We start from the raw sequence: 121896 nt of genomic DNA, 5'->3' as shown, positions 1-121896 counted from the left end.
TGCAGTACTCACATCTGTGCTTTGAATTAAAAGTGGGCTGATAAGCAGTCTTTTTTATTACTTGGAGAGTGTAGGTCAATTTTATAACGAAGCTCCAGGAGAAGGATTTACAACTGCTCATAAAGATACTGAAAACAACAACAAAAGGAGGAGGACACTGGCCTTTATTAGCTCCTTGCTTTGAGAAATACATTAATCAAATGAAATTCAATTTAAAAGACCCAAAGAGGCATATACGAGAGGATTAGTCAATTGACGTGTAAATGAATTAACAGTTCAGACGTGCAATTAACAGCAAAATCTGACTGTGAAAAATAGCCTATGAATAATCCAACATACAGCCTCGGCCACTGAAAAATGACCCACTTATTCCTGGCATCTTCAATAGCTAATATTCGTCACACCGGATAATGTTTTTCATGCACATAACTGAAACAAAAGCCAAATACACGCATAGAGCAGTGTTCCAACAAACGAGATTCTGCCTTTATTGTACTTAGAACAACAAGAGATTTTAAGATTCCAAAAAAAAGCTGAACACCAAGCGTGACGGTCTGCCCTGTGGCACAGCACGGGCCAAGTGCTTGCATGGGACCCAAGCATGGACTAAAACAGTCAAATTGTGAATATTTTAATTTCCCCTAGCATCGTGTAATTGGGTTTGTCTTTATCCTGATGCCAAACAGGCTTCTCTTTTTGGTTATGAGAATAAATGTCCCTTAGTCCCATACGGTGACTTCTGAGTCACAGTCGTCTCCTGGGCGTCCTCCACCACATCTCGCTGGCCAAGGCAGCGGGTGTCACTGCTCTCCAGTCTCAATGATGTCATAACACTGTAGGTCTCTATTTTCTTTATTCAACATGTTCAGGGCCAGATCATAGTTCCAATTAAAAAAAAAAAAAAAAAAAAGAGCAGTGCCAACAATCCACCAAACGTCCTTCTCTAGAAGCAGAATTTGGCCTCAGGTGCTATTAATTTGGGCAAAACACTGCCATTTCTGAAAGGTGACTGAAAAAGACTCAGTGTTGCAACCTTAATAAAATGATATGTGTATGCTCCAACCTCATTGCGCATCTTGCAGAGGCTAAAGGTTCGCAACGCAGCAGCAAAGCCCCACTGAGACAGGGCAAAGGCTTTTTCCCTGTCACGTGTAGGAGGCTGAAAGCTTAGCCCTCGCCTTGGAACCGCTCGCCTTGGAACCAGGCCTAGGGAAATAACCTCGCTGTTGTACCCCAAAGTCTTTCTGCCCATTCTGTAGGCTACTTGTTCTTTTGGTAATCCCGCAGTGTTTGCCTCCTGACTTTACTCAGGTATGAGGGAACGAGCAATTGCAGAGACATTATGCTTTGTTACTTTCATGAATACGGCTGTGGGCTGGGAGTCCTCCCCAGGCAAAAAGGCACCAGCAATGAGCTTTTTGGCTTATTACAAAGAAAATAAAATATATCGATATAGAGAACTCTTTTTATTACAGAAGCATGTTAACAAATAAAAACAGCATTAAATTGCCACAGAACACAAAATACCCGGCACAGAGAGCAGCTTGTTATAAATTTGCTGTGGTTTTGTGTGTGGTACAGACATTTACGTTTTGAATCACACGTGCAAGCTCCCCTGCCATTTTAAGAGGGAATGAGCAGAAGTCCCTCCGTGCTGCCTGGGAGCAGGTGAGCGAGCGTCGGTGGGCGTGGGAGGGCTGCAGCCTGCGGCGTTCTCCGGACCCACGCCGTCCCGCCAGGAGCAGGCTGGAGCACTCTGTCCACGGCTGGGCTGTCCAGCCCTGCCCGGAGCCTGCAGCAGGTTCCCATCCCCGCTGCCCCGGGGCAGCACACTCGGTCCCAGCCCTGCGGCACTGGTACCCGCTGCCCGTCCCCCGCCAGACGGGCACCTCCCACGGCTGCCAGGTTCCAGGTGCTCTGTCAGCTGATAGCGGGCACCAGGACGTGACGGTGCAGAGCGCGACTCGGCCAGCCGTTATAGTATGAGAAAGGATTTCTGTGCCTCTAAAAGTCTACTTTGAAACAGTTAGAAAACAGCTACCACTCTGTAATCCCAGGATTCTGCCCTAAAGTGCAAGGACACTTTGTGCAGTCAAAGAGGGCAGAAATAAAGGACACGCCGTTGTCCCCCAAGTGCAAATACTATCCCTGTCTAACCAGAATCAGCTACAAGAAAGCTGGAGAAGCAGACAGTGACACCGGACTATGCCAGTGCATGCTCCATTCATGCCATGAAAGGATGGACCTTTGAAAACTGGGCACTATCTAACCAGAAAAAAATATTAAAAGTTTCCATTAATATTGGCACACACTGACTCACCTCCTGAAGAATATTTAGTTGCACTCAGTGTGCAATCAGAAAAGAAACGCTCTTAAAGCATTACATTAAATACATATCTTCAGCAACATAAAACGGGGCATGCCTTTTTTTTTATACATATATGTATGTTTAACATATATTATGTTATTAAAACATCTAGGGAGAGAGATCCGTACGTGGAGCGACAGCCGCACATAGCAGGGAGCTGCGGAGACAGCCTGTGTTGGCAGGTGACTCCCCTGCTGTGCAAGGGAGGCCGGCTCTGCCCAGCGGCACTGCCGGCCCCTCTGCCTGGGAGGCAGGAGACACCTTGGGTACCACCTCAGCATCCCTACGGACCATGGCAACGACCCTGCCGGCACCGCGCCGGCCAGAGCAACAAGTGTGAAAACAGCACATGGTGGTAAAGGCGGTGAGCGCCCTGCCTTCCCTCCACAGGGCTGACTCACTTGGTATTTATCTTCGATGAGCACGGGGTCTGTGGCGCTCATCGCTCTGGCTTAACTCCTTTTTTGCTGAAGCCAAGCACAAAGGGCTTTTTGACTTCTATGGAACAGTGTTCAGATGCTACCAGGCTCTCCAGGAACGGTCACACAGTCTCTCCAAGCAGAGAGCCGCTACCCTAGTTCTTACTCTTGCTAAGCGAAGCTCCCTGCTGACCACGGATAGTGCAGGAGCTCGCTGGGCAAAGGTGGGCGAAGGTGGGCAAAGGTCTGCGGTCACTGGCCCAGGAATGCTGCCTGCCCGGGCATGCAACCGCACCGCATCATCCGGCTCACTTCTTCTGGCATTACATAGGATTGATGGAGAGTTCCTCCTACACTAACTAAAGGCAACCTCATCTTGCATCCTTTATCTCATGAAATTATACTCTTCCGTGCACAAATGCTGCTCACGGGCCGACGCCAACCTGTGTGTTCCTTGTCTTCCATCTGCTGCCTTTAGCAGGAGCTGGTGGTCTGAGCCATGACCCAAATTAAGCCAGCACAAAAGCCCACACATCCTAGATAGACAAACCAGAGCAGAGCCAGCAAAACCGAAGGGGGATGTGGACGTAGTCTGCTCCCTGGCTGTGCGAGTTGGCGACGCCAAGGGGGTCCCCTCTCCCGGAGCTCGGCCGTCCCGAGGGAAGCCTCAGGGATGACTTCTACATGACTGTGAAAATGGTGAAATTCTCTTTGCTTTATTAAAGTGAAAGTAGACAAGAAAATGCAAGAAGAAAACACAAAGTACAAAGGTATGTGACAGGACGTGGACTTTGGTATTTCTTAAGCCTCTTTTTTCCCCAGTTCCTGCAGCAGCCCATGAAAATAAACAAGGAAACAGTGTTAAATCCCCCCCAGCAAATACACACACAGGTGCTAGTGATCCTGGTTCCCACATCCTCCAGTCATCCCTCTAATAATATCATAAAAAGTCAACTTGAATAAAAAAGTTGCAGAAGTTTACTTCGACTGTGAAGAGACAGAGAACATAACCCCAGTGCCCCACGCGAGCGTGCCAGGGCTCTGGGGTGCTTGTCGACAAAGGCAGCCGGATTGCTCCGTGCCCCATCAGCCGGGGGGTACTTCACGTGAGCACCTGCTCCCTCCCTACAGCATATGTGGTTGGACAGGCATCATATACATGAGTTGCACGCATCTGGCAGGTGATATGTAGGCTGTATCCCCTTCTAAACCGTTTTTCATTCGCACTATGCTTCCACCAGCAAAGCAGTGTATGCAAATCCCTATTAAGTTTCATTTCTTCCCAATCTCCCAGCAGAGAAGTACCCAGCAGGATACCTCCACTCTCATTAACTAATGAAAACTTTACTGACATGGGCTTGTGCAAAATATAAAGCTCTCCAAAGGAGCTATTCAGATTGCTCATAAACATCCTCCTGTTGATGACAGAGATCAGGGCATTACCAGTCCAGTTATTCATTGTATTCTTCTGCTAATAGCCAGAAAATCTTCAAGAAAAGAGGACTGTACCAGCAGGATTTTCTTACCGGTTCATTTGCACATATTAGTAGATCATATCAACATTTAAAATGCTTGCAGCCCTCTAAAATAGGAAAAGCTATTAAGAACACCATCCTGTTGGCTGGCACTCAGGAAGGTTATCTACGGATTCTGTTGCCACCTGCATGAAGGGATTTCAGGGGAAGAGCATGATCAGAGCCGTATCTAGCAGGGAGGAAAACCCATTACAAATAACTGTAAAGAGAGATCCTCCCCTTCGACAGTTTTGGGTTTTTTTTTCTCTACCCCTCCCCTTAAGAAAACCCCATCGCACGATTGAAAAGCGTCAGGAAAATTAAGTGTTTGTTCTCGCTGAGAGTTTGCAAAGAACCCGGACATACCATGAGGGCATTTGCTTGAAGAGCTGACGGTGATGCTCAGCTCATGAACGGTCCAAGCAGCAGAAGCTTTAGCACTATTTTCTGCATGGCACCGCTGGGAGACAATGTACGTGGCAGTCAATTGGCCTAAACCGCATTCCCTTCTCTTTTAAAGAATGTGACAAAGACAAGTAGCTGGTATTACACAGGGGGAACACAGTGCGATGTGATGCACGTGTCTGATCACGTTCACCCCTCCAGACTCCGGCATTTGCTTTGTGCTTGTGGTGTCTCTGTGCCGGAGGACCACACCAGTGCTCTGGGCGGGCACAGCTCCGCCACAAGCTCCACTCCATACCGCAGCGGCAAAACCACCATCGGCCAACAAACCGCGTGCAGCAAGGCACGGACCTGCTGTTTGCCTGCGCCGGCACAAGGACCCCTTGTAAATGTCTGCATCAGTAAAACCAGACTGCGCCGCAGCCCCCGATGAGAAGTATTGCCCTGGCAAGAGCCTGTACGTGCCACGATCGCCAACACCCCCGGCCGGGTCTGAATAGGCAGTTTCAGTGGGCTCACGGCTGTGCGGGAAGGGAGGAACTGAAATACTGCAGGGAACACAGGCTCAGCCACATTGTGGGAAGCGGAGCCCACGGAATAAACAAATCTGAATACGGGCGTCGGGTGGGCCTGTGCTTCCTTCTGAACTTGAGGTATGAAACGGAGCCAAGCCAACACTTATGCCTGAAAAAACAGCCTGCTTTTCCCAGATGTTCCTGGCTGCTGGGAGTCACCAGCAGCTGCAGACCCATCAACCTTTGCTGTTTGCTGGTTGTGGACCGAGTGCCCCTGTTAGCCAGGGCACATTTGTCCATCCTCACGGCGGAGCTGCAGCCTGTGCTGCGTCAGCCTGGGCGCAGGCTGTGCCACCACCACGCCACGTGGAGCTGCTGGGGACAGGCGGTGTGCACGGGACGGTGCGCGCAGGACGGTGTGCGTGGGACAGTGCGCATGGGACGGTGCGCGTGGGACGGTGAGCAAGGGATGCTGCGCGCGGGACGGTGTCCCGCCGGGCTGCCATCAACCACTGCAACTAGCAGGGGCCGTGCGCACGGCTTGGAAGGGCAGAAGGTCTCTTTGGCGTTTCCTTTACGACCCCCTGAAGCGCCACGGCAGCACCAACCAGTTACCACAGCCACCTTCCAAAGGACAGGATTAACAGCAGGAGTCCTGTGGTTCCGCAGGTCCCGCAGATCCCGGCCCTGCTGCTTTGCTCCCGGGACGCTCCTCGGCTGGCATCAGAAAAAATAGTTGGGATAAATGGAAAATAAGTGGTGTAGCTGGAAACCTGTGGTCTGTGGACACCCAGCGGGGGCAGAGCTGGTGAGGGGCTGGGCAGGGGATGCCCACGGGAGGAGAGGAGAGCGTGAGGTCTGAGGATGTCAGGCACTTGTGGAGGTGGAGGAGCTGCTGGAGGAGCAGCAGCTGTCGAGGACGGGAATGTGACTGCTGAGCGCCCGGGCATCTGTGGGGCAGACCGAGATCCAGTTTGACCGGCCATAGGAAAAACATCCCAGGCGGAAAACGGCAGCCATCCACCATCTTTGGGGAGTTCCAAAGGTCATCTTCCTCGCCAGCCCTTTGGCTGACAACCCGGTAATGCTCCATCAGCTAAGATTACCGCTCACCCACGCTGCTGCGCAGGCAGCACTGCGGGGCTGCAGGCGGCGGCGGCGTGCTGTCCGGGGCAGACCCCACAACGGCTGCGCGGCGCCTTTATCACCCAGCAAGTCCTGTAAATTCATCAGGCTGCAAATTCACCTCGTCCCCCCAACTCTTCTCCGTTTCTCCACTGCAATATTTTAACTCATCTGCTTCCCAGCACCACAATGCAAATAAAAAGTCCTGAAGGAGGCCAGTAAAGTAACCCACACCCAAACTTACAGGTTCAACCTGCTTCTTGCTTTGTTCTGTTTTAAAAAAAAGAAAAACCAAACTCAACAACTGCTGGCATTTCTCCCGATCTCCCGTGGCCCTGGGCCACTAAAAGTCGCTGTGGAAAACACACACACGAGAGATCACAGACACGGTGCCGCTGCCACCGTGCCGCAGTCCCCTGTCCCAGCACAGCGAGCCAGCCAAATCTAGGCAGAAGCCATGGCAGGTAGTTCAGTTCAGAGGTACCTCAGGAAAAACAGAAATCTCAGGAATCCCGGCAGGCAGCCGTTTGTTACTGTCCGTCTTCTTGGCACACCGCCTCCGTAGAGGGGATTCCCCAAGGCACTGCAGTACAGTAGTGCAGAAATAACAGGCAGGAGATGGCTGAAATGGGGATGGCAGAACTGGGAGGTCCCTCCGGAAGATCACTGTGCGTGGAAGTAGATAGGCTTGACTTTTCCAGACAGGATCTTGGGAACCTGCACAGAGATGATCTCGGCCATCATTTCAGGGTAGTCCACGCTCACCATATGTGCCTTAATTAAAAGGTCAAATGTAAACTGATGCAGATCCTTGGCAATCTGGGAAAGAAAGAAAGTTTGTTAAGTGAGAAGTCCCTGGTAAGCGATTTCTCTGGGAAGATACCAAGCGGACATTAGCAGGCACAGCAGGTCAGGGCTGGACCTTGCTACAGTGGGACCTGCTTTGCTCTCTGGCCATCACTGCCCTGCTAGCAGTTATCAGACAGCAGGCACGCATCCTGAGGATGAGCAAGGGAACTAGCCAGACTGGGAGCACACAGGGTATTTTGCCATCGTCCTTCACACTCAGACATTACTGAGTCCCACAAAAATGGGGATGTATAAAAATGGCACTTTCTTACTCCTGCAGAAACTTGTCTTACTGTGTGCAGATGCTGCTGACTTCACTTACTAAGAATTACTTTCTGCTTGTGGACACCTAACTGTATGGGCATGGAGCTGGGCCCCAGGAAAGAGGAAAGGTCTAGCTCGTGTTTCACCAGTACAACTTCAGTCACAAACAGAGGATTTGTTCTCACTGCTGTAATCAGAAAAGATTCATTGGGGGCACTGAGATTTTGAGCTGTTCTGCTAAGCTGATGAAAAGCACCGTCTACAAAGAGCTTTTCATTGCTACAAAAGGAAGCCCATAAATCCAACCACAACAGTGATTATTGCAGGGAGTGACAGACACAGATAACTTTCACTCCCTCAGTAGAGCTGGTATCTGCCTCTTCTCTGTCGATTAATCTGGGAGCACGCTGCAATACTGGCTCTGCAAACCTCCAGTGATGGGGACTACCACGACCCTGGGGAGGTTGTTCCACTGAACAATCATTCTCACTGTAAAAAGTTTCTTTCTTATATCATTTCTTATGTGTACAGATCGACATTTCACTGTCCTCTCTTACAGGGTGCACGGAGTCCAGGACCTTGGTGAGCTGGTAAAATCGCCGAGAGCAGGAGGTAGGGTTCTTCCTCTTGCAAGCGATGATGCGGTCAAGTTCCTTAATGTAATTCATTCGGAGTTCATCAAAGAGCTTCTGGTTCTTCAGGCCATCCACTGGAACTGGATGGAAGATGGGAAGGAAACAGTAAGAGCTGCCCAAAGAGTGGAGAGAATAGAAGAGCAAGAGGAAGGCTGAAGAAGGGGTCAGTGCAGACCTAACAGGGAAGATCTGCCCACCAGCCCTGCTATGGCCCTCGCTCTGATCAGCTTGTTGGACTACTGCTAACCCAAGGACCCTTGTCCACCACTTGTTACAGAAGAGAGGCAAGGTAACAAACTGCAGCACTCTCCTGCTCAGCAGCTGATGCTCGGAGGTCCCCGTGACGACAGCATTAGGCTGAGGAGCAACCTCCTGCAGGAGCTGCATGGGAGAAATGCTGCACCGTGCAGAGGTGGGACGGGCTCGCTGCAGGGGGGCTGGGTGGGGGCACCCCTATGCTTGGCAGCTCGTTGTCTCCGAGCAGCTCGGATTGAAGCAGAGAGGAGAACATCCAAAGCCATCCCTTGGGAAGCACGAGTACGTGCACATGCGCAGGGAAAGCACCAGATACCTCTAGGGCAGTACAGTGTATAGCAGCTGGAGACCTGTTGAGGAAAGGATGCGAGTACTTACTAATACTGAAGAAGAGTAGAGCCTTCATACAGAGAAACTCCTGGGGTGTGATCTGAAGCCATCCGAACTCCTGAGAGAGGTGCCGCATCCTGACACATTGGCTGTACATTCTGGATTTGTGCATCCGGTACCTGACAGGGCAAGATGCGTAACGTGTGGCAAGGAGATCAAAGTCTTGCCTGTGTGACATGCGGGGGAGGACACACTCTGCCCAACCCAGCAATCCCAGCCTCGCCTGGCACATCCCTCGCCTGGCACATCCCCGCTGCCAAGAACCTGAGCTCTGTCTCGGGGGGATGCTGGCAGCAACAGGCCTGCATGCAGGAGAGGAACGTTATCCAAAATGCCCGTGTGTAATCCTCTTTGTCTGGAAACGGATGACTACACGGGATTTGCAGGGTTTGTTTCACCCTCCGCCTTCCTGAAAAACGCCTGCAATGACTTACCAGCTGTGGCTATCCGCAAGAGATGGGAAGCTGAGCTCGGAGCTCTCAGAGAGAAGGTGTAGTTTTGCTTGCTGCTGTGGTTAAGTTATTGTTTTTATGCTCTTCTACCTTTAGCGTCAACAAACCCTCCCCAACCCCTCAGAAAAAAGGCAGGTCTGTATGGACCAGCCCCTCACACCCAGCACCAGCACTTGCTGCTGCCCTGATGGAAGCTGAACCCAAGGCAAGGTTGAGGGAAAGGGAAGGAGGACCAGGACAGACATTGAAACTCTCCTTATTGCTCCTGGAGATCACTGAAGAGCAATTGGAGGGGAAAAGCAGCGCCCTCCTATGCTTTGTTGGTCAGCTCTGAAAGCACGATTACTCAAGCTGCACATCTCAGAAGCAGGTGGGAAAGCAAATTCCTTGTCCTGTTCTCATTTCTCACCTAGTCTGGCCCAGACAAAGCACAGTATTAGATCGTTATTGTTTCGCACTTACTCATTGAAGACCAAATCCGGAGCGAAGTAAAGCATCCTGGAATTGACGTTGGTGAAAGATCTCCAACCCATAGCAAAAACCATAAGGCCCATCCAAGAGTACTGGATTATTGACATCTGGTCATCCACATGCAGGTTGCGAAATCCTATTAAAAGATGAGAGCGGGATGTTACAAACTAGTATCGGCTTCCTGCAGTTACCAGGACTGTTTTCGTGCAGACTCCAGCTCTCTCGCAGCGCTCCTGTTATGACGAAGTGGTCCACAGCCTAACCTCAGCTCGCCCCAGGAGACACACATGCAGCCGTGTGACACAACCGCAGTGTCAGCGGGAAGGTGCTCACACCCTGATGGGTGGTCAGAATCAGCCAAAGACCACAACACCGCAACTGGAAGGGGAGAAAGACGATCCCCAGACACAAGGAAGGGATAAAGAAAAACATAAGCAGCAAAGTGTTTTAAAGGAAGGCGGTGACAAGCGGTAATAAATGACATCTTCCCCCAAGGCGTCTCAGAGATCTTCACAAATTGTATCTGAAGGCTTGGCAAGACCCAGTGAGGTGAACAAGCATACTTCTGCAACAGACTGGACAAAAAAGATACAGCAGGATGGGATTCAGTGACTTCTTAAAGTCCCGCAGGATAATACGTCCAGCCACGGGTGCTGAGCAGGTCCAGCTCCCCCAGCACCAGGCTCGCCCTGCCGCAGCCCTAATTTCTGGCACTAATTAGACACCCAGACCGACCGAGTCTCGCCGTGCCGCGTGCTATGAGTCACGGCATAACCCCCAAGGTCTCCGCTCCAAAACATCCACAATTACCATGTGAGACAGTATGTCAAAAGAGAGTGAAATAAATGGTCGATGAGGATTTGTTTGCTTTGCTCTGCTAACAGGAATAAATCAGCTGAAGGGGAGCGGGAGCCCCAGCAGCAATACAATCAACCGTATCACATTCTCCAGGCACTGAGGCAGAAACAAGCCCTCATTAACCAATTACCTCTTTCGGTGCAACTCTGGCACTCAAGGAAACAAGCCGGAAAACTTCGATGATTTTCAGCCCGTTAGGACTTCACCAAATTTACGTAAATGGATTTTGATGTATAATGCTCAGAGCCAGCAAGTAACCCCGAGGCCTCATCACAGGGTAACAGACTGCTTTGGTTTCTCTGCCAAATATACAATGCATTTATCTAATGACTATGAAAATGAATATGAAAACGTCTGCTGAATTGCAAGCTAAACAAAAATATCAATTAAATTCAAATTAGTATCCCCAGATGGTGGTTCACAGTTAAATCCCAGGCATGTTTACAACACACGCGCAAACATCACCTCCAAGACTGTACTTTTTTCCAGATACTTTTAAGTAGTGAAATGTAATCCGGTTTCAAGAAAATCTGATGTTATTTCAATCAAATATTAAAGCAATTCTAACACCTCCAGTGTATAATTATAATCCATTGAGGTAAGCATCTGTCTCTTGCTTGGGAAGCTGTCAACTGCAAATGAGCACAAGTCAAGTTTTATTGCTGACTAAACTTGCTTTACATTTGTACGTTTTTCTTTCAGCTCTCATGTCACCAGATTGAAAAGCTGACGCTTGCATGCAAGTAGTGTCCTACCAAACCTGACCAGGTGATTTCCATCCAGAGGGCTCTCAGCTCCCGGCTGAACATGAACCTTCTGGCAGCCAGAGAGAAACTCCTTAGTAGCACACGAGTACAGACAAGGCGTCTGGGCAAGCCAAAGACTTCATAAAATTAGTCATACTCATCTCTAGGACATGTCTAGGTTAGATTTTCGTATTTAATTACAGTACTGCACGCTACAAAAAACCTTTCAATTTATCCAGTAAATTTGGTCAGAGATGAATTCACTGCCTAGTAAAACCTAAGCCATTCACAGTGACTGCTTCCTGGTATCTCCTCCTGCTCCATACTTCCCACTGTTCTTTTTCCTTGCCTAGACTTTCTGAAAAGATTGGAAAAACTTGAGTTGCTTGAAGAGGAGCCATGCTGCTGGCGCCTGCAGTTGAGACTTTGCAGTGAACAGGCAGCGAGTTGGTGCAGCGAATGCTCCCACACTGGCACTGACTGATGAGGATGAACATTTCGTCAGGCTGCTACATGCTCATCCCCCCCCAAATCCACAAGGTTGGGGTTTTCCCCTTTTTAAATTGCTCTTTGAAGGAAAAATTGTATCCTGTCCTCAGAGGGAATTAGCAGACAACACTCTGTAAAAAAAAGGGCAAACATGAAACAGTAGATCAAACTGAAGCCTGATGGCCAAAACTTCTTCCGTAGTTTGCAGGAAGCTCTGAAGAAGGCTGAGCACAGCCCTCCAGGACGGCAAGGACACACAGCCCAGCGTGCTCGGGCGACGAGTTCCCAAGGAGAGATGCTCTTAACTGCGCAGACAAGAAAACCCTGCGAATACAAACGTATTTATGACAGCACATGCTCTGTCTTCAAAAGAGATGCAAGAACTTCCCAACAAGAAGTTGGGCCCAAGAGGTGCTGTAGGGCCAGAAATGAACTGCAAGGCAAGGCTTGATGGAGAGGATGAGGTCGGGAAGGAGGAAGAATGCAAACCAGAGGTCTCTGATGTTTGGCTTCCCTCGTGCCTATATTCTGGGAGCAAGGCCCATAAATCCTACCACCAGGGAGGAAACCTATAGTCTGTAAGTGACTCGGAGACAGAAAACATACCTGTGAACAGCGAACTGTGAAATTTAACCCTAATTCACACAAGTTGTCCATCCCCCTTCTGCTGGGTTCAGCATCAACAGGACGAAGCCGCTGGAAACGCCAGCATCTGGGGCAGAACCTCCTCGTTCTGCTCGCCCCGTCGTGATGCTGCAAGCGCTGCCTGCGCCCGTGCAAACCAGGGCCAAAGCCGCCTCTGCCGGCAGCCATTCCCATCCAGGGCTGGCTTTCCCTTAACCACCGAGTATCAGCTTTTCAATGCATTTGTGAAAGTATTTGTCGCACCTAATCTTTGCTATGAGAAGGATTTTGGTGCACTTGTTCATTACCTTGTAATTATGTTCACTGAAAAAAAATATTTGCGCAAGCTTTATCATTGTTTAAGGAAAGGTATTTGAACACAACAGTTTTGTTGTCACAGGACGTAAAGTTTGCTTTCTGCTTGTCCACAAAAACAAGTTGTAGAAACACAGTGGCCGACTTTTCTACAAAGAATCCTTGCTTCCAGTCTCTGAGCTGAAATGCCTTGAAGGAAAACTGCTTTTCAGAAACCAGATACCTATCATTTCCTGGAAACCTCCCCCCTCCAGGCATCTTAGATGACGTATGGCCAAAATCACCGTAAAAGAAAACAAACACAAACCTAATGCCACAATATATTGTTACATTCTTAGTATTGGCGTAGTTTGAAGAGACCCAAACGAAGATACCTTCTACAGAAAGAAATCATAGCAGAAGTATTCTTGTGAATAATCTTAAAGCAGCATACTTCGGAAAGAAATGCTTTATCTCCTCTCTTGATGCACTGCTGTGCTGAACACCTCACATGCTACCATAAAGTAACATTTCTAATATAAACAAATACTCATTTTGTATCTGGAAATTTTATTGTCCGGAGAATGGAAAAAGACGCACAATTACTTGTATCCTTATAGTTAAAGGCTGAGTTAGATATAGTATAAGGCAGTAGATTTGAAACAGAAAAGCAAGCAAGCAATGGCCTGGAGCACCCATAAAGCCCTAACTAATGGCAAGTAAGAGAGATTTTGCAATAAATAAATAGAATGATACCAGGTGGGGTATTTCACCTGAACACATGTGCACTGAGCTGCTAAAAATGCGAGGGCTGTTCATCTGCCTTAACGGCAGAGCAGCAGAGCCGCAGCCTGCCCATGCCCTTCCACGGTTCTGCCGTGAAGCAGCCATTCCGCATACACTCCCAGTCCAGTTATTTTTTATAGACTGATTTCTTAACAGCTTTGGGAATGAACTGAAGACTTTTCATTTGCTGCCAGTTAAAAAGATCTTTAAACTAATGTGTTTGAAATTAACCGTAACACTTTCACTGAATTTATATACATGGAAAAGGGAAAATACCCACTCCTTCCACTTACCCTCAAGTGGACAGATTTTATGGATTTAATCAGATTTTTTTAATTCTGTGTTTCAGCAGCTTTCTTGGCAAGCTGTGGTTATTTAATCTTGCCTTTCCAGGGAAACCACAGTTTGATTCTACCTTCTCCTATGCAGAATTTCAATTGCACAGGGTCCAAAGGGCCATACAATACATTTTCTCCACTGGCCAGAGGCTGATACCGCTACTGCGGGCAAGCAGGATTCAGAAATGCTCCTGCTGGTGCAGTCTTGCTTCCAGGATATCACTGAAACCTCGCTGGAAGAAGTGCAGGAACACCTTGCTGCATATTAATCACTATTGGTATACAGGTGATGTTCGATGCAGGATGCAAGGTTAATAATCACCTATTAACCAATATTAATCTATTGCCAGTACTATCAGGCTGAGGCTGCCTCTATTAGAGGTGCAAGTTTCCCCTCCTCCCACCAGCAGCAGTCACTGGAAAGTAAAACCTTTGCCCCTTTACATTGACATATACCTTAACTGACACGCAGGGCTGCTTGTGCTTAGTTAAGCCAATGCTCGTGCCAGATGTGCTTTGTTAACGGGGAAGGGGAAGAGGGGATGGCATTTCCACCCTTACTGAGGACTGCGCAGCACTTCCAGCAGGCAGCTGACGGCTGCTGCTGGGCTGCCTGGCGGGGCAGGGGACAGAGCGAGGTCTGCCTGCTCGGCACCAGAAACACCGGCTGAGACGCGCTGCTTTGGCTGTCGGCCTCGGGCACTGTTCCTCCTCACACCGAGGCAGCGGCCGCTCAAGCCCTCTGGTCTGCTCCCATTGCACCTTGCCAGCAACGGCGTTCACTAAACAGCCTCCGGTCTCCCGAGAGACTGTGTGAACATCTTTCTGTTTTGATTAAAACTGCAGCCCGCTGTTTTAAATTGCTTGGGGTTTGTTTCCACTACTTCTCCCCCTGCGTGCACTCGCCCTCATCGCCCCTCTCCTGAGCCCGCTGAGGCTGCCTAGCCAACCTGCAGACCCGGGAACTGAAAACACTTCTGCTTTATTAACCAAAACACCGTTTAAACAAATTATAGATAGCAAACTACCTCTGGCTGTGGGGTAGGATTCTGCAACTTTACCCAAAAAGCGAGGTGGCCGCAGCGTGCGCAGGGAAGGGCAGCGCCGGGGCACAGCCGCCCGCTCCTGGAGCCAGCCGTCGCGGCCAGCTGCGCCCAGCCCCTGCCCGGGTCTCCGGGGAGCACCAGTGCCAGAGCAGGCAAAACCCAGCAGCGGATGAGATCCACCTCGCAGCGGCAGCTGGCCTGCTGCTCGAGCAAAGGGGCTGCACAACCACTGCCTGGAGCACCAGAGCAGCAGCAGTGCTGCGGTTGTTTATTCCTTCCCTGGAAAATATCAGGAGAATGACTAAGTGGTGAATTTGTGGTTATTACTGTTGGCACGGCATTGGCACATGTCAGGGAACGGCTGGAGAAAGCTGAAGAAAACAAACTGGCTTTGCCTCTGGCTCCGGGCACAGTGACGCTAATGGTCCAGCCAGCGCCAGCTCCGCGGCCAGCGGGACGTGGGGAGGGGGGGCAGCCGGGCGGCATCCCACCACCGCGATCCACGCAGGGCTCCGAGGAGAGCTTCCCTCCGTAAGGGATGCCCCGGCCTGCGCAGGGCGTTGCAGTTATACTGTAACTGCTCAGAGCGGTGACCGCTCGGACGTAGGAAGATTAGAATTAATTTTGCCAGATGCCACCACTGGCAGAGCGGGCGCCAGCCCCGGGAGGCAGCGGTGCAGCAGCTAGCACCGCCACGCACCATGGGGTCGGAGATCAGGTTCCGTACCGGAGAGTAAAAGCCTTTGATAAGGGGGTAGTTAGGATGAAAAATGTTTTTCAAAGCACTCTCCCTTTCCATTAGCACTACTGCAGTTTTACAACCTCAGCCCCCGGATTGCCGGCCCAATTTGGTGGTGTCTCCGTGTACTTTTCTGAAGAAATCTTGATGTCTGATGTAGATAAGCCGGAAGAGAAAGCATGATTTGTCCCTGGTTTCACAAGCTAGGTGAACCTTTTCTGGCTCAAGAATATAAGAAATAGAATGGGCTGTTCTGCATTTAAGCATATTCAGACTAGCACCCCTCCTGGACCACCCGTCAAGCTACTTCCAGGGGGACTGCTGAATTTCTGGGAACATCAAACGGCTGACTGCAGTTCATCAACAGGTTTTGGCATATAGTGGCAAGCTTATTTTGCCTCAGTCTCCTCTTTCGGTTGTATCACCCCGCGCTTCAAGAGTAGGATCCCTCTTTTCTGTGGCATTTCCTGAGGAACAGGGCCAGGGTGAGGAAGGCAGCTTGGTATCGTCCCCACACGCCCGTCTCAGGGACGCTGGAAGGTGAACTGGATCCTGCTGCACCCAGAGCGATCTCAGTCTTCTGTAATTTCACTCATTCAGTTGGCAGGACTACGGCACGCAACGGGCAGCGTGTTACAGATTGGTAACCTCTATGCCCAGAACCAAGGAGCGTATTCAATGAAACACATGTATCACCAGGACGTTTTCATCTACAGCACCTGCTAGCTATTACCATTTGGAAACGTCCCGACCCTAATGTACTCCCGTATCACGACTCTGAATGCATCATAAATATATTCCAGCATCCTGGCACACAAGAGCAACCTGACTGCCAGGAAAAAGCCCTTTGGGATTTTCTACCTCTCTTTTGCGATTTTACAATTAATTGAATTGTGAAATACAGAAATGGCGAGGAAGGACACCTCCCGTCTCTCAAGCCTCAGCTCCTTTCAGCCCATTTTCCCCCATCTCACTTTCACATCATGAAGTGGCACTCTTCCGCTTCACCTGGGGAACTTACCCTTTTTGCCACTTCATGCGGGTTAGGGGATGGGGCTAACACTTGTTTAGAGAAGACTTCTGCAGGTCTGGTGGACACAGCCCTGGAAGTGGAGCAAAACCCCCACAGGGAGAGCGGGAAGAGAGCAAGACCCCGAACCCCTGACCAGCAACAGCCCTTCCCGCGTGGGGAAGCAGACGCCTGCCTACACAATACCGTGTGCTGGGGGCTATCAGCGCAGACAGACCCAAAAGCACAAGTTCCGACGTACGTTGTCACCCCCTAGTCACCTCTCCCATCAGCCAGTCACCCAAAGGAGATAAACCTGCTGCTTCCGCAGCCTGCTTTACGGAGATATCACACAGCCAGGCGCCTCGTGAAGACACTCCCCCAAGGACACGGGCTGCAGACCTCCTCCTCCGAACCCACCCCAGGCGATGCAAGCAGGGGGCTTTAGGGGCGTGCCGGGGAAGGGACAGGATTTGTTAGGTTTTTAGCTCACCTGGCAAGGCCTTTGCCCATTTGACCACGTAGACCAGCTGCCTCTCCCCGAGCTCATTCAGGCTGGTCAGCAGGTTGGAGAAGGAGTCCGGCTGGCTGTTGTCGTGGCCGGCACACACCACGCCAGGCTCGATGGCCTCCAGGACGTTGAGGAAGATAGGCTGGCACTCATACCCATCAATGCGCGTCATCACCATTTTGGGAGCTTGCTCCTCTGTGGGGCTGGATGAGCTGGCTGCCTCCGCATCATCTTGTGTCTTCAGGTTACCCAGCTTCTTCAGCTTGCGGGCTGTGGAAATGACACATTTTAGTGTGACGCTTAAAAATAAAAAGAAAGCTTGAGGTTTCTTGGCCTCCAGCTCAATCACTTATATTTACAAGGAAAGGGAAACTGATGGGCAGCAGCAGCTACTCCTTCAGCGCACGCTGCGCAAAGCGTGCCCCGGCATCACAGACCTCACGTAAGGACAAAAGGGAGCACACACCACACAAGGAAATCCATTTGCTCATTAATTTTATATGGAAAAGAACAAGCATCATTTACATCCCCAGCCGTGACCGGTCTCGCATTAACTCCCACTTAGAAATGGAGAGGCAGAACTGGGGAAAAGAGGGAAGAGTTGACTCGATTCAAACAACTGCTCACATGCATTTAAAAAGGGAAACAATGCAAGCAAGTGAACTCAGTGGACCGTCACGTTCCAAGGAAAAAAGCCATTGTACTCGGATGCTCAAGTGGGATTGTCCCATCCCAGGCCAGAGTGGAAGCAGGCTGCAACCGAGAGAAACGCCTTCTCCCCTCCCCAGGGCTCCTGCAACCCCTGCTGCCCTATAACCAAGCTCTCCCAGCCGGGCCACTACTCTACAAATATATTATGGAAAATACATTTTAAAAGCTAGAAGGTGGTCCCACAGCTGTTTCCCTGGAGTCTCCCCATCTAGCCCACCGAGGAGGAGAAGACTCAAGCAGGGGTGCCTTGGTCTGCTGGCCAGCTTCAAGAGCAATGTCCGCAGAGTGGGCTTGTGGGGTTGGGACTGCAGGCAGCCAACGACCGTGCCCATGTCATCGTGACAAAGTGTCTCTCCTGTGCACCTGGCTCTTAATTACAGATGGTAGTCTGCTGGCAAGATACACTAGGAGCTTCAGATGCGTGACTTCAGAATTCCTGGAGAGTCCGTGTTCACCTAATTTGATATCTGCATGACAGTGCTGCGTACAACACAGGTTGGCAGGCTACCGCAGAGAGGAACAGCTTTCACCCGTTACCGACTCCAAAAACCCTAATTAATTAGAGAAAAAAAAGCCAATCGCTTAATTCAAGCGGAGAATATAACATCAAACCAATTGTCCTTGGGGTTTTGGCTCCTTCTTTACATGATACTTATCTCAAATTTCCTCCCAGCTGTAATTAGAAAAATAAGCAGCGCAACATAAAAATGTCAAGTTAAAGTGCAGCTTTGTAAATCAATTCAAAATGTTGATCTTTAAGTAATGTACTTTGGATGATCTACTGTATGAGCAATTAAGACAGGCTGCTCTGTAAAAAAGGAGGAAAAAAGATTAAGAAAAATAAAAGAGAGCAACAGGAAAACAGGGCTGCAGTGCAGCGTGACATCCCTTGGCCATCGTCTGCTCAGGTGGCAGGCCAGCCAGAGCATCGAGCCTCCGCTCTCCCACCCCTCCAGAAGCCGCAGGCAGCACAGGCAGCACGAGGATCCGGCAGACTACCGACGCTCTCCTCTCTCACCCCCGGAGAGCCGATCCCCCGGGACAGGTACGGCACCGCTCACGCTGGAAGCTGCACTTGGGTTTTGTTTTCGACAAGCAGCATGGGAGGAGAGGAGCACAGAAGGCTGATCCCGCGTTTCTGAACAACCCCGCGTTAATTCGGGAAGGGGGCACCAGGGCTGACTCCACCTGAGGCAGGAACCATGTCTCATGGTCGTGCTTGGCACTGGACCTTCAGAGGCGGGCATGCTGCTAGGAAAGAAAAGCTCCCAGGCTTAAAAGAAGAAATAAAAACCGAACTATATCTTCCAAAGATCAATAATCAGTGCCCATCAGGTCCTGTGCATAAACGGAGACAAACCCACCCTGTGTAAAACACAGACATGGTTTGGTTTAAACGTTAAATTTTTTTCTCTCAGAATTGAATTATCTAGTACTGAAAGATATTGAGTGAAATAAGAAGAGAGCAAGCAACCAACCATGCAGGCTCTGAGACTGGAGCCGTAAACGAAACCCCTCCGTGTTGGAGAGCAGCGAAGGTGGATGGTAACTGCTATTATCAGAGGAGCCTTATGTCTGTGCTTTCCAGAAGCAGATGTTCCACAGATCGCTGAAATACTGATGTTACTGGATGGAGAAAAGCTTCAGAGGTAAAGAGCAGCTTCTATTCAGTCACCTGTGCAAAAACCCTTTTTGGTGGTAGCTCCTATTCAGCAGCTACTGGGACCAAACACAGAAATAAAACCCCAGAAATTAAAGACATCTGTTATACTTTTATTCTGGGACGAGCTAAGCTAGGCAGAAGTCTCCGCCGTACTTCTCCAAACTACGGGGGGGGCGAACCCCAGCACACGTGCCTGCAAACAGGCAGGTTGCCGGCTCGGCTGTTAGCAGGGGCGACAGCACTCGGGAAGCCTCGAGTCATGCCCGCAGTGCGCCTGCAGTTCGGCTCGGGGCTAACTGAGAAAATACCGTACGCATTTGAGCAAAAGCTCAGAGGACAGGATTATATGGCATCACAATAAAATCACCAGTGCAAGAATCCCTAGAGAGCACGCTACAGAGCGATGATCGAAGTGACACCCACTCTAAGCCACTAAAGCTGCCCACCCTCCCGCAGGGTGTTTCTGAAGCCGGTGAAGGAGCGCTCTGGGCTCCAGCGCACATTTTTCACAAGTGCTGGGACTCGGGAAGCTCTGGGGACCTGGCATAAAACTGCTTTTGCACTAGCAGTGACAGAGAAACCCTGCCAGCCCCAGGCACCGCACGCACTGCAGGCAAAATGACAGAGAAGCTGAAAGAAGACTTGACTTACTTACATCCTCTTCAAATTTTTCATTAACATGCACATGCGGCTTGTCAAAACCAGATCCTGTCAAGCTATCAATCTTTCTGGCACAGTAAATTTAGTTGATAATTATAATAGCACTGGTATAGCAGACATATTTAAGAGATCTGAGTCAGTCTGGCCCACGTGAATTAGAAAAACTCAAATGATATAAAACCAGACAGTACCGCTGAATGATTTTAAATCACCCAGGTGATACATTGCAAAAGTAATTATAAATGTTGAAACAACATCAGACAGGTTTGTTTCTTATGAGGGTTGTTCATGGCCCTTCGCTAGTGAATATCGATATTCACTCCAAAAATAAAATTAACCATTTCTACTAAAAAAGTCCGTATGACAATGCAAAGATGGGAAAACGGTAACGAACATTAAGGGCTGATCATTGAACAGATTGATCGAGGTCTGCTGATCGAGGTCAGTCTATTAAAACAAAGTACATTTCACTGTAAGTAGACATACCGAGCAACTGAAAAAGGGAGCCATACTCAATGAATGTCGAGCTCTACCCTTGGCAGCCTGAACTCGCACCAAAAGCTGACGGACAAACACAGAGGCCTGAGCTGGCGGGATGGTGTGGTGGACACAGGGCTAACAGGATCCCGTGCCATGTGAGGGAGGAAAACACCGTCCTGGAGAGCACCTCAGCACCTCCGTTAAGCACTGATGCCGCTGACACTGGGAAACTCTGATTAGACGTTCACCGTACGAGGGAGGTGTCGGCCAACTGCAGAAGCCACAAGAATAGTGAAGACTAGACAACACACTGTGGAGCCAGGGAGTAAAGAATTTTTTCTAGGTGGCTATGCAGAAGGCTAAAGGGTAATTAAGTCACAGCCAACAAATACCCATAGCAGGGACAGAAATTCAGTAAAAGGTTTTTTTCTATCTAGCAAGCAAAGCCGTAATAAAGATCCCGTTGCTGGAAATCAAGGACAGACAAGATGAAAAATAAGGTACATCTATCACAGCACTGAACGGAATTAACTATTGCAACAGCGTGGCAAAACGTGTTAGATTCTCCACTGCTGGAAATGCTTACAGCGATATCAGATGTTTTTATAAGACATGAGCCCTATTTTAACCACGGCAACTGGACCTGAATTAGGACTTAATACAGGTATGACTCATGCCTTGGGCTTTCACAAGCTATCGCAGCAGAGGTAGCGGGATTGCGTGTGGATGTGGCATTGTGGGACGTGGCTTGATGGGCATGGTGCTGTGTGGTGGGTGGTTTTTTGTGTGGTGGTTTTCGTGGGTGGGTGGGTTTTTTTTCGTGTGGGGTTTTTTTGTTTGTTTTTTTTTTTTTTTTTTGAAATGGTTGGACTCAATGATCTTACAGGTCTTTTCCAACCTTAGTGATTCTGTGTGATTCTGTGATTCTGCAGCTACTACCGTAGTTTTCTAGCCCTACTGTCAATGAAACGAACTGAATTTTACACGTTTGGGAAGTTTTGCCCCAGACGGGACCCCGAGGGAGCACAGTCATAAGGCTGAAGGTGCACAGCAGACGCGCCGCAGCGCAGGCGGGCTGCCAGCGCCGGCCAAGGGCAGAGGCGCGCGGTTCTCACAACGGGAACAGCTGACATGACCTCGCACGCCACAGTTAAAATGCACTGGCAGCAAACGACCAGGAGGTGCCTTAAATGTGGAGCTCTGCAGTTCAGCAGGAATTGCGCTGGCAGAGGGATGTGCAGGGTCCGGAGCGGGGCAGGACGGAGGGGCCCGGATGCCCGTGTGTGCACGAGGGCTGGCAGCACCCATGCAGCCGTGCAGGCACCTGCGCTCGCAGGAGGAATTGGCGCTGTGGGAGAGGCAGGACAGTGCACCAGCAGAACCAAGCACATGAAACCGGCATTATCACTTTTTGTTTTCTTTTTTTTTTTCTTTTCCTTCTCTTGGGCTTTACAGTGTTGATCAGGAGAAAAGATTCTGTTTAATGGATTTCAGCTTGCAGGTCAGAGTGATCTCAATCAATAATGAAGTGCTTCGACATATTGCCATTCTGTGCCAACGCAGAGAGTCCTAAATAAGGTATTCGGTGTGTCACCTCCTCCTCCCATTAACCATACTGAGAGCTGCAGGTCTGCTGGTCACAGGCGGCTCTATTATACCCTACAAGTGACTGGTAATTAACAGCCAGTTAAAAACAACTGTTTGGAGCTTGGAAGCATTTTCAAATGCTCTGCCTTTCTACTGTGGGAGAAATAACTGTGGACAAACTCATAGCATGCATGTTTTTAACAATTGCCTTTAAACCGACATTCAAAACAAATGTAAAACAGACCAGGCAGAACAGGTCAGGGTGACCCAAAGAGCTTAAGAAAAAAAAAAAGGGAGGGGGGGCTATCAGTATTAGCATTAATTTTGTCAGTGTGTCCTGCAGAAGAAGGTTACACTGATGTATGTCTTCTCTTACTTAAGGAAATTTCACCAGAAAAAAGCACTTAAAAATAAAAGCATGCTTGTTTTCGATGGCATTACGAAACCCTCCTGCTGGCTGCGGACCAGGGAGCTGGGTTTGCCTTCTCATCCCTGTCCCCCGGCTCAGGAGCCCAGCAGTCCCACGGGCAGGGCCGTGGCGGCATCCCGGTCCCAACCCTCCCAGGCAGACAAGGGGAGGGTCCCAGAGGAGTCTCCCTGCTTCCCCGGGAAGCTATGGCTACCAATGGCCACCAGCGGCCATGAAAACGACTGCCATCAGGAACTCCTGCAGGAAGGCGTGCGGGCAGGCACGGCTCCGGGACAGGCTGCTCTGCCCTCGCTCCCTCCCAGCTGGGCTGGATGACCAGGGCTGGGGCAGAACCGGTGAAGCAGACACCGGGGAAATGAGACAGAGATAGCCGCCCGGTAAGTTCAGCAAGCAAACTGCCTGCTTGGTCACATCAGGTGGATTGGGCACCTCCCTGGTGCTCCGAAATCGTGGCGTGCCTTTGCATGTGCCAGTATGCATTGCTCCCAAAGCGCTGCGGCAGCAGCACCCTGCCGTTTGCCGACAGCTCGCCTGCTACGGAGGGGGAGCGTAAGTGTGGAGTGGTCAGAGCCAGCGCAGGGGGTTGACGTCGCGAGGTTTTAGGACTGCACTACCTTTTGGGACGTTCGTTTTTTCTGCTTGCTACCAGGAGGAAAGGAGCGAGCTGCACGTCTCTGCATCACACCTCCAAGAGCTGTGTCGCCACCACTCAGATTTACTACCTGCTGCTGCAAAAGCAGAGGGGAGAGGCTGGCTCCTGCCCTGCCGACTGCACGTCTGTGTTGGTACCTGAGCTGTAAGAACTGTTCTGGGGAGAAATAGATTTAAAACCACTGCTCCTCGATGAGCAATAAACCAGAACCTTTTCAGTAGCAAGTTCTTCAAGACAATGTTCCAGCAGTCCAGCAGCTCTGGGAGGCACTGCCCATCCCAGCAGTGGTGGAAGTATTTAAACTAAAAAGCTGGCACATCTAACTAGCCAGGGCCCCCCTGTTCCCTCTGTGCTGTGCCTGACGCTGCCAGGGGCTTTCCTTTCAGTGTCACCCGTGACCCCTCCGCTGCGCTGTCAGGGGCCTTTTCATCCTGGGTCAGCTCCATCAGCCCTGTTTTTCACGGTATTTTCTTCCTCACTCTCACATCGAATGAACTCAAAGATGAGCCACCCAGTGATCAACATTGTAGCTCCTAGGTTTTGAGCAGAAAACCTCAGATTTTGGATACAGGCACTCTGTCAGGTTTTGGTAAAGCTACAGGTTTTGGAACAGAGACAAACTGTAACAAGGATCTTTACCAGTGATACAGGAGCAACTTCCATTCAGCGAAGAAAAATACTGGGGCTGTAATTTTATAAAGAAGAATGCCCCTTTCTACCTGGGAAAAATTGTCTTAAAATGGGAGTGCTCAGTTCAAAGAGGCTTCGGTGTGAGTGAGAATCCAGCTTACCCGTCCGTTTACATTTTTTCAGATTAACAAGGTTTTAAATTAAGGAAAAGAATGTTTCCTGAAACTCAAACAAATGTTTAATGAAATTCACAGAAACCTGCAAATGTTTCCCGAAGCTCATTACCCTCCATCAGCCTCAGTTTTTCAGCCATTTACTGACTATTAATATGCCAAGTACACTCGCTTCCCGCGGGATTAGCCCGGCTGCCCATCGCGAGGACCCAGGGGACGTTATTCAGACGGTACCTCCGAGCGTCATCCCAGCCTCGTAGCACTTCCGCAGGCGGCAGGACGGGCAGTTTTTCCTTCTGAACTTGTCGATGGTGCAGTCGTTCCGGCTGGCACAGAGGTATTTCTGTTTACCTACAAACATCAGAGGAAACAGCAGATGGGTGGCGGGTACCGATCAGACCAGGTTTACAAGGAGAAATGGGCTCAGGCTTTCTCAGTATCACCAGGGTCACTGGCATCACTGGAGGAGAGGGAGAGGGAGAGGGAGAGGGAGAGGGAGAGGGAGAGGGAGAGGGAGAGGGAGAGGGAGAGGGAGAGGGAGAGGGAGAGGGAGAGGGAGAGGGAGAGGGAGAGGGAGAGGGAGAGGGAGAGGGAGAGGGAGAGGTCCGCATCAGTGCTGATTTCCCAGTTCACCCCCCAGCAGAAAATTGAAGTTGGAAGTTGGTATCGTTTGGGAAAAGAGCACCGTTTTTCCTCTGCTGCTACAGGAGTGGTTCATTGCAGATACACAGGCTTTGTGCGAGAGCTGGCTACCCGAAATGCAGACGCAGTCACTGCTGTTTCCCCATACTTCAGCACCCCTCCCCTGCCTGCCCGCCTGCTGCCAGGCGGCACTGCTCCTCTTTACCCACACACGGCGGAGGCTTTTAGACCAACATCTCCAAGGAGAAAACTCATTCTGCGCTGTGCAGCACAGCAGAGGTAGTCAATAGATAGCAATTAAAAAGTAATGAAATATGGATAGTTTGGTTCTCATTTTTTAAATGTCACACATCCACTGCTTGGCTTTTTGCTGTGACGAGCCTTCAAAACAGTTTGATCCTCCTGCCACAGCACTTACCTACAGTTTGCTGAATACAGTCCCCGGACAGTGGTCTTCCCTCTACAACCACAACTCTCTTTACAGTGCTTTTTGGGGCTGAATTAATGCTTTGTGCCACCCATTAATACTAATCGGGTTTGTTGTCTGCAGGTTACAGACATTGGGGTTGGGGAACTGATTGCATGGGGAGGTGCTGCCCCACAGGCTCCGCCGCCGTGGGTCTCACGGCAGGCTGTGCCCTGGGCTGCACTCACAGCCAGCCAGGAGGAAACCTCCCTGTCAGGGAGACCCCACGCAGCAGCAGGTTTAGGGGGGCTTGCAGAAAATTCAGAAGTTACTCATTTTCAGACTAACTGGTATCTCAGACTCACCTTTCCACTTGGAGCTCCGGATTTCAGCTCTTTTTTTTTTGTTACTGCCTCATTTGCTAGACATGCCAAGAATGAACCTTCCTTCCTGACTCATCATTTGTTTTCTTGTCAAGTCTAAACTCGTTTACTGGATCGGGATTTATCTGATGTTCTTCATACTGTTCCAAACTAAACCACTCTCAATAAATAATAGAGCTATGCATCTCAGACTCCGCGTAAGTAGCCTACATGGGAAATCAGTCTACATCCAGCTTAACCTTTATTTATCATCCTGCAAGTGTTTGCTTTCTATATTCTTACAGGAATAGCCCTTTGGAGTCATCAGAGATCCATTAAAAGGACGAGGTTGAAACTAACTGCTAAATGTACCGGTTTTGACAAGAGAGGCACCGATTTTGGTGCACTGATTTAACAGCTCCCCACCTCCTACACCCACATCCACAACTTCTGAAGATACCAGAATCAGAAAAAGCAGCAGATTTTTAGCAGCCCGGTATCATAGACCTCACTGGCACTGTCTTTTGCTTCCCCATCGCCCTCCCTGCTCCAGAGAGCAGCTTCATCTCCTGCGCCCTTGGGAGGGGGGAGCCCACGGAAGGTCCCACCGCTCCTCCCTGGTGCTGGCTGCCAGCAGCGCGCGGCTGAGGCTTCGCTGGCACCACCGGCCGCCAGCTGCAAAATCCCACCTGCAGCCTCTCATCACAGCGTCGCAGAAAAATCATTATAAGGCTCGGTTACAATCAACTCCTCCTCACACTGCGTGCGCACGGGACTATGCTAAAGAGCTGCAAAAATACCATACGGTTGAACTTCTTGGAATCGTCCCCATTAAAAGCTGATCGTTACACCATCCCCAGTGCCTTAGTTGTTAAGACTGGAGACATAATGGGGCAAGAGTGCACTACCTGCAGCACGTGATACCTTGCTAAACCCTTTTAACACCGTTCTCATCAGCACCTCTTCTCATCCCCCTCCCTTTGCTCATTACCAGTGTTAAGGACACGTAGACAAGCCTCAGAAGCAGCGACTACACCAAATCCCAGAGAACACAAGCACCATCCGCCCTTTCAACAATTCATTGAGGAGGATGAGTAATAAACAACTTGAGCTGAAACTGGGTTACTTGGAGTTATTTTTGTGCTATTGGAAACGAGTGCCAAGGCCATACTCTCTCCACTCGACCTCTTTACGTGCATACATCAAACAAGAATGGACACCCTACTTTCTCAGGCATGGGCACGGAGAGCTGTAAGGTGATTTTGCTCTCCTTCCCCTCCAGCTGCACTGCAGGATTCCTGTCTCGTGACAACGTCCGACACTGGGATGCTCCAGAGCCCAAGAGAACTACCACAATTATAAAACAGATGGGGTTGGGACTACCGGGAAGGCTCAAGCCCAGCCCGCAAGGCCAACTCGGTCTCTGGCCATTGCCGACAGGCTGCTGCGAGCCGTGCTGCCCCGGGAGCATCTGCACAACCCTCCTGCTCTCCCCTCGGCTCCTGCTCCTTCCCTATCTCGCCTCCCTAGTCTAAACTACAGCATTTTTGCAACAATAATGGCTCAAAATCTTTAAAAAGGTCAAGCCTCTCCTGTGAACAGCTTTAGCAAGGGAAGGCGGCACAGTCACTGCCCGAGCCCCCCCAAGGACGCTCCAGGGTCAGGCACAGCTCTATCTGAATTCCTCTGCCAAGAGGAGGAACATCCACCAGCCTCAGCCCCCTCCTCTCCCCCAAGCTCCAGGCAGCGTCCCGATGCGCGGGCTCGTCCCCCACCCTGCTCTGTCCCCCCAGGCACCCACGGGCACCCACGGGAGGGGAGCAGGGGGCAGATGAGATTTGGGAACCAGGTTCAAACCTTGCTCGATGAGGCAGCCGTGCTGTTTCCCATCAGCTCTTCAGCAGCATCCGCCACCTCTGGCACTGCTGGGAAGGGACACGGAGAGGGAGCTATCTCTCACCAGACCAGACCAGGCGGGTGCCTCCGCGCCTGTGGCCCTCCCGGCTCACTGCGCACAAAACGGGCGTGTTAGAAAAGTCTCTCTGACAACTTTACCTCCCTGCCGATGGGCTCAGGTGAATGCAAGCTTTTAAGTTGCAGTCAACAACTCACCCCATGGCCACGGTACAGTGATTTTGCTGAAATAGCGAGGGCCTGCTTCCTGGTTCACAAAATAAACTCTTTGGGGCAGGAACCAATTTTCTGTTAACGGTACATGCATAGTCTGGCACTGTTTATCTTAAGCTGTTAGCCATTAACAAAAAGGGAAACAAATGGCCATGCAACGGCTATTCATGATCTGCTTCTGCTCGGCATGAGAATAAGCTGCTTGCTTGCTCATCTCCTCCTAATTCCTAGGGATGTAGAGATTCTCCTTTTAATTACTGGAGAAACCCAGCACCCTCATCACTGCTATCCCCAGCTGTGGCTATGGTTTGTGAAACAAATCCATGACCTGGGAGAGGGACCATACCACGTCTCTGCCCCAGCGAAGCCAACCGCTCTGAACCGCCTGCGCTCATCCCATCGACTGCAGAGAACCGCAATGGCCGGGACACTCATCGCACGCTGCCGGACCAAGCAGCTCTGGTCGATACGCCAGTAATAGCAGCTCCTCTGCTCCATCTGCACCAGCGTACTCCGACCCTTGTCTCCAAGCTGGGAGCGTGCACTACTTGACAGGGACGTGATCGGCCGTGTCACCTGAGCACAGCATTGGCGTATGGAGGAGAAGGTGGCACTGGCTGTAAAAGCCCAGAGAACAAGGAAGGGTGCCTGCGGTACAGACGGGTTCCATCTGTCTTAAGTAACTTCTCATATACAGAGACTTGTTTTTAATTTCAGGATCATTTACTCTCTTGATTTAAGAACAAGCTGAGACATTTGCAATCAGCTGTTCTTTATTTAAAGATAAATGCACTGTTTTTTCTTTTATTGAGTTTAACAGTGGAATGATTTTTTTTTCTCCTTTTCTTTCCTGCAAACAATAGAGATGCTTTCTCACATTACTCCAAAGCAGAGGTTCTTACTTTGCAAACCTGTATGTACAGGTCTAAACTTTAAACACTCTCGGTTTTACCCAGCGGGCCTGCTCTTTGCGAAGCCAATCACCCAGACTGTCTTTACAACGGGGATGTTGGCAAGGCGTCAGCCTCAGATATAATTACCCAGCTGACAACACCGCAGATGTATGCCTAGAGAAGACTCCTCTCCTTCCCGGCCGATCCAGATACTGTTTGACATGTGTGTAGGTGAAAAGCGAAGTTACAATGGTACTCAGCACCCCTCTGCTATGTCAGACCAGCACGGGAACCCCAGGAGACCAGTCTGTGCAACCGAGGCTCTTGCAGGCTGCTGCAGCCCCCCCTTCACCACACACCACAAATACGCTGCTGTACCACTGCCCCCTTCGCTGGGGACACCCCCCCAGCAAGAGCCCCCTCCTGTGCCACCTCACGCCAGGCAGAAAGACGCTTCTACCGTCACTGTGTCCTCCTGCTCATCACCTGGGACTGCAATGAACATCAGGAGCAGAGAGGAAGAGCAGTTCTCCCGTCCCGACTAAAAATAAGGATTTATGGAGAAAGATCAGTTGCTCAGTCCAGAGAAGTTATTTAACTAAAAACCCGTTGCCACCTGAGTTGTTGTGCCTGGAGTAGCTTTCTCTTCCAGAAAGCAAAGCAACCTACGCAAACGTCTGGAGTAAGGCTTACGATTGTGAATGTGAAAACCCATTAAATGCTCTTTGGAAGAGAGAGATATCCTTGTACTTCAGGGCATAAATCAAATTCTAACAGTGGGGGATAAGGCCAAGCTTTCTGAGAAAGCGAATCCCCCAGGGTCTCATATGTAACCACAGGGTCTCTAGTGCTCTTCCATAAGAACAACTAAGCCACTATTAATAAACTATCTTTGCAAAGTCATTTTCTTATTAGTCACCTGTATTTACCAGAGGGCTAAAGAAAACAAAAGGAAAGCATCCAGCCCGTGACACAGCGCAGCCTTCAGCACCGGCTCCAGTTCATCTTCCTCGGGCAGCAACTTCAGCAGCCTGCGGTGGCTGGGAAGGCAGGCTGGCTGCGGGAAGAGCAAGGGGGAAGCTCTCCAGGGAGCCAGAAGCGATGGTCTGCAAGTGAAAACACCAGCCAGCCAGAGAAATGCAAGCAAGGGAATTACAGGTGGTGGTGAACTAACAGCATGGGCAGGTTAACAGCTCCATACAGGAGACAACCTAGCAAGAAGCCTGGAGCAAGCCAAGGCTAAACAGCGAGCTTTAAACGTAAACAACTACAGGACTGTGCAAATTGAAACGGCTTTATTTTAAAGATGCTTAAATCCAGCAAGCGAAAATGTTTTAATTGCTCATCTCTCTGGCAACAAGACAAAACCGTAATGTTTTAACTCCTGAGCCTGTCTGAAGTCAAATTGCTTCAGACTCCAACCGATGTCATGTCTGACTATTCACTGACCGATAGCTTGCTCAAGCGCAGGCTGAAGCAGCTGCCAGTTAGCGGCAGAGCGCAGAGAGCTGCCACCTCCCAGGGCGCCCAGCGAAGCGGGTGCTGACGTACCGGGTCACCCCCAGAGAAGCACTGCTGCGCGGGGCTGGGGGGAGCTGGTCCGTGGACGCCAAGGGGAGAGAAGAGCGATCCCACCTGGCAGGCAGCACAGGAGACAGGCAGCGGGCTGTGCCAGGAGGACCTGACCTTTCGAAGGTCTGGTTATTCCACCTTCTGCTCTTCCCACGGATTTTTGAGGCCAGTAATACCCAAAGGGTAGTGAGAAACCCACCACTGAAACAGGAGCATCGTGGTGCTGCAGCACCACGGAAGTCTTTTGCAGACCCAACTCTTTCGCATACTGTCTGATCAGCCACGAGAAGGAGAAGAAAGCATTTTACAACAGGGTGATGGCCTTTGAAAACGGTTCACTTGAACCTGTTGTCATCTTGAAAACTGGCAAGAAACTGTTGAGTTGGCCCAAAGACATTTCTCTGGTGCAAGGCTAATCCTCAGCAGGTCAGGATGTAGAACAGTAATCCATATGGAAAGTGACTGAAAGGGAATCAGAACAGACTGCACAACAGTCTAGCTGTTAGCCCTCTAGGAAATTTGCCAAATACTGTGTTATTTTTTTTTCATTTAGCTCAGTGCTATTTAAAGGCAGTCCCATCAGCAATACATCCTAAGGCATCCCAGTCCTGCAGTGCCACCAGGAACACCGCACAGAGGCAGCTCTGAACTGGCCAAGGTGGCCACCAGATCTCATGCAATCCTGGAGGGATGAGGAAGGTCTACCATTTTTCAGGGATGGATGCAAGTGACACAAAAATTACTCCCTTCCTGGATGGGATGGGACAACAGGAACCCCTGGACTGCCAGCTGATTTGGAAGCGTGTCGTGTTTGAAGCATTCTTCTGTTTTAGGGACAAGTGTGGTATCATGAAACCAAACCCTAATGTCTTTAACTCATCCAAACCATCCTAACCATGCGAAGTGATGCCCTGCCTACTTGTGTCAAGAAAAAACAAAATCCATGCTGAGGCGGACGCACTTTTTGTTTACCGAATCTTTGTTATTGCAGGAGAAAGAGGAATTCGAGGGAGGAGGAGACCCCCTTCGCAGGCTGCGAGTGCGTCTGGCAGCAGAGGAGCAGCAGCACTTCTCGCCAGGGCAGCGAGCCCCAACCCCTGGATCCCTCAGCGCTTGGACACCAGGGCGGGGTGACAGCAAGGGAGAGGCAAGCACGAGGTTTGGTTACAAAAATGAGGCTGGACATCTTGCAAGCAAGGAAGTCCACATCAGAGCTGAAGAATCTGCAGGGTGCGTTTTAGAGCTGGCCTATACATAACCTGGACATCTTGAGAGAGTCTATAAATCACAGAATCATTAAGGTTGGAAAAGACCTGTGAGGTCATCAAGTCCAACCATCAACCCAACACCATCATGGCCACTAAACCATGTCCTGCAAATAGAGACAGCTGACAGAAAGAGATCAGGAAAACGTTCATGTCTTTTCTGTTAACACTTCCAAAATCTTTCTGGAGGAACTGGTTGGACTTGAGCTTGCAAAAAACCTCAGATCTGTCAAATGTTTTATCAAAGCAGGAGTGATCTGCTCTACGGGAAACCACACGAATCCCTCAGCGTGTTTCAAAAGGGAAGAGGAATCAATGTCCTAAGTATTTTTTTTTAAATCTTTTCCCTTTCTAATCCCTTAGAAGGCAGCGTATGTCTATAAAACCTTCTTAAATATCCCTGAATTACTGCTACATAAGTTCAGTATTATATTAGGCAAAGAATATGATAAAAGAAAAAGGACGGGTCTAGCTATTCTCCATTCCCTCCGAGGTGATCTGTTCATGCTGCTTTTCAGTTCCGAGTCCATTGCTTCTCCTACCCATTGGAGGCTGCTGGTTTACACCAGCAACAGGAAGGCAACAGAGGCAGAAGAAAAGGTTTCTTTTCACATCGGGGAAGCTTTCTGAACTGCTGTTGTAAAAAGTCTCCAAAGGTGACCTAAGGTTTTCAGAGATGCATTTTATTGACTTTAAAACATGAGAACACACTGAAATATCAGCTGTCAATATTGCTCCTCAACCTTAAGAAGGAAAGGTCTGGCTGGAAAATCACCAAGAGTTAAGACAGAAATCATCACCTACCACTACCCTGCATTCAATATTTATAAAGGAGTCTGATTTATTGTCTCTTCCCCAAAATAAAGTCTATCCATGTACCTCAGGCTAACATAAGATGAAACCTCATACTCAGGCAGGTCCACCACGGCCGCTCCTCACTGCAGACGCCCTTCGCTCCACAGTCTCGTCAAAGGGCTGCTGCCGCCCGATGCTAACGCAACCAAACACTTCTGACCCTCTGCGATACCTCCAGGCTTAAAAACTAAGCAGAGGCATAAATACCTTTTAAATTAATGATATAACACAGTCAGGAGAGGGAACAACACCACAGCATATGATTAAGAGCAGTGCAAGCAGCCCAGGCTGTCTCCTCTCCCCTGGCAAGCATCTCCCAGCCCTCATCCACACGCCACGCAGGACGGAGCCCACCCTGGTGTAAAAGGAGGAGCAGCACTCCGGGAGTCACCAGCTGACATGAGGTATTTCATCAGCAGTTTATGTGACAGAGAGAGACAAGACTCCACTTACTATAAATCAAGAGTGACTTGCTGACTTAAACAAGCATCTGTTATTTACTCTGGCTGCACAAGCCAATCAATTTGGCTTTACACAGAATTGGTGTATAGGAAAGAGACATATCTGTAAATTATTTACTTGGGAAAAATATGCCAAACTTATTATTTATTAATGCTATTTGACTGTCCTATTATGGCAACAGGATGCTGTTGTCCTCTATGGCACAGACCCAATTCTTCCCTGAAGCAGTGCTGGCAAGTTTGCTCCTGGCATGCATGATGAATGAGGGAAAACGTGACTCCGAAAACATGCAGGATAACGCTAGAATTAATCTAGGAGCAGTGCTCTGACAATGGCAGGTGAGCACCCATCGGTTTGGGACCTCCGCTCGACAGAGGGGTGATGTAAGGCACGGGAGGGGAAGGTCATAATGAGACAAGCTGGAGACAGAAGCCTCCATCCCCATCGCTGGCAGCCAGCTGGGAGCCACGGTGCCTCCCTCTCCCAGGGATGCCACGGCCTATAACACTGACTGCCAATGGTGTGCTGGCGCACCGAACAAATTATGTCAGCCCCGAGGAGGAATGATGATTTGCATTGGTCCATCACTCCAGAAAACAAATCAGATGTGTGATTTACAGGCGCGTTACATTACCGGACAGTTAGGCTTCCACAACAGAGAGTCTCACTCTGCTGCCAAGGAATCATGACTCTTAACTGCAGTTAGAAACCAGACATTGCTGACCCACCAGCCCAAGGAAACAGCTGGGCTAGGTCCTTCTACGTGCTAATTACCAAGAAAAGATAGTGCAAAGCCCTTGATGCTGAGAGGGAACTGGAGCTCACACTCATCTCTGGAGACCCTGGCACTACAGAGCTGGACATGAAGGAGAAGTTGCTTTCTCAAGGGTTGGGGAGAAGGATCACGAACACCAAGGTCAGCGCATGGCTCTCAATGGACAGACGGTTCTGCCGTTTTGCAGGTATTGAGAGAAGTGACCCTCTGAAAGGGATGCAAGAGAGGAAAAGCATCCTTAAATTTGGAATTGTGGGTCTGAGATCGCAGGAGGGCTGACGGGAACTTAAAAGCACCCTTGAGAGTCAAGAGGAGAAGCAAGAACTGACTGCTCCGGGGTCTCACTAGGTCAACTAAAATAATCAGGCATTGAGAAGGATAGTGTTTTGGCAAACTGGTTTGGCTACTTTTTGAGGGCAATCTGTAATGTAGGATGACAAACATATCACAAAGAAATCAATTTATCCTTGAGTTTTCTCTTTTACTAGTTTAAGAGATCTTAGAAACCAACTGCACTTTGTCCCCACCACTCCTGCCTCAGCCCCCTTGGCTTGGCAGGCTCCCCAAAGCAGGGCTACTTAATCTCTTCCAACAGGAGGAAAATATGTCATGCTGCTGCAAATGTCTCCTGCACTTGTATGTTAAGTGACTGCTGATGAGAGAACTTGGGTCAGTAGCATTTGACTCTCAGGCTACTTTGGTAGAGAAAGCCAACACTTGGAGGTGGGAGTGACTTTCCCTCCTCTGCCTGTATGCATTACCTTCAGCCGCCCGTTTGAAGAAGACTTTGCAGCTACCACAAGTGAGGGCTCCATAGTGGCACCCAGATGCTTCATCTCCACAGATCAGGCAAGTCTTCTGTGGTGGAAAGTAATAGTCAATGGGCAAGACATGTTCACGGCCAGTCTCCAACCTGCAGCGTAAAACAGAAAGAGAACAAGGGAAATGGTCAGCAAATGAGGTTAGGGCGAGCTATTGGTGAGCACAGCGGATGGCACTTGGGAGAACAGTCATGGCAAAACTCAAACTTTCAGTGATGGGACAAGCCAAGCACTGATCCATTAATATCATTGTTGTCACTTCAGTACAGATGAATTTATCCTTTTGATTCTTAATTTAAATAAATTATTTTTTCCTAAGCTAACAAACTCTCTTAAGCTATTCTTTTCTTCTTGCTTTTTTGTCTTGCTTGTTTTCTACCCATTCCCTCTTTCAATACCCAGCAATGGCTGGACTGAACCTTGTTCCAGGATGCCTTGCTCATCCGCATGACTACTAAAACCAGCCAGAAGCCTCTAGTGAAAACATAAAGCATTTCTGTGAATGTGTCCCAGTAGACTCCTATTTATACCCACCCCATGACTAAAGGCACTGCTTCTACGTCTCCCGGTCACACAAGATACATTGGGATAGTGCCACCAAGGTCCCTGCCCTGAGACGGCCCCATGTGCAGAGCACGGCGCTGCCAAGCACTGAAAGGCGAAAACAAACCTCAGAGCCAAAAATAAAAGTTGTAGGGTCTGCCATATAATAACTATGATTAAATGCTGGAAGTGGGTCAGTGTGGATTATGGGGTTTCACATTTTTCACTCGCCAGCTCAGCAGTCCGGAAGACCCATTTTGGGTTTTCATTCTGGGTAGCTGGAAACAGCTGGAAACAGCCATGTATTCCTCATGCTTCCCTCCATCTGCATGCCCAAACCCTTTCCTCTTGGCTGGGACCCATCCTGCCACCTCTCTCCGGACACACATTGCCACACACTTGTTTGATCAGATCTATGGAGAAGCTGCTTTTTCGGAAGGCATGGCAGCAAGAGAGGTCCTCATCAGAATCACAAGTCAACGCATGCCCAGGCAGTATGGGGAGCAATAGCTTTTTAAGTTATTTGCTAAAACTGACTTTTTGTCAAAATACCGGATGAGGCAATCGGCTTCTAACAGTCAGTAGGTCACCGCAACTTTTTGGTCAAAATTAGATCTGCTTTTGGTTTCTGGTATTGTTTGAATGCTTGCAGGTGAGCTCTTAGAAATCAAATTATATTAAGAGCGAATGTGACAGTGCCGGGACTTCTTGGGAAAAATCTTTATACTCTGAAAAGTCCCATTTGGGCCCACAGTGTGAATAAACCCAAAATCCACTGAAACAGAAAACAGCCCTGGGAAAGATGGCAGCCGGAACCCATACCATGAATCTTCCGGAAAGGCTTGTAACTTTTAGGAGAAGGGGTCAAACACCAACACAGACCCCAGAGCAGGGGAACGCTGTCCCGCTTCTCAGTCCCTCTGCCCCAAACTGCCGCCCATGGCCAGTGCCCCTCCGCGTCCTGCAGGCAGCTCTGCCCGTGCGGGTACGACACAAGCAAGGGGACATCTCACACACCAAAAGAGCGCCTGGCAGCATCGAGGTTTAATTAAGGAAAGATATGCGTGTGGTCTGCGCTCATCACCAGCTTTTCCCCTGGGGTTTCCATCTCTGCGGTAAGTTCTAACGCGCGGCACCAGTGCCCTGCGCTTGCTGGGCTGAGACTGCAGCAGGCACCGGGGCAGGCGGCCCCCCGCGGTCCCCCGCCTCTCCCACCCCTCTCCCCCGTCTGGTTTCACTACTCCCAAAGCGCAGGGAGATCCCGCAACCTGCACTCGCACAAGCAGCAGTCCCAGGGACATCAGGATTAAAACTACTTAGAGCGGAAGAGCTTAAAGAGCAATCACTCTTCAGCAGAACTGTGCAAGGACAACGATGCACCCGCAGCGGGGCGGCTGCCTGGTTATCATCTTTTGATGAGCTATTTTAATTCTGGTAAGAGGAGTAGCTTCTTTAGTTCAGACTACACATTCCCTTTTGTTCCGCTTCCCAAGAGACATAAATTAAACTGAGGAGAGAGAGGCTTTCAATGAGAAAAAGTGTTTCCTCAAGAACAGAGGAACCAATACTTGACTGGTTTAAATCACACCATAGGCTGAAGAATACTTTCCGGTGCGGATAGGACTTAAGGGACTGTTGCTGTTGTTATGTGAACAACTAGCTGGGATGCTTAATTTCGACCAAAGACTAACTGTTGCCAGAGTGCCAGCGCGGTGTGCCTCTCACACAGGTCAGGGCTCTTTGCTGAAGTACGGCTGTCTTTCCTAAGCCCCTCACACCTTGAAAGTAAAGCATAAAGTGGGACAATTATTGGTGAGATCAAAACCCAGGCTCGTCTCTCCCCTCTGATCTTGCTCTCCGTTGCGTCCTTCAGGAATGCTGCTATCTTCTATTCCTCATATGCAAGCTATGCAGATCCTACCTAAATTGTAGGTTAATAACTGGAGCAGCAATTTTATTCTCTGTTCTTAAGGCAAGAAACATTTTGAATGATTTCTCATCTTTTTAGCAGCAGCAGTTAGAATCAGTGACTCATCTGTAGATGCTGCTCAACTATCCTTCCCTGACAATCTCAATTTCCAAGGCTTTTCTTGCATTCCTGATTCAATGGAGGAGATACAGTTGGCTGCAATGTACCTGCCATAGTTAAGTCCTGATGCAACAAACATCTCCCTGCCTTGCCCTCCTCAGCATCCCGCCCGTCCTTCCGGCGCAATCCTGCCACCCCCTCCCCAGCAGGGCCCAGGGCACCCCCCCGCTTCCCCCGTGCCACGAGCACCCTATGCTACACAGCCCTGGCACTCAGTTTGAGGTGCTGCTGTAGAGCAGACGCTACTAAGAAATAACCACCAGCAGATACAAAAGCTTTGCTAAAAATGTCTCACTTATCCAGCAGCTTTTTAGATTCCAGGAGTACCACACCTTTCCTCTAATGACCCGTTACTTTTTTCTCCTCTCTATGCAATCAGAAATCTGAAAAGGGCAAACTTCTCTTCTTCCATAAAGTCTTCCACACTGAGCCTTCCCTATTCTTTGCACTGTGTATTTCAGATAAGAAATGAGCAAAAGTGACTCGCACAGTGGCAGCTGTTGGGATGACAGAAGCAGGACCCCCAGAAGACCTTGGAGTATTTTTGAGGCTTAATTATTTAAAGCTGCAAAGTAGGTTAGCAATTAAGGCTTGAGTGGCTTTTTAAACAGCTTTTTAAATAGCTGTTTCTCCATGAGAAGAGGTGTGCAAGTACAAATATACCTTCATGCACGTGTATATCTAGTCTACCTATATATGTGCATCTACCTACGAAGGGTGCTGAGCAGAGCGCCCGAGGCGCTCGGGCTCTCCCTGCAGACCCCTGTGTGCTCGGCCAGCCTCGTCCCCAGCTGCCCACTTACGGATGGAAATCAGGGGGAGCTGGCAGACACTAAAGGTTAATCCTGGCTGTGAGACAGGCTCATGCCAGGTGCAACACTCCTGCCCTCGGGGTTTGCACAGGGCAGCATTCAGCCTGCTGCGTCCCATCGGGTCCGGAGACTGATGTTTCAGCAGCTGCCCCACGGCTCAGCTGCAGGCTGAGCCCTGCAGCACCAATGCCATTTCCAACTCACTCCTGCACCTTACTACCAGGCAGCCACTGTCCGCAGAGCAGAAGGATTTGCCCAGGAACGCCCTTGATCTTAAGACGACACCAATTTGCCTTTCCTTTTTTCTATTTAGAGGGAAAATTGTAAGAAAAACATAACTGAAAACGTGGGCAACTCAGAGCGAGCTGTGATAACAGTACCTTTAATGATCTATTTTCCAGTTTCCAAGAGACCTCTTACGGGCATTCTCAAAATATGTAGGTAATAACACTGCAACAAGCCAAAAAGATGGCTTACGGAGGCTGCAGGGGCGTGTGGACTGGCAGCTTTCTGGGCAAAGCCCCAGACACTCACCTCCACAGGGGTCCCAGTGACCAGCAGCGTTTGCGGCTCCTCCGCCCCTGCGCAAGGGACAGGAGGGGTGGCTCGGCAGCAGGCTCACGATGTGCTGCTCAAAGCTCTCCTCCGAGCGGAAGTTTTTACTCTGTCGGTACCTGCTGATTGCACCCACCCCAGGGAGCCACAGGAATACAAGACAAAAACAAGCACCGAGAGCATTGCGGAGGGCTCCAGAATACGTGACCATAGTTTGCACAATATATGGCAAGTGTCACACTGCCTCAGAAACCCAAAGCAGGGAGATAGCGCGGCACGGGCAGACACAACTGGTGCAGCAGTGACGTCGGGCAGAGATTCCAGCCCTGGTGCACGGCTTGAAGGCCAAGGTCAGGGCTGCTCACAAAGGAGCACGGCGGTTTTCGCGGGGGGCGGGGAGGGAAACAACCTCAGTATCTCTCTTATGGCTACAGAAAGAATTTTACTGTCGTTTCAGAAGGGTTCTTTAAGGAAACGAATAGAGTCTATTGAGCTCCTGCCACATGCAAATATTTCTGTAGAGTAGGAACTACAATTTTGCAATGCAAGCACTTGTTTGTCAATAGTTAATTTCACCAAACAGCACGGATTTCACAACACACCCAGAAAACCAAGGGCAATCATGGACAAGTCTGACATAACTGAACAAACACAATTTCCACCTCCTTCACTCTTAAATTTGACTACATTTTCCATGTCAAAATTACTCTAACAGTTGCAGCAGAACAACCCACCAGACTGAAGTGAAACGTTGCAGCGTTGTTCTCGACACGGCTGTGCCCTGACGTCTGGCACAACCTCTTCGTGGCACTGCGTGAACTGCTCAGTGTCAGTGTTTGCACCAGTGGGCCTGGAACCCGCTCCGGGATTTAGCTGTCCAGAAACACCTCTGCTAAAGCACAATGTGGTGGGTTTGCAAACACGGGGGACTCAGCTGGACTGGCCTTCGGAGAATCCCTAACCGGGATTTGCCTGCCTGCCTGCCCACGGCAGCTGCCACGCACCCCAGCTCACCCCAGCCTGACCAGCCATCAGCTGGGAATCCCTGGAGCAGAGCACTTCTGGTCACACACCATGCCCTTCGAGGAAAGTGGTTGGTGGTTTCGCACCTTTACAACGCTCCATCTAAAAATCTGCCTGGCCATAATGCTCAAGAAGATGCTGAGCCAGGAACTGAATAAGCACTTGCACACAAACTTGGATGACGCAGAATCCTGTCCACTCATTTCACGTACTGTCATTTCTGAGCTACTGTGATGTTATCAGTAGTAAATGCTGCCTTTAAAATGGCATCATCTGTGCATGACATTTTCAAACACAATATTAAAAAAACCCCTGGCTTCCCATCAATGGAGTTGTGTGGCTCATGCCTGGACAAAGGTCTGTGACTCACCTCCCGGAGCAAGACCCACGTTTAGCTAAGAGCATCACTGTTCATTTCAGGCACGAGTCTCCTGTCCCCTTGCATGTTCCCGTTTCACTGCCACTGGCTTCAGCCAGAGCTGAACTGAATCTTCAATCCACAGTCATTAAGCCGCGCTGATTCAGATAACAAGGCCTGCAGGGAAACTTTAAAGCGTCCCATCTGTTAAAATGCTTTGAGCAGTTTAATCTATAAACATGCAGCCTTGTACACTGAATTTATTTCCTTTTTTCTAAATAGCCTTGAATGTGTTTCTAAACTCACCATGCCTTGTTTTCATGTATAACTGCCAGAGGCGGAGAGGCAAGATAGCATCTCTGAGAGAGCAGAGCGCGGCGCACAGTGCGAACAACAGGGACCGTCCGTGGTAAGCACATATGGGAACTTGATCTTCATTGGATTTAAATAAACATTGGGAGATGACAACGGGTTTTCCAAACATCCCCGGCAGTGGGGGCAGGCAGAACTAGCCCGCCCTCCGGAGAAGGTCCTCCCACCAACAGCTCCCCGGAGCAGCGCCTGGGGCTGCCCAGCTGAGACGGCAGCAGAGAGGCAGCAGCTCAGAGGCTGCCTCCCAGCCCAGGGGGCACAAATACCTTCAGCAAGCACGGCTGCACAAATCCATTGTCAAATCTCCCAAATCAAATTTTCTTTCTCCTTTTCAAATGCTCTATTTACTTATTTTGACAGTTTATCTTTCACACATTGGGTCCCAGCCGCAGCTGAAGCCCCACTTCTACCAGCCCGGGCCCCGACAAGCCCGCGGCTCCTTCTCCGTTGGCTCTCCTTTGCTGCGCAAGAAGGCTGCTTCGGCCTGGAGCTGCACCGGAACCGGCTGCCGTGTGCCCCGTGGGGCCTCCTTTGCCCCAGCACCCAGGGCATGGTCCCGAACGGCCACCCTGACCGCCGAGCCGCTGCACACCTACTGACGGGGCGGGCAGCAGGGGCCACATCCTATCCAAACCCCGGGGGAGTCTCCGAACGACCACCAGTGGCTCCCGCCTTCCAGTCATCCCGAAGAAAGAAGCAGAAAACGAGGCTGAAGAGGTGAAAGGAGGCAGGTATGCTACACCTGAAACGATGGCCTGGGCAAAGCCACTCCGCAGCCTCTGCGGTAGGCAGCTGCCTGCATTTCGGATATGGTACTGAGACCAAAGCTTCTGTCTCCAAACCTGATCTCCAGCCAGTGAGCTCAGGGAGCAGCTTAAATAAATCAGCTCCAAGAAGACGGAACACTTGATTTCCCCTGACAGAGAAGGTGTCTACAAAAAGAGATGGCGTAAACGTATCGCAAGGTTACTTAAGATGGGACCTCACCTGATTACGAAGCACGAAGGGGACAAAAAACAAAACAGAAGTAATGCAAGCGGGCTTCAGCCCTGACGAGCACCCTCGAGGTCATCAGCGCGGCACGCCACATCGTCCTGGTGACTGCAGAGTCACCTGGAGCCTCCAAGGACAAGACCTTGGTGTCCTTGGTGCACAGAGCCCTACTTATTTCCCAAGGAAACAGTCTGTCCTGACTAGTATTTTTTAAGTTAGTTTAACCTACACCATAATCTTCCATTCTCAAATCCATCTCCTCTGCTGACAAAAAGAAAATGTGCGTATAAAGAGAATCACAAATAATGAGATACTCTCGATCCATATATTTCACGCTCCAGGAGACACTGCCATCATGCCAGATAGGGAGTACCGGCGTACAGTCCCCTAGAAAACATCCTGGCTGCTGCTGTACTTGGCAGGGTACCGCAGGCTCGTAGCACCACGTACTAACAGTCTGCTTTCATAGGAAGACGTTTAGCTTTCCCTCTTCGAAAACAAGCGCAGTGATACTTATTAAACACTTAGGAAGAGATGATGCGCGTTCCTTGGCAGCTTTTCACAACAGCCCGATCTGAAGTGCAAATCTCCAGAGGTAACAAAGCCTCTCCCTGCCCGAGCCAGCTCCGACCCCCCTGGCCAGGGCCGGCCCCGGCAGCCAACGTGCGCTGGGGCTGGGAAGGGGGACTGGAGGCTGCTGGACCCGCAGCCGGCCGCGCCAGCAGCACGGCTCCTTGAGCAGCGCCCATGCAGCGCTCCCCGGGCAGGAGGGGTTTTCTCAGCGGGAGCCCCCGTCCTCTCCCAGGGCTTGCCGGGCTCACGCAACCACCGAGATCAACGTGGGGCAGAAGACCAAAGCTACTCTCTCCACACACCCTTCACGTGCAGATTAATGTTCCTCTTGATTTTTGTAGTACATGGATCTTAATGCCAGCACTGCATTTATAAATTAGACAAGTAGTCCTTGCTCTTGCTCACAAAGCCTTTGTGGAACAGTACCGCTCCGACACTTTTCACCGGCAGGATACAGGGATAAGGGGAGGCTTGCAGAGGCCAGGTGGGCGACCAGCAGAGACAGGGTTGTTCTGTTTGGAGGAGGCTGAGGGGAGCCCTTCTCGCTCTCTACAACTACCTGAAAGGAGGTTGCAGAGAGGTGGGTGTTGGTCTCTTCTCCCAAGTGACAAGTGACAGGACGAGAGGAAATGGCCTCAAGTTGCGCCAGGGGAGGTTCAGGCTGGATATTAGGAAAAAATTCTTTCCTGAGAGAGTGGTGAAGCATTGGAAGAGGCTGCCCAGGGAGGTGGTGGAGTCACCATCACTGGAGGTGTTCAAGGAACATGTGGACGTGGCCCTGCGGGACACAGTTTAATGGGCATGGTGGGGTTGGGGTGATGGTTGGACTTGATGGTCTTACAGGTCTTTTCCAACCGTAGTGATTCTGTGATTCCGTGACCTGTGTCCAGTGACAGGGCACAGCCAGAGCACCTCATGTGAACCGGCCATTTGGTCCCCGAGGTATCACCACAAATCACTCGGCCAATCAACAAAGTACTGCCGTGTCTCAAACTGAAAACAACAGCTGCTGGAGGGAGAGATGATACGGTACGCACGGCACTGGCAGGATGGGGGGACTGATGTCAACGCCGTATTCAGATGCCCTGCTCACCTCTGCGCTCGGGCAAGGAGAGAGCCCTTCTCCAACCCACAGACATCTCCGCAGCCTGGCAGCGGGACGAGCACCGCGAGCCTCATTCACCAGCCTTGGCTCTCTAATACAGAACAGGAAACCTCAGGGCCTGCGTCCCTCCAGCGCCGTCGGCAGAGCACTCACCGTCACCTCCAGCCCATGGGCCACAGAACCAGGCAGCCGACCCTCGAGCATCTCACGCCCCTGAGCCCCCCACCAGCGGTCACCCCGAGTCGCGCTGTCTCTTTCCGAGAGCCGGGCTGACCCCTCCAGCCGCCCCTTGGCAGGGACCGGAGGGGCTCGCCTTCGCCCGCGCCCTGGAGGAGGATGCCGGCTGGAACAGGGCTTCCCTTGGGGTCCCCCCTGGACCTTCAGCTAACTCCGCAGAGTCTGAGAAGGCACTGCAGGAAGAAAACCAAGGTGGACTGATTTCAGTCAACGTCATAGAGAACTTCAAATGTCACCAGAATTTAATTTGGCAACAAGGATCCCTCTACTTAAATAATCAACTTTCATCTTTTCTATATCTGTCTTTTGCAGTGATTTTCCCTAAAGAACACATTCAGTAATGCTCCCTACCTTCACATTTTCACTTTGCAATGTGCAGAATGTGTTCATTTTAAATAGGGCCCTGTTGATGCCTCTGCAGAGGATGTAACAGTCCTTTTTGTTAGCAAGAGCCTTCTCCTGTTTAGCAAATAAACATTTTCTTTTGGAAGCAATTATACAGTTTGTCATGACTCTTGATTTTCCATTCTATAACTTAGAAAATGGTGTATGACACATTTCTTATTTATTAGATGCTGGGTTAATATTTTATTTGCGGTATGTGTCAAGTTGCCTTCAAATGCATCCATAAATTCAATGGAAATGTGAACATTTTAAATTGCTCTTCTGGTAAGTCAGAACTAAATTTATCAAAGCAGACTGTATTTCAAATCAGTTGACTACTAAAGTCAAGCGAGGCTTATTTGTGAGCTGCAAAGTCTGCTGACTGGCCCCTTCCTAAGGGTTCTCCAAGATTTAATAGATGTTGGATACCACTGTCCCATGCCTCATTCTCTACACAGGTTAGAAGAAAACCTCCCACGCTTTCTGGCTTTTTCAACTCCAAGCAGATCTCTCTTTTCAATGACCAGCCTTTGAACTGAACTGGCTGCATAAATTGGATTTTCTCTACTTTCTGCAGCTGGTTTAGCAACGCGGCTAATTCCTGGTGCTGAGGGGCTGCCTTCTGCTGGGAGCCTGACCTCCTCCGAGACACCAGCAAAGCCCGTGAACCACCCACCGTTATATTCTACTGACCTCCCGTGAGTTTCACAGACTCCAGTAAACACAGGCTTCCACATTCTTCCGTGATGAGAAAGTGGGAATACGGCTCCACACCTTGCCCCACTTGCAGCATGTGCTTAGCAGCATTCCTCTTACTTCGGGACAATGAACATCAGCTCTGCAGCCAGGGACGGCATCTGCCTCTGTTCCTGCGGGAACTCGTGGAAACCTGTTTGATAATCCCATTCCCGGTTAGTCCACCGAAGAACAAGTCGGTGGAAACGGGGGCTGCAGACCAGAGCCCTTCCTGCCCCACTCAGACCTCAAACCACCAGTACAACTTCCATAACGGGAAGACTGCCAGCCGGATTGCTGAGGGATGTCAGGACTTGCATCCAGACTTGGATATTTAAAACACATAATACTTTCCCCACTTTGTTTGGCAGTGGAATTATTGCTAAGAAAACCGATGCTGCAAATTCTGCATTTTTATTTCTCTGCCGGATGAAGCATGAGTTGAAAACGGGCAGATGGCGGAGGAATCCAGGATGGAAAAACGGGAAGACCACAAACACCACTTACATCGGAGGCAGCCGACCAGGGAGGCACACCACGCCAGAGAGACTGGCTAGCACGGGCAGCAAAGCAAAAGGCGGCACCGCTGCTTTCAGAGGGCCGCTGCTTCTGCCTCTCCCACCTCCCCGCTGCCGGGCGGGCCAGCACCCTCCTCCTCCTCCCAGCAAAGCATGGCGGCCCCGGGGACGGATGGGGAAGAGAGGAAGAAACAGCAACATCCAGCCCGGGGAGCGGCCCCCGCCTCCCACCCTCGGCCCCGCAGCATCCCCTCTCGCAGCGGTGGAATGCCGGGACTCGCCGCGGTGGCTGTGTATCACCAGCCGTGCCGGCTCCTGCGCCGCGCCCCGCTCCTGGCGCAGCTGCAGGCAGCTGCCAAGAGCCTGTGGTGGGGTTTTCGGGATGGCCTAGGTGGGAACTTCAGCTGGTGCCGGAACTTACTGGCAGAATTGGGTTTATTTTTAGGGATGTTTATACCAAGACCAAACCTTTGCAGAGACACAGCTGCAGGGGCATAAAAATGCTTTTCCTTATTATGTCTGGAAACGGGTATAAGCTATATCTGCAAAATACCACTGCTGGCAAACCACTTGTTTTCTAGAGGAGACGTCACAACTCATGCAACAGTATCATCTCCCCATGCCCTCGAAGCAGATCATACTTCGAGCCATCTCATAAAGAGTAAACACACAAATTATAATGAAGGTTTCACATATCTATGGTTGTCTTGGCACCCTTAGCCCTGATCTCAGCAACAGAGGCAACACAGAGGCAAATTCCTCAGCAGCCCGCAGCAACCGGCTAACGTCCAGCCATGTCCTCCTGCTCCATGGCCTTGCCTTCCCCGGCGGCTGCCCTACGGCCGCGCATGCCCACGGCTCACAGCTGCCCACAGCTGCCGGCGGCGGCAGGACCGCGGCACCTCCGCAAGTCGGGCTGGCGGGGATGAGCAGTGAGCTGCGCTGGTACGAACCCCAGCAGCAGCTCACGGTGAGCCCAGGGCGTCCCAGCCCAGCACAGACCCGGGAAACAGTGCCTCGATGCCGGCATGCTCTTTTAGTGACACAAGGCACGGATCGCTGGACCTGTCGTTTTGGGGGCTGAAAGCATTTCTTGGGAAATATAGAGGGCAGAACTCTGCAGCAGCAGCATTCGACTGATCCCAGGGGATCCACGCGAGTGGGAGGTACCCCTGTAACCACAGACAGACACCGAAATCTGCGGACACGCTGGCCCTGCTGGGCAGCAACATCCGGAGAGAGCCAAGGCACTTTTGCAATCTTTTACAAGCCCAGCACCCCGTCTGCTTCACCTCTGCTTCACTCTGCCAAGCAGGGGAAGAACGAAAGCAGCGAGGAATCATTTTCTTTTAAGCCTGCCTGCAAACCAAAACACAGATGCCACGTCTAATTTTAGGCCTCCTAGCCTTGAGAGTGTTCTCTTTATTCTCTTTTAAGCAAGCAGCAAGATAGGCATCTCAGGACAAAGCCGCCGAAGCGGCCGAGTGCCCACCTTGACCCCAACTCTTGGAAAGCCGGAGGGTGTGTGGGGGCAGAGACCCATCCTCTCCCCTGGCCACAACAGCACGGCTCTGCCCTGCCGCCCGCGTGGCCGGGAGCAAACGGATCACCGCTGATCCCAGGGGATCCCCGCAGGACACACAGAGACCCCTCCGTTAACTGGAAACAAGCGCACAGAGGGACCGGCTTGCCGCCCTGCTAACCTCAGGCTGCCACCTTACCCCTGCGGGAACTCCGGCCACGGCTCCAACTCAGGCCATAATTCAAGCACCAACATGGCAAAACGGAGGGTGAGCGAAGCAAAGGGAGCACCGCAGCCCCCCAGGCCCCTCTTAGCTGCCACCCTCAGCCCAGCCTCGTCCCACCCTCAGCACAGCTACAGGGGGAGGATGCTCCATCCCGCAGGCGCCCCGGCACTGCCCGGCTCCGCTCCCCCGTCAAAGCCACCCTCAGAAACAGCCAGGAACCAAGGACTTGGCATTTGGCACAGGCTGTGCTGTAAACAAGAAAGGGAAAAAAATCCCTCTGCTGCTATTTTTTTTCTAACCATTTAAAGATGCTCCTGGGGACTCGGGAGCAGATCCGGAAGTAATGGATTTCTTTGCAAGTGGAAGACCGTATTATCAGGGAAAGACTTTCCTCTCACCACAAGGGACACATAAAAAAACCAAAGCAAGCAACTGAAAACCTGAAAGTTAAACCCATGTGAATGGGCTGAGCTAACTGGGATGACCTCACACGTTCTGAAGCATACGAGCACGCACAGGGACAAAGCCCGGAGCCAGCCGAGCCGGGGACGCGGTCCCCGCAGGACCCATGGCTCCAGGCTTCAGACCCGAGCTGGATACGTGCCACCCAGACCTGCCCTGCTTAATGGAGCTGGCACTTCCAGACAGCAGGAGAAGAGACGGGGCTGACCTGGAGGGCTAGTTCTCAACCTTGTCTCTGAGCAGCAAGAAGCAGCGATGCCGATTTCATGCCAACCCCCGTGATGCCCACGCACAGAGGCTCGCCGAGCCCCATCCAGCCGGGGGGGACCCGTGACCGGCACCCCTTCCCACGGACAGGATGGTGCAAAGCGCCTGTTTCTCCACGTCTCCTCCACGAACACTGTCTGCAGACGGATGGCTGCAGGCACCAGGGCAAGGGATGGAGATGTTATTTATACAGGATGAGAACACGCATACAAAACCCATGCATTCTGTCCGCAGGTAGACAGCAGCCCATGCCCACAAATGCACAGGCAGACAATCCAAGAAAAAAGATCATCTGAACAATATTTGCACGTGGTATTTCATTTCCCCATTAATGCACCTAATTGCCAAGCTGATTAAAGCAATTAACCTGATCTGCACATAAATTACTTTTCTCCTTTTCTCTCTTTTATAAGAGGAAAGAGGAGCTGCCGAGATAGTCCGTCCAAACCCTCCCCAACAGCACGTCAGAAAATGTGCGGACGCTGCTGCTGCCCGCTCCAGATAGGCGGGGAGTGGAAGGAGGCAGGAGCCTTCGCTCGGAAATTACTGATACAAAAACTTGCGCCTGGGCTCTGTTCTCAGCACACGGGCCAAGGTCAAAGCATTTTTTCTGCCATTTCTAACCAGCAAAGAAGCTAATGCAGCTAAAATATGTAACACCAGTCAAACTGCTGAAGGGTTGGTGAGAAAACACCAGAAAAAGTAGTAAAGTATCATCCTAGGAAAGACAAGGAGCAGCCCGACCCGTCAGAACAGGGGAGAGAGGGAGCAAGGCCCTCGTCTCAGGAACTGAACATGTCCCAGTGACTCTATAAAATGTATTTTAGGAAATCTGCAGCCTCCTCTCTGGCATTTCTGGGGATTGCTCCTGACAGCAACAGTTCCAGGAACACCCAGCGGGATGGTGGTCTGGCAGCATGGATGAAGAAGCTGTTGTAATGTGGGATTTACCCCTGAGGCTCCTCCCAAAGCCACTGCCTGCAGCCAGCCCCAGTTTCCAGTCCCAGCAGGAGCACATCGGTGCGGAGGGAGAGGGCACCCACCAGCCTGCACCCACCCAGAATGCACCCACCCATCCTCAGACGAGTCGCCGGCACATCAGACCCCTCGGGCTCTGGCGAGCGCTTAGCTCTGAGCTTCGCAGGCAGTGCTGGCACCCCGGGTCGGGTAGCCAGCATCCAGGGACATCCCTCCCAGCGCCACCTGTCAAAGACACCTGACTACAGACATTAAGAGAGTTAAAGATAAGTCATCGCCACTATGGCCATGCACAGCGCACGAGCAGCAGGACACTGCACGGCGCGCTGAAGCGGCTCTCCACGCTCTGCAGAGCACGACCAGGGCTCTGCCGGCCCAAGCGCACATCGAGTGTGTCCTGGAGGCAGTCCAGCCCTCCGTGGTGCAGACCCCCTGAAGTCCACCACGGTTACAGACAGTAAAACGTGCCTGGCTGCTCTCCCCGGCTAACTCACTGGATGGCTGCCTGCAGCACTCCCTCGCTCTTGCAGCACAGGATGCCCTGTACAAACACCATTCCTGCCCCAATATTGGTGGTTCTGCACTGACTTTCTAAGCCTTGTTTAAGACATATCGTTTGCTCCCAGAGCTGTTTTGGAAGCGGCAGCCACCTTGCCTTCAATCTCAAGGAGCTCAGCATGGTCCATGGCATCACACAGCCCCTCAGCAGCCCCACGCCCCGGGCAGCACAATGGAGGCACCCAACCAGCCCCTCCAGCAAAAACACGGGCTTATCCACTGCTCTTCACTGGGGATTGTTATTTATTTATTACGGCGTGCTCCATTCCGCTTTTTGATTGCACAGGAAAGTCACCAGGAGACCTGCAGAGAGCTGGGGGTGTAACTCACCCTGTGCCGATTCCCGAGATGCCTGGAGCCAGGCGGCATCCAATTCCCGCCCCAGTGGGACGGCTGCCCGGTGAAAGGGCAGCAGCTATAAATACCTGTTGAAAGGGGCTATACTTTTAAGATGATTTCTACTACTGCAAAATCACTTAATCTGTGGTCTGCATCCCGACAAATCATTCTCACCGCTTCTGAGGACGTGCCAGCATTTGACTTTGTTTGTTCTCATTATGTAAAAAGCCTTCCCGGGCGGGGGGCTGGGGAGTCTCAAACCGCAGAGGAGCACGGGTGACCTTGCTCTTCCTGGCTTCTGCTCGGATTGCATTAAACAGGAAAAACGCAGAGGCAAGAGAGCAGCCTGAGCCAAGCCTGCCCTCCCTGCCCGTCCCATCTCCCTCGGCCCGCCGCCCGCCCAGGCACCCGGGGATTGCGGAGGCTCCTGCCCGGGTCCCCTGAGGTGAGATGCTGCACTCCTGTAACCCCTCTCCTGCAAACCCTGTCCTGGCACCCAGGAGCTGGATGGGGTCAGACATCCCCAAGGACAGCACTCGGGTCTGCTAAAGTAAATGGGACTATTGACAGGGCGTTAAGTCCAGTGCACAAGTACGCTTCTGCCGGACTCTCTCCCAAAACCGAGCCCAAAACCCAACCCGGCCCCCCAGGAGCCCAGCTCTTGACGTCTGCCAGGGCCCATGGCCGTGCATACGCTCAGAGGGACTGCTGCCAAAGCCACCGGCTCGAGACAAACCTCACCTCCCTCCATCTACAGAAAAGGAGTAATACCTATTTTGCATGGTTGCCTGGAGGCCAAACGAATTGCTGCTCACAAGCGCTTCAGAAGAAAAGTGCCATAAAAGCACAAAGTACTATTACTGGTAGTATTTTTATTACTGTTACAGGATACATTGAACTTCACTTAAAAATACTCGCAAGAAGAATCAGGGTTATAATCATTATTTTTAAAGCAGAATAAACCACAAACACGCATTGCAACAAGTGCCAGCGCTGCCCATTGCAGGCACCTCGCCCAGGTGAGTAAGGCGTCTCACCACCCAAGCGACGCAGGGCTATAGGGCTCTCCCAGGAGCTGCTCCTCCTTCGCTTTGCCCCACATCCGGAGCTGGCAGAAGGATTAAGCTGTAGCTGGACGTGGATGAGTAGCACAGCCAGCACAGGCAGATCAGCAGAGAGTCATAGAATCATGGAACCATTTAGGTTGGAAAAGTCCTTTAAGATCATCAAGTCCAACCATTAACCTAGCACTGCCAAGTCCATCACTAAACCCTGTCCCTAAGCACCATATCTACATGTCTTTTAAGTACTTCCGGGGATGGTGACTCAACCACCTCCCTGGGCAGCCTGTTCCAGTGCTTGACAACCCTTCTGGTGGGGAAATTTTTCCTAATATCCAATCTAAACCTCCTTGGCGCAACTTGAGGCCATTTCCTTCTGTCCTGTTGCTTGTTACTTGGGAAAAGAGACTGACACCCACCTCTCTACAACCCCCTTTCAGGTAGTTGTAGAGAGAGATGAGGTCTCTCCTCAGCCTCCTCTTCTCCAGACTGAACAACCCCAGCTCCCTCAGCCGCTCCTCATCAGACTTGTGCTCCAGACCCCTCACCAGCTTCGTTGCTTTTTTTGGACACGCTCCAGCACCTCAATGTCCTTCTTGTAGTGAGGGGCCCCAAACTGAACACAGTATTCGAGGTGCGGCCTCACCAGCGCCGAGTGCAGGGGCACGATCACCTCCCTACTCCTGCTTCTGATACAGGCCAGGATGCCGTTGGCCTTCTTGGCCACCTGGGCACACTGCTGGCTCATCTTCAGCCGGCTGTCAATCAACACTCCCAGGTCCTTTTCTGCAGGGCAGCTTTCCAGCCACTCGTCCCCAAGCCTGGAGCGTTGCATGGGGTGGTTGTGACCCAAGTGCAGGACCCGGCACTTGGCCTTGTTGAACCTCATACAAGTGGCCTGGGCCCCTCGATCCAGCCTGTCCAGATCCCTCTGCAGAGCCTTCCTACCCTCCGGCAGACCAAAACTCCCGCCCAACTTGGTGTCATCTGCAAACTTACTGTGGGTGCACTCAATCCCCTCGTCCAGATCATTGATAAAGATATTAAACAGAACTGGGAAGACAGAGACAGCAGTGGATATAGTGAAAGGGAACATGGATAAAGAACCTCCGTCAAAAGTCTTTGCCATGACAACTGGGTCAGTTCCATCTTATTTTACTGAGCTTACTCATACCACTATTATTGTTAAAAAATAAAGCCAGTTCTGGTCCACACAGTGTGCAGCAACTATCAACACCAGGGCCACAAGCCCATCTGAGTTAAAGTCCCAAAGTGTCCAAACTGCTTTCTCCCACTGCAGGAAAAGAGCCTGGCTTCTCCGTGCTGTTCAGCCTCAAACGCCAGGTCAGGGCTGGACAAGGTTGCTCCAACTCAAAAGCCAGGAATGCTCATCCACACAGATGCAGCCATCAAACTATCTATCCCCACGCAGGCGTACTCTCTTGATTCCCTGCAAGAGAGATATTCCTCGCCTTTCACTTGCTAAGGAGGGATTGCTTCATTCTTCACTGGGAAGCACCGGGATCCAGCAGCACGGCCAGCTCCGGCACGGCTGTGCCCAACCGCCCACCCACGGCTGCACAGGGCCGTCTGGGCTGCACGCATCCATCAGGCTTTTTTCAAGCTACATCAGTCTCCCAAACGCCACGACAGACTCACTAATCTAAGCAAACTCTGCTCTCCTCGGCTGAAGAGTAATTGACTCTGTATCTTGATAGGAGAACAGATTACTGTGTCCGGCCACCCCGCAGGGACAGCCGGGAAAGCCTCCGGTGACACCAGCGTGCGGTGCAGGGCGGTGACACCGACCTACAGAGCTCTACACCCCCCCCCAGCCAAAGGAGGATAAAAGGATAAAATAGCCATCGACCATCTTCTGTGTCCCTTTGGGTTCCCCTGTATAGCATACACAAACCTACAGATAATTGCCAATTACCCTCCACAGAACCCCAAAGCAGCTCAGAGGTCCCCAGGGGCCCGTGGACCAACTGAAGGCTGCTGCCCTGAAGGTTCAGCACGACGCTCGCTGAGCCATGCCAAGGCAGCCGGGGCTGGCGGAGTGTGGCACCCCCAGCCCAGCAGCCCCACTGCCACCCATCACAGCTGAGCTGAGGTTCGTCTCGCCTCCTTTTCCCACCGTCACTGCTGGCGCTGACTTCTCACGGCCCTGTTGTCACAACTGGTATCTCAAAGTGACGGGAACTGTTGAACGCTGGAAAAGGACCATCATCTCTACATTTTCTTCCCTTCCCCTGCATCAGTACTGCCCTGTACTCTGTAAATCCCAAGCCTTGAAACACCTCCCTCCCAAAAGAGAGATGTTTCCACCCAGTCAAGGGCACAGCTCACCTGCCCAACCAGACTCCAGCTTCCCGGCTGCCAGCTTCCTCAAGGTCCAGATTTAACTCCCTCTGCATGAGCTGCAAGCAGAGGATGAATGCCTCCCACAGCCTCAGCTCTTGGGATTTCCACTGGGACCGCAGGAAATCACGGGGATCCTTTGCCGTCAGCACATGAGCACAGTAACGGATGAGGCTCCCTGCCTCGCTCATCAGCAAAGCGCTCCGTCAGCAGGACGCCGCTGCTCTCCGGCAGCCATGCGGAGACACGTCAACTTCTTCCGCAGGTTCTTTTTTCCCCTAAGCAAAACTTACGCTTTCTGCTGCATAGCACAAATCTGAAGTTCCCAAGACAACTTCTTTTATAGGCTTTAGCTTTTCCAAGCAAATACTGTTAACAGTCAGACCCGATTTCCTACCCCTGGATCCCAAAACTCTTTCCAAAGAAAGGCTTGCCAACTCTGCAACTGCAGCCTGTGGAACTGAGGCCTCTGGACATCCAAGCCGAGGCTCCTGCCACACTACTCACGTAGGTGCTAACTCAGAACTGTGAGTGATGGGGCCACTGGAAGCGTATTGTTCTCACCCCTAAGGATGTACACAAAATTTAAGATTTGCTTCTCACTCCCCAAAATAAATCAACACTTCTATTCAGCTTTCTGTCACATGACCCAGCATCACTCTCTCTGCAAAAGACCTGAACTACAAGGGACCTACAAGAAAACAAATGTACTTTTGCATATCAGATAAAAGTTCCTTCTGTCCTCCTACTGTTGACATTCAAAGCCAAATCCTAAGTTACACTTTGTAGTAATTAATTTAAAGCTCTGATGCAGAGCAAAACAAGCTTCTGCAAGGACCTGTACGCGTGATGATACTTGATGCACGGTGGTACCTACTGCACTGCCTACATCCAGGGGCCCATGCCCGCTCCCGCGCCCAGGGAGCACGCTGCGGGACGCTGTGGCCATCAGGGCTCCCCTGGGCTGCAGAAGAGAAGCGGAGATGGCACATGCACGTGCAACATGGTGTTCCATATGGTACAGCACAAGCACAGCATCCTGCATCCAACAACCAACCCCTGCTGAGCAGCGTGCCAGGCCCAGTACGGACTGAGTGACCAACCCTTCGGGCTGGCTGGTCCGCCCTCGGCAGCCGAGGATGAGAGGGAAAGGAAGCAGGACCCAGATTTGGTAGTGCTCCCACCTGAGGCGAGCCATACCAGGGCTGGGCAGGTATGCCCCGCGCGCAAATGCTGGATCACCGTGTCGGTGTGGCAGCGTCCCAACATTCGGCGGCGTGACCCCTTGGCACTCACCGCGTCCTACCGGCGTACTGAACGGTAACGCATGCACTGCTGTGCTCAAGACTTCTTCAAAGAACACTAATGAGATCCAGACAGCGGTCCTGTGGCCGCCTCCCGCTCATCGCCTGCTGGACCGTGAAGCCTGGGCTATAAGGAAGGACTCTGAGCAGGTCGCCAGTCCCTCTAAGTCCGTGCTGCTGTGTGTGCTTCCCACACAGAAGATCTGCAGTGGCCAAAGAGGACCTTCCAGGTATTCCCTGCTGGTATCTGAGCCAGCCTGTGCGGGAGGAGGAGAAGATCCAGCTGAAGCAGAGGCTCACAGAAGACACTGCCAGATGTCTTCTACTGCCACAGCTGTGCCCCTCTGCAGTGCTGGTCTGGGCAGAAGCCAGCGAGGCCCCTCTGGAGCTACCTCTTAATCCCCGGTAGCAGCAAGAAGTTGCAATTCCACAGTTTGGTTTGCGATCCAACAACTGTGAAAACAGGCAGCAGAGACAGGATGGCATGCCTGCGCTGGCCAGGTATTAAGAGACGACGTGCCTGTATCTGTCTCTTAATTGTTTACCAGGCATAAATGCTCCACTTAAAAGGGAGAGAGGACATCTGCCTCTTGTGCATGCTGTCTCCTGGGTCTCTTGAGGAAAAGGGGGAGCTGGAAAGGATCTGGTACCCATGCAGAAAACTCTGCCATTCCTGCATTCCTATGAATATGGTATAGAAATCGGTTCATCCAAGGAGAGAGGCGATCACTTCTGGCCTAACAGATAGTAACACAGGATAGTAACACAGGAAGGTGCCTATGCCCTCTGCGTCACGTCACCAATTTGATGTGGCGGCAAAGAGCAGCCTCTTCCCAGCTGACACAAGCCAGTTGGTCTATCCGAGATGACTTTGCAGTGTTTGCTTTGTGCTGGCTTCTGGTGGAGGTGTCCCTTTTGGCAGAAAACATTCTTCAAAAAAAAAAGAAAATTCACTTTAAATGGCAAAAAATACTGAAGTAAACTGAACAAGAGGAGGAAAAGACCACGTCTCATAGCCCTTCAGGCAGCTAGGTTCATCTGATGCTTCTTGCTTAGCATTGCCTTCTGGCTTATGATGCTGTGCTGGGTTTTTTTTCTTCCAAATGTGTTTAAGACTGCTAACGCCCTGAAAATGCAACAGGGGAATGCAGGGGGAATAGAGCAAAATGGGCAAAGCTGATACCTCTCAAGGCATGTAGATCATCTTGCAATATACCAAACACTAAAATCCTCCTTTAAAACCTCACGCGTGTGCAGAGGTGTAAGTGTTATTGGGTTATTATGTCAACTGTGGTGAGCTGTAACAGCAAAGGAGGGGTTTGAGGAACTGCGTGATGAGGGGCAGAGGCTGCTCGGGACCTCTGTGAACACCCGCACTGCAGCGTGCTCACAGACGACACGCAGGAGTTACTGCGCACCAGCTGAGCTGCATCACGCTCGCCCGGTGCAGCCTGCCCCGGCTGGGGTGGGCGCTCCCGCTCGCCACCGCAGGGGAAGGCGCAGCCTGGGAGCTGCCAGGGCTGCGGGCAGGCGGGCTGGGCACCACGCAGCGGGGACACGGTCCCAGCCGACACCGCAGCCCCAGGGGCTGCAACAATTTCATGGGCATGATGCTCCCAGGCTTCGTGCTGAATGCCTGTGCAAGGGGGAACTTCATTTTTTCTATGTATTTCCAATGTTTAACTGTCAGAGTCATACAACCGCTGTACAGATTTTTGGGATCTACCAGAGCAGCTCAGAGAAACAAACCGTTTTTACCAGAAGTAGTAGAAAGTCTCCCACAGAATAGTTTTCTTTCAGTAAATGCTCATTTGATAAATTTAAAATGTTCCACGGCATGATAAAATAATACGACTCTTTTCTTTTATGTTTAACTTTGTAATTTTAGCCGACAATCACAAGAGGAAAGTATCCATTTCCAATAAACAGCCTACTGAAGCAGCCCAGTGGACAGCCACCAGCAAGCCTGCCAAGTACAGACCGAAAACCAATTAGAATAACAATTGCCAATACAGAAATGGCAAATTAGGACAGCCATTTTAAAATCAGCAATTTATAAAATATGAATGAAGCTCAGTGCTAAGACAAAAATGTAATTCATATGAATGACAGAAATATGCAAAAACTGGGCGACAGCTCTCTATTACTAATTATTTTTAACTCTGTGAAATGAAACTGCTTTCAGCATACCAAAACAAAATGTTCCCATATGACCAAAAAAATTTCCAATATTTTAGGAAATTTTGGAATTTCTTCCTGCTGGAAATGACAACATTTCCAGCTTTCCCCCCAGTTCAGGAGCATGCTTTTTTTCCCCCCCACCACGCACAGACTCTGACTTCTGATCAGCTCCGGTTTTCACTGTGCTTTTTCCTTGAAAAAATCTGAAAATTTGCTCTCAAATGCCTTTATCTTTCATTCGCCTAAGAGCATGCAACTCAAAGGTGCCACCCTACCATGGACACAGAACGAACTGTTGTGTCCTGCGGGGAGCTAAGTGTGGCCTTGGAGGGTCAACGGAGCGGAGGCGAGGGGAGTTGTGCATCCTCCGGAGGGGCTGCCGAGCGGCGGATGGCATTCAGCGTTCACTGCCTCGCTACAGTGTTTCTGCTTTAATTCTTGCCGGGATTGTCCCACACCTTCCTCAATCTGAAACAAGGGGTCGGAGGCAGAGACTTCCAGGAATCGCCTGCTCCATGCCGCAGGGACACGCCAGCAGCAGCAGCGCGCTCCCGACACAAGCGCCCACAAACTCGCCGGAGGCTCACAGGCTTCTCGGCATGGCACGGCCCCTGCCCCGTGCCAATACCTTCTACGCCGCGACGCCCGCAGATGCTTTCAGCAGCGTGGTGACAGATCGTCACCGAGCACAGCCGCACCGCCGGGCGCCCGCTGGCAGCAGCACCATCCTCCTGCTCGGCGTGCAGCGGCAGCCCCGGGGAGGCACATCCCAAGGGAGGCGGTGGTCCTGCCCCGGGGGGCTGATGGCTGTCCCCGCGGCCTCCCAAGAAGGAAACGTGGGTGGAAAGGAGCAGGTGTGCACCGGCGCGGTTTTCTTTCAGATATGGCAATATGCAAAGCCACAGGTTCCTATCCGGGCTACAAAACATGCTCTATCTCTCATTCACAATCAGTATATTGAAATACATCACCCTTTTGACCTCAGAAAAAGCACCAAATCACTACCAATTTTTAACTAGCTCTCTTTGGCTGGACTGAAGTTCTCCGAACAGGAAAACCGATGGGTTACACCATGGACTGGCTGCAAGAAGTAATGCAGAGCACAGCTAGCATCTGTGTAACAAATAAATACCAGTGAATACCGCAAATAGCAGAAAAAAATGTAAAAGCTGTACAAGTAGGAGAATAGCTGCCATGGGCAAATCCTTTACTGTTTCCTGCCCAGAAGTCCTCAGTAACACAGGACAGAGTACACAAAATGCCTGTGTAACTCAAACCCACTAATGCTCTTACAGCTTTTTATGCATTATATCTTTGGTGAAATGTTCCGAATTCTCAGCCACTGTTTTCTATGCCAAGTGTCTTGTAGAGCTTATCCTTCCGTTGCAACCAGCACTTAAGAGAAACTGGGGCGGGGACCCAGGCTCCTGATGCGGATTTCAGCGTGCACCCAGATCAAGTCAAACAGCCCGTCTTTAGAAAGGGCCACTTGCTGCCCTCACACCACGCGGGCTGAGTCTGGGTAACTAGCTGTGAAAAAGGATAATGAAAACTAACTCATGGGAAAGACTAAATAAATCAGTATCCTCAAAATGAAATTAAAGCAAGTCAACCAGCTAAGTGTGGAACAAAACAGATGAACTTTGGCTTGCGTGCCACAATCCTTCAGACAGCAGCTCTCAGGAGCAAGGAAAAGGAACCGCGACCGCTGTGCCCCAGCACTGGGTGACCCAGCAGCCATGCCAGCCACGGGGGAAGCCGGCAGTGCCCACCTCTGCCGCGCTCCCTGGTTGCGAGGGGTTCGCTGCACCCACTGTTATCCTGCAAGAATAAGGCTTGAGCAGAACGTGAACACCCCGGCTGCTCCAGTTACCCTGCCCCAGTGTATCACTTGTTTCACAACCTTAACTCAAGTCAGGACAGATGAGTGCCTTGTCATAGCCTAGTAGCATGCCAATTCACATTTAAATGAGTCCCGAGTTCTCTAAACCAGACACAGCACTGGTGCAGGACGGGTGTTTTGTGCTGTTTACAGCAGCCTTCTCGTGCCTGTCAGTAGGGAACCTATGGAAGCAGCCTTGAATTAACGCTGTATCCTGGGGAAAGCTCAGCTCCAATCCCTCCCGAGCTTCGCATGGGTCCTCTGCTTGGTCCCCCTCCGTGTTCAGGCGGTTTGAAAGGCGGCCGCGCCAGCAGAGGCGGGCAGCCCCCCTGCCCCATACGCCAGCAGCTGCCCGTGACTCAGCCCTGCTCCATGTGGATCTGATTCTGCCTTGAAAAGCAGAGCGCTGGTTTGGCAACTGGGGACAAAACTTGGCTGCAGAAGACCTTAGCACACAGTTATAAACCCTGCGGCTCTACAGGCTTCAAGCCATCAGCCTGATCCAGCGGCTGCTGAAGCCAGTGAGCCCGTCAGCCAAGTGCTGCAGGGTCTGGGGTCCCCTCTTGCACCCCGGGCTCCCCCTTTGACTGTGCAAAGCATTGACTGAAGACGGCTTGGCAAGCACCTACATGAATTCAGGATACTTTTCAGGCATGTCCTAGGAAAGGTTTCTCCTACTGTAAATTCACTGGGATCTCTGTTGTGACCTGGAGCATTTACTGCTAATTTAAGGGGTAGTCACTCCTGGTGAATAACAGCGATGCAAGCTGGCCTGGCACGACGTTGAAAGACAGACGACCGTGATTCAGGTGTACACCGCTGAACTCACTGCTACCCACAACTCGCTCAAAATCTGAAGTGATCAGGAAAAATATGGAATCTAGTTTTTCAAACAAGATCGGACAAGAGATCAATGGTATCACCTACTAAATAAAAGACAAGAATTGGGCATTTCCTGGTGAAGATGCAGTGCTCTGAAGACAGCATTCGTTTGCCCCTCAATGACTCGTACCTATGGAGAAACATCAGAACACGATGCCCAATGTCTCCTGAAAAGAGCAAAACCTCAGCTGCACCTCGGGAGAAGGGCCTGATTCCAGCCAAGAGCACTGCTAACAGGAGTGCCCGCTGCCTAAGTTTAGAGAAGAAAAAACAAGCATTGAAAGGTGACGAGGAAGAATTTTTTTTTATGCTTTCTCTTCTGCTTTTCTGAGGAACCATCAAAAAGCTTTAGCATGTCAGTGACATTCCCAGCCACCCGAGGTCCGCCGTCCATGGATCCATGCCAGCAGCTGTGGACCACGAGTACATATGGCGAAGGTGGCCAGAGGGACAGGCTTCGGAAAGAGCATTCTTCCACGCACGGCTTGCCTTCAAAAGAAATACTGACATAATATCACCATTCGCCTGAGCAGAAAGGTCATACTAACAACAGCAGAGGGGGGGTCATCCTCTTCCCAAGGGCTTTTGAGTCCCACGGGGCCGAGCTGAGGGTCCCCCAGACCTCTCCTGGGGAAGGGGATGCCACAGCCGTGCCCAGGCGGGTGCAGGGCGGACAGCGGCTGGGCAGGGGCTGGGAGCGAGGGCGGCCCAGAGAACGGCCTCCTGCCTTGTCTCATCTGTTAGTGCGATAACCTGCCCTTGATCTTTTTATCAGAATCTTATCTCCTCCTCCAGTAGGTAGAAATTATTACAGGCATTATCTGTAAGCAGTATCACAATTACATAGCTGGCCACAAAAAGATTATATAGCCATTATGCCAGGTGATGCATAAACACATGGCGCTCGCCCAAGCTGATTACAACTGAACCGAAAAAAGGAATCTGCAGGTAGGTGTAACCAGCACACACAGGGACACCAAACAGGTAACAGTAGGAATAGCAAATGCCACTTTAAAAATGTCTGAAACTACATGGACAGCTAGATTTTTCTGAGCCGATTACCCCCTAAATTCATTTATCACCTTTGTTTCCACCGCTTCAGTAATAGCTCCTTCTTCGATTCCATCTTAGCTTAAACCAAATAGGCCTACACCACTTATCTGGTGCTGTGTTTTGGTCTTACAAGTCATTTTGACACCGTAACCTTGGATTTATTCTATTAATGCTGCATCTCACTCTTAAAACAGGTTATTTAATCATCTCAAAGACTGCTGGTAATAATTATGCAATAACCAGAGCACAAAGATAAACAGCTATGAGTCCACAGTGTAACAAAAGCTTGGATTAATTTGCTAATTATATGTAAGCATTACTGGCACAACCAGGTACACCACATCAAAAGCCTTAAATTTAATGCCTACCTTGTTTCCTCTGTCATGTTTCAGTGCCTCTAAACCCAGACAAACCCCCCCTCTGCACAAGCGAAGGGGCAGGCAGCCGTTACGGATCTGCACCGGCACTGCTCCAAGCACCCGTCCCACCCGTGCCCCCTGCGCCTGGAGACCTCTGACCCCGCCACGGGACGGCGAAGACGGCACCTTAATTCGGTCCCGTCGGATCTGTTGGCTTCTGAGGCAACCACCGGCGGTTGACAGCATTTGTTGTAGGAGCTGTGCGCACTGTGTCCCGGACCGAGGTGGAAGCCAGCACCCGACTTTCCATTAACAATCCCTTAAGCAACCCAGCCCCCCTCTCCCTCACGGCTTTAGAGGTAAACTCTTCTACGAGGAACCCCAAAACCCAAATCGACAGTAGTTTACATGAAGGGAAAATGTGAACTCCCCCAAAATATTAAGAAACTGTCCATGCTTTAGTGGCGCATATAAAGTGTGTGTGTGGGGGGTGTCTCTAACTTCAAAAGTACCGATCTATACCCGACTCAGCCCGCACCAGAGCAGAGCTGGGGTTTTGAAGAGAGGTTCACCTTGGAGGGAAGAGATCTGGTCCCACTATCACAAAGCGGGACCATTCAAAAAGGGCAAGAACTAGGAGCAACACACTTTAAAATGCTCCTTACTCCTCTTCAAACACTGGGCTGCGTCTGCAGCTGCCACCGCCAGCACTGCAGCGGCACGGGGATGTGCGGCGCGGATCCCCTCAGGCTGGTGAGGGTGCAGGGAGCCCGCAGAAGTGCCCTCCACCCCTCTCAAAGAAAATGCTGAGACTACATTTTCCGAGGCTGAGGGCAAAGCTTTCTGCACAATGCCACGCAGGGCAGGAGTGTCCGCCTGGCACTAGAAGCTGGCAGGGGATACAGGTCCAAGGCAGACCACCCTTCGGAGAAGGAACTTTACTATAAAGCGGTTTAGCTCCCATGACCCTCTTCCCGTGAGAGTGCTGCTGCCTGGGGAGCTGCTGCCTGACCCGCTGCCATCAGCTTCAGCTGCAGCAGAGGCTGGTCCTTGCACCGGCACTGTTGCATATCCAGGAGAAAATTAAAAGCCACAGGAATTGATAAGCAGCACAGTGTAAAGTCAACGGAGACCTGGCATCAATTAACCCCTATGGCTTTAGCCAGACCACAAAGGAGCACTCCACTTTCCTTACAGCATTTTAGAATTGCATCCGCGCACAGGGAGGGTTATAAATACTGTCACTCCATCGCTCACTTGCGGCAGCCGGGTAATGCTGTATGAGCACGGAGTTCAAAGGACAAGATAACTGTATTTTAAGAACTCCCTGTACTAGCTCTGACTCCACTGATTCCTGCAGAACTCTGCCAGCGGCAGCCCAGGTCCCCTCGGAGCCCCTGTGCCAGGGGAAGCGGGGACACGGACACAGCACGCTGAATGGAGCCGCAAGGAAGAGGAGGATACAGCACTTCCCACAGGAACAAGGGAGACATTTACCTCTAAAGCAAGACTGGGGCAAGATTCACCTGCTGCCCAGGTCCAGCCCACACGACTGCCTGCCGACCACCACTTAAGCCAAAACCTGTTTTCCTTACCGCGATATTCCCTGTCTGTGAGGGGTTCTATCGCACGGGCTTCAAAGGCAAATAAACCACTACAAGGCTGAGCCTTCTGCTATCAAAAACCTGCATCATCTACTGACAGCATTTGGACAGTTAAACTTTTCCAACTTTATTCACCCCTGCTCATTCTGCACTGATTTCAGCAGAGATTTATCCAGACTCCAGAGGAACTCACACAGAGGTATGCACAGCTCCTGCCGCCAGTACGACACTCACATCTGGGCTCATTTCGATCTTTCCTTACTTTTACCCCAGTTTTTTTGCCAAGCCCTCAACTTCATAAAATCCCCAAGTAAACTGTTTTGTGGGTAACAATTACTATACTGCCCGAATAAAGCTGTGAGCATTTCAAAGCAGCAAAACAAGCACAGAAGCAGGAGTGTGATGCATTTGCCCTGTGCTAATTTTAAGGGAAAATCTACCTGTTCATTTCTTAATCTTTGCTCCCACCACACAGACTACCACAGGGTGAGCACGTGGATGTGAAACTCCAACAACGCAAACCCCGGCTGAGGCCGTACCAGTACTTGTGGCTGGGGCTACCCCGAGCCAGCAGCAAAATCCTTTTGCAGTCGTGTTCTCACTCCCGTTTCTACCAGCTGCAGCAATTCTCTCACGCAGTAATGCGCTTTGCCGGGATGAAAGGTGATGATGCAGCGTGCCCACTGTTTGCACATACCTATTTTACAGAGACAGTAAATCTCCTTCCTTGAGGTTAATCCACCAGGAAAAATTACTTCTCATCGAATCCTTCTTCTCAAACACATAGACCTTTCCTCCTCTGCTGTATTCCCAAATACTCTTCTGTCTCTACTTTAAAACACACCTTCCATCTGTACTTAAGAGCTTCAAGGCACCTGCAGTACTTCTCTGCCTGTACCTTCAGCAGTTTCCGCTCGCTCTGCACAGCTCATTCCCCGTTTGTCTAGCTCGCGGCAGAGCAAGGTGCAGGGAGAATTTTAACTCCATCTCCAGATCAGCTGTGCTTGAAGCGCAGCGTCCCGATTCCCGCACGCTTACAGCGGCCGAGAGAAGGGGGATAACAGACGCGTAAGGAACTGAGGGAAATGCCATTAACCTTAAGGGGCCGGCAGAGAATACCGGGAGGTGACCGTGGTATTTCTGGCACAATCCTGCTTAGTAAATCACAAGTGACAGCATTTCGGTAAAAGGGAAGGCTCCGACAGCGGAGAGGTGAATCGAGCTGGGGCAGCCAGGACAGAGTCGGGCTGGACGCACGGCGTTTGCTGGGGCAGCTGCGGGAAGCAGCGGGGCAGCCGGCGGGGTGCGGGATGCCCGGTGCGGGATGGGGGATTCCGGTGCCGGCGGGATGCGGGATACAGGACTCCGGTGCCGGCGGGGCGTGGAGTGCCGGCAGGATGTGGGATGCAGGCTTTTGGTGCCGGCGGGACGTGGGGCGCCGGCGGGATGCAGGATGCGGGGTGCGGGACTCCGGCGCCGGCGGGACGCGCGGTGCGGGATGCAGGATGCAGGGTGCGGGACTCCGGCGCCGGCGGGGCGCGCGGTGCGGGATGCGGGACTCCGGCGCCGGCGGGGCGCGCGGTGCGGGATGCGGGACTCCGGCGCCGGCGGGGCGCGCGGTGCGGGATGCGGGACTCCGGCGCCGGCGGGATGCAGGGTGCGGGGTGCGGGACGCGGGACTCCGGCGCCGGCGGGGCGCGCGGTGCGGGACTCCGGCGCCGGCGGGGCGCCGGCGGGATGCAGGATGCGGGGTGCGGGACTCCGGCGCCGGCGGGGCGCCGGCGGGATGCGCGGTGCGGGACGCGGGTACTCACCGGACGTCGCCGTAGCCCTCGGCCCAGGGTCCCAGCTCGCTCTTGATGCAGGCGGCGGGGGCGGCGAAGGGCGGCCGGCCCGCCGGGTACCAGGCGTCGCCGGGGAAGTCGGCGGTCTCGGCGGCCGGCCCGCGCCCGCAGCCGAAGGGCCCGGCGGGCGGCTCGGCGCAGGGCCCGTAGAGCTGCCCCTCCTCGGCGAAGAAGGCGGGCCAGGGCGGCGCGGGGCCCGGCGGGGCCATCTCGGCGCCGTAGCGGCACGGGGCGCCCCAGCCGCCTCCCGCCGCCGGCCCCGGCGGGCTCTCCAGCTTGACGCGGGCGGGCGGCGGCGCCAGGCTGAAGGCGGGGGGCGGCCGCGCCGCGGGCCCCGGCGAGCCGCGGTAGAGCCCCGGCCCGGCGGGCGCGCCGACGGCCAGCGCGGCCTCGGCGCCCGCGAAGGCGGCCGGGGCGGGCGGCGGCTCCGGCGGGTCCCCGCCGGCCGGGCGCGGGGCGCGGGGCGGCCCGGCCGGCAGCGCGAACATGCAGTCCTCGCGGGGCAGCGGCTCGCCCGGCACCTCCAGCGCCTCCAGCGCCAGGCCCATGGAGGCGGACACGGCCCTGCAGAGCTGCTTGGCGCTGTCGCCCAGCGGGTCCTCCTTGGGCGCCGGCTCGGCCTCGGGCGGCGGCAGCAGCGGCAGCGCGCCCGCCTCGCACAGCAGCTCCCTCAGCTCGCCGGCGCAGGGGAAGGGCGAGCCCGCGGCGGGGCCGCCGGCCGGCAGCGCCTTGGCGGCGCCGCGGGGCTCCTGGGGCGGCAGGAAGGCGGGCGAGCCCGGCGGCGGCCGGGGGCTCGGCGGGCAGGGCGCGCACGCCGGCGGCTGCTGGCTGGTGCCCGGCTCCTCCCGCGGCGCCTGGAAAGCCTCGCAGACGCTCTGGAAGAAGGTCTGAAAAGCCCCGCGGAAGGTCCGGCCCCCCGCCCGCGGGTAGACGCGGCCGACCCCCAGCTGCACCTCCATGCCCGCCGAGCTCGGGGCAGCGCGCACGGCAGCGGCAGGCGAGGCGCGGGCGGAGACCCGCGGCAGCCGCCCCCCCCGGCTAGCGGCGGCGCTGCCCCGCGGCGCTCATCCCCGCCGGAGCGGCGGCGGGCGGGATGCTCGCTGCGCGCAACAGGCAGGAAAAGTTGGAGCCGGGGGAGCGGGCGGGCGCGGCCGCCGCGGGCAGCTGCCTGCGCTCCGTGTGAGCGGCGGCGCGGGGCGAGCGGGAGGCAGGCAGCGGGGGAAGGAGGCGCGGCGGAGGAGCCCGCCCCGCGCCGCCGGCGCTGCCCAGGGGCTCTGCAATGATTAATCCGGTAACCCGCCGCGGAGGGGAGCGGCGCCCGCCCTGCCCTCGGCTCCCCCTCCGGCGGCGGGGGCGGCGAGCGGAGCCCCGCGGGGCGGCCCCGGAGCGGAGCAGCGCGGCCCGCGGAGCCGCAGCGCCGCCGCCGGCTTTCGCCGCAATTTCTGGGCTCGGCGCCCCGCCGGCCGGGCGGGCGGAGCGGGGCGGGGCGGGGCGGAGCGGGGCGGGGCGGGGCGGGGGCGCGGCCGCGGCTGCCCCGGCTCCCCTCCCGCCGGCGGGCGCGGCCGGGCCGGGGCGGGGCGGTGGAGGGGCGGGCGGGCGGTCCCGGCTGCCGAGGCGGGCGGTCCGCGGCCCGGGCTGGCCCCTCTGCCTGGGCGGCTGCGCTCGCTCTCCCCGCTGCGCGGGCTCGCAGCTCGCGCGGTGCACGCAGCGGGGCGGAATTCAGCGGAACAGCCGCTCCTTCTCCTTGTGCGCTGGCGGGGTCGCTGCTCGACACCTTCTTCAGCTGGGCCTGGCGACGGGGGTCTGTCTCACTCAGCACCCCACACCTTGCACTTCTCCCCTCGCCAAGTGGGAGAGTTTGCTCCCACTTTCCTCTGCGCCACATCTTGCCATAATCCCCACCCGCCACCAGCAAGAAACGGCAAGCCCGAGCATCTTGTGCGTGCGTGCCACCGCTCTGGTCACGCACAAGGTTGAAAAAGACCTAGCTAGCAGGCATAATTAGTGTAGGACCCACCATAAGCAAGACTTGAGCTCCCCTTACTGGCCCCGTAGTAACAGTCCTAAAGCAACTTCTAGTAGGCACCACCCCTAGGCAACCTGGTAAGGGAAGCACACTCATTTGAGATAGGTTAAAATAAGCCAATTAATATCAAGCCCTTTGGAGACAAAGGGAAAAAAGTAACAATTTGTTGCAAGTGGAGAAGTGGAGCCAGTCGGGAAAATGAAGAATCACGTCCAGCCTTTTAAAAGCATTTTTACAGGCCGTAGAAGATAAAAAACTGAGCACAGCCAAGTACAATTTGGCAGTGTCCTCCATGCTGCCTGAGTGGCCAGAGAACCCCACCTCCCATCAGCAAAGTAGCTGGAGAAGGCAAAGGGTTGGTGCACAAGGTGAGGACGGCGTCGCTGCCCGCCCCATGGACCTCACCGATAGCTGGTGCCGGTGGGGCAGGAAGGCAGCGGGCAGGGGCTGCCCGTACCCGGGTGGTGCTGGGCCCAGGGCTGCGCCCAGCTCGTCCTGGCCATGGGTGAGGAAGACGATATATGGAGAAACCTTGTAGGCTTTCGGTATGGATGAAACACCAAGCTGGGGTTTAATGACAAGTAATATAGCCCCTAAAATAACAAAAAAGCGCAGCTAAAACCTGAAAAGGTAAAAATAGAGGGACATACTGTGATGTATGTGCAGAGTGCCTATTTAAACATTTGTGGGTCTCAGCGATCCCACCTGCATCACTAGAGACGGGCCCGGCTGAAGCTCAGCGTGGGCCCGGGAACTCGGGTGCAGCCCAGCCTGCGGGCACCATGAGCGCAGCTCCAGGTATGAGGAAAGGGAACACGATGGGAGAGGATTGCGGAGGTGTTTTGCAGGGATGCAAGAAACCCGTAGAGACAAGGAGGACATTTGTGTGGCCGCGTGTTAGCCACGTTACAAATTGCTCTTCACATACCTGCGTGGGAAGATGCCTTTTCATGGGGTAGGCTTGTGAGGGAAGCATCTCCTGCAGAAATAAGGTTGTGTGCATCGCTTCTCAGAAAGCTCGTATAAAGCCTTAATTGGATTTTCTGAAAGATTAGTACCATTAGTTCAAAGAACCTCGTTTTCTTTTTTTCCTTGGACACAGATGAGTGTACGAACTCGCTCTTCCTACCAGCTACACAGTAATAATGATGGCCTAGCTTTATGTGAAGCTGCTCTGCACTTCAGAAACAATGGCGAAAACCTAGAGGCATAAACCCAGGATTCACGACTGAATCTTATTATGGTATCCCCTGTAGATGATTCAAAAAAAAACCCCGTCCAGGAAAATTAGCTGTTGCCACGTGGATGCAGATTCCAGTGTCTTTGCTCTTTCAGCCTCCAATAGTTGTCAAGCCTCCGGAGTAAAATATACGGACTCTGGAAAACATCAAGGGGAGGATTCTCGTGATTCGCATCAAGAAATGTATTGAAAAAAGCAGAGGACTGGAGATGTAGTGTAATACCACTTCAGAAACAGATGGGTTTGTGTTTCAAACAAGAAGTGGGTTATTCACACATGCGATTCTGGCAAGCCACGAGAGAACTTTTTTTGACCCCTCTGTTCCCACCAAGGAAGAAATGTCCTCAGTTCGTACGCACTGAAAACACCACGAGCTGTGAAGACCCAGGTACACCTTAGACTTGTGTTCAAACAGCCTTTTCTGTCTGAGATCGGATATATTCGGGCCTTTGCATGAGTCTCCTGGCGCTCTGTCTCTCGGGTTGGTACCTGCCCTGCTGCTCTCAGTGTTCTCCGGGAGTCTCCTATCTCTGCAATTCTGCGGGTGCATGGATTTTCCCCCAGTCTGAAGTCTGCTGCCGGGGTTTGGGAGACACTAATCGCAACAGAGGCACATAAAGAAAGACTGCAAAATGGTTTATGTTCTTCCCAGTTTACAGAGCCGGCACTTTAGTTTTGACTGATCAGCTATGTGCTTAAGATGTATTATTTTAGAAGAAATTTTGTGATTAGATCTTCACATAAATTTGAAGAAGCTGGTCATTTTTCTTTTCTTTTTTTTTTTTAAATTTATTTCCTGAAAAGGCATCTTGCCAGTGTTTTCTTTTCCTGGTATTCACATGTTTCTTTTAAAAATTATTAAATGCCAATGGATTTTCTGGGTGCATGTGTGTATGGCTGCGCATGCTATTTTTTAAAGGCTTCATGTATTTTAATCTTTATACGTGGTTGACGAAGAAAAATCTGTACCGGATCTCTGGACAGAGAGTGTTTCACTTGCAGTTACTATCTTACAAATATTAAAATGTAACTTTCTTTAGTGTTTCAAAGATCTTTTAGCAGTTTCTTTAAAGCTGAGTTAAATCCTTTCCATAAAAATCACATTCTGCAGTTTAGAAGTCAACCACAATCTCAGCTTACATCTTAAATTCCGAGAGCTATATTGTAACACAGTAAAATAGGCATCGTTTATGGAAAGACCAGGCAAAACTTACGCAAAAGTATGTTTTTTCTGTGTACAAGCTAAGCTGTAGTTTTTATTATCAAATTAGTGAAAAATGAGGAGCAGCATGAGCCTACGCATGTTTCAGAAAAGTGCCCTTCTCTGAAATGAGTCTGTGCTGTTCTTCAGAAAGAAGTTGAAGAACGTGTTACCGGATTGTTTGCTTGGACCTTACGCACGGCTGTCAGTGGTTGAGGCTGCGCTATTCATGCATTTGATCGCATTTTATTGCTAAAATGTTAAGGCGGGCTGAAAGTATTTTGTTTCGCTTTACTGTCTCACAAGTACTGAAGCGTCCTTTTCTAATGTTCCAGTGGTATTTGGTTTTATTCATTAAATCTGAGTGTAAGAATTATAATACGTTGTCTTCTGTTACGTAAAATAACATTAAACTCAGTACTCAGGGTTGACATCTGATCTAAGAGTACTGTGGTTTAAATCAGATAAATACGTTTGGAGAGAGGTACAGACGTATCGGCTGTTCTGACAGAGCGAAGCCGAGTGCCGCCTGGCCGGTGGCACGGGCCCTGCGCGGGGCCGAGTTCTGCCCACGGCTCCTCGGGGGCTGCCAGCGCAGGGCCCTGCCCCGCTCAGCCATCTCCCCACAGCCGCTTATTTTTCTAACTGGGCAATACATCCTTTAGATGGAAAATTAGCCATCAGTGAAAACAGATATATTTTCACAAACCAGTTCCATTCTAACGGAGGTACATGTGGCTTTCATTATAAAATAATGACTCAAAGGAAAATCCAGCACGATGGGCTTATCTGAATATTTGGTAGCATATGTTCCTTCAGTTTATCGCGGCTTCATGCTGAGAGAAGAGGGGGAAAGGAAGGGGGGCGATGCGGTAGGAGGAAGGTGTTGCTCAAGCACATTACTCCCAGCGGCTTGGGGAGCTGGCAGCATCTGTTGCGCATGGAGGGGGACCAGGCAGCGAGCAGCCGTGTGCCTGCGGGTCCAGCGCGGCCCCGCTGCTGGCCGCGCTGCTGAAGGTCTCGGCGTGCCCCAGCTGCTGCTGCAAGGCTCTTCCCTCGGTTCCGGGCGCTGCAAAGATCTGCCGCCTCTGTTTTCGGTTCTGTGTGGTCAGAAGGAGGCACAGCTGTTAGCGTGTTTTGTTCTTCTACATATGTGAGTAGCGTATCGGCATGGTAGTACCTGGCATTCAGAGAGATGTGGATTTGTACAGTGGGGCGGGGGGTGAGGAGATGCAAATAAAGGAGATGTTTCAAAAATAAAATAGGTGAAGTGCGTACAATGATTTTAAGAGAAGCATCAAATTTTCCTTTAATTTATGGGTGGCTTACTGATGCAAACTAAATGCATATTGATTAAATGTTTTTAAACATTGAGACCCTAGGTCCATGCCTAAACTTAATATAGTTAAGTTAAATTAAACATGAAAACATCATAATATTATTCTCCGCATTTGCTCCCAGGATCATAGAGGAATTTTTGTCATTTGCCTGCTGGAAATCACTACACGAGCACCTAAGATTAAAGTTTACTGAAAAGTTAAACCATCATTTCCAAGTGTCTTATTAAGGGTCAGAGGGAATTTTTCATTTTAGTTCGTTCAACTAGTCCAGGTCAGCAACTCATGCGCTCAAAGCTGTGAAAGGCAGGAAAACCCTCCTGTTTCTATCCTATGGTCAAAATGGGATGTGGATGGATGAGAGCTACTACTTCTAAAATCAGGAAGGAGACGGGGACTGTGTGCAGTCGATGCGATGCATTACATGTGGATAGCACTATATTTATCTAATAAAATACTTTTTTACGTTTAAATAATAAAGTTTTTACATGCTCAGAATTTAATAGCATTTTCTTTAACTGTAAAAATTATCTTCAAATTCTGCATGTATGTTTTAACTGATTTTAAATATAGCACACAAATAAAAGGAGTAATCACATTATAATTAAGAAGTATTTCATTCACTGTTTTTTAATGTAATAAATGTTAAGAAAAATCTGAAAAAATGCTGAACAAGTTCAATGTTTGCGGTTCATTTCTCTTACCCAAATAGAGAATTAAAACTCCTGATATTGATTAACCTTCTACTAGCCTGACCTGTGCGGTAGAATACAAGTTATTTAGGTAACCAGCGAGTTGTATGTGCATTGAATAGAAAATAAAAAGTAACTGAATGAGGTAACCATGTGCTTAGCTGTAAAACAAGATGTAAGTTTACCTGTTTGTTTGGATGTTTGAGATGAGAAGAGATTAGTGCAGTGCACTATGTACACTTGCATGACTTGCAACACAAAATAGACATTTTAATAAAGGAATCCATTTCTAAAAACTTAAAGATATTTTTCTTTATTCTTTTAATTTAAAAAATCAGTTTGCATGTATTTTGTTATTTCAGCTATACATATCTTACAAGCAGTTTCTCCATTAAAAATATTTAGAAAGAACACATTCATCTTGCCTTGAAGTTAGGCACATCTTAAAGATATCCAAGAAAACGGAAGCCAACTGTTACTTCATTTACTTCATGCTAAAAACCTTTATTGTTACCATACAGCTGGATTTATTGAACTTGCTCCATAGAGACCAAGCATATAATTAGGATCTCTTTGGCTACAAGGCAGTATACCCCTTACAGTGCTAAAATTAAAAAGGATTTCACATAACCAATTACTTATTACTGATGTTAGATTAACAGAAGGTTTACCCAAATAGAATACATGAAAATTTGACATAAAAACCTTCAGGACTTAGAAACCAGTCTCGTGTTAGCTATATTGTATTCCTATAGCTTCTGTTTTAGTACTTATACAAGCTTGTTGTACCTCTCCTAAGGATGCTGCTACCTCTTGTCAGCCATCCGGTTACGCTTTCTGTCCGTACCCTCGTGCCCCCTTGGTTTCCAACAGCGGGTAGCTCTTCTCGTTAGGCATCAGTTGGCGAAAGGAGTGAGAGCGGATCCTGCAGGAACAAAATGTAACTCTATAAAGCATACTTTTTTTTGTGTACCATCACTTCCTGACTGGTCCTTCCCGATTAGAGGAAGAAGACACCGCCTGGGCTCCAGCACTGCCAGAGGGACGGGCAGGACTTCCAGCGACACGTTGTCCCTTGGCTTCTGCAAGAGCAGCGTTTGCTTCCAGTACCTTGGACGGAAACCCACGTGCAGCTTCCTTCACTGCTGGAGCTGCTTGTGCATAAAGACACAGACAGAAGGGATTAAATATCTACTTTAATTCCCAGCTTTTAAGCATGCTTTATCAAACCACCCGTGCACTTCCCAGTGTCCCTGTGGTTCGTAGCACCGTGTGCTGTGTGGGGGTTGGCCTCGGGCACTATGGAGCCCCTGGGCAGAGTCAGCAGAGCAGCTGGGATTATTCTGAAACTCAGATTTGCTGGTCTCTCCCCTTCTGCTGAGAACCCACCCAAGCACTCCCCACATCCTCCAGCCTCCTGCCACACCACCTCCTCTCCAAGCAAGGGCCTCCTTCCCTCCTCCTCTTCCCAGCACTGTGCCTCCCATGAAAAAGAAGTAAGTGAACAACTTCTCTCTTTCCATTTTCATGCTTTTATTTAGTGTTGCAGACCTCAGGAGAACAGTTAAAATTGAAAAAAAAGGTTAATTATGTTAAAACCAAAAGCATGACAATATTTATACTATTATTGTGCCCTTTAGAACCCCAGCCATATTCACATCTTAATGACTGAGCTCACTTGTCCATGGAAGGTGCTTTAAAAAGAAAATGTAGGTTATTAGCCACAAAAATTCGTTGCTGACAGTAAGGCGAAATCCATCACCGTGTTGATAGCACCACTCCAGCTGTTCCATACTCATGTCCTACATTCTTTCTGTAGCTTGTTTTCTGCATTACTGATAGCAGAGGGGCTTTTGGCATTGTTTTCAATAATACCTACAGGCTCACAAAGTTAAAAGCTTGACTCTTCCAGCCCTTATTAGCATTTACCATTTTGAAGCCTTACCAAAAAGTTCAGTTCCCGAAATCCTGCCTTCTGTTACCCTACCTGAAATGCTTGGGCTGTCCTCTGACCCACAGCACCCCTCAGGAGAAGCCTCGGCAGGACCACCCGGTCACCATCTGCGGGAGAGGGCAAGAGGAAGGTGGGGGAAAATCGCCAGCAGCGAGGTGGGCAGCCAGGCGGATTCTTAGCCCGTGGAGGCAAAAGCCAGTCAGACCCGATTACCTGCTACTTCTGTTTGGTGCGACAGTGAAAATGTCTCTGCAGAGACTTAATTTTATTCATCTGGAACGTACACCTTCTCTTGAAAGTCAGAGGAGGTAGTTCTTCAAGGAGGCTCTCCCTGGCAAGCAGCTGAATTAGATCAGGAGTTTTATAACTGATGAAAACGCTCTCTAGAGACAATATACAATTGCTCATCCCTAGAAAGATCAAGGAGGCATTGACTTTTCAGAATGGGAGGAAGAGAACAGCACAGGGGTTTCCTGCAGTAGCTTGATATAAGCTTGTTGGGTGTTGCAGTGGAAATGATTGCACCGGAAGGTTATCCATATGTGGATAAGGCGCAGTTTGCAACTGAGATGCCAGCTTTGCAAATTTAAAATAGATTCTCATCCTTGCCCAGTATTTTAGCTGGCTGAGAGAATTGCCTTACAGGTAAAATTAAACACTGTGACAAGGAAATGCCAGTAACGCCAGCCTATAAAAGATGGTATGTACTGAGAGCTGGGACTGGCCTCCACTGATTGAAGGGGGGTTCCCAGTATTTATATATGTAATCATATACAGAGCTAACTATATGCTGCAACTGCTTCAGTAATAAAATCCTTTGGGATGCCTCTTCTAATTGTATTAACTAGGAATCTTCATCTTATTAGCCTTTCCCTTTTATATGACTTAACCACGTTAGAGTATGATTTGGCAGCGGATTCTTAGTACCTGGATAGGTGAGAGTTAGATTCTGACTGTCTTACGCTGTAGGAACTTACTCCAAGGAGGTGATTGCAGGGCTACTCAGTGCAACCCCGTATATTAGAATCGGGCTCAGAATGTTTAATGCGCTGTAGATACAGTAGGGCAACAGCTATAAATACTCTTCAGGCTGTGCTAAAGGACAACAGACAGTAAATTGAGGATGGTTAGTTATTCTTGAATGTGACTGTCATAGGAAATTAGACAGCTTCTTCTGCCACTCTGACCACAGTCAGAAAATGTTATTGTATACAATTTTCAGTTTTTTTCTACCACGAAGTCACACATCTTCAGTGAGCTGATTGTGCCTGTCTACAGCATACAAAAATGCTTTTAAAACTTCTGCTTTTAAACTAACTGCAAGAAATTTGTTCAAAACTTGTCTGTAAAATTTCTATTTCAGCTTAAGCACTGAAATCATAGTTCTTGTTTGAATACTTTAGATTTTATCATCAAGATTTCAGGAACCGAAAATTGCAGTAGCCATCTCATTTCAAATCATTTAGGCCCTGGTATAGCAAATAGCACTCGTATGCTGTTAACTTTAGACAAAAGAACTGTTCAAGTCTATGGAGCTTCTATGCTTAAAACTCAGTGTGTGTCCACCATGCTTTGTTGGATAAGGGCCTTTCACAGTGAGGGAAATCTTATTACCTTCTGTGGGAAGGTTTTTCTGTATTTCAGTGATTTGCAGTGGAACTTGCCATAGCAGAAAACAATGTAAAGACAGTGTGACAGGCGTTTGCTCTTTGGGGTATAAGTAACAGAAACAGCATCCAGTGCTGGTTTGTTTGGTCTTAAATTGAGTCCTTCTGAATGGCAGCTCTGTCCTGGTCTTACTCGTGTATTCACTTGCTGCCCTCAGGATTCATCCCCCTAAACGACACCCACCCACTGAAGCCAGCGGTGCCGCTGAAATGTGGAGAGCTCTTTGGTTGAGGAGAATTATTGGGCACTGGCTCAAGACTGTGACTATTTAAAAACACAATTCTGCAGTTCTACAGGGGAAACTTGGACATGGCAGTTTAGGAGGGGTCTGAAGAAGAGCTTGCAAATAGTTCCTCTTCCCCTGCACCTATCCTACCCCCCAATCCTAGCAGTTTAAAAACCAAGATTCGAGACTCTGCAACTTTTGCTCCATGTAATTGGCAAAGCTCCAGTTTGAGCAGTGGGCTGGGTGCAGATTTGAAGGGTGAGTAAGAGTGTACAGCCAAAAGCAATGGAGAAAATAGGAAAATAGGTGCCATACGATGGTGCAGGCTTCCCCTATGCTCGCCCACATACTCACCAGGGGTCAGCTCTCCTTGATAGCAAGTTCATTCCCTTGGCCACAGTCAGTGAGTTGCCTCTCACTGAAACTGGCACTGGAGGTACTGGAAAAACTTTTTTTTTTAAAAAAAGGAAAAAAGAAGCAATTCTAATGAACACGATAGTTTCATTAACATTTACAACTTATTAATACTCTAAAACACTCAACTGTCCGGAAGAATTTCAAATTAGTGTCAGCCCATCAGTGGTATTTGCCAAGATATCACCCCTGGAACTGGATTGAAATTCCCACCTTCTCTCACAGAACCGTCTTTGCTGTCCCCTCCATATCCCCTGGATACGTTGGATATCTCCCTTTTGCTGCCACTCTTTTGGGGGGCTCATCCCTCTCTCCTGCGGGGAGCAGGTATGCAGGCAGTGGGTAACTGGGATGGCTCTGCCACGGACACAGCTGACTGGAGCAGCCAGTGGGGCCAGAATGTGCATTTTACACCTGGCCCAGGGCAGGGTCCCTGAAAGCATGAGGGGAGTGGGGAAGGAAGAAGGCAGACTGTAGCTCTGCATCACAGGGTAGCCTGCCCCACATTCAGGATCTCTAGAATGCTCGGTTCCTCCCAAACTATCAGCATTCAACAAAGTCAGCGGAGAGATCAGTACTGACTTCTGCGTGCAGGTTGGATGCTGTCACACCTCGCTTCACTCTCTCCGTTCAGGATTCAGTTTGCTCAGCAGGATGCAGGGAGTTTTCAGATTTCAGGTAACCTCTGACTTACCTTGGGGAGACATACACTACAGTTATAAAAGCAAAGTATTTTGAGTGTATTCCTAAAATGTGAAGGAAAAATCAGTGGAAATACAGAGGGGTTAATCCTCATTCGAGGAAGGTTCAGATCTGCAGCCTTTAGAAATTTCATCTCTTTGATCAAATAGGTAGAAAACCATCAGACATCTCTGCTTTTCCCATTCCTGTGGTGTCCCCATTTGTGAGCACCAAAGTGTTTTATAACCTTTTTCAAATTGAACCTCAGTGCAGATCTGGGAAGAGGGAGGCAGTGGTACCACTAATTGTCCCAGTCTCCCACCCGGGAAACATGAGGTGGCTGTGCAGCAGCATGACCTGGTGGCCATCAGACGGTGAGTCAGTGGCGGGGCTGGGAACAGCACTCACAGCTTTTTTCTCTTTCTCGTGCTCTGACTCCAAGCTTTTTCCATGTATGCTTTACTGCAAATCAGTCATGGTTAGAAAAGTTATCATCTATATGGGTATTTCATATTTCTTCTCTCTCAGTCAGTCCCAGAGACAGCTTACTCGATAAGCAGAGCTGGATTCTTCCAACTGACAGGACTGCCAGGTCAAAGACGGATAAAAAAATTCCAGCTCTCTTTTCTTCCATACTCCCCAACCCTCACTGAGAGTGAAGGAAAGCAGAGTTCAAAAGCCTGCCTTTCTCTAGCTGCGTTGGTCTCTCTGCTTTCCAGAAGGCAGAGAAGAAACCTGGGCTGCCTGGCAGAGGAGGCAAAGTATCCTGAGAGAACAGTATGAGAAAGAACTTGTTCCCTGGCCCTCCTTCTGCTTTAGGCATCATGCAGTGTTTTCAAGATGACCTACTCTCAACTTGAGTTCGATATGGTTTTGAATTTTATTTTCCCATTCTCTCAACAGCATGTATTGAGGTAATTTGTATCTGTCTGTAACTATTTTTTTTTTAAGGGTGAATCTTAAAGTCCCATACGGATATTTATAAGGGACCTTCACCGTAGGTTTAGGTTTGATCTGTGGGTGTCACCGAAAGTTTTGTCTTTCAGTTCAGAGAAAGACAATTTAAATGCAGAAAAAGGGAAAAAATAAAAGATGATGGACTTGATTCTGCATTACTGAACAGGCACTTGGTCTGACTTCATCACGAGCAGAACGAGATCTGATTAGGGCAGGGAGAGATGCTGAAGAGACCTGATCCAGAAAAACACTTCAATACGTTTTCGTCTTTAAGTATATAAATAGTCCCACTGAAATCTAGGAAATACTCATGTGCTTCACATTAAGTATTCACTTAAGTGCTTTGCTGGATCAGTACCAAAATGATTATTTACGAAGTGCTGTCAAATACATCAGACACCAAGAAAAGACCTTTTCTGATAAAATCCTTTGGCTCAGAATACCCTATGTGACTGCTCAGAAATCCAGCAAGTAACATTTTTCAGATAGATAGGGGACATTCCATTAAAAATTTCTCTCTAGACTCAAGATTAACAGCTGTTCCTTTGTTTTATTTCCTGAAAGAAATTCAACACCAGGGGATCTTTAAGAGCATAAATCTACAGCCACTGAGAGCTCAAATGTTATTGTAGTCCTGTGGAGCTTGCCAGGAGCAGAATCAATCACTTTTTGCCATTAATCTCTAGTAAAATAAGGCCAATAGCACACAGTTCAACAGTTTTGTTTCCACTCATTTGTGGCCAGTTGCAGGCATAATCCATTAGCCCGTTGCTTACAGTATTATCTTGAGTCTACTACTTCTTTTGTGCTATCCCAGCTATGAGGTTATTAATCTATTTACAATATAGCTGCAGAAGACCTGCCTTATTAATGTCCCATTAAGTCCTTTCCAACCACAGTAGCCTGTATGGGAAAATTCAGAGTGGTTCTTGCGGTGCATTTTAAATAATGGCAAATATTAAAAAAAACCTAGAGCACAAACGGCACCCCGCTCTCCGCCTGGGGCAGAGGCAGCTTGGTTAGCCAAAGGCACTTTCAGCCTTGGTGTGAGTGCTTGTGTGTGTGTGTATTTGTACTTGTTACTGTTCTCACCTCATTATAACAGGGAAGGAAGGATTCAGCGGCAATGAAGACCAAGTAATTTGGGGGAAAGAAACATGCAAGTAGGTGAGAGAGATCTTATTTGTACCTCTTCTGGATGCTGTCGCTGAGGGAACCACGATGTGAGCTGATGGGTTATTAAGGTCCGGAGAGCTGGTACAGCAGACAGCCCCAGAGACCTCCCACCAGTCAGCACCTACAGACGGTAACAAGGCAGAAGTCTGTAGGAAACCAGGCTTCGTTACTTCTACCACCCACAGCTTTTCCTTGTTATTCGATTGAGTCTGTTATTCTTAGGTTGCCTAGTGCTTTGCAGAAGTAGCACATTTCTTAAAATTTTTAATGTTTTGGCCATTTGTATCAATCCTGGACTGCTAACTTTGCCTTGTCTTGTCAGATAGACGTGTGAGTTCACGTGGGTTGGTTAAGAGGCTTTAAAAATTGTCTTTGCAGATGGGTGCAGAAAGCGGTTTTACTTTCGTCTATTTTAATTCTGAAAGGTAAGAGTGCCTTACATCTCTTGTTGCTCAACACGTTGCATCCTTCTGATTTAGGACCACAGGTTGCTTAACTCTACCCTCTACCTCTCCTTGATGTCCAATGCTCATGCTGCTTTTACCCAAGAAAGCCCAAACCTCACATGCTCCTGGGAGAGGAATTGCCTGGCTCCTTGCCACTGCCTGCAGTGAGTTTTGATCAAGCTTATGGCACAGATTAGGGAGATGATCCTGCTCTGTCCATCAGTCACCCTACATACCTTGTCCCCACGAGGGGGGGAATTGATTGAGCATCATTACCTCTCAAGAAGAAAGCACTTAGGAGAAGATGAGCTTGATCAATTCCAGGCACGCGGCAGGATCCACCGACGGGTCCCTGCCCAGGAGCGGCATCAGGCCAGAGCCAGGTTGCTCAGCAACCAGCAGCATCCTTGCACAGAAAGCGGCAGACCTGCACGGTGGCTTTCAAATGCCTTTGTTCACACATTTGGAAACAAATCTTGCTTTAAATACAGGACTAAGCAGATGTCTTAGGTAATATTTCTGGAACAGCAATCACCTGAAATGTTATTCTTCTCTTACCCAAATTCATCCCTGCCATCTCCAAAGAATCACTAACGTATTTTCCCTCTCCTACAAATTGAAGACAGATTTTCAGAACAGCCTGTTCATGCACCTTAATGAAATGACTGAAGTGCTTGGTCCATTTGATCAAAGGCAATCATTGCAGCACTGAGAACTTTAAGAAAATTCATTCCTAATGAAACACACATTAGTACCATTTATCATGTCTTACACAATTGCATTTTGGGCAGAGTTTGAAGTTCCTCAGGAGCTGGGGAGGTAATACATGGGGTTGTGACTTCTAAGTTCCTATACGAAATCTGGTCCAAGGCAGCAATGCTGACAGATCCATTTTCCCAGTGTGCAGTGGGAGAAGCCTGGGATAAGGCCATTTCCATTGCTGGACAGGGATGACCACCTAAGGTGAGATACCAGAGGTTGACAGAGATTCATTGGCTCCACTGAATTCCATAGGGGCTTTGCTGCTGCCTTCAGCAGGCCAGTGTTTCATCCAGGCTTAAATACGTAGTTGACGTTAGGTTGTTGCTGCTTGCTTGAATACTCTGAGGATCTCAAGGAAGCATCAGAACATTTTCCTTTACCTGAAGTTTCTAACGTTACCGGTCTTTGTCCCATCTTAGCAAGCACAGCTCTTCCTCAGTACATCTCAGAGGTCGTTTTAAGTTCTTGTTTCCAACACTGCTATTTAAAGACCCTGTAACGTAGCTAAAGAATATCATAGAGGAAAGATGTGTCATGGCTCAGCTGAGAGTGTGATTGAGGGGATTGGGTTGTGTTGATCATAGTTTGAGCTGCTGTGGAAAGGAAATTGCCCACTGGAAACTTCAGTAAAACTACACATCTGTATCATGTTGTTACAGTACACGTCACAAGAACTCTGATGCAATGTCCTAGAGGTGTAAGACTTTACACAATTTACTTCGTAAGCATGTTTTCATTGCTAATTGGACACTGAGGAGTCCATTCTTTTATCAGGTAAATACATCGCGTGACTGAAGAAGTAGTTTAATGCATCCTAGATCTTTATTAAAACTTGAGGCAGTGTGGTACACTTACTCTTGCACTAGCATATTTTGCCTTTCCTGAAACTCTGAATAGCAGGGCACATGGACTGGAGCGCTGGAAGCAAAACCCTGCTCAGAATGGAGCTGATCACTGCTCCAGGTGGCTGGACTGTTTCTAAGGAGGAGTGGTGACTGAGGACAACTGTACAGATCCACTATCACAGAGCTTGCTGATAACACAACCATTAGCTAGCAGGAGACTGTAAATCTCCCAAACACTATGGCATGTGAGGAGAACTGATTTTTCTGATTTTTTTCCCTTTAGTCCCCTTATCCATCCTTCTTTCTGAAAAATCTTTGCCCAGGCAATTTGTGATCCAGACACCAGTAAGCCAGCGACCAAATCTGCAAATGCAAACTGCCCAGTTGTTTTATCTATCTATGCACGCTGCACTGAGATAAGTTGCATCACTCCCATGCCAGTTTTAAGCCATGCCTCTTGAATCTTGAGTTCTCTCTACAGTCTCCCCATCTACTGTCTTTTCTGAGCTCCTTGCCTCCCTTAACTGAGCACAGAGCTCTTCCTGCAGAGCATTGCACGGGCCGGTATGAAAAGCAGCCTTTGTCCCTTACAGAGCAAGGCAAGCTTCTGAAGTGGACAGTTTCTGTCTCTTCTGCTCTTCTCCATATGTGGCTCCTTTGCTGACTAATACATGCCCCGGGGCACTGACCTGGAGGCAGCTGCAAGGTGGCTGGAGGAGCAGAGCAGCTGCAACTGTATTCCACGCTGTAGACCACGCAGCGTCCTGGAATGACAGGCAAGGTGGATGAGATGTGTCCTGGGGCTTGCCCCTGGTCAGGTAAATCCAGGCCCGGCTGGTGTGTACTGCTCAGGTGCACTTTCTGAGGAACTGCCCTGACTCTCTGGAATAAGGAAGAAGCATGCTTGTGTAATAAATTAAAAGGAAAACTAGAATAGTGCATCCCCAAGGGAGACAGTAGAGATGAAAAGTACTTGGCAAAGGAAACCTCACTTAGATGACTTGGAAAAGAAAGCCATAAATAACAAAATGCTTGTAACACACAGGTGTGGAGTGTTGTTTGTTTTTTTACAGCTACTAAGCACAATGATGGGAAAAATGCCAGCTAGTCTGCAGGAGAGCTATTTGCACACAGCACTGACACATCTGGGCAACAGCTATGTCAACTGTTTCTCACCCCATCCCACCTATTCTGAAAGGACATCCCACTGAGGGTGATGTGACAGTAAAGCCCACCACAGCTGGTCCAAACCCAGCTGCTTTGTGTGGAAAGTTAAAATGATGGTGGTTGTTGATTAGACCCACTTGTGATGATGAGTTTGTAGCGGGGAATCTGTTCACCAGAAACAGTACTTACAGTCGTCTGTCTCCACTGAACAGGACTGGATGGTCAGTATCCCAGCAGATACCACAGGTCTCACCTGCAGATTTGACAGAAAAAAAAGCACATCATGCTCATGTACAAAAGGGAACCGTCTCTGGGTCATCCACTGCGCTGATGCCATAGCAATCACTTACTGTAAGTAACAACCTCCTTGAAGTTCCTATTGGTCTCAAGTCTTAATTTTTTAAATTTTCTGTAGCATAAGAAATACCAGAATGCAGCAGGGTATCATGGATAGAGGAGCCACATGTTATAGACTATCACTGAATTCTTCTCATGCTGCACAGAAAATTGTGCAATCTACGGCACAGGTGCTACTGCATAGAAAGAATCAAGAAGTTTAAGGATGGCAAAGATCAGTGAGTTCAGGTGCAGGTATAGATAGATTGTCTTAAAAAGATGTAAATAGATTTTGTCCTGCTAATAGGAATATACCATTGACTTAAAATCACCGTATGGGTAGTATAGTGTCTCCAAAGTGTCTCCAGTGAATCAAAACAAAGAAATCTTTTTGTGCAGGAACCTGAACTGACCAGGACAAATGTAATACAGTATCTTATCCTTAACAGAGGTGAGAATAATTTAAAGAAAACTCTGAGAGGCTGGATGGGTTTATGTTCACCAAGCACTCTCTGTAGCACAAAAGTAACCTGCCGGTGAAACGGGTTTTCAGTGATTTGCTTCCTACTGCCCTTCAATTAGTATTGAAAAGTTTTGGCTTATAGTACAAAAAGTTGTTAGTGACATCATTACAGTGCAGTAAATCTTGGCATAAGGATGCAACAGAGACTTCTAGCCTTTCTGCATCCTGTGTTTCTACAATACTGCTCCCATGGGGAGAGATATGTTGTCTATATTTCTTAGGCTTTATCTTTGCTGCTCCGATTCCAGCCTTAACAGCACACATAGGTACACACACAGACACACACGCTGCCGTTCTTTCTGCCCCTGTGAATTACAAGAACCCAGAAAATGAGAGAGGTGTATGCACGCATATGCATTACGGGACACAGCTGGATCAGACAAAGCACTTTGTTTTCAGGTTTCTGTTTGTCAGTAGATCTCATACTGTCCGCAAAGAATATGTCTAAATCTGGGGACTCAGTAGCATTTTCCATCTCTCAGGTCTAGCTGCCCAGTTTAGCAATGTCTTAACCCGACAGCAGGCCAAGGCTGGTGCATGCCGTGCCCTACTACCAGCATCTTTTTCCCGTGGAAAGGCAGCATGGGGGCAGGAGCCAGGCGGGAGCCCTGCCACATTCCAGACAGGTTCCTGCTCTGAACAATAAGAAAACTGCAATGCCAGGCACTGCAGGGCACACCTGCCTTGTAGTGCACAGAGCAAGGGATATAGCAGGAGCTATACAATTAGCAGGACTGTGCAATCAATACTTGCTCTGATATATGGTTGAGAAATATCTTATTAGGCTTTAAAATGTTGTGAAATCTCAGGAAAGGCTTTAACAGTCTAAAGCAACCTTCCCAAATTCAAGTCTTCAATGCTAGGTTTGCATTTGGATGGCTGAAGTCTTCTCCCACACTGGGAATGGAGATAAGGAAAGCTGTTAAGGGTTACAACCCTTCTCTTACCCTTTGGTGGACTGAACAAGAACAGAAATGCTAAGAAGTGGAGTGTTGGTCTGTGCCTTGCTCAACCAACAACTGACGTTTATTGACTTTAAAATTTTACATAATTGTAACCGGAACCGTATTGTCCTAAGACTTCTTTTTAGAGCTGATTATTGTTCATCATGTGATGTTCCGGGTACTTTCATAAACTATTGTTGCGAGTTCATTTGGGGTGTCTTTTTGTGCTTGTAAATTATTGGCAGATGTCTCGTTTTCCTGAAACATCAAGAAACTGGCAGCTTTACTAATAAAAAAAGAAGGAACATTTTTGTCGGTGTTACTGTAGCTCCCTATTAAACAAGAAAAGTCTTCAGTACTTGCATATATTTGTATTCTGTTGTTTTTCAGTTTTTCCCTTTAGGAATCTGGCCTTTTGATATCAAGCCCTATTTTGAAAGCAGAGACTGGAAATTCCATCTCTGTCCAGTCAGGTTTTGAAATCCTCACCTATCTTCGCTGTGGAGAGAACTTCCTGCAGACTTCAATAGCCTAGTGTCCACCCCTCCCCGGAAAGCCTTGCTCATTATCAGATTCATGCTATAACTGCCATCCTTGTCACCAGCCAGCCGCCAGTTTGCAATCCCTCTCCCTAGCAGATGCAGCAAGCTGCTGTCTTTTTACCGACTGAAGGGAGGCCTGACAGTATTGTTTCTTGTTCCTTTGCATCAAGCACCAGGTATCATTCCTGGTGTCTGGTGTCCTCGCCTTCCCCTGAACCTGGGACCGTTTTGGCCATAATGGCTGGAAGGGGTGGTGGTGGGTAAGCCATGACTTTGTAGCTCTGCTAGTTCCTGCAGAGCTACACTTGGCTTGTTTTGATGAATTTTGTTTCATGGTTTTTATTCCATCTAGATACAGTTGTAACCCTTCAAAAATAAACTGATGCAGTGTCATGTTCTAACCTACACAGAGTCAGCCTGAACTGCTAACTTTCTGGTCTTGTTTGTGCCAAACAGGCAACTGTCACTGAGTCACAGAGAATATAAAACTATTGTTACATGATTTTCCTTGCAGCAGTTCAGCCCAGGCGTATAACAAAGCTGGTCCAGCGTATCAACACACACTCGACATTTCTTTCAAGCTGGTACATTCTGTGATCCCTTGAAGCACATACTCTACGGTGTCCATCAGTTTTGCTGAAAGCAGAGGTTTTTGGATGTGTTACAAATGTGAAGCCAGCTACATGGATTTAGAAGAGCTGTCTTGCTGGAGGATGAATATTGTGTTTGTAAATCTGCAGCAGAAAGCTAGGCAAACATCCATGTTACAGAAAACCCAGCTTAAAAGCAAAATGGAATTCCCTTGCATCAGAATCTCTGTCAGTTGTCTAACAACCTTGTTTATACTATTTTCTGGGAAGCCAAGAGTTTCAACCAATTATTTAGTGCTTCCTTCCTCTTTACTAGTGCTGCTCACACCAGCTTGTCAGGGGCATCTGTTTTTCTGCTCTATTAGACAAAATCCTATTTGGTGTTAATAAAATAAAGTAGAAACAAAGAAAATGAGTAGTCTATTTCAAACTGATTGCCACTATTCAGGTCCAGCTTCACAACTGATCTTTGAGTACCTTAAATCTGTAGTGTATGCTGAACATGACCTGAACTGAGCTGGTCTTCACATGGCAGCAAAAAAAACCCCAAAATGTTTTCAGCCTTTTCAGCCTGGGAGAAACAAGTTTAGAAGAAATGCAAAAAGTGGATATCCCAAAGACCACAGTAAAGCCAAGCAGGTGTTTCTTCCCATTGATGTCCATGACTTTACCACAGGAAAAGGAAAAAGCAAATGGCTGTACAATTTTTGGCAGCCGAAGAACTGAAAGATAAACTAGCAGGCTGCTCTCCCTTTTTCTGTTAGTGGTGGTTAGTCCTTCCTTTCCCTTTTTTGATGCAATAGGACTGTAATTCCACAGTGGCCTCAATGCCTTTGGGGCATTGTGCTTTTTGTAAGGCATGACAGTTCTGCATAGCTATCCTGGTGCAAGCAGTCCAGCTGCTGTCCTTGTACTCTGCACTGTGCTCACATCTGTCAGATGCTTTTGTCTCACAGGCACAGAAGTGTAATCATCCTGCTGTGTATCCAGTGGAGCTCGTAAGATTCGCCAGCCCTAAAACTTAGTTGTCATAAAACTGCACTCCAGCGCAATGAGAAAACTGATCCAAACAAACAAGAATTAAGCTAGTTTATGTATAAATAAACCCATTAGACCTGGGAACACAAACACATCTAGTATTAGATCAATGAGCCGCATGACAAACAACAAGGAAATTTGAATTGGCTGTTTTTACTCTCCAGTGTAACTGATACGAAAAAAGACAACAAAGGCCAGGAAAGGAAGTCTGAGAATGAGATTTCTGCATGTCTTTGAGCCTCCACAATATTTTGGGCTGTGAGGTTTGTGTAAAGTCCAAACCATCTGTACTTTTTGGTGGAATCTAGCCAGGCCTGAAGAATCAGAGACCTGATTCAAAGAAGGAGGAATCAGAGTTCATAATAGTGCTGCAGATAAGATTGAAGTCTTATCCATGATCTTCTTGGCAAAAAGATTTAAGAGCTTAGAAAAACAATGATTTGAAAGGAATCAGTTGTTTTCACCAGTGCAAGAGCAAATATTTAAAGTCCCATAGAAAAATCCCACTGTGTCTCAAAGGTATTGAGTGGGCCAATGTAGTATTTCCAATTCATCTTTTTCTCCGCAAAGAAAGTCTCTTTTCAACAAACTATCTGCTCTTGTTCCAGACCTCAGTAACGACACTGCAGATCCATATTAGCTGCCTATTGGGTAATATGAGACATGTTGCCTCTGTACTGTCCTATCTATCTGTCTATCTGCAAGAAGATGCCAGGTTCTGCCTCACGTTTACTGACTGGTTGCTGCCTTCATTGTGTTGACTGTTGGCAAAGTGAAATACAGTTCCTTTTCCAGCTCTATCTTCTTCTCAGCCATGCAAGAATGTTTTGCATGCAATTAGTTTCAGGGAATGCTTCCAGTCATTTTTAAGGGTGGGACCTTACTGATTTTGGATGAAATTGTAAATTTTGAGAGGAAAATGGGGAACCAACAGCTGCAGACACAACAATATAATAGTAAATAAAACAAAAAAAAAATTATGATGAAAGAGTCACAAACACCCAACAGAGAAAAGAGACCTTCCATGTCAGCTCTGCCCTTCCTTAGAACGGTTAGGGTGTTGCTATATTGCAAAAGCTGTCTTTTCAAGTAGAAAGAAAAAATTCCTTTTCCTCTGTGTAAGCCCACTGGCATAGAAGACAGAATTCCCTCTATAAAGTTCCCCAGCCCCTCTGAGCGGGCCAGCCCCTCTGCCTCTGTCAACAACTCTTCCCCTGGAACCAAACGCTGGCAACAGTCAAGCTGGAAGACATGAGCACTTTCTACAGCAAAGCACCATGTCCTGGCCAACTTCCACTTGCTCTGTAAAACAGCAGGGTCCAAGGATGTGCATGAATTCTCCCCAAAACCAGAGTCACTCTTGCATTTATGTCCACGGTCTTGGGTATGTAATTTAAGAGCTTTCTGGTCTGAACTTAGGTATTTTGCACATTTCAGTGACCGGACAATCCATCATGGTTCTGACTGCTCATGCAGTACTGAGCTGCCTGACCTCCTCCTCTCTTGACAAAAACAGCTCCTTTACTTTCTTTACAGTTGCAAAAGGTACTGGCAGTGCTGCTGGTATTTCCTTCTTGCACCTAAGCAGGTGAAGGAAGAAAAAGGCAAAAAATTTGGTCTCCATCACTGCTTCCTACATTTGTTGCTCATTTGGACAATATGTTGCTAATGGCTCATTGCCTGTGACTCCTGTCACTAGGTCTGCTTCAAATGTTTTGGTGGCTAATGAGGCTAATAAGTCTTTTACCCTCACTAGAAGAATGAGGAAACATAGAAATTATAAAATCCTTTAGACAGGCTGCCAGCCAACAGTTAGGTCGACAGGTAGCTTGTAGATGTAGACAGGTAAATAGATAAACAGACATACGGACAGGTAGATAAACAGACATATATATATAAACAGATAGGATTTTAGCATCTAGGGTCTTCCCACCCTTTTCTGTAAAGCACTCCGAGACAAGGATAGAAAAATGCTAGTGTAGAGATTATTTTTATTTCAGCAGATGGGTCCTGGTATCTGCAGCTAGACGTGCTGCAGAGGAGGTTTCTCCATTTATCCAAATTTCTAGCCACTGAGCTAATGTAATGTGTATTTAGGCATCTGACTCTAGGCACATAATGTATTGGAAATAATAGCCTGAAAATCTTGAGGTTTTCAGAACTACACTGTTCTAAAGATACAATTTCTTGTGAAACAAACAAGAGTTCTTTAACTTTTGCAGAATTTAAATGAAATCCTGAAATAAGTATCAGTTTACTTTCAGTCTAATGAAGTTATTGGGGTATAGCTGATGGAAGACTTTATTGTACTCTGACTTCTTTAATTTTTAAAAAGAAATAAAGGCAGGTTAGAAATAGGGTTTGTCTCAGTTAAATCCATTCATTTAAAGTACGTTCTTCTGTCTGACAGTATTCAAAGTCTATAAAGATGATTTTGCATTAATTTTGTTTAAAGATACATTATGAACATCTGCAATACAACGCTGGTGCAGAAAATAATTATTATTTTAGGATGAACATGTAGGAAGACTTTTAATTCCCTCATAAATTGCCAGCCTCTGTAGGCTGGTGACAACAGGGAACAAGCAGGCAACTCTGAGCTGTGATTGCGGTGGCTGCTAGAACTTCACGTCCAGAACCTGGTCGTGTCTCCTTTACAGCTCGTTGTACCCAGCTCTGCCTGTGCGATGGAGCTGATCATGCCCAACACAGGACCCCCTCTGCTGAGTCAAGAGTCATTCTGAAAATGGTATATTAATACCTAACATGTTATTCCTTAATCTTCGTTTTAATTTAGCCTCATGCTGACGTCTTATGCTCAGAATTTACATGTGTTTTAAAGTCTCAGTTTTGTTCACTACCACTCTATATTTCTGTTTATACGGCCTTTTACACATCTGATCACTTCTGTTGCTGCTGCTGATGCGGCTGGAGAATGTTACACAGTGTTCCTTGTTCAGTCCGTCTCAGTCACAATGCGTTGGAGCAGTTCAACAGTCAGTGTTCAGCCATGGTGAAGAAATAAGGGGGAAATCCATCAATAAAAACACCCCCAAACCTGTCCATTTGGGTTCCTTGAAAGAGAAGTGCTGAAAAGTCACATTTGAACTGATCTCATAAAGCCTTCTGGAAGAAAGATCTGCTATTGCCACGAAAGGCAAAGGTGCTCATTAAATATAATTACAATTAAGGAGTTGGTTATAAAGCAAGATTGCCTCTCAAGGCACGCAGGTTAGCGAGAACTTCCAAAGTAAACCAAAACAGTCTCTGATTCTCCCTAGTGTTTTGACATAATTGCAAATCATCTGTGAGAGGTATGGAGTCTGGTGGACCCTGCTCTGCCACTTCACGATCACAGAATCACAGAATCACAGAATCACTACGGTTGGAAAAGACCTGTAAGATCATCAAGTCCAACCTGGAGGAAAAAAAAAAAAAAACAAAAAACAAAAAACAAAACCAAAACCCACCACACAACAACAACAAGCCACAACCCACCCAACACCACACAGCACCATGTCCATCAAGCTACATGCCACAATGCCACATCCACACGCTCCTTGGATATCTCCAGGGAGGGTGACTCTACCACCTCTCTGGGCAGCCTATTCCAATGTTTCACTACTCTCTCAGTAAAGAACTTTTTCCTAATATCTAGCCTGAACCTCCCCTGGCGCAACTTGAGGCCATTTCCTCTAGTCCTGTCACTAGTCACTTGGGAGAAGAGACCAGCAATGTACTTTGCCAGAACCACACTTCAGCACCCATCCAATGCATGCCTGTGAGGGTGTGCGCTCAGGCCCGTACTCTGTAAGCCACTGCAATCAACTTGCGTTGTTGGAGAAAAGAAATCTGCATATGATGTATGTGGGAAAGGGAAAAGAATAGGACTTTTCTGTTTCATCCACCCTCTGATCTCAATCGAGGATCAAGTACATGGCTTAGGCTAAACAGGATCTGAGCAACTTCTTGTTTCAGAAAAATTCCAGGAAGGGTTTGCATAAACCAGATGAGGAGTTCCTTGCTCTGTGGGACAGACAATTTCTGGAGAGAGTTCAAGCAGCTAAAAAAGATTACGAGCTTGCTAATGGTAATTCAGAAAAAGCCAACTTATATAATGCAACAAGATGGGATTTCTAATGTCTTGAAAAATCAGTTTAGACTATAATTAGGAGGACATTTCTCTGAGTTTAGTGAACTTCAAGGCTCTAGGAATACAAGTTCAAGAACTATTAATAGAATCGTGTAGTTTTGGTACTTCACAAATAATAATTACAATCATTTACAGCCAAGCAAATATTTTTAAAAGACATTCACAAAAAAATTTGAAGGTGTTTCTAGGCTTTGACATTACAAGAGAATTCATATAACCAACATTTTAATCAAAATCAACAAGAACTATGGGGATTTTTAGCTTGCTAAGAATACTTATTTCACTAATATTTTCTGGAACAATATTGATTACAAAGGGGATGAAAAAAGAGATATTTTTCAAAAGTTGTGGATTTTCCCCCCATTTCTTAATAAAAGCTACTTTCCTTTGCATGAAAGATTTCAATCAGAAGAAAAGCAATCATCACAGTTGCTTCAGCAATGGTCATAACTGACATAATTATTTTAGAGTTAGTTATTAAATATTTATTTGATTGATTATTTATTGCATAAATTATGCCTCACTCATTACCTAGATAGGGGTGTACAGCTTAGCAGAGATCCTCCCCTTCTAGGCACCATAAGTGTGTCATTTAATGAAGCAAGCAGGGCACAGAGCTTTTCCTGTACACTTCAAATCCTCGGCGCAATAGCAAGCAAAACATTTCAAATCCTCGGCACAATAGCAAGCAAAACATCACAGTTCTCTGCCCTCTCCTAAGACCCTGTCTCACCTATCTCTAACACATAATGCTTTCTTTCAGGGAGCTCTCTGAGAATCAGATGACCTGCAACCTCTACTATATCCTATGAGAAACAGGTACAAGGCACAAAGTAATGGAAGGCGTCCCAACAGTAAAGAGAAGGAGGGTAAACCAGCTGCCTTGTAGCTTCCAGTCCATGTGTACTGGGTTGGGAACTTGCCTGGGAATCCATGCATTGCACTGTGTGTGTGTACGGAAGAGTTTTCTGTCTCTCTGCAGTGAGCCAGCTAGCAATGTGCTTGCAGTACCCTATGATAGGGTAATTCTGACTCCATAATCTCTATTTATTTTCTGTTTCTGGCACTTGAAACACTTGTGCTGGAAAAAAGACTAAATAGATAGTTCATTTCTCTTTTTATTTTGTTTTAGCCTCCCAATTCTTTTGCACTCTTAATGCTAGCAAGTGCAAATGCTTCAGTAGTCAGCCTTTACTACCTTCTAAAATAGCTTGGTGGACGTCCTCTGCCGAGCTGAAGTAAATAGCCTTGAAGCATCTTTCTTTATGCTTCTTCCCAAAGAAACAATTTTCATTTATTTTTACACTGATCTTGAAAATTGGCCTTATTTCTATAGACAAATGTTGGCTCTGGGGAAGACAGGTTTCCATAACTTCCGCAAACCCTTTTCCCTTACCAGTTTTAATGTTGCTGGACTTGGCTGTTGAAGAGCACAAGGCAAAATTTTCCTCATGAGTAACGCTCCTCCTAGGTTGCACAATGTATCTCTTCAGATTTACTTTTGAGCTGTGTTGGCTTTCAAGACATGAGAAGTATTCCCTATTCCCCTTGCTTTCCTTAAAGGTAGAGTACTCTTATTCTTCTTACAAGGCAAAAAGGACCATGCAGAGTCCCCATTCCTGAAACAAGAAATCATCACCACTCAAAAATACAAGGTGGCTTCAGGACATACGCAACCCACTGAAAGCTGGGTTGCCAACAAGTCCTTGAAGGCCTCTGAAAGAAAGTTCAAGGAGACAAGAAACACTCATTTTGTCAGATTTTTGAGCAGAAATGGCTGTACAGGCAACAGTAGCACATAATATACCTGAGTCTTAGTTAGCAAAATAAGCAGAGCTGTTCAGTGGGCTTGGGTGTAGGGCTTGGAATAGGAAAATCTGAAAAACTCGAGGAATAGAGGTCGAGCTGTCAGCTGCAAACAGGTCGGAACTGCCAGGATGCTGCAGAATGCTTTTCCCTTTCTTTGTTATGGACATGAACATTTTCACTATTTGAAGTTTGCTTGCTTTCTTATAAAAGCAGTAGAATGGCGACCTGTCTTGAGCCGGGAGGGAGAGATTTTTAGTTGAAGTGGGCTGTTCTGGCTTCTTACTTCATGCATTCTTATAGCTTTCCTCCTCCTGTTAGCAGATGAGGAAGATCCTTGCCTCGTTTTTATTAGTCAGTGAGTATTTCTGCAGTCACGGCTCTTCTCTCTCTTATTTTTTTTCATTGTATACCTCTGCAGGAAGAGTGCTGAACTTCCATTAAATACCAGCCCTTGAGGAAATCCAGCCTAACAAAATGTATCTTTTCTCCCTTGTCTCTACTCAGAGTCTACAACTGGTCCATCAGGTCCTTGCTGAGGAAAACTGCACGGGGTATCTTTTAAAGTTTGTGGGTGGTATCCGCAGACCAGCTGGAGGATTCTCCCCTGAGCTTTTCCTTCCATATTACCTCCAGAGGCACATTGCCTCTGCTGTGCTCTCGGTCATTCAGCACTGGAGCTGTAAAACTGACCTGAAGGTTTTCACCTGTGAAACCATCTCTGTGGCATCATCAGGGCCAAGTCATAATGTTTGAAATTAGCTGTGAGCTTTCTTTGTATGTAATGAGATATCAGACATGGGTAGGAGCATGCAGTGTGTTGAAGGGGACCTCTGAGCCCTCTTGCTGGGCCTCAGTCCTACTCCAAGCAATGATTCATTGATTTTAGCCTTTTTAGCAATTTTTACTGTGAACTTAGCCAAGTGCTAGGGACACTGACAGTCAGTAAAGCTGCTAGAAACAAACCTGGGACATAAGCATCTGAGGCTCAGAACAGATATTATTCATAGTTACAAGTTCGCTGAGAGCAGCTCCTTTCTCAGCTTTTACACCAGGCGATGAACTGCTTCCAAACTTCCTGATGGCTCTCGCCTGAGCTAGCGCTTGAATCTGCAAAGCGGTGGCAGGTTTCAACAGTTGGGAAGATGGAAGGAAAACATCCACATGTAGGCAGGATCTCAGATTCACCCTGAATAAACTGACACCACTGTGTTCCAACTCCTTGCCAAATTGTGTGGCCGTGATTCCTCCTCAGCCTTAAGCTTCTTCGTATGGGTCTTCCAGTGACTCAGCGTGACTACAGTATTTGTCCTGTGCCAATGTGTATAAAGACAGTTTCACTCTCTAGTTCGTTCTCTTTTTCACCTGAACTTCTATTCAGTGATTATTTTTGAGGACCACTAGATTGACGTCAATCTTATTTTCATCTTCCATTCTTCCCCAGGGCATAATTAAGTTCATTCACCACTGTTCAATTTAAATCTAGATTCAAGTATCAGGCACCGGTTGCACAGTATCCCTGGCAGTCCATTTGGTAATTATCCGTCAACCTTAAGAATTAATGTTGTCAATAGTGGAAGCGAATGCTTTAACGCTGTCACTCTTTGGCAGCTTCATGACCTAGAGGGATGGTATTCAGAAACGGGAAATTGAGTTGGTTGTTTATACTATTCCCATTCCTTTCTTGTATCTGACACATTCCTTTTGCTCCCAAGGCATTTGCAACAAGTATCTTATAGCTTTCTCAGCTGTGGTTTGATCCATGGCCTTTTGTAAATTTTCTTATCAGGTGTATCTCTTAGCACCTTTCACATGCAGAGCACTATGAAATAAACCCTAATTAACCTGCAAAACTTCCTTGTAAGGTTGGTGAGCTTTCTGATCCTCCATCTATCCATGGTGAAGTTGTCTGTTTTCTCCAGACTCATAAAAAAGTCAGTGTCACAACCAAGGTTAAAACTCAGAAATCCTTAGCTCCTGTTCCTGGGATCTGACCTTGTTCCTCTCACAGAAAACCTCCCCGTTCAGTTTACAACTGGCACATTGCATGATCCATTCCTGCCCACATCAATAACTACCAGGAGGCTTTAAACCCTTCCTGTTCTCACTGCACCAAGGAAAAGGCTGCAGGTATGCAGCAATGCTGGGTACAGACTATTCCTGCTTGAGAAGATGGGGGTTTTCCCTCAATGTCAGGGGGAGCTTTTCAGCTTAGTATGAAATGTCCTTGTTTAATTTTACATGCTCTGGAGTGGGCATCTCCTATTTGCACCAAGAGTCAGTATAATTACCCTCCCTGTAAACAAAGAGTTTAATACACTGAGGGGAATTTACTTAACTTGGGCCATGGCAGATTTCTAGTTTTTAAATGGAATGCTAGAAGGTTGTTGGCACTTAGGGAGTCCTGGTTTGTTATTTCATAATCACGTATTTATGGTTTCCACAGCATATTGTTTTTGTCTTGCCGTTCATTTATTGCAGCTCTATTAAGCCATGACCGCTTAGGTTCGAGGCACTGTACTGTAATTCTATCCATCGCTGTGATTGTACTTTCATTCTTCTGGGACCGTTTTGATGGAGATCAATATCAGTGCCTTGGGAAATATATAAAGGAGCATGTTCTGCCGTATGAAGCAGGCACAGAAAAAGCGAAGATTGTGAATGGGCTATTGTCTGAGGAACACACTCCTTACGAGAAGGATTAATTATCAGCAAGCCCAGGTGTTGGCTCTTTGAGTGTACTTGCTGATGAACAGGATCCCATGTATCAGGACCCACCCGCACAATTACTTACTATTCCTGTTGGCAATTTCAGCAGAGAAACCGGGGTTAAAGTAGGTCGTTGATATTTCGCTCCCTTGGAAAAAAAAATACCACTTGGAAACCTTTGTATATTTCTTTTCTAGGCCAGGATTTTGCAGCTTGTTCTTGTCCTTGATTTTTTCTCCTCCTAATGGCCACTCACATTCTTCACTCAGCTTCAGAAAAGTAGCTGCCTGGTTGTTCCTGCGAAGATAAAAGTAAACCAGAATCCCATGCCAGGCTGCTTGCTGCATGCAAAAACACCTACTTGAGAGTGGAGCAAAACGCTTTGCTTAATAAAGGGTTATGTGTGTGTGATGATGAAACAGAAAGACCTGAACCTGGGAGTGCTTCCAGTGGCAGCTCTCAACGTGGGCAGAGGTGAGGTGTTGATGGTACCATCTCCTGACAGGGGAGTGCAGACGAGGTCACCGGGAAATGTGCTGGAGTGACCACGCGGCTCCTGGTGTGCTCATGGGGCTCCCTTTGAGGCAGGAGCGGCTAGGAAGAAGGGTGATGAAGTGGCTGATTTTTCGCCTTTTGGCATCTGGACCTGGCCCTGAGCTCGCAGTTTCCAGACTGATGAGCTGAACACTTGATGTGTTGCAGAGCCCTTGCGAGGAGCGAGCAGACCCTCACACCTGGCCTTGCATGCCGAAACTTCGCAGGCTCTCTTATCGAGCACTGCCAACACATGTCCAGACCCACTCTTTTACCTTTGCCCTCCAACTCTTTTTAGGTCTTTCAGTCCAAACTTGCAAGTCTCAGATGATTTAGTTTTTTCTGCTGCTAATTTATCTCTCCCTGCCCTACTCTCTTTCTCACTGTTCTCTCCCTCTCCATTCCATTAAGGTCTGGGGTGTCTGTAAAGCTTTACCAGAACACCCAACCCCAGAACACAGTAATCTCAGACTGTGCCACCAGCCCATGTTCTGGGCAAGCTTTTTTGTCCGCTCTCCCCCTCTGTGATCTGCCCTTCCCAATCACTATAGCAAGCCCTGTACAATAGCTGAACCCCAGCAGGTCTCTGGCAGTTCCCAACGTAATCCTCTCCTCACGAGCTCGACGCTCATCAGATCATACCATATCTGCCATATGGAAGTGAATCTCCCCCTCCTCCCCTTCTGCTAGAGCATTTCTGCTGCCTTCTAATCCCCTTCTGTAAATACTCTAACTCCTCCAGTCCCCGCTCCGAGGACTGCCTGGCTCCAGTGCTCTTCCGATCTCATACTGTATTCCTCCCTTCTTGCACCAGGAGCACCCTCAGCTTTATGCACTTTGCCAACCCGTTCACCGCCCTCCTGTAGCTTTTCTCTTGCTTGTCCATACCTCAAATCTCTTCCTCAGTCTAGTGAGTCAGCCTCCTTCTACTTACAGACCTTCCTCAGAACAGATGTATACATTTGTATCTATACATGTATACACTTATAGATACATAAATTTACCAGGAGTGATTAAATCTATAAGCTTTTTTTTTAGAATTAGACCCCATTGATACTGTCTTAAAATGCCCATTTAGAAACTGGGAGAGTCTGGTATGAGTGTGGCCTGTGAATCAGATGTTCTCCAGTACATACTGCGAGAGAGATTACATCCTTAAAAAAATCAAATAGAAATTTTAAACAGCTATCTTCTGTTCCCTCCTTTAAATGTCTATAATGCATAGCCATGGCAACTCTCCTCTGCATAGAGCATCATTTTTTTTCCGAACTAAAGTAAGGAGGAAGTTCAGGTCTTTAACCAGTATGAACACATTTCAGTATTTGATTTGTGCCTTCTCCAAAATCAGTATCGTCCATTACTGCTAGAAATTCAAACAATCAGTTGTGCTCTAACTCAGTCTGAGCATTAGGACAATTTGATGGTAAGACTGATAGACAGTTGGCCAGAGGAAGTCTATGGATTACAGTCTGCCACTGGACTACCAAGATGAACCGGGCGCAACCTGGTAGGCAATTTCCTTCCGTGGCAGCTCTTAGTTTCATAATTATTTATGTCTGGAATGCTGCTAATATCACAGATATCTAGTATAGCCAGCCCAGAAAATACTCATTTGATGAAGACTATAGATACCATAAGAATTTTTCATACAACCGTTTTTGAAAAAGTCAATCTTGAGACCTGGTCTTGGTGCATTGCCATGCCAATGGCAATCCACGATGCTTTCCTTCTGGAATACCACTTTAAAACAAATAAATGCCTGTTTGTCACAAAGCATTTCCAATCCATCTTCAGTAAAACAGAAGGGAATGGGAGAATGTGTTCACATACATTGTTTTTTCCTAGCTCTACTGTGACTTCCAGATGCTCCTTTCACTCCAGGGGTGAACTATATACTAAGGGACTCTCCAAGATATCACCTGACATGAAGTTGCTATCACAAAGACAATTACAACCCCCTGTCGCAGAACCTTCAAGTTTCCACATTGCAACATATTCCCTTACCCAGTCTGGTCTAATTCTCGTCTGATTCTACTTCTGTTATATGTAATTCATTCCCCACTATTGGCTGGGCTACAGCACATGGTATTATCATTCCCATTTCTGGTGCCAGCGGTCTCCACAACAGCTAGAAGCAATATTGTAGAGAGAATCTGACTGAGCATCTATCTAGGCTAGAGCATGCTTCAGACTCCCAACAGGTCTGTACAATACAAATTGTAAATTATTAGGGTTTATCCTATGACTCTGTTGGGGCAATTTTACTTTGGAGCAGCATGGAAGGGACATCCCTTGCTCTACGGCAATCCTTCTGTCAGATTTGACCTGAAGAGCCCACTTTTCAGGTCAATGCTCTGCACTGTGCTGAGGTTGCTGTTTCCTGGGTCACCAAAAGGAATCAGTCTGGAGGCCAGGAGATGAAGGTGGACTCAGTCATCTGGGACAAAGAAGGCTGAAAGAAGAACAGCAAGGAACTGCTGATGCCTCATGCCCTTCACAGTTTTTTCTGAATAATCTTCCACCTGCTTGCTAGTGACTTTCTGGTATTTAACGGCCACTAATTTCCCAAACCCCTTTCTGAACTAGAATTTCTGTCTGTGGGGGGCTTGAAATCACCTGACAAAACAGTGCTGAGAACATACAGGATTGATATTTGCCCCCAGACTGTCACTAGGAGTCTGTGAAGAAAATATGCGCCACAATTCCCATGAGTTACCAGACAGACGGATTTCAAGCTCACAAGCCTGCCCACACTGCTCAGCTTCAGAGACAGACGCACAGACTACCGAAGCTCCTGTGACAACAGGGGCGTATGGACAGCACGGCAGGCGTGAGCCCATGGCCTGCTCTGCGCTCTGCCTGCTCCCTGCGCTGGACCAGCCTCACAGCACCAACCTTGCACCAGTGGTAAGCGTTCCCTGCAGGGGCTGTGGGAAGTGTGGGCTACCTGAGGTCATTCCTGAACATCTAAGAGCATTTTTTGGAAGATTAGGTACCGACTTTGACCTTAGCAATGTGGGGGCTCTCTAAAGGAGGTTATGAGATACAGCTTGCTTTAAGCAGGTTGAATCTCACAAAGTCTTCCAGTAAATGACCCCCTATCTGAGCCATTATCTCACATCACACCCTGAAGAAGCACAGGAAATTCAAGGCAGCCCAAGTCAGCATGAGGGTTTTAGAGCATTTACAATAGCTGACCTTTAAGTAGAGAGTGATCTTCAGCCATAGTTACAACAGAGCTGTCGTTCTGCTCTAATAAAATCCCTTTGCTACAGAAAGGAGCACCATGCCCTGCGGTCCAGCTCTGGCTCTGGCCAACAGCAGGGCCTGAAGTCAGCATATGACTGGGGTCCAGCGAACTTAGCATTTCTGCCTCATCTACTCACTGCTTTTGAAGTCAAGGATGCTTCTTTGAGTTCAGGCTAAATTGGATATATTACTTTTTTGGAGGAGGATTAGAGCCCTACTGTGCTACCCAAAAGTTAGGGAATTAGGTGAAATGAGGTGAATTTGTAAACAGCTGGCATACTAAGGGGCCTTAAAGAGGTGGTCTTGTCTCAAAGGCAATTCTAGTTCAAGAACTGTCTCAAATTCAGGCCACCAATGTGCAACTGCTCTTCAATGAGGACAGTCTTTAGGGCAGACCTCAGGAGTAAGGTGCACTACCCAGAGATGGCCCTGTAGGAGATCCCTACATTGCACCTGTTCTGGAGACAAACGGGGGCTGCGACTGTCTGAGACTGATTCTCCAGTGCATTTTATCAGCCTTAAATTAATTAAAAATACAAAGATTTCATCCTTCCAGTAGAGGTTTTTTTCCTTACTTCTCTTTTTCTTTAGTAGTAAGAGATTCAGCTGATGCACTGAAAATCCTTGTCCAAATTTCAAATTATTTCAGAAACTTTTTAAAGATAGGATCTTGTGCTGTGTAGTAGTTGAAGTTTTGCAGATGACTCATTCCCACTCAGGGAATAACCTGGAGAATGCTCTTTTGCTTTTCTCTTTAATACCTCCGTCCATTCTTTAGAAAAAACAATTTCGAAGTTAATGGATAATCTAGAACTCCACAGCTCTTCAGTCAAGTTTAAAAAGCAAACATACCAAAAGAAACCCAAAATTTCCACTTTTGTTTTGTACCCAAAATATAAAAAAAAAGGGAAGCACTACACTACGGTTTGAATTCAGCAGCCAACTTATAGGCATACATGTTCATAAGGACAAACAGGTATTTCTCAGAGCCTGTTTGTGACCTGATGTGAGCAACTCATAGAGCCCCCCATGCTTAGCAAATCTATGGCAATAATGGATCATAACTGTTGCAAAGTAAAATAACAAAAGGCATATAATGAAACTTTGGAGTCATCTGGACCGTTTAAAAAATGGAGAATGGACCAAAATAGCAGAAAATAGAGCAGGAGAAGTATGGGTTTTATTCAATTGTTACTTCAGAGAATTCCTAAACTGCAGTAGAACTGGGGACAGAACTCAGGGCCCCACATATTCAGCTATGTTCCTGCCCTTGAGATTATCAACACATTTTGTTTTCCCTGCAAATCTTGCATTTATTTCTAGGAAAAGAAGAATCTAGGAAAAGAGGAATCAACAGGAATGGTGAAAGCTGTTCCTTTCTGCATATAACCAGCAAGGTTAGTCTATAAGCATTGTGGATGTGGTCTTCTCTTACAGGTTTGGATGCCTGCAGGTCAGGAAATAATTACAAGTATAATAATAGTGATAAAGCTAATAATAGTGGAATAAGTCAAGTGTAATAGCTGTCCTGCCTGGAACAAGTATTTTCACTAAGATGACATGTTACCCAGCAGAACCAACACCATTGTCAGCACTTCAAAAATCAACATCGATGCTATTTGACTTGTAGTTCTTCAGTGCTTAAGCTTCTTGGGCTGGGTCAGTTTGTCTTGCCCAGAACCAGACTCACACATGTCCAAAGGAACTTTCAGGCCAAATGAGGCATCTTCCTAGTTAAAGGGATGCTGAGAGAGGTGGAACTTTTCTTCCCACTAGACTGCAGTACCTGCATTAAGCATCTAATGCCTGCCAGTATTTTGATTGGGATGGAAGTGAGTGTCCCAGGTCCACAGATGGAGTCAGAGGCAGAGCTAGGAGAGAACTCAGGTGAGCTTAGCTTCCCAAATGCTGCTACATAAGGTACACTTTGTAACTTGCTATATGTGATGAGTTGCTTTGGGCTTTTTAGTTGTCATCCAGCAGACAGCATGAAGGTTAGCTCTTATTATTCTAGCTCCTTTCTCTGTCTGTCTTCTAGTTTCTTTCTGGTATGAATACAGGAACTTGTCTGTGTGTATGTGTGTAAAAGATAACAATCCATTCAGACACTTACAAAAGGTTTAAAACTGTTTCTTTGTGCTTAAAAATGAATAGATGCAATTGAAATTCTGCTCAAGAATCCAATTAAATAGAGGAAATAGTGAATATTGTGTGTGTATGAAGGCAGGGTAACAAATAACTGAGAGTGCTTAGCAATTACTGATTTGAATTTTCAGCATTTTGAGGTTTTATCCAGTCTGGAAGTTTCTCTGCGAGGCCTGGACTTTCTAGAGAGACTTTTCTGTGCCAGCAAATCAGCATTACTGGTGCTGCACACTGTCTCTGGCCCTTACCATACTGAGATCAGGATCTTCTCTGTCTGTCATTGATGGATGGGAAGTTTTCCCCAGGTATTTCTAGCATCAAGGCAAAGCATTTCTTGCTAACTGCTGGGTCAGTTCTGGGCTCTCATTAGACAGGCTTGACCTCATCCCAGCCCTCCCTTCAGTGCTTAGGTCAGCTCTAGTCTCTGATGGCACGTGCTGGGCTGGCTGCAGTTCTCCTGGCAGGTCGTTAGCCCTGTCCAGCCTCATTACAAGATGAACGTGCTTCAGCTGCTTTCCAGGTCCAAACACTGCTGCTCTTGCCTTGGCCTTTTGCAAAAGCAGTCCTTCATGAAACACAAAGGGTGCCCCTGGGAGTGCTCCCATGACTCCCTTTTTACCTCTTCTTTCTTTTTAGTCAGCTAAAGCAGTTTGAGTTTGCAAAGCCAGTGCTGAGGTCACTCCCGCTTTTGTGTTGGCTAGCTCGTGTGATTTGTTACTGCAACCAACTTGCAAGTTCCTGTAGCACTGTTACCGAAAACAGCTTGTTCCTATCAACAGCAGTCCTCGCATATCACAGGTATATGCCCAGTATGATCCGGTAATCACTGAAGAACAGATATAAGAAAAGCACCTGGGATACAGTGCTTCTCATCAGCAAGGAATGTTCTCCAAACCGTCTTGCCCAGCTACTGGGGGTTCCTTCTTTTCTTTCCTTTCCTTTCCTTCCATACTTGCACATAGGCTCATAGTTGTGCAGGCTTTTTGTGCTGTTTCCATCTGCATGGAATTTGCTGGACTTTTATCTGCTAACACATTCATTACCAATAATTTTTGCACAATTAACACCAAACATAATTCTAGATTTAGAAGAACATGAGCAATTTTGAGGTTCAGTAATCATGGTGCATTTGGAAACAGGGGACACTCTGAATTCTATGTTGTTACGACAGAGAATTGTTAGAGAGTACCAACTCCTTTAAACTCATTTGGAATGTCAACCACATCACACGCATCAAGAGGAGACCGGACATCACTACTTCTGATCCTGGGGGAATAACTCTGCTGATTTTCTATGATGTGGATGATACCTCAGGGTTATATGAATTAGGATACCAAATGCAAACTTCATCTTTACAACAGATGTTCCAGCGGAGTCTATATTAGAGAATTTAAATGTTAGAGTGTTTCAATTGTTTATAAATCCAAATATTTCAAGTTTTCAAACAACTCCACAGGCAGTCACACTGAGTGGGACTAGTTCTAGGGTAGAATAAGAGTTAAGGAGACATGGAGTCATGTCTGTAAGTCTAGTTATCCCTCAGTAAATAATTGACCCAGCATGTCACAAACCTCCATTTAGAAGTATTTAAAAGCAAAATCATGCACGTGATCAGTCTAATCACTTAGTCACAGCAAAGCTAATGGTAAAAATAGCATTTGTACCTTGACTTTTGCATGCAGCTGAGAAAATTATATATTTAAGGGGAGTCCCAGCTTTATGATTTATTGTGATTGTATGACTGTAACGTTGTCACTCTGTGATGACTGTACACTAATGTTTATGGATTGCCTGGTATGAATTTATGTCACATAAATCACATAAGCATAGTAGGAAGGCTGTTTCTGCAAGGGGCATTTACAAATTCCACCAACAGGCAAGGTGCAATGCATGCAGACAGATTTCACCAGAGATGGTGAAACTGGTAACAGAGCAATTCTGTCCCATTATTCAGATTCCGCTCCAGAGTTATGAATTACTTGTCTACCACAAAATATCTCTCTCCAGCACATAAAAATCTTAAATAGGCAGCACTATCAGCAGCATTAGTTGGCTGATTTAAATCCTTATCTGACCAAACTTCATCTGTTTTGTCTGAGGCCTCCATTTCCCACCCCCGTGAAAGGAAAAGACTAAGTGAGCAATAGAGGACTGTTTCACAGCAGAGAAACGAGGAAAGATGCCTGTATTTATCCAGCTGAAAGCCCCATTAAATCTACCCTATTCTAAATAGATGTTAACCTCTTTCAAACTAACCGGTACTTTTTATCATGCATATTTCTCAAGACCTTTCTGAACTGATGAAATATTCATCCCAAATCCTCTGTGTGGGGATATGAAACCAATACCTATGCTCAGATCCTCCTCCTGTCGTTCTGTACAGATTCATCATAATTCACGGCCTATACTGAGGATCAGGCTCACAACTCTGAATTCTGTTTCCAGTTTAAAAAAATAATAAGTGTTCTATTATACACACTTTGTTTCATATTTCAGCTCTTTGGTTTAGGCTTGGCACCTAACCAGAAAATGTTACCAATATGTATAGAATTTTATTATATTAAACCCAGGTCAATCCATTATGTCCATTTGATATAAACTTTGGAAAGGTTGTTAGTTTAACAGGAAGCAAAACTCCATTCCTGGCTTTGCCACTGGCCTGGGAAAATCTGTTTTCTGTTCCTCTTTTAATCTCCAGTTTGTAACCTTTCTTGTCTTTGAATGCAAACTCTTCAGTACAAAAACTGTCCACAGGTCCAGTGCCTTGAAGAAGCTCGTCTCTGTTAGATCTAGACTGTCTTGGAATACTAACAGTTACAATATGCGTGCTCAGCACATATGTTATTTGTATTGCAGTCTGCCATGTTCTGGTATACAGTGAAGGGAGGAAAAATCAAGCCACAGTTCATTTGCCACTCCTCTAGAAAGGAGCGTCTGGGGGATATCTGAGTTCAGGCTACTGTCCTGACTATCTTTCTTGGTAGAAAGGAGGATTGTCCATAACCCAGGCTTATATTCAAAGCAAAAAAATTCTTATTGTCTGTTACACTGCTAAATTATTCACAAGTTCCTGTGTTCCCTGTAAAAAACTGAGAGAAGGAACTAAACAAGGTAGGAATGTCAAAGGCACTTTCCCCTGAGCGCACCACATAACCTCCGCAATTTGAGGTGCAGCACGTTTACTGTATGATCCCTCCGTTCCTACAAGAGAATTCAGAAAGCAGAAGCCTTGTCTAAATAAAGACAACCTTGGCAAAGCACATCATTACAGCTAGTGATTTCTGTCAAGGCAGCCTGCGGTCACAGCAAGGCCGTGCAGTAGCAATGGAGAGCAAAGAAGCAAGAAAGACATTTTTGTTGAAATAAACAAGAGAGAAAATGCAGTCCAATGGTGAGAAACACATGTAACTACCACGGGGAATGCCTTCTTACTGTGTCTGAAGGGAACACTCCAAGAATGTTTATTTCCAGACAGGCTCCTCTCCAGAGCGGTGGCCTTTACACCCTTTCTAAATCCCTGGTATAATTCTAAACAGCTGATGTAAACAGAAGGAAAGAAACACAAGTATCTACATGTGTACTACATACATAATAGTGCTACATATGTAATAGTGCTACATATGGCAGACTACGTATGTTAATTTTCTCATAGGATCTGAATTTCCCTTGAAAATTTTGTATGCCTTCACCAATTCAAAAGAAGTTGAATTTCAGCTTCATGAAACTCGGAGTGCAGAGGGTGAGCACTCTGTATCAGACAGAGATTTGCCACAGATATGGTTTGGTATGGCAGCTTTTTTCAGACATGATGTGAATTCTGCAAAGGATAATAAACCTAGAATTATAGACTGACACACATGCCTTTTCTTCCTGATCCGGCCGTGTGGTTGCATGCAGACCCTAGACTCATTTACTTCTCTAAGTCAGTACCTTGGAAAGCAAAACCCTTATGCAAAAATTTCATTGCTATATAGTCCTTAGATCAAATATAACTGCAGTTCAAGTTGACTGCAAGTTCTGTCTGTGGAACTTCTGATAGTTCCTTCTGAAAATGGGACTGGCAGGGAAACTTTTTCTGAGATACCCTCAGCAGAAACTGGAATTAAAAGAGTTAATAGCTGAGCAACTGCTTTTGCACTTCAGCAGGGGTTGACAGTAACAGGAGTAGACAGAAAAGTTTATCAGACTGATATTTGGATGCTCTTTCTTCTCCAGAAACATGGTTTCTCCTACCTACATGAAAGGAAGAAAAGTGTAAGTGGGGTGATAGGGGATAGGGATCTCACATAGGCCCCATCAGTCTCTGCAGGTGGACAATATCCTTTAAGAACTACTGCTCTATCCTGCAGCTCATCAAACATTTAAATGGCCTCCAGCCTCTTCCAGAGACTTGCAGAGAGAAGCCTCTCCATAACTTCCTAAAAAAAGGGGTCTTAGGTATGTTGAGATATATTTTAAGAATTCTCTTTGCCTTTTTCCATTAATCTATTGTGGAACTCCTGCTTAAAAAATTCTGTGAGAAACAGTGATCTGAAATATCCAGAACTCAGAATATTCTGTTCACATAATGATAAACCATAAATTCCTAATCTTCAAGATCAGGAGGGATATTCTGTATATCCTATTCCGTTGAGTTCAGCAACTCATATCTGATGAAAGACCATGTCCTAGTAAGTTCAACCCATGGTCCAGAAAGAAATCTAGTGAGAATGTGGCATCCAGAATGAAAAATTCATTCTTTGTTGAGGTTGTTTGTTTCCAGGGTTTAATCACTTTGTTTTTAAAAATGAGTCCCTTTTTGTTATTTAAGCCTCTCTGACTTTGGAGTGACTTCCAGTCATTGTCTCTTTTTTTCCCCATTAGACTAGTCAGGAATGGGCCATATATGCTACACAAAGAAGTGTTTATGAATATTTTTCTCCTTCCTCTGTTGTCTTGTTGATCAAGAAATTAATTGAATGCAGCTTTAAGGGCATGTTCCTTTACAGAGGTTGTAACATATATATTACAAAATTCTCTTGACTTTGCAGCATTTCTAACACTATCTGCTATACAATAGTTTTGTTAATCTTAGAGGTGGTGACATCTTAGAGGTGGTGACATACTCATGACTTTTTGTAGAAGCCATGTGTTACAACAGGAATAACACATTTGACAATACAGTTTAGATCAAACAGCCTTTCTCCTTCCTCCCCCAGTGTATCATAGTTTTTTTGTATTACAGAGATGCTCTGAAGACAGAACCCTCAAGGGTTTTTGATCCTCAGATGCCTGATCCAGCATTGATATTAAAATGCTGACCAAAAAAGCAAGGTAGCAAGGTCATATACTTCATGCTGTCCTATCAAGATTCAGAATATGGTCCCATGGGGCACTGTGAGGTATATGCAATTACAGAGGAAAAGAGAAGCATCTTCTTCCTTTGGCCAGAGGGGGTTTGTGGCTGTTGTTCTTAGATGAGAAATACTACTGTGTTCAGGGAAATGATGTAAATGGAATCCAGGTTCTAATTTCGTACTGGATTCCCACTTCAACTTCTGAAAGGAACAGCAAAAAATATTCAGCCCAAGCTTAGGAATGAACACAAATAAATGAAGAGGCAAATACTGTGATTTATCTGGGTTGCAGTCACTGCAAAATGACTACTAAATTCAACAGGGTAAGTAAAACTTTACAGTTTGGTTGGTATTTTGGAGCACTGGCAACGGATATCATCTTGCAAAGAAGAGTGATTCATCCAGGTACTTAGAGGATGGGAGCCATGTATAGGTTCTGAAGCTGCTGACCAACATAAACAGGCTGTAAATTTAGTAGGTAATAGTGCAAGTCAGAGAAAAACAGGGAGAGAAAAGAAAACATATGGTCATGGTCTGAAAAGTAGATGAAAGTTTGAACTGGGAAAACAAATCCAGTAATTCAAACAGGGAAATACTTGCTTCTGCTTAAGCATATACAATGTTGAGAAGATCACGTATGACATTATTTGCAGGCAAACAGTTTGAGAGAGACTCAAATGGAAAACTGAGTTCTGGATACCTCTGAACGTAAAGTCTACCTAGACTGTACTAAAGACTTTGACACCATTTGCCACAGCATTCTCCTGAAGAAACTGACTGCTCATGGCTTGGATGGGTGTACTCTTCACTGGGTAAAAAACTGGCTGGACGGCCGGGCCCAAAGGGTTGTGGTGAATGGAGTTAAACCCAGTTGGCAGCGGTCACAAGTGGTGTTCCCCAGGGCTTGGTACTGGGACTGGTCTTGTTTATCAACGATCTGGACGAGGGGATAGAGTGCACCCTCAGTAAGTTTGCAGATGGCACCAAGTTGGGCGGGTGTGTTGATCTGCCTGAGGGTAGGAAGGCTCTGCAGAGGGATCTGGACAGGCTGGATCGATGGGCCCAGGCCAATTGGATGAAGTTCAACAAGGCCAAGTGCCGAGTCCTGCACTTGCATCACAACAACCCCATGCAACGCTACAGGCTTGGGGACAAGTGGCAGGAAAACTGCCCGGCGGAAAAGGACCTGGGGGTGTTAATCGACAGCTGGCTGAATAGGAGCTGGCAGTGTGTCCATGTGGCCAAGAAGGCCAATGGCATCCTGGCTTGTATCAGAAGCAGTGTGGCCAGCAGGGCTAGGGAAGTGATCGTGCCCCTGTACTTGGTGCTGCTGAGGCCACACCTCAAATGTTGTGTTCAGTTTTGGGCCCCTCCCTACAAGAAGGACATTGAGGTGCTGGAGCGTGTCCAGAGAAGGGCAACGAGCTGGTGAGGGGTCTGGAGCACAAGTCTGATGAGGAGTGGCTGAGGGAGCTGGGGTTGTTCAGTCTGGAGAAGAGGAGGCTGAGGGGAGACCTTATCGCTCTCTGCAACTACCTGAAAGGGGGTTGCAGAGAGGTGGGTGTTGGCCTCTTCTCCCAAGTGACTAGTGACAGGACAAGAGGAAATGGCCTCAAGTTGCATTGTGGGAGTTTTAGATTGGATCTTAGGAAAAACTTCTTCACTGAAAGGGTTGTCAGACATTGGAACAGGCTGCCCAGGGAAGTGGTTGAGTTCCCATCCCTGGAGGTATTTAAAAGACATGTGGATGACGCGCTTAGGGATATGGTTTAGTGGTGGACTTGGCAGTGTTAGGATTGCAGTTGGACTTGATGATCTTAAAGGACTTTTCCAACCTAAACGATTCTATGATTCTAATGTAATTCACAAAATCTCATCTGTATTAAGTACCAAGTAGGTACTTGACTTGAACTCTGAAGAAGTCCAGCTTTAAATTTTGTTGCTCTGACCGTTTCTCTAACAAAACACAACCTTTAGGCTGTTCTGAAGGTAGCTCCATTATCTGATGAAAGCTGACACAACTCAATAATTACACCCAGATGTTAAAATGTTGTGAACTGAAGCTTTCTATTCAAGAATTTAACCAACACCGAAGCATGAAAGAAGTTGTGTAGCATTGTAAAGACATGAGTGATGTTCCTCTTCAGCTGACAAAATGGCTGATACCATATGCAAGTGGTTTCATGCTAAAAAGTTTGTGTCAGGTAGGCAGCATGTTATAGAAACCTTTTTATTTTTTGCATGTTACCTGGTGAGCTATGACTTCTCTTGAGGGGAGTTTGCACCTCAATGTCATTTGCACGCTCCTGAGCAAGATATCACTCTGAATGGCAGAACATATCCAATACTGATAATTAATCTTAGGTATCTTTGAGATCTCATGACAAAAATATTTACCTGTGAGCTTGTATTATTGCCACAGACTACAATAACACAGGGCAAGATACATGCAGTGACAGCTTTCTTTGCGTAAAATTGTATGGTAATATGAAGTTTTTCCCCTTGGTGAAAAGTTAGTGGGGAAACTGAAGTAGACTGAGGTTGTGGAGTATTGACAATGCTTGTTGTACTCTGCATAGCAAGTACATATCTTGAATATTATCACACCTCCAGCTTGTGACCCTTGTCTTTCAGGAGACCGATGTTTGAGACTCTCTCCACACTGCACTCTGACCAGGGCGTGCCCAGTTCTGAATGCTCATTCCAAACAGTGAGGCATGGTGGCTATTGGGGCTACTGTGACTAGAAGAAAGGGATCTGCTGTGTTTCTTCAAGTACTGACCCAGCAGCACTGTGTTCCTCAGGCAGCACAATGAAAACACATGGTTATAGTCAAAAGAAGGAACCAGTCTGGATTTGCTAATCCCAATCTGGGCTTGCAGTCTGCAAGGAAAATAAGGGTTAAATGCACAACAGGGATTTACAAACAGCCAGCTAAATTTCCAGGTAGGAAGAAGGGGCAGTTGAGGTGGGCATTTTGGAGAATTGATGGTGGCAGAAGATAAGAAGATATCAGAGTAAGGACTTCAGCTTGGAGTAAGCTTTTCTTGGGAAGAACTATCTGTATTTGCAAACACGGTGCATATTGATTGTCTACAGCTGTGGACAATGGCTGAGGTGTATATCTACCTCCTGCTTGAGCTGAAATCACGGTCTTGGAAAGTACTTGTTCTGGCAAGCAAGTATAGAACTCTTACATGGGTGTAGCACATGGGTGCTTACATGGGTGGCACAGTCATAAATACAAACCAGAATTCATAGTTAATTGTTAGTGTAGCTTTACCCGTGGTCCTTATTACTTTGTCTGTAAACAGACATAATAAATGCTGTTTATTACTGATTTATTCTGAAGCAGTCTAAACTTCCCCAGCTCACTCTTTAATCATCATCTGGCTTATGCTTTTGTCCTTTCTTCCAAAATGCTAGTAATAAATAAAGCTGTTGAAATGGTCACAGCACTGCGGCAAGCCTCCTAGCCCATACATCTTTTTGTACTTGTCTCTGTTTCGGTTTTTTAACTGTCTAATATATAGCCTCTGTAGCTCTTAATTTCAGACACTTGAGAACTTCAGTATTTCTCAGCTTGCATTCTGCCTCAGAAGATGTCTTATGAAATGTCTGCTAATAGCTTGTCTCTAATATTAGTAGCAATGACAGTCTAATAAGAAAAACAAGAGAGCAGCTGCTTGATGCTTGGGCCAAAGGACGAGGGGTCTGGGAAATGTGCTGCTTATTTGTCTCCATCTTGTCTTCCATGACTGAACATGAAGAGAAGGCATGTGCTTATATCTGGTGTAGATTTGGGGCACAAACTAAAATACATTTAAACCTAAGTAAAAACTTTTTTACTGTAAGGATGATCAAACACTGGAACAAGTTGCCCTGAGAGGCTGTGGAGTCTCCATCCTTGGAGATATTCAAAACCTGCCTGGACATAGTCCTGGGCAGCCTGTTCTAGCTGATCTTGCTTTCGGCCAGAGGGGTTGGACTAGACAATCTCCAGGGTTTCCCTTCCAAACGGAACCATTGTGTGATTCTTTGATATGTCTTCACTTGTCTTCACATTAAAAAATGCTGCATGCTGTTGCTTTGATATATTATTTGCTACTCTGTAAAATAGCCATTACTTATTCCTTTGCTCTGGTAGTGATTGAGATTCTTTACTTACAAGCTTTTTTTTTGAAGTATGTTGTGGGTTTTGGATGGGAACTAGTAGAAAACTTCAAATGACTTGGCTTCTAGCTATCTGAATCATTAATGAATTTGTCCATCAGATGATGTCATCTGCATTTACACAGACAGATGCAAAACAAACTCAAGACTTTCCATCTTGGTGAGAGTAAGTAGGACAGTGTCAGAACAATTTTAGGGACATGGGTCCATTACATGCTGACTTAGGACTCAAACAGATAGGAGATTTCTTCACAACTTTGTATATCCAGCTACTTAGTATCACAAACTATTATTATTAAGGGTATTTTGGAAGATGGAAGCTCAAAGATTCTTCAGGTAAAAAGGCAGGATTTCTAGAAATCTGTGATTGGATGCAGAGTGGAGGAACAAATCAAGATAGATGTTCATTGGCAAAGCTATCGAGAAATGTCACCTGCCTGGTTCCTGGACCAGCCTGGTCTGCTCAGACCCCCAGGCATGCGCATTACAAGAATGCATTTCCAAAAATAGGTAAACTAATTGCTTCCTTTCCTATAAATCTGTGTTCAGATTTTTTGATTGGTTTTGGAGGTATTTTAATAGCTATGTCTTTTTAAAAGTCAGGCATTTCAACAAGTCAGGTGACTGCTTAAAAAGTCAGGTGATGAGCACAATGTACACACTTGCTTCAAGGGTTTTGTTACGGTTGTCTAAAACTAGACTGAAGGACAAATAATAAAATCTTTTTTGCAGAAATTTAAAGAAGCGCAGCAAGTCTTGCTCTGAGCATATGACCCAGAAGACAATGAAAATTAGTTCCACTGAGAACTCTGACTGTTGTTTGGGGAGTTTTACTGGTAAATAACGAACATTAGTACTTTCTTCCTATTTGTGATTTAGTACTCTGCATTTGTACTGATGACCTCCACCTGGCTCATGTGCAACTAGAGGAATCCGCTCTTAAGTGAGATGCAAGCATGATATGACACAGCTTCCATTGCTAGATACTTCTGAAATTATTCATATTGTTAACAGATGTTCAATCATATTCCCAAACTCACAATATTGAAAGTAGAATATCATGATTATTAGTGGGTATTGAAGCTCTTTGTGTATGCCTACAGATGCTGTGTTACCCCAGCAGTTCTCAAACCTCAGCTGGCCATGTGATGATGTTGTCTTCTCTTTTCTTCAGGTAAATCTGTTATATTTTTATACCAAAGCATGCAAAGCAAAGGGGATTGCACGTAACTCCAAAATAGTAACAGAGCCATCTCCACCCAAGAAACTGTGATCACATCAGAGAGCAGCTAGTATATAAATAAGACAGGAAAAAAGGCTAAAATATAAACAGAAATCATCACTACTGTATATTGTCTCTGCAAGCAAGAAAACAATGCTGGTTTCAAGAAATATCTGAATGTCTGAGTGAAACAGGAGCTAGTGTCTTAGTAGCAACAAGGGATAACAGCACCCATTCATCAACCAGACTCCAAGATTTTTGTCAATTTGGAAAACTGGAGGCTGGAAAGGGTGCCAAAATCACCTAAGATTATCTCAGGTAAAGCACAGAACAAAGAGACTTAATTAATAACCTCCTCCTTGAACCTCTGGAATGATGGATCGATGATTAATTCATTGCTGTGGTGAGTTCCCCTGGACTGATTGTGTCAGCTGTACTACTTTCCATGGATGGAGCTCGATAATATGCACGACAAAATGTTGGTAGAGAAATTCTATGATGAAAGGGAGTTGGAGCTTTTAAGTTATTTATATTGGGGAAGAGTTATTCTGTATAGCATTGCTTCATCCAACTTGTGCTTTGAAGTTAATGATGAACTCTGTTATGCAATTTTAATCTATCCTTTTTCTGGATTGCAAGTGTTAATCAATCAAAAAATAACACTGATCTGACTGGAGAAGTACTGATGGCAAACTGCTCCCTTGGAGAGGATCTAGATATTCACTGAAGCCTGCAGAGAACTCCAACTGCCTAAATAAGCCTCAGAACTTACACATTGCCAAATCATCAGTGTGGGACTGTTCTAGGATACCCATGAAAAATGGAAAGAACATATTATCTGTTTGGCAGACAGCTGTCAAGCACTGAAGAGAAGAGAATTGATTTGTTTGGATTTTTCTGGCAAAGATCTCAAAGATCAAGGCATGACTTCTTTTGATGCTGCTCACTAGGTATTGGCCAAGTCTTCACATGAACTGCAAATCAAAATGCGAAGGAACTGCAAGGTCCTAGCATACCCTCTAATTATTTTCCAGAGTTAAAACTCTTAATCCAGTGCCTCCACAGTCTGCCTTGGTTAAGTTGCTTGGTTTGGCTGTAAATCAGGGATATTTACTCAGTGACTCTTAAACACATGAACAAAAGCGTCATAATTATTCCACATGACTGCAGTTCTCATGGTACTGGTCCTTGAGCTGATTTCCAATCATCTATTCCTGCCTGACGGTATGTTTTCATGAGCACTCAAAGCTGCACTCAGGGAATCCTTTATATAGTCAAGCCAGAAAAGAATCTGATTTTTGAAAGAAAACAACCACCACCAGGTATTGTAGGAGAGATTACTGAAATTCCTTAGACGTAAAGAAGCCTAGACAACTAACTTGTGCTGATTTCTTCTTGAGATTTGGAAAAGATAACATTAAAAAGAAGAGAATGTTGGTTTGACTGAAAACAAAAGCAAAACTTGTTCTAAAGCCAGAACTGAGTTGGCATTTCTTTCCACATAGTGCAAAGGATAATAAAATGAAACACCAGGAAAATACCACTTCTCACAATCATGGCTGTAATTACATCAGACTTTCTAAATGAAGCTTGATGAATGTGTTCAATAAATACAGAAATAAATACAGGGAAAAAAATCAGAAGTCATGTGAGTTTAGATAGTACAAAGCTGAAAATAACTAGGAATGGCATCAACACTTACACAGAGATTTTCCAACAAGAATGACGAAGTACTTCACAAACTTGAACTAGCTAAACATCCTTTGACTAATTTGAGGAAATATATCCCTTTGCATGGGAGATAATTGAGACATGGAAAACCGGGGCACATCAACAGAGGTGAAGGAGTGATTCAGTGGCAAAGGTAGGAAAAGCCTCCTTTCCTTCCCATTCATGATAAAGGTATGTTGGCATAAAACTGAAGTAAAGCAGCTGTGAGTCAATGTCCTAATCTGCTGCAGGCATTAGCGAACACCGACTATCCTGATAAACTATTTTTATATTTTCTTTAGTAAAATGCCTTATTCAGGTCAGCACCACTATTTAGGAGAGATAGGTAAGCCCAGATGTGAGAACCTGTAAGCAAAAATTTCAGATGGTTCACTGAGATATTTTAGAATGCTGTGAACCTAGAATATTTAAAAAAAAAACAATGCTGCATTAATGCTATACTTAAGCTGTATACGAATTGTGGGAAACACAGGGGAAAAGAGGGAAGATGAATATTTGTATATTCTGTGGGCAGTGAAGGTCTCTAACAATTTCCTTCTCTATCCTAACAATGGAAGCTGCAAGTATTCATTTGTTCTGAATCAAGACCAAAAAAAGTGCAAAAGACGTAGTCTGACCGGAGAGTAAAGATACACCTACGGTGGTCAAGATGAGCAAGACAAAGAACCCCAAAATCTCTGTCTGTACTCAGCAAATCCTCCAAGGATGACAGGTAATGACCAGATTCTTGGCAGTTTTATGACACTTTTTTCTGTGTTATGATGCAATCTGCAAATAAATATCACCAACTTTTGTGAAAGATAACACTTCCTGTTTAATTCGGTCTTTGTCTCTGATAAATAAAACCAGCAGGTGCTGTCCTGACTTCAGATATGCTAAAATGGTCACAGGCTAACATGAAGAGACTGCAACACTATACCTTTAGTGAAAGGGATGCTGGGTCTTCCCCTGAAAACAGTGAAGGCTGAAAGCTTGAGTTCAGAGAGGAATGCCGAGGAGTAGCCCTGGTTTAACTCACCCGGACTTTGCAAATGAAAACATTTCTCAGTCTCAGGGAAGGCCATGGAAATTACATACATATTTAGAGCTCATGCTTAATTCACTCTGTCTTAACCTCTGTCATGGATGAAGAAGTGCCTTCTAACTCATTTTCAAGAAGACTAAGTTGTTACCAACTATATAGCATCATTTAATTCAGTTTTACTATGGTAATAACACACAAAACAATGATGGAAAGCCTCCCGATACTTCTTTACTGTATCATCTCCAACTTTTCATCTACATTGGTCAAAAATAACAAGTGTGTTGACGTGGCCCTTCGCTCTTGACTTTAATGCCTGTCCCAGGCTACTTAGTTTCCACTGCTTTTGGCTCTGTCTTCATCTCCCCATTGTTCTTTGCAGCTGCTATGGAGCATTTTTATTTATTAAGAGATGGTGCAAGTTCCAAGATCAAAGAGCAAATAAACCATTAATGATGCCTGTACCTAACTAAATTCTCTCTAATCTTTCTACTTCTATCTTTATTTATTCTTCTAATTTCATGACTGGAACAAGTCTAAATATAAACAAAACTTCCTCCGCTGTCCATCCACACAGACTAAACACATGGCTTCAAGGAAATGTGCTGACATTGTTAAAGAAAACCTACAGTATGAAAATTCAGCAGTTTTCAACCTTTCCTAAATTACCACTCAGATGCTGTGAACTGGGATGAAATCAGGAATCTTTAGCCCACTAAATAACATAGAAAATGGAACATGTTCATCATTCTCTAACACATCTTCACAATTCTGAGGGCTCTCAGAGGGCTGCTTCTGCAGCTCTCTCAGGCTAAGATCAGACTTCTTTTTATAGCCACTGTGCATTGAACTTGCATAGCAGGTAGAAGATGCATTTCTTTTCTTCTAGAGAAGGCTGTTAAGACTGACTATCTGAAAACTCTTCATAGGAATGTGTTTTTAGAACAGTAGAATTATCTCTTATTGAAAGTTGTTGAAAAACCCATCCAGCAGCTTTTCAGAAGCGAACATCACAATGTTATCTATGGACAGACAGACAGATGGATGGATGATTTCATGGGTTCTTTCTATTTCCAATTCTGTAATTCTGCTTCTTTCTCTGCCTAGGTGCAACATTAGCCAGCCCACACTCCAAACATGACAAAGTAGGAAATGCATCAAGGCAGGAGTTCTTAAAAGTCACTGAAAAATGGATTCTAAAATGGACAAACATGATTCCAGTGATCTAAACAGTGAAATACTGGGAAAGACTTTTGGTCTACTTGTATCAAATAGTTTTTGAGAATGACTAATATGCTATTTCCACTGGCTCCAAAACATGCACGTACAAATTAATACACAAGATAGGGGGAACTTCTGTTCTTCCTCAGGCTATTAGCTTAAGACTGTGAGGTTTGTAATCCCCAATTTCTATCTATGTATTAATAACCTGTGTATGTGGTTGCTTGACCAACCAGGCTGGACACAGAATGGAGAGTTTTTGTTGTGCAGTTTCTTTTCTTCTAACACGGCAAGAAAGAAATTTGAGTCACCTGGGTCATCATGGTCCTCTGAGGCTCCTCAGAAAGTCCCCATATTCAATCTCTTTAGTAAACAGTAAAACACAAGGTAAATTTAATCAAATTGATGGAATGTTTACAAAAAACATTGTGGGAAGGAATATTTCAATACCTAGCCATCGTAACTTTCTATGTATATGTCACTGTAAGCTGCTTCTGCACTACATAATTAACACAGTCATTAATGCTCTTTTACAGGAACCAAAATCTGTTGCGAATATTTCATGGGGATATGCTAACTGGCTTTATTTACTCACACAGCTATACTAGCTATGGCAAGTCCATTATCATATTCCGTAATAATGTCCTATAATGGTGGTGAAAATTTGCCTGTTGTAAGAGAACAGTCATTGCACAAAAAATTAGACCTTTGCATTTTGCCGCTCCCATACCGTTCCTGTATTCTTCAAGGCTAACAGAGGCTGCTGTGAGTATCTAACTTGATCTCTGAAACACAAGCTGTAGCAATTTTGCCCAATAACACCTGCAATCACAGAATCACAGGTTGGAAAAGACCTGTAAGATCATCAAGTCCAACCATTACAAAAAACATAAACAACCACCCACAGCACACACCACCATGCCCATCAAGCCATGTCACACAATGCCATGCCCACACACTCCTTGAATACCTCCAGGGAGGGTGACTCCACTACCTCCCTGGGCAGTCTATTCCATTGTGTTACCACTCTCTCAGTAAAGAAATTTTTCCTAATATTGAGTCTGTATCTCCCCTGGCGCAACTTGAGGCCATTTCCTCTTGTCCTGTCACTAGTCACTTGGGACAAAAGACCAACACCCACCTCTCTGCAACCCCCTTTCAGGTAGTTGTAGAGAGCGATGAGGTCTCCCCTCAGCCTCCTCTTCTCCAGGCTAAACAACCCCAGCTCCCTCAGCCACTCCTCATCAGACTTGTGCTCCAGACCCCTCACCAGCTTCGTCGCCCTTCTCTGGACGCGCTCCAGCACCTCAATCAATGTCTTTCTTGTAGGGAGGGGCCCAAAACTGAACGCAACATTCGAGGTGCGGCCTCACCAGTGCCGAGTACAGGGGCACGATCACCTCCCTACTCCCGCTGGCCACACTGCTTCTGATACAAGCCAGGATGCCGTTGGCCTTCTTGGCCACCTGGGCACACTGCTGGCTCATCTTCAGCCGGCTGTCAACCAACACCCCCAGGTCCTTTTCTGCAGGGGAGCTTTCCAGCCACTTGTCCCCAAGACTGTAGCATTGCATGGGGTTGTTGTGGCCAAAATGCAGAACCTGGCACTTGGCCTTGTTGAACTTCATCCAATTGGCCTGGGCCCATCGATCCAGCCTGTCCAGATCTCTCTGCAGAGCCTTCCGACCCTCAGGCAGATCAACACTCCCTCCCAACTTGGTGTCGTCTGCGAACTTGCTGAGGCAGCACTCTATCCCCTCATCCAGATCATCGATAAATATATTAAACAAGACCGGACCCAAAACTGAGTGGTCCCCCAGGCCAACTGGATGAAGTTCAACAAGGCCAGGTGCCAGGTTCTGCACTTTGGCCACAACCCCAGGCAACGCTACAGGCTTGGGGACAAGTGGCTGGAAAGCTCCCCCGCAGAAAAGGACCTGGGGGTGTTGGTCGACAGCCGGCTGAAGATGAGCCAGCAGTGTGCCAAGGTGACCAAAAAGGCCAATGGCATCCTGGCTTGTATCAGAAGCAGTGTGGCCAGCAGGAGCAGGGAGGTGATCATGCGTCTGTACTCGTGTCTGGTAAGGCCGCACCTCGAATACTGTGTTCAGTTTTGGGCCTCTCACTACAAGAAGGACATTGAGGTGTCCAGAGAAGGGCAACGAAGCTGGTGAGGGGTCTGGAGCACAAGTCTGATGAGGAGTGGCTGAGGGAGCTGGGGTTGTTTAGCCTGGAGAAGAGGAGGCTGAGGGGAGACCTTATCGCTCTCTGCAACTACCTGAAAGGGGGTTGCAGAGAGGTGGGTGTTGGCCTCTTCTCCCAAGTGACTAGTGACAGGACAAGAGGAAATGGCCTCAAGTTGCGCCAGGGGAGATACAGACTCAATATTAGGAAAAATTTCTTTACTGAGAGAGTGGTAACACAATGGAATAGACTGCCCAGGGAGGTAGTGGAGTCACCCTCCCTGGAGGTATTCAAGGAGCGTGTGGACGTGGCATTGTGTGACATGGCTTGATGGGCATGGTGGTGTGTGCTGTGGGTGGTTGTTTATGTTTTTTGTAATGGTTGGACTTGATGATCTTACAGGTCTTTTCCAACCTTAGTGATTCTGTGATTCTGTGATTTGAGCTTTGACCCTCTGACATCAACAGGGATCAGCTGCTGATCCCTAAATTACTTGTACTGGAGACAGCAATTCCCTGTGGTCAGCTAGCAAGAGTCTCTTCTTCCAGCAGAATTGACTGTGTCTCTCTCCCACACCTACATAAGCACACAACTCTACTTGCACAATATCTGTGTGGCCATTCTTTTCCTCTGTTTTCTCTCCCCAAAGACAAAAATACATCATCTCACTTCCAGCTGTGAATACACTCAAAGGTTAAAACCAGAATGTCAGAGGACTCAGTTTCCTGACATGTTCAGAGGGTCACATGGCTCTCTGAAAGCAAGAACTATTATTTTCCCCTCCATGCTCCCCCAGATATTTCCTTCCCATGCACAATTCTTGTCAGTTTTTGCAACTGGTACAAGGTACAAATTTTTGCAATGATACAAGGGTGGAAGGTGATGATAATGAGGGACTACCGAATTTTTCTGATACATTGGCCTTGGTCATCTTACAGGGGATCATATCTGCATGATTTTTCTTGATAACAAGCAAAAATACAAGTGAAAACTCTCAGGACACCAGCATCAGAGACAAATATTCATGTTTCTCTTTCTACAGATACCCTACTTCTGCCCTCCAGAGTATGTAAGGGAACAGAAACTCCAGCATCATTATTGTTTCATGGAACTGGTGAGGCTCAATGATTTTACGTCTTTTAAAAGTGGACAGTCCTTACTTCAAGGCTTTCCAGTCTGGAATAAAAGAACAGACTGGTAGCACAAATTCACAGGAAGAGAGGACACAAGAGACCGCAAGTCATTAGGTATAGTTCGTCGTATTTTTTGTCACCATATCATATAACCCCATTCAGAAATTCATCAAACACCATCGTAAAAAGTAATTGGGTTGTTTTTCCTCCTCCTTTCTATTCTTACTGGAAGAGAGAGAGGGCACACTTATACACAAAGAATTTTCTTTCTCTTAGACCTCAAGCTATCAAGTTTAAAAGACAACTCAAATACCTCTAGCCCAGGCAGCCTGCACTTTGAGTGTAACTCTGGTGCCTGTATATAAGGTTCTTTGTTTCCCTAACATCCTAATATTCTTTCTCCACACCTGCTCCAGTTTGAATTTTAATTACTAAATCTACTTCTAGATAAACATGTTGGAACAATGGCACAAGACAGAGTTATGACACCATTTAATACCATTTCTAATTTGGCTTCTTATACAAGTCATTATTGCTTAACACTGACTGAGAAATTCTCATATGGACATATGAAAGGTGAACCTCAAAAATACACCAAAGGACCAATGGGGAAAAAAGTCCCCAAAAGCAAAAACCTGATATCCATCTATTTCTTCCTCCCCAGGTTCTTGGGCTACAGAATTATCAATTCCCATCAGAGCTCACAGAAACAAATCTATCCGGTCTGTAGGTTGTAACATTGCTTTCTGCTGAGGACACGGTGACAAACAATAGCTTTGATCAACTAACCACTGCAAACTTTTATTTATTTACTTATTTACTTACTTACTTTTTACGTAGCAGGCATGGTTTTGCAAGCAAAGGTCGTTTGAGTAAAGCAATTTGGCCCAGTGCCCAGTTCAGCAATGTTTACCACAGTACACTCTGTTCGACTGCATTGGTGCTATAAGTATCTGTTCTAAGTCTATCAGGGTCTTTTATTATCATTATTATAATTTAGATTTTTGACTATGTTATTTTTTACTTCAGCTTTGGAATGGAATGGAATGGAATAGGACAGGACGGGACGGGATGGGACGGGATGGGACGGGACGGGACGGGATGGGATGGGATGGAATAAACCTCTGCCTGGGAAGTTTGGTAGCTGCCTTTTAAATGCTTACTGTCTCGGTGCCTGTTTCACTGACCACACAACTTCAGTGTCCATTCTGTTCGATTTCTTTTTTAACTGACAATTTTTTAAATTTCAAATGCATGAGAAAACAAGTGATGCAGATAATGAGGGACACTGGAAGGCAACCTGACTGAGTAGTGTAGCTCTATTTGGAGACAGGTCTGCCACAGGCGTCTATAGAAACTGATACAATAGCACTAGAATTATCTCTGTGGCATGATGGAAGAACAGAGTGAGTTTCTTTTCCTCTTTTCATTTTTCCTCGTTCTACTTTCACCTTTAAAGCAGTGGTCTGTTACTTATGTCCTACAGATCTGCTTCCCACTTGCTTCCTTGAAGGGAAATAACATGTCAGTATCGTCTGTCCTGGTCAGCTTTGCAGGCAGCTTGGGAAGAGTCTGTTCCCTTAGGCACATCTTCCATGGAGCTGTTGGTTTCATTTCAGCAAGGTGTGTTTGTGCAGAACCGTAGGGATTACAGAGTTATCTGAGGTGTCACCAAGCGTGTAAATTGCTCAGTGTTGTAACCAGGTGACTGAGGCAGAATTGGCAAAATTGACACCCCCCATTCTCCTAGACCCTGATCCCATCACTGATGAAAAAACTGATGTGATTTAAAGCCTAGAGAGAGAAATGTCATGGGCAGAGGAAACCAAAATATTTAGATCCATTATCTTTCACTAAAGATTACACAATGATGACATAAGTTCCATGCTGTCCACCAATACTTCTTGGTCCCAATTGAATCTTTTCCTCCATCTTGGACAGCTCTTATAGCATTGATATCTGAGCACCAAATAAATCTTAAAGCATTGATCCATAGACCATCTCCAAGGGAATTACCGAATTATTCTTATTTTGGTTAATCAGTAAATCCTTTTATGTGGAAAAAGGGGTCCTTCCATGCTTTGCTGGGATAAAAGTTAACAGGTTGTTACCTGCCATGTAAACTGCTGCACCAGGGCCTGCCCTTTCTTTTGCATAAATGTCTATCATTCAAGGGTGAGAAAAAGGAAATACAGCAAAATGCTGGCAAAAAAGCCAACATGGTTGCAAGCTGAATGCTTCCCAAAGCTTGACATGAAACTGACAGGTATACAGTAACTTTCTTAATTTAATCAACAATGAAAAGCAGGAGAAGTTTTATTCTCAACGTTACAAAACAGGGGAGATGATGCTCTTTAACCTGGCTAAACCCACTAAGACATGGAGGGTTTACAACAAAGATTATTTTAGTCCTTTACCTTTTGCTTAAACAAGCAGCTGCAACTCAGTCATTATTACAAATGGATTTGTGTATAAGAAGTAAATAACTGTGTCAGTGCAAAGTCAGCTACAGCAGAATGAAGCTGAGAGAATAAGTTTTGCGGAGATATTTACTGATTTTCTTTAGAAAGCAAATTTATTTATTTCATACTATCCACTGCTGGAGAGAGGGATAGCCTAATTGCCAAGCAGGGAATCTACTAAAAGTTACAGGGTTTGAATCCAGAGCTGAACTCAAAACTGCTGGCATTTGGATTCTGTTTGCCTCTGGCAAGTCCTGGGCTGCCCTGCATTTAATTCAGTAACTTTTTTTTTTCTCCTGGTTACTTGAGAGGCCATAACCTTTTAAAACAGAGAGATAAACTGTGTATGATGACCTTCGCAAAGGGACATGTTAAAGGAATGATCATGTAGTTTCTATTCAGTAGGACTTCGACTGCTCCTTTATTGATATATTTGACATCTTTGTTAACAATTTTATGAATGGGTTAATGAGAGAAAAGAAGCTCAGGCTGCATGGAGAGAGTGGAAGACTTCAGATACCTTTTTTTTTTTTTTTGCAAGGATTATGAGTACAACATTTCAAGTGTTGCCGCTACTCATAAAGAAGAAAACATTTTCAGTGTGCAGAAGAATCCCTAAAGGATCATTTTCAGTCTGCAGAAGGATCCCTAAAGGAAAAAAAAAACGTTTTGGAATCTCACAGTAAACAAGATTCAGCTCACAAAGTGGAGACTTACTTAGAGGTGCTTTTGAAAACTGTGTATTCTGAGTGTTTCTAAGATTATGACATTTTGAGCAGAAGTAAAGTGTCAAGTATGGAAACCTTGAGCCAGAAAGTCCTGTGTTTTTCTCAGCAGAAAGGAGCCTCTTGATTTTGATTTTGTAGCTTCAAATTATAGAAGTCAGTAAAGTATATAGAGGGCAGAAGATGCAATGATAAAGTTGACCTACAACTGTATTTGCAGGACTTAATTATAGCTGGATGAATTTTGGTTGGGAAAATGGAATAGTAACTGTATTAATGAAATGGAACAATGGGAAAAAATTAAGCAGCAGGGAAACCGACATAACGAAAATAGTCACAAAATCTATTCTGCAAGGAAAAAATGTATAAATCTTAGCATTACCAAAAAGTATAAAATGCTAGAACAAAATGGGTAATTCAGATAGAACAGGACGGAGAAGCTGCTCAGCAACCTGCAGTTGAAACGTCTACTTTCAAAAGAATCAGAAATTCAGGAAATAGCAATTCCCCAAATACGACATACTAGAATGGGCAAGGAGGCTAGTGGAGATACTGACAGAACTGCCATCAGGAAAATCTGACTCAAAGATATGATCACTGCTAGAAGTTCAAGAATCATCACTCAGCACTGGACGGAAGTCCCAGTGAAGAACTGCTAAATACTGAACAAACACCTGACAGCAATGCTATGAATACTCCTCAAGTTCCTCACAGAGCTTGGGCTGAAGCAGAATTACATGTCTTGTCACCAAGGCAGTTTGAAAGGAGACTGGCTTTCCAACTCTCTATATTCTGTTCATATGGAACTGATCCCCCTGCCTCCGGGCTTTCTTTCGGTTGACTGTAGGTTTTTTGAAAGACCCCATGGGCCATTGTTCCCTTGCCACACATGATTTAGCTTGTAGGTTTTTCCTGCTTTCCTCTGAAACTGACAGTTAGACTCAGCTACAGACATGATGTAGGAAATGTGCACTTGCATTTCTAGTGGTATTGCAGATGGCTGGTTGATAAGTCTTATCCGCACGTTCATGGCAAGACAAATTGCTAGATCAAGGCCTATGACATAATTTCGCTTCCAGGTCAGTCTGATGGGGCCCACAACAAGCTGTTTCATCCTCATCTGCAGCACAGTGTTTTAGAACGCTCACAGCTTTATTCAAGAAATTCACTGCTCATACACGCCCTAGATCTTAACCACCTTTCACTTAAGATATAATTTAGTTTTGGCTCTTGGTCTTACAGAGGTTTAAATTTGTCATAGGACGTTGGAAGACTTGAGTAGAACAAATGTTTTATGTTCTACTCTAAATTAAATGTTTCTTGCATGGTTATGGCCCTGGCAAATGATACTGCCAGAAAATGGTGAGTTGGAGAGGAGGCCCAATAAAGGAATATTTTCATCGTCACTGAAGAGACTGTTAGGATGACTTCCTGAAAAAAAGTCATGTCCCTTTCTCAAAGTCTGCAAAAAGCTCCACAATACCAAATGAGAAAAGTTAAACGAAAAAACAAAAATCACTAATTTAAAAAAGAAGCGAGGAGAGAATATGTCCACAGCCAAGAAAGAGAAAATAGAGGTCTTTATTATGAAAGTTTCCTGAAGTGCCTATGGGGATTGTAGCATTTCTCTCTGATTACATGTAAAGATAAACCATAGCACTGCACATATCAGATGAAGGGCTGGATATTTCCAGCCATCTAATTAGTTTCCTCAAAAGAAACTCTCATCTGTTGAGAGTGAACCTTGTATCATCATAAAGAAGAAACCTGTACAGAAAAGAGCCCAGATAGTCTTTATTGATCATATTCTGCAATAACCCCTGACAAAATTAATTAGGATGCCCCTAAGAAGAAATGCATAATAAACATCCCAAACTTT

At 47.5% G+C, this 121896-nt stretch overlaps 1 protein-coding gene across 1 annotated transcript; it reads right to left on the bottom strand.

Moving 5' to 3' along the window:
• Window positions 1-3482: 3482 nt before the first annotated feature.
• Window positions 3483-64407, bottom strand: AR (androgen receptor). Its single transcript, XM_059824279.1, has 8 exons — window positions 63419-64407; window positions 34209-34360; window positions 24323-24439; window positions 17085-17372; window positions 9654-9798; window positions 8728-8858; window positions 8017-8174; window positions 3483-7165 (listed from the first exon to the last, which is right to left on the bottom strand). The coding sequence occupies exons 1-8, from the start codon at window positions 64405-64407 to the stop codon at window positions 7010-7012; spliced, it is 2136 nt and encodes a 711-aa protein (XP_059680262.1). The 3' UTR covers window positions 3483-7009.
• Window positions 64408-121896: the final 57489 nt, after the last annotated feature.

The sequence above is a fragment of the Gavia stellata genome, chromosome 14, assembly GCF_030936135.1.
Source record: "Gavia stellata isolate bGavSte3 chromosome 14, bGavSte3.hap2, whole genome shotgun sequence".
Taxonomy (NCBI): Eukaryota; Metazoa; Chordata; class Aves; order Gaviiformes; family Gaviidae; genus Gavia; species Gavia stellata.
Note: the sequence above shows the minus strand (reverse complement) of the source record. Positions and strands in the feature narration are given on the sequence as shown.

Bases quoted from the DNA above. Each gene is read 5' to 3' on its own strand.
- AR (XM_059824279.1), bottom strand. From the start codon at position 64,407: ATGGAGGTGCAGCTGGGGGTCGGCCGCGTCTACCCGCGGGCGGGGGGC. The intron at 17,373-24,322 runs GTACCGTCTGAA...TCATTTCCACAG, and splicing joins GGCTGGGATGACGCTCGGAG to CCCGCAAGCTGAAGAAGCTG. The intron at 8,859-9,653 runs GTAAGTGCGAAA...TTGCCCTGTCAG, and splicing joins CCGGATTTGGTCTTCAATGA to GTACCGGATGCACAAATCCA.